Below are 121,896 nucleotides of genomic sequence, written 5' to 3'. Positions count from 1 at the left end.
TTTCATTGTTCCTGGGAAAGGGTCATCTTTCTTTTGACGGTCAAGCCTTTCATTATTATCGTGGTGAACTTCACTAATCGTCCCCACGCTAACGTACAAAGGAAGGAAATGCTTTTATTATGTATCAATGCACGCGTAATACCATCAGTATAGGCCTATAAAACGAAAGTTTGACTCTATGTCCCGAACTGTAGGCCCTGTAATAGCAACTATACATGAAGTCAAGTATGGAAACGATGGATTCCCACTGCCAATCAAATCTCTCTCGACAAGGACGCGATCGGAATCGATCTGGATGTGATCGATCTACCTTGATCGACATTGGTTTTGGCTTCCTCCTATACACGATATTTTTTAACATTCTGTCGGACTATAGATCATTACATGCAGATTTGATCGGCAGTGGAACCCAGCCCTAAGGCGGATTCTTGTTCGAAAAGTAATAGCAGAAAATAGCCTACACGAAATTCAGCGTTGCATATACCGAAAGACAGATAGAGAGGAAAACATCGAGAAAGTAGTTCCAATCTAGGACTGAATGGAAGGTATATATATGTAACTGAATGCCATAAAAAGATAGATAAATAAATAAAGAAATACAGCTCCAAAGTTATTCGCTTTGCGACGACCGCCACGTACACAATCTGAAAGTGAAGTTGGCTGTATGATTACATATTGCGCATAATGTCCGTTGGTCTGTCGAGGCGGTTGCTCAACCAAAACACGTAGCAATACACTCTTAAAAAGAAAAGGGTAAAACAGCGTTTTAAAAGGGGCGAGGAGCGACAGCGTTTTCAAAATGTTGTATTCACCCTTTTTCTAGCTGTATCTAGCACATCTAACGTTGGATTCAGCTGGATAGATAGGGTGAATGCAACATTACCTTAAAAACGTTGTTACTCCTCAGCCCTTTTAAATGTTGATTTACCCTTTTCTTTTTAAGAGTGTAGGAGGCTAATTTCAATTTCAGATCGAACAGATATAGTCACGAGTTGTTTTGATCGATGTCATGCAATTTGCCGTAATTCGCGATAACGGGTTCGGTTCAAATTTACGAAGGTGATCGGAAATTCTATATTTAGCGTTCTCGTCATTTTGGTGCAAGTTGGTACTTGTTTAATTTGATAAGTTCCCATGGGTATGAAAATAGGCCCTACACTAGCGCCTGATTCTCTTTATTCGAGACAGTGTGTATATTGGTATTGTGCCATCAACACACTTGTGCTTGTTTTGTTCAAAACAAACTGTCTTTTTCTCTATCCTTTACACGTTACTTTCAATACGCAGTAGTTCAAAGGATGTTTTGATATACAGGAAGGTAAACGAGTAATTGCTGTTCGATCACCGCGATCCCCTGACTTTCAGCTAGAGCCGCGTTGGCCAGCACGCAATGCTAAATCCCTCTAACCAAAGATTCTACGGAACAGTATTACCCAGTGATGAAAAAAAATCCAACAAATCTTTATTTTTATGTTGTTGTTTTTTCTGTCTCAAACACTGTCATTTCTCGTTGTAAAGTTATCTTTCGACATTATTGCAATAGTCGGGTAACGGGAAAACAAAACGTAAGGATTTTGTGTTTGATTCCGCACATATTCTCTTAATTTTACATATGTAGAGAAAGAAAGAAAGAAAGAAAGAAAGAAAGAAGAAAGAAAGAAAGAAGAGACAAGAAAGAAAGAAAGAAAGAAAGAAAATGATCCCATGCTCGTCTAAAGAAGTTTAAGCTTTTCACGCTGCAACTTAGGTGACGTCTATTCGGTGTGGCGCTCTCTCACAATGAGTACTATGTCGCACGTGGAGTTTTCCTGTAATGAGCAAGAGATGAAGGGGATGCACTACTCGGGTCAAATAGGGAAGTTATTTTATGACGGATAATGATTCCTTGGTGTTTTATTTATCTGTTCAGAAAATTTCAGTGTGAAAAATTAGTAAAAGTGTCCCAAATCACGGTTGCTTTGAGACCTTTTTTTTTTCCGTTACAATTTTTTTTTTCCAACCATCGACTTTACGGTGCGCTTTGCACCTATTGTTCTTGCCCGATCGTAGCCTTTTGTCAAGGCCCTCTCGCTGTAATGGGCGAGCGAAGCGAGCCCAGCCGACCGCGCCAGCGCGCAACCCCACTCAGCTACATTTGGGCTTTCTTCACCATACAGCGAGAGGGCCTTGACAAAAGGCTGGCCCGATCGAGACTCCGCTTCCGTTGTAGAGCATAAGATGCTAATGAGCATTGCTCTTGACCCCATTGAAGACAAAAGGCATAGAGCGTGCGGCGGCGAGGGCTTTAGAATTGCGCAATACTGATGAGCTGAGCAAGACTCTGATCGGCGATATACACGCACCACATTTCATGAAGTGGCGATTGGCATGACGCACAGTGGCGTTTGAAAAGTGTAGACACAAAGTACGATATGTATATATATATATATATATATATATATATATATATATATATATATATAATGTGAGATATTTTATAACAGCTAAAACACAAAATAGCGAACTTACGACAGCTCTCCGAGTGTACATTTACAAAGGTTATTGGCTTCATCAATAGATAATTCACTCAAATAATGATAATAATCAGCTGTTCCCTACTATGTGACAGGCTGTTCAAAATTTATCTTTGGAGATATACAAGGTTAATTTCCTTTTCGCAAAGACAATTCGTGCAATAATTCATTCGCTAATTCGCCAAATGAATATATGTGTACTTTTCCCAGTCCAAAGACTTATTGAATAAGTTATTGCCGGCAGGGAGAGAAATCGGAACAATAACTGATGCCCATTTTTAACTCGTGTTCTCTTTGTGAAATCTCTTCATCTGAGCACTTTTAGAAGTAGGGCCTATTTGAGAAAATGACAGAAAGCTTTGTCGCTACACAAAATGTGTTTGTTAAATAAGAATGTTTTTCGTGTAGTACGTGTACCTGACAGTTCAGAGGTCAAGTGTTCAAAGAATTTGCCTCAACAGCTTTGCGAAACTCGAATCAGTTGCCTGTATTGAAATGTGTAATCAGAATGAAAAGACTCGGACCTTCACGCCTTGTAACTGAGTACCACAGAACCACACACAACGAAACACACACACAAGAAAGGTGAGCTTCCTGCAATCTCAAGGAATGGATAATCAAGCAGCCATCATCCTTTCTTCGCCATTGATAGCAGGAAGTGACGTAATGGAGCGATGCTGTTGGAGAATCTGCATAAATGTCTGCTACAAGTACTATGTACAAAAAAATTTCAGACCCCCTTTGTGTTCATGTTTTGCCAAAACAAAAGAACCACAGTCAGTGAGACGCTAACTTACTTTATGTCCTATAAACCAGGGCTCCACACTAACTTTTATTTTTGGTGGCCCAAAGGTAAACATCCGTCCTTTTTCGGTGGCCCGATCAGGCCACCAAAGTCTTCATTTCTGAAATTTTGGTGGCCCGATGTGCGTTTTTGATGGCCCCGGGCCACCGGGCCACCGTTAGTGTCGAGCCCTGGATAAACTATGGTTACTATAAGTTGAACGTTGAAACTGCCTTTTGCCTCCAGGCTTTTATAATAGCATACAAAGCTTTTATTGTTTGCCTGTATAAAAAAAGGCGGGAATACATGTACACCCTTCTCGCAATCATCCTGATCTGATAACAGAGTGATACATTTTTTTTTTTTGTTATCTTTCCCCCGACGAAGACCGATGCCATTAAAAAAAACAAGATCAATGCCATTAAAATAATGACGAAACAAACAAATAAACAGATCCATGCATATAACGAACAGAACTTATGCGTTTGTTTCATGTTTGTATAGGTTATCTCTTGATAATTGTTTTTATACCGTTTCCTAATAAGTACCTCTGGCGAAAACCCGACTTTTTTTTTTCTTTTTCTCAAGGAGGGAAGTTAACTTCAACGTAAAGATAGCTTACAGCTACATGCAAATGGGGCAATCATACATTCGCATTGTCAATTGTAAATTTGTCGGATGACGCTTATAAACGTTTGATGATTTTTGTCTCCTAAGGCATTTTGGTTATGATTACAGACGTATCTATTTACAAGACATAAGTGATGGTTTAAAGAATTGATCTTCAATTTAGCAAGGATTAGTCTTATAAAGTCATGAATTCCCTTTACCCATACATCATGGTTAATGGAACTGCGACATCGTTGAGGTAACCACACCTTTCAATTTTCATAGTTCAAACCTAAATCGTAACATAATCAAAACACAAGCAAAATATCTCAAAATGCTCAGAGGATGGCATGAATCAAAACTTTTTACGGAGATTGGATATGGCAATCTTTATTGACCTATATTTAATACAAGTTTTCCACAGCTATAATTTCCGCCTATGATAGCATTCTGATGATTTCGATTGCGTTTTGAACTCGTACCGAGCTATACTATCGAAACAGCTTTGACCTTTATACATGTAGTTCAATATGAACGAGTGTTTCGGACTCATAACCAACGTTCGTAATCGTAACCACACAGTAACAAATCAAACGAATATTGAGTAACGACTATCTTTATACATAGGCTGCCTAACTGATCACATGGTTTGACTACTACTTCAAGCAGGCTGAAAATAAAAGAAGAATGAATACACTTTTAATAATGATACGATGCTGTACAGCGTATTCACAGTATAATGTTTGCTTGCGTTTCTGTGTGCAATACGGACGGAAAATAAAATGCAGATGGATGCTATTAAATGCTAACACCCAACGCATCCAAATGTTTTTGAAATACATTTCATTGTTTTACTATACTGTTTGAAACGTCGAATTTACGAGTCCTTTAAAGGGTTACTACTCATATTATCAGGCAAAAATAAAAGTATTAGGATTTCGATTTGCTCGCAAGACTAACGATGCTATGGCGATCGTTCGCAGCAGTGACAATCCGCTTCAATAGATCTATTCAATTATTCTGTTTTCATTGAAAGAGGAAGGAGAAGTCAACTTTAAACTTCATTAGTTTTCTCGCCTTTTAAACATGTTTTCATGTGTCATGCGTGGTATCGCTATTCCTTCTCATGGTAGTGCGTGAGATGGAGCGTGAACGCCGTCGCTAAGCAGGACTGCTTTAGCGTTTCGTCCGAGAAAAGAAACAGGTTGTAAGCCTCTCTGATATACAATTCAATGGTACGCGGCAGTTTCTTTTTGAATGGACTCCTATATTGTACTAGCTACTTTCAGGAGATTAAGATGACCACGCGCTTAACGTTTCACATAATAAAAGAACCTTCTTCATCCCCATCCCGACAATAGAAAGCGTCGCCTAAGCAACCACATCCTGTGTACCACCGATGCTTTTCGTCCCGTCTCTTTCGCGTATACTACTGGGAATGTCTAGACCATAAAGTCTTTATAGATCCGAGCATGAATCATAAGAGGGCTTGCTCCAGTCGATTTGAGCGACATCATTAGTCGTCTTTAAGATGACAATAGCCTTTCAAACACAAAGTTCAAAATTGATGCGCCCCTCTAGCCTGAAATAACTATCATTCTCATATTCTATTTAGACACTGAGGTGTCCACCGCGTACAAAAAAGAGGGAAATTTGGCTCTTGCATAAAAATGGGCCAATGGTGCAATTCTAAGCATACTAATTCTTAGTTGTAAACTTACTAGACATTTGATAGAATGCATGGTACTGAAAAAAAAAGCACTTTGAATATGTTTAATGTAACAAACCGTTGTCAAGAATAACTCTATTTGATATCTAAAGTCAAGAATAACTCTATTCAATATCTAAAATGGCGCATGTCCATTTTGATACATAATATATATACTGAAAGTTAACGTAAAAGACGAAAATCGCAAAATTATGATTAAAGATTACAGGTAACAGTGTATCGTATAAGACTCGATAACTTATTATGATAACATCCATAAGTCGGCTTTCATTGCACACTATTCCGCTGCTATCAAAACGAAACTAATCTAAACATGTAAAAAAGTACAGCCTCAGTATTGCAGTTTCATCAAATCAATGTGCTACATGCTGATAAACTGTCCGCATTTTTTTTTTTTTTTGTCGAGGGGCAGAGAAGCATATTCAAGGTGTTAAGCATGAAATAGTATAATTGGTTGAGATGAGGATTCAGCTATTAGCCTTTTTACAGATACAACGTACTTTGAAAAGAAAGAAATATTAAAGAGCATACAATTCTGACAGGAAATCAAATTTCATTTGGTGAAGATCGGTTCTGAAATGGTAGAGATTTCCAGAAACAAAGTGAAACATAGCGATCCTTGTAAAAGGCGGGCACCTATATCTCAGCCATTTCAAATCGCACTTCTCTTTGGGTTTTGGATTCACGATGAGCCCTTCCTGCCATACTAAAAAAAAATAATCATTGTCTGATTATGTCAATTACTATCGCAGTATTTCAAAGTGAAATGAATATCCCTACTAACTAGTTACTACCTGTAAAAGTGGAAATTTTCGCGGTGTTGAAATTTTCGCGAATTTCGCGCAACCAGAAACTAGCGTGAAAATAAAAGCACGTGAATATTTTTTTGCTTGCTGTATGTTCCTGTGCGTGATGTCTTTATTCCGCGGAATTAAAAACACGCGAATCTCTTCTTACCCGGCCAAACGCGAAAAATTAGTCGCGCGAAAATATCCACTTTTACAGTACATGACACAAACATAATGATGTCTTGAAATTTGTTGTGAAGATGATAGATGAATGTTACAAAGAGATAGGAGGTAGAACATATCCTAACCGCATTCATGCAAGACTAATGATATTGTAGCAATAGTACCCTCCCCCCCCCCCCAAAAAAAAAAAAAAAACAACCCCGCAATAATCATAATAATAACAATAACGATAACAATGATGATAATTGCAAAAAAAGTCTTCTCTATTTAGAGTAGCCTCTTCAATGCTATCAGTGCTCTAGCTATCAGAGGGCCCGCCTGACATTATTATCGTATATAGAGTTGCTATAGGACGGAATAGGACGTAATCGCTGCGGGGAGGGAATTGAACTCGGGTCCTTCGACTGGGAGTCGTGAAGCTTAAATATCCACCGTGCCACGGCGCCCTCGGCCCCCCCCCCCCCCCCCCAAAAAAAAAAAAAAAAAAAAAAAAAAAAAGAGGAAAACCAAAAAACACCCAAACCCCCCCAAAAAAAAAAAAAAAAAAAATGTTATTTGGCATAAAACAGTCATGATTATGCTTGATTTTTATGGTTCATCCCTGCAATACTGAAGATTTGCGATTCTTAATATCATTAAAGTATCCGTGGCATAAATAATGATTATGCTTATTGTCGCTGGCATTCAATGCATATAGTGTAGGCAAGAACTTCCACTTGCATGCTAATCTCTTGGTTCTCGGGAAATTTGCAAAATTATCATGCCCGCAATTATTCCTCGTTTTACGTAAAACCTTGTGTTCGCATGTTGCAAGCGGTAAAACAATACAAAACCAAAGGCAAGGTTAAACTTCGTCTTCTTTACACATCATTCTTAGGATGATCACTGACATGACAATTTTGTGTGTCCACCGCTTCAGAAAGATTAACTGTTTTATAATTTGATCGACATTGTGGGATTAACATCTGCAGGAAGAGAACCTGAAGCATATTCCAAAATTCGGTTCAAATATATTAGGCGCCAAATCTCAAATTTCATTCTATGTTGACGAATTCATATACACGGACGAAAGGAGAATGGTTAGCAATGTATACAAATTTCCGTCAAACTTCCAATGGCCCATTTAAAATATATGCAACATGTAGGTTAATTGTCAGATCATCAAGTGATCAGCAACAGTGTGAATACCGCTGTGCCAGCGTGTAGTCATCACAACAAGCAAGAATAGCTTTTTCGTATAAAGTACAAGCTCGTCAACAGTACGCGGCAGTTTCTTTTTGAATGACTCCCGCTATCTACTTTCAGGAGATTAAGTTTGCTACGCTGAACGTTTCACGTTATAAAAGAACCTTCTTCATCCCCATCCGGACAATAGAAAGCGTTGCCTACATCATCATTCCCATCCCGACAATAGAAAGCGTCGCCTAAGCAACCACATCCTGTGTACCACCGATGCTGATGTTGTTCTTTTAGTTTTGTGGAGCTCTCTGACGGGTGTGCCAGGTGTGCCGGGTGGGCAATTTACTCCAAAATATATATTCAATTTAAATATACACTTAAATTCAATTATAAAAACCTACACTATACTTCTAATTATTTACAAAAATCTAATAATAATAATAATAATGATACTACTACTAATAATGATAACAATAACAAAACAATATATATATATATATATATATATATATATATATATATATATTTTACAAACGAGATATTTACAAAGAAAGGGGACACGTTTTAAGAAAAGATATCTCCTGCCAATACTCCGGCACCGACACGCAGGGTTACGCCGTTCCCGTCGGCAAGCAGGTAGAGGACCCGCCCGCCGACGCCGGTGAAGTCTCGGCCTTTCCCGGGGGCAGGCGCCTCTAGTGTTAGCCTATATGACAGGCGGGGATATCATGGAAGAGGAGGGATGATAGAAGAATAGAGGAAAGGGTGAGGACAGAACGGAGAAAACAGACACCGATGCTTTTCGTCCCGTCTCTTCGTTGGGTATGTCGGAGCACTAGACCATAAAGTCTTTGTAGATCCGAGCATGCATCGTAAGAGGGCTTGCTCCATTCAGTCGATTTGAGCGACATTATAAGTCGTCTTTAAGATGACAATAGCCTTTCAAACACAAAGTTCAAAATTGATGCGCCTCTCTAGCCTGAAATAACTATTCTATATAGACACTGAGGTGTCCAACAAGTTCAAGAAAAGGAAAATTTGGCTCTTGCATAGAAATGGGCACATGGTGCAATTCAAAGCATAAGATACTCATTCATAATTGTAAACTTACCCCAACGTTTGAAAGAACGCATGTAACTGAAAGAAAATATCTTTAATATGTTAAATGAAACAAACCATTGGAAATCGGAGAAATCTCTCCACCTGAAGCTTAACAATATATTGTTATATCAATAACAGTCAAGTTTCTTTACAACTCGTCGTAGCTACCATCAACCTTCTTGGCGACCATTTCTTCGCACTCAGCCGGAAAAGGACAGCTGAAACAAGTTCTGCAGTCGAATTCCCGTTTGAAAGCTGGACAGAATCTCTCCTCCAGCTCTTAAGTATTACAGGACGACATAGATTTTAGCAATTATATTACAACCATCACGAAGGCCGACGACCAGTTGAAGTAAATGCCGCAACAGAATAAAAAGGCAAACCCGGTGTTAAAATACAAAGATTTGATTCAATGGTGTGTCAAAGAACACAAATATCAATGTATTCTACAGCAACAAAAATGACAGAAGTTAACGGAGTTTGACAAAGAACGACGACCAGCTGAAATAAGCATTAGAATGTTAGTCTAGTTCCCGTTTGGAAGTCGGACAAAATCTCACCACCTGATGCCAAACAATATTATATCACTAACAGTCAAGTTTCCTTACAACCCGTAGCTACCATCTTTTAATATCATCACAAGGCCCCTTTTTACACTTTCACGGATTGCTTCACGGATGACCACGGATCGTCATCCGTGGTGTTCCGGCATGCAAAATATCGATTTTCCTTTCAATGCCGATGTGAATACAGTCCCAACTGGTTGCTCTACACGGACAAGTAGGGAAGCTACAAGGACAAGTACGGTGCCTACAGGGACAGACAAGGAATGAACGCGGACCACAGCGGAAACGATACGGAGCTAACACGGATATCAAGGAAGAGCACGGATGCAACTGGGTCCCTTCGCGGTGTTTACGCGGCTATCCCCAAAAAGTTGACACATTACATTTACTTTTTCTTTTGATACTTTATCATTCTTGGGCGACATGCTTCCAGAGCTAAGTAATATGTAACAAGCACACCAGAAAATCTACAGCAGATTACATACGCATCTGCTTGTCGACATCATAAAGGGCATATCTCTTTGTTGCAAAATCTCATTTTGCGGGAACATAACAACATAAACAAAGCAAAACAAACTAAGACAAATCAACCCCCCCCCCCAAAAAAAAAAAACAGCAAGAAGATGTGTGTAGGTCACTTGAAGATTCTCATGCGATATAAACCTACTAGAGGAGTCGATTGGCTGTACTGATGGGTGAAGATGTGAGGCAAATTTCATTGACTTTCTGAGCTTGTATTGGCAAAATATACACGAATTTCTCATCCCGGATGGAGCCGATGCTAATACGGACGTTCCGATGTCTTCACGGAGGCAACACGGAGTAGCCGGTGCCTACAAGGAAGGAATACGGATGCAACACGGAGTAGACGATGCCGACAAGGAAGAGTTTGTATTGATTTCCATCCGTGATGTCCGGGATGAAAAATTAAGCAAGCTCATTTTTTTTTTTCGGCGGACATGCCGGATGATCAAGGATAATGTCGGATGACTTCACGAAGTCAACACGGTCATGCCGGAAATAGTACGGATGATCCCTGACCGACGATCCGTGGTCATCCGTGATGCAATCCGTGAAAGTGTAAAAGGGGCTTATAGCGACCAATTCTTCGCACTCGGCCGTGAAAAAAAACAGTTCCGTGTGTGTGTGTGTGTGTGTGTGTGTGTGTGTGTGGTTTATTTTGTATGTGTGTGATGTGTGTGTGTTCCCGAAGACATCATCTCCCGAAACATAATGGCAAGTGAAAACATTTGCATAATTTTCCTTTGGTGCTAGTTTCTGGTTGCGGAAAGTGGGCGAAAAAAAAAAAATCCGCCTTTACAGTAAAGTTAAAAGGCGAACGCAGATGACATTCTATGGTATGTTGACAACATGAAATCAATTTTTTTCTTTGTTTTGTTTCTTTTTCTAAGAATAACAAACAATAAGAACAGTTAACAGGGATCGACAAAAGCGGGATGGACAGCTGAAACAAGTTCTTCCGTCGAATTCCCGTTCGAAAACTGGACGGAATCTCTCCTCCCGCTCTAAAATTTTACAGGACGACATAAATTTTAACAATTATATTGCAACCATGACGAAGGCCGACGACCAGTTGAAGTAAATGCCGCAACAAAGTAAAAGGTAAACCTGGTATTAAAATACACAGATTTGATTCAATGATGTGTCAAAGAACACATAAATCAATGTATTCTATGCAGCTACAAAAATGACAGAAGTCAACGGAGTTTAACAAAGAAAGACAACCAGCTGAAATAAGTATAAGAATGTTAGTCTAGTTCCCGTTTGGAAGTCGGACAAAATCTCTCCACCTGAAGCTTAACAATTAATTCGATAACAGTCAAGTTTCCTTACAAGTCGTCGTAGCTACCATCAACCATCTTAGTGACCAATTCTTCGCACTTGGCCGTGAAAGAGAGTTTCGCATTTTACCGAAACCAAGACATCATCTCCTGAAACATAATGGCAAGTGAAAACATTCGCATAATTTTCTTTTTGCGCTAGTTTCTGGTTGCGCAAAGTGGGTGAAAAAAAAATCCGCCTTTACAGTAAGGTTAAAAGGCGAATGCAGCTGACATTTTTGGTATGTTGACAACATGAAATCAATATCCCTTTTTTAGCATAACAAACAATGAGAACAGTCAGCAGGGATTGACAGCTGAAACAAGTTCTGCAGTCGAATTCCCGTTTGAACGCTGGACAGAATCTCTCCGCCCGCTCTAAAATTTTACAAGACGACATAAATGTTAACAATGATTACAACCACGCGAAGGCCGACGACCAGTTGAAGTAAATGCCGCAACAGAATAAATAGGTAAACACGTTGTTAAAATACAAATATTTGATTCAATGTTGTGTCAAATAACAAAAAAAAAAATCAATGTATTCTACAGCAAAAAATATGACAGAAGTTGTCGGAGTTTGACAACGAACGGCGACCATCAAATAAGTTTTGCAACGATGGTCAAGTTTTCGTTTGTAAACCGGACAAAATCTCTCCGCCGTGTTTCCTACGCGTAAAGACAAGATAATACAAATTCATTGTCTATCGACTGCGGTCAAGTCTCCTTTCACATCGCCGTAACTACCATTTGCGCAAAAGACGGAAAGTCAGCCTGTTATTCACAATTATCTATAGCAGCGAGAATACTTTTTTTTTCTCGTGAAAACACAAAACTTCCCATTCATTATCGTACTCGGCATTGCGAATCATATCACCCAGCGGATTAGCTGTAGCCACGCGTTTTGGACGTTGCTTGACGATGGAACAGAGACGGAATTTCGGTGGTACAGTAATGGTAATTCGTCGGGACGATATGCGACGTTTTAGATCACACGGATAACGGGCTTTATGCTGTGACAAGTAAAGCTGAACAAAACATAAACTTGAACACGAACGGCATTGAAACGAAGCCATATAGTCAGAACGTCTCCCGACGGTTGAACAATGATTCGTCGGGAACGATATGCGACGTTTTTAACAAAAGAAACGCAAGGCACAATAGAAGCCGAACTTTGAAAATAGCTAGTAAGTCGGGACGAAGAGCGACGATTAGTGAAAGGGAATCCTTTCTCTATCGTCGCTTATCGTCGGGACGAATAAACAAAGGTATGAATAGAAAGTACGTGTATTCATATGCACGGTTGCTTATTCATATGCACGTGACGCCTGTTCATATGCAAATCATCAAACATGCACAATGCGACATCGTCGCGACGAAGATATCTCTCTATCAGGTTTTTCTGTGGTGCCTTAATTGAAGTACATAACATAGCAGTTGCAGGTGAAAGACGTTGGTGACTGGTGATCACTAGTAATGTTACTCTCTTCTTTACAACAGTTTACCGGGTAACTGTAATTTAGTCCTTAACCTGTGTCCATCAATCCCTAATATGTTCGCTTCATGTCACTGCTTCTACAGGATATAGAGTCTACATCTCCTTTTTTTCCGTACTTTGTTTTCCCACGGCAAATAATGTCTTTGACCTCGCGACTTTACTACATAAGACTTACATAATGTTACGCATACTCGTTTAGATATTGCTTCATTTTTTAAACTCCTCTCACATGCTTTCGCTTTCATTCTACCCTCTAATAGTAGCAGTGACACAAAGGGAACATAATTAGGGATTGTTGGACACAGGTAAAGGACTAAATTTGATTGAATCCATAATTCTCATGGTTCTCACTCCAACATAATTTTCCTTTGAATAGCACTTATTAGATTAAATGATATACAAATCATCGGCTTATCGAGAACTTTCTGCAATTCGTTCTTTCACTTGAATTGTCGTTCTTGTTTGAAACTGTATTGTCAAGCCTAATGAATATCTTGTCATGCTCCATACTTGCATGTGTTAACTGTGGTAATTTCATACCATTAAAGTAACAAAAAAAAACCCTGATTTGACTTTGAGCCCTATAAAGCCCAAGGGGGGGGGGGGGGGCACATTGTGCCCCTACCATATTTCCGTTTGCCACTCCTACACCCTTTACCCGATTTCAACCAAATTTGGTGACTTTTCCTAAAATCTTATTGCAAACATTTTGATATATAATTTAGCTATGTCCAATATTGCTGGTTGCCATGGCAACCCTGAAACTGACAACCATGTTTGTCAGATTTTGCATGATTTTCTGTTCCATTTTCAGTTAACAATATAATAATGGATGAAATGGGGATTTTCTTGGCTGTAATATGCTGAAGGAGCAAAATGTGAAGTAATTATGCTTGTGAATTGCCGTCAAATGGTATTCTTATTATTTTCTTTATTTTTTATGTGACAGAGGCATCAAACAATAGATATAATAGAAATAATTAAAAATAGAGCATTTTCCAAAGACTACTCTTTCATTTTGTGTTACTTTCACACAAGCTTTGCCTGTAATATCATTTCTTTATCATATTATCAATCTTCAGACTCAAAATTTAAATATTTTGGAAATATGAAATGTGATACCAATATATGTACCCATTCCAAGCAATACATCATAGGTTTCTTATATTTCTTTAATGTAATGAATAGTGCCCACACATGTTGACCTTGAGAAATTTCAACCATAACCAATAGTGAAGGTTGACTTGCTTTTCCTTTGTGGTAAATATGAAAATGATTGATATAAAATAAAAACTTATATACTGGGATAAAGAAATAAAAAGAAAAACATGATTTTAGCATATTTCCTATGTATTTCTTTATATTCTCGTAAGTAGCGCCCTCAGTAGATAACCTTGAGAAATTTCAAATGTTGGGTCATGTAGAGTATGAGGTGCTCCACCCATGTGCCAAATATGACGGTCATACATCATATAATAAAGAAGTTATACAGGGGGGGGGGGGCACAATGTCCCCCCCCCCCCCCCTTGGGCCTGGAAGGGGTCAAAATAGCTTGGGCTTTATAGGGTTAACTCACCTTCGCAGGTCGGCAGTGATCCAGTCCAGCCGCTCGCTGTGCACACTCTGTTCCTGGTCTGGCCCGGTGAAATGCTGTATCCGCTGTCGCATGTGTACGAACACACGCTCTGGGAGATGTTTTGATTCGTGCATGTGACTTGACCATTTTCAGGGGGAGAGGTCACCACTGTCTCTGAGCAGGTCAATTCTAGGTAAATCAATTGTGGGTGTGTATAAGAACATAGTGTGACATATGGAACAAAAGAAGCAGAACAACGGACAGAAGAAGTCCGCACAAAACAGTGGACGATAAGAAGTCCTCTTATGGTTTTCACTGTAAAGCTTCCGAAAGATAAAAAAAAACACTCACACACAAAAAACAAACAAACACAAACACACATATACACAATCTGCTTTTAAGAGCGTCCTTTTTCTGTCCATCCCAGATGTTGGCATAATGTAGTGACTGCAGAAAGGGAAATTATCAATAACTTTTCCAATAGTTTTTATTCGTGCTTTTCCATATTTGGCAACAAAAAATTATTATGCTGCATCGTCCTTAATTTCGGAATGATGTAAATGGGAATAGAAAACATGGCTTTGATATCACAATTCCCTAATATGATATAGAGTCTTCGTTACATGTGAAGAAAGGAAATAAAGAAATTAATTTTGGGAACATTCTCAACATAATTTCTTCATCATTTCATTTGTCCTTCAGCACATTACAGAATAGAAATCCCCTTTCCGTCCACTATTAAATCGTTAAGTGAAATTCGATCAGAAAAAAAAATGGACGGCATGGTCGCAGATTAACAGTTGCCACGGTATCCAGCAATAGTAGACATAATTATGTATTGATATATCTGGTGGGTGCACTGAAATCCCCTAATCACTTAATTTCTTCCAAGAGAGTTGTTTCATTGGTTTGTCCTTTTATGAACCCCCATCCATTTCAAGCTTAATCGCTTACGATGGCGGTCTTCTGCATTTAATTATCTCTATCATTTATTGAAAATATGTTGTACATTTCATTTTATGTTTCTGTGTGTACGTATACTAATTACTATTCAAAGCTATTGCTTATTAGCATATTGTGTGCTATCATCGTTTTACAATATTTCACTGCACTTGCTATTCTTTGTCTTTGTGCTTTTGAAATTTGTATTCAATTTGGTATCTGTTGAGTGCGGAAATAAATCAAATCAAATCAAAAATCAAATCTCAAAATACTCGCAATAAAAATTGAAACTGAGTGAATGGCTTAAACATGACAAATGAAAATATATATATCCTATGGGACACAATACAGTATACAGAATGCTCCCAACCTTGGGCTTGAGAGGGTTAATTGATTAATAATGACTTGATAACAACAAGGGTTTTTTATTTATAGTTTGGAGCATTTTTCACTCCTTGTAATCTAACAAGTACTTGCAAGGTGGGTTTAATGTACGTACAAGATTTTGTGTTGCTAATCATTGTTGAGCTACAAAACACAATCGAAAGTTTCCCTACCCACGCAATTAGGAAAGTAGCCCAACCATGCAGCACGCTCACTGTTTCCGATACACGATGCACTCGAGCCGCTAGAAGTGAGAGTGTACCCTTGTAAACAGTGGTAATAGCAGGTTGATCCGATTAAGTTTCCATTCGTGCATGACAGGTAACCGTTTTGTGGTCCTGACAGTGCAAAGCACTTCATTACTATAGTGTAATGAAACAAAACAGAGAATATTTTTTTTTTTTAAATCAAACAGCAAATTATAAAGAATATTATTGTGAAGGGACTCACAATTTAGTAGGCGTAATACAGGTTGAATCTCGTTTCAAGAAAAGCCAAGTCAGAAATAATTATTTAGTGAAAACATAGATATTAGTAGTACACATCAGCCAGAGTTTGAGAAAAGAATGGGCTGTTGATTAAAAGGTTTCTAATTTTCAGAGTTTCGGTGCATTTATTGCTGAAGTAAAGTGACTACTATGCTCTATATCGTCAGCGTGTACAACAATATGTTTTCGCTTCTCAGCAAAATGAAAGAGCACTTGACTTTGTCTCTTTCAGGTTGTAGGGGAAATGTCAGTAGCAAGGTGTAGGAATACGAGTTTCAAGAGAGACTACTTGACTTGTGCATTGACGAACTTTGTCTTATTATCGGATACACGAGCCATATTCCGTTTTCGCATTTTCAAGACCCTTAGGAATGACGAATCTTCTTTCACTTTCAGATTAACGAACCTTATATTAATTTTTCGGAATAGCTAACCTTTTTATGGAAACTATGAATCATTTGTTTGCGGGTAAACACACTTGTAGAATAACTAACCTTATTTTAATTTCGGATTTTTAAATGAATAATGATCATCATGCTATTGCTTGCTATTGTATTTGTTAAAGTATTTTTTTTTTGGCAATTCGACATAAATGTTATAGGCTTACCTTTAATGAAAAAGAAATATAGTTTATCTAGTCTATTTCTATTTCAGTTAATTACAGAAACAAAATCTTCTTAAACTCGCCAAGTCTATATTTGGAGTAATAAATCATTAGATCCTCTTTAGAGTCATTCTCATATTTTTTTTTTGTTACAAAATCATTCATTAGAGTGACGTCGTGGAAATAGTATCAGACAAAAAAAAATACTTCGGCTTTCTCTTTCCGGGATTAAAATTACTTTAACACGAACTCTACCGATCCCTACATTACATGATCACAAGATAACATAATAATAACTCTCATTTCTGACCTGTACAGCTTCTTCTTTTTTCAAAATTGCCGCAGCTCTATCTAGTCATTCAGACAAATCCCCTTTCCCAATTGATATAGGCCATAAAGATTGATTGGAATTAGAACATATTGATTAAACCTCTTCTTGACCAGGTTGTATCAAATGACAGGCAAGAACATCTGAAAACAGCAAATTCCGCACAGACCCTCACCGAGCAGACATTATCAGGAATTTGAATTTTGAGTTGTAACAATTCCCTAGTTTAAAAGATAATCCCTTTAACTCAACTGGTTTGAAGTGTGGCAAGTGTGTTTCTGTTTACTTACATTTGACAGTAAACTTGACCTTGCAGGTAGAATAGTTTGGGACAGTATCTCTCGCCTGGTAACTTATCACATGATTGCCCTCGTAGAAACTCGAACCGGGTGCATCGCCGTTTCGTCTAAAATAAAGACAAAGCCAATCAAAGACTACAACACGACGCCTGACATTTTGATTAGTACTTTCCAGCATACTGTTCGTCAAGAGCATTTATTATTTTCATTCATTGTATATATATATATATATATACATAGATTTTATATGTAGTTACATTATGTCTATGTATACATATATATATATATAAAACATAGATTATATATATAGTTATATTATATCTATGATTATAATATAATATATATATATATATATATATTATATATATATATATATATATATATATATATATATATATGTGTGTGTGTGTGTGTGTGTGTGTGTGTGACCCTGCTCCTCAAAACAAACAAAAAGTCGCCAGATATGAATTTCTATAGTTAAGACCATATTCTGAAAGAGCAGACTTTATGCTTTAAAATGATGTATAACTCAAATCAAATGGGCTCTCCTAACCTATCTAAATATTGGAAAGAAAGCACAAACTCAGGAAAAGTGTGAATTGAGAAAAGAGGCTCTGAAGTACAGTGTCTATTCAAGCGCTTAATCTTTACCAAACCGTGCTGGCTGTGCGATGAATGGGACAAAAAACAGGAAGTAAACCACCAGAGTACAATAATGAAGGGATTATTAGATTAAACTGAAATTTAGCATGCTTCATCAACACATTCCTTTCATGATTAATGCCGACTTTCAAAGCAGTAGCACTATCCTTTCAAAAGTTATTAGAGTTGAAAGTGAAGAGTGTGGACAAGGTTTTTCAGAAATGAAAAAGGGATTCTAAAGACACACCTAATCGCACTAGTCTACCAAAAATGTTCGAGATAAACTGCTTAAAAACACACTTTCCTGCCCGTTTTATGATACCAAATTTTAGCATAATGTATAAAAGAAGACCCGCTCTTTTAGAAAATATAAAAAAGTCAAGTTCGGCTAGGTTGACCCATTTCACTTATTTTCAGTTCTCACGCAAAATGTGTGTGTGTGTGTGTATGTATAATATATATTCAAGTTTCATAATATAGTCATATTCTTGGATTACGGAGGGGGAGGGGGAGCAATTTAGAGAGTCTTGGACTTTGTCGAAGTACCCACCTATATTTATATACACACACGCAGGAAAGCAAGTATACCACAGGTAAAACGGTGAATAAAATTTTGTAAAATCCACAATTTAGATAAAAGCGCGCTCTGCATTCCAACCTGCAAAATATCGGCATGTTGACAGGGGGTTATGCGGAGGAAATAACACGAAAACACGTAACCCTTGAAAACCAGAGAGAAAAACGATATTTGTGTGATTGTTGAGTAACCATTTCTAAATTATTTTATAGCAGCAGGGTAGGTTTGAATATAATATCGTCCTGAAATAGAGGCAGACTTAGATCTTCAATTCAATCACAACTTCATTAATACAATGTAGGCCTAGTGTAAAGTCACAAAGATGATTTCTCTAATATGAACGTTTTTGGAAATGATGTTTTTGGGATGAGAAGTAAATAAGACTGTGATTTTTTATTTTTTTATTTTTTGGTAGTCGTAGCAATTTTGTCATTGCCCTCTGACCAATATTGCGCTACCTTTAAAGAAGTCCTTATAGAGGGTCCAAAAATTTCAATGTATTTTCGTATTTCTCAATGACAACACTATAATCAGATATTACAAAGTAGTATGATACATGATATCCGGCTAGGATGCACAACAGATTGTAACAAACATTCAACATGATAGTGCCTTTTTGCGAGATAATTTCTTGGCTCTATGCATAACGACTAAAGAAATAAGATGAACAAATCTGATCAAGCAAGCTTGTTAAGCCTAGGTCTCAATTTTGAAGTGTAAGAATCGAGATAAGGAGCGCCGCGGATACAATAAATGACCAAACATAGAAAACGAAAAGTATAAACAAGAATTTTCAGGGAAATAGCACGTTCTTCTCAAATACTGACGAGGAAGGCAAACAATAAAAACAATAAAACCCCACCCTGCAGGCTATCGAACAGCTGTTTTAACAATGCTGACATAGAGCAATAATGAAATCTGAGCAATTAAAAACGTCTACATTTGGATTTTCGATCTTCCAGAAGATACAAGGGAAGACGTGAAAAAGGAAATATTGATACTAGCATGAACTTTTTTTTTTTTTTTAAATTCTCCCAGCTATCAGAAATGAAATAACCACGATAAATCAGTCGTAAACGTATCCGGGAGTAGGAAGACAAATACCCGTACAGAGCCTAGTTTTAGACATATATAAGGAAGACAGAAAACAGATCCCACAAAGTTCATTCCTTTTCCCTTTTTTTCAACTCAACGATATTAGTTTGCTCCCAGGCTCAGATTTCTTTATCCACGTCTAGAGTGTTCGTGTGCGTTACATGGGCGAGCATTGCAGATGCTTATGGACGTGAATGTTGGTCTCGCCCAGCAATCTAACACCAGTACCGAACTTGAAATGACAAAGTTGTTATACCCAAGGGCTAGTGATGGCCAATGAGAAAAACAAACAAAACAAAACAAAACAAACACGTAAATCGCTAACAACACCGAACTTGATCTCCCAATGTGTTTCACACTGGGGTGAATGTTATGTTACGTTATCATGTGTGTGTGTTTAAATTTCAAAATGATGAGTTTGTTCATAAGAACAAGATCTTGAAATGACCAAAATTTGTTTGATTACAACTGAAGCATTTTCATGTTTAAATGTGTTTGTGCATTCAGGCATTCACTGTAGGCCCAATCAACTCCGGCTTGTCAGATTTCTCATAAATCTGCCAGACAGTATCACTTTGTTTGTGCTTCGTATCAGATTCACCTACTCATTAAAACATCTCTTGACAGATATGCGGTAGATTCTAGAAAGAACTATCTTTTTAGTGAGTTCAAAAGTCTTCAAGTCGATTCTTACACAACTTTGACAGGGGGCGACTTTGTATCCGAAGCGGTAGGTTCGTTCCATCTCACTCTCACCGGCACCGAGGCAGCAGTAATTGTTCCCAAAGTCACTGGACAACCCACATTAAACCTAGGCGGGGTCACGTCTGTTGAGAACAAAATTTAAGTTGGCCTGCACGTTAATTTTGTAATCCTTTATTCTTTGTTGCATTGAAAAACACTTTAACATGCGCCTCTGTAATAATTCAAAGAGTTTAGATCAGACTACACGCTGTTTTTGCGATAAGTTTTGAAACACCCTTGTGTTATGCACAACGGTGATTGTGAAGCTGGTGCGTGGTATTGCGTGGTATGGACTTAAATGAAAACGTTATGTATCCACGGTAAATTAAACGCATGGTTTGCCATTCGGAGCAGTGATTTAAAAAGAAAATGTTCGAGTTATTCCATTTGATGCATATGTTTATGATACGTCAATTACATTACAAAACATCCTGTCATGTAGAAACTTTGCGATAAAGCTCTCAAAAGAAATATCACAAGTTTTTCTAATCATACCACAACTATAGACGATTTAATTTAGAAACCATTTCAATACAATTGTTCATATTTTGAATCCTTGCCAATACTTAACATTGCTTATGATGATTAATCTTTTTTTTTTCATCATTTGGTTCTATCCCTAACTCATTTTTAGAACTTTTTAGAACTCTTTTAAAACTCAGGGTGGGGGGGGGGGGGGTGGGGGGCTCACATTCTTCCCGTCTAAGCGGGGAGGAGGGGTTCTTGACCATGATTCCCCCTCCCCCGGTGCTGCAGCCCCTCCACACTGAAAAATCTTCTGCGGCCCGTGTATAACGCTGTTTTTTTATTTAATATGCAAACGGTAAATGATGACTGAAAAACTTAAACTCGATTTTCAATTTCTCCAAGAAATGCCCTTTAAATGCTGATAATGAAAAAGATTATAATAGGCCACTGTATACAAGCACGCGACAGAGCTTACTGGCTATACCAAAATGTGCGTACATGTATGTTATGGTATAATATGCATTTAGGCGGGGGGGGGGGGGGGGGGTAACTTACCCGGGGGAGATGGTGGTGGTGCTCTCCTTCTTCTCCTTCGTCTGCGCCATGATTCTGGACGAAAAAAAGTTTTACAAGTACAATTTAATGGATACAGAACAAAATTAAATATTACATGAATGATCTAAATGAACGAAAACAATAAAAAAATATTTTAGTCAGATTCATTTTGTCGAAGCCTTTGCAATAAAGGGTTAAAAAAAGAAAGATTACATAAGTCTGTAATGCTATTGCCTTATGCACTGTGGTCATTGAATTTAAGTTTGACTGTTTATTGATATTTCTGTTAAAATCATACATAGAGGGATACAGCATATCTAACAAGGAATGATTTAGAAATATAAAAAAGAGAGGAAGAAAAAGGGGAACAGAATATGGAAATATGCCATAGTGTACCATTCATACAAATGAGTCGGCAAAAGATATTGAATATAAGGGTGCACGTCACGAGACCGACACCCACGAGTCATACAGCCCACAAGTTATACAGCTCACAAGTCATACAGCCCACGAGTCATACAGCCCACAAGTCATACAGCCCACCAGTTATACAGCCCACGAGTTCGACACTGAGTAAATAAAGTATAATAAGCTTGTCGTCAATACGTCATGTACATGTGGTGAAGTAATCTATATAATATCAAACAATAATAACAACAATAATAATGATAGTGATAATAATATTAATAATAATAATGATACTGATAACAATAATAATGATATTGATAATAATAATAATAACAATAATAATAATAATAAATAATAAATAATAATAATAATAAACATCATCATCATCATCATCATCATATTAATAAGAGTAGCCTCTTCAGTGTTCAATTATTATTAGTCTAGCTTTGCCAGGTACCCATTTATACACCTGGGTCGAGAGGAACGAGGTGGGTAAAAACATTTTGTCCAAGGACTTAGGCACTGGGCGGGATTCGAACTAGGGTCCTCCGATTGGGAGTCGGGATTCTTTTCCACCATCAGTGTCGTATCTTTATATACTGCACTGTGCAACTATGCCCCAGGACATCCTGAGTCTTCATATTTCAATTTTTATATAGATATTACACCCACAGTATTTCACATTTCTCTTGATCTAATGTCTAAGGAGCATAACACATTACCTAATAAACTTTCTTTGACATTATAATCTTTTTATGGAGAAGAACTCGGCCACATGATCATATCCAAATCTAATCTCTGAGATTGCCGCCATTATGCTTTACAAAACACGCACTTCACATAGTGTCAGTGACTAACTGAAGCCTTCATACACGTATAACAGCTCGTTTGTGAATCACACACCATCTGATAGTCAAGATACCCAGAATGACAAGACAAAAAAAAATCATTGTTTGTTTGTTTGTTTGATTTATTTTTCTTCCAGCACAATTTCATACATAAATCAAAATTATTTTCAGTAATATCACATGGAATATCAGTAAGCAGATTACAAGTACATGATTCAAAGAAGGAAAATCGATGTATAAATTGTGACCGTGCACCTCAAAACGAACATAAAGTCGCACACACTGATTTTGCGTGAGGACTGAAAATAAGTGAAATGGGTCAACCTAGCCGAACTTGACTTTTTCATATTTTCTGAAAGGGCGGATCTTCTTTTACATTATGCTAAAATTTGGTATCATAAAACGGGCAGGAAAGTGTGTTTTTTTTAGCAGTTTATCTCGAACATTTTTGGTAGAATCGTGTGATTAGGTGTGTCTTTAGAATCCCTTTTTCATTTCTGAAAAACCTTGTCCACACTCTTCACTTTCAACTCTGATAACTTTTGAAAAGATAGTGCTACTGCTTTGAAAATTGGCATTAATTATGAACAGAATGTGTTAATGAGGCATGCTTAATTTCAGTTTAATCTAATAATCCCTTCATTGTTGTTACTCTGGTGGTTTACTTCCTGTTTTTTGTCCCATTCATCGCACAGCCAGCACGGTTTGGTAAAGATTAAGCGCTTGAATAGACACAGTACTTCAGAGCCTCTTTTCTCAGTTGCAGACCAATCACAAATATTATTGGATATCAGACATGGACATAGTGTAATTGGTAATTGGACGAAATAGTAATATACGCAAGACTAAGTGGCAATTAGGCCAAAATGTCATGGCTATTAGACGAACAGGCTGCAGAAGAAATGGGATTAGACCATTATGGGATGAGACTACATGGGAATTACGTAAAATGGGATTAGATCAAGCAGCAGTTTTCCTGATGTCTCAACACAAATTGCGCCCATCTTTTGCTCATACCCTTCGAGTTCCCCGCACCCATCATTCATTGGGCAACATGGATCAATCGCCATGCCATCAGGGGATTCTGTTCATGAATCAATAGTTGAGGTTCGTTTCTTTGTTTGTTGCACTGTGTTGTGACGGTTGTTATTATTGGGTTTAATGTTTAACGGTTATGTCAATGGGGAATTTTATGTTTATAAATGAATGATTAATGTTTGTTTGTTTGTTGTATTGTACTGTAACGTTGCAATTATAATATGTTATATTTGTTATATATAATTTAGATATGAAGAGAAGATATATGAAGATGAGTGATGAGTTGAAGATAGATGCAGAAGATAAAGATGTTGATTGAAGAGGAAGATTTATTTGAATGTTGAACTTTAGATGATAATTATGATGGTTATGGAATTGATTTAAACCATTAAATCAAATGATGTAAGATGTTTTATGAATATAACGGTTATTATTTCTATTTTCTGAAACAATCATTGCAAAATATTTTTGTTTGATGTTATTTGTAATTTGTCACGCATAATGTTGTTCTTTGAACAATAGATTGCTATCTGTGTGTATCTCTTGCATGTAACGCCGGTGGAAGGCACATTTCTACATTCACATTGTGGACAACAAGACATTCAATTCAATTCAATTCACTTCAATTCAGTGTAATTCAATTCAATTCAACTCAATTCAATTCAATTCAACTCAAACACAGCTTTCACCCAGTCTGGCTCTTCTGTCTGGAACTTATTGCCTTTGAAATTGAGAATGAAGATCTCATTCCCTAAATTCAAGAAAGAACTAAAATTTTTTTTTTGTTCCAGTAACTGTGTGCTTTTTTTTTCAGTTGTGGTCTTTTCCTGAATGAAGCAATGTGAGAGGAGGCCTTTACCTTGTTGTAACAGGAGTGCCATTGTGTTACAGACATGGCACATTAAAAGACTACATTATCTTTATTACTGTATAGTTCGCAGGACATGTTACTCAGATAGGTCATATTTTTGTTTGCCGGTGCCGTAAGTTGATCTTGGGAAGATACATTGCCAAGTATCCTGTGTCTATTGTACAGTGGACCATAAATATTTTTTTCTCTCTCTCTTTTAGTGATGTCCATCATTACACTTTGAGGGAAAGGGAAATAAGTTCGTTTAATTGCTTTAAAAATGTGATACTCCATCGACTAAACAAGTAATCAGGTATGTTGTGTACATTTGGATGGATCGTTGTAAAAGCCCATGATGTATTTTGCAACGAAAATAATTATTATACACTTGTGTTTGTGCATTAGATTGGATTTGTTGCTTAAATTTATGACAAGTGCATTGCCATGTTAGATACTTTTGTGAAATAATACATTTAACATGCAAGGACATGTTGTCAAAATTGCACTTAACGTCAGTAGCACTTTACTTTTCATAGTAAATTATCCTGTAAGTTCTTTGTATTTTGATCATTACGTGTACGTCGGTGCAATGTACATGCACAGTGCTAGTGAGCTGTAAGGGCGGCGCACTCACTTCAACTTTTTCACCAAAAATGTCATTATTTAACTCAGTAAAAACAGATGTTAACATCAAGATTAGTTTACTTGTGAGTTGCTTCTACGCAAGCCCCAAAGCTACAATATGACAATCTAAGGCCTACCCAGGATTTTTTAGAGGGGGGTGTTCAGTGGCGTACCGTGGGTCAAGACATTGGGGGGGGGGGGGGGGGGTGCACCTCATGGAAGCAACATCAGAATTGCATAACTGTACAATTAAATGCGAGCGAGCGGAGGGAGCGAGCTTGAAAATTTTGACATTTTAGAGTCCCCAAACTGCCGTTTGTAGTATTATAATATATATATATATATATATATATATATATATATTTGCTTTGGAAATTAAGGGGGTTGCACCGGGTGCAACTGCTGGCAGTTGCTGGCAGTTGCTGGCAGTAACATCAGGAGAAAGGCATAACGATTAAATGCGAGCGAGCGAAGCGAGTGAGCTTAAAATTTTGACATTTTACAGTCCCCAAACTGCCGTTTGCAGCTATATTTTTTCGCTTTAGAAATTAAGGGGAGGGGGCGCACCGGGCGAAACTGCTGGCAATTACTGACAGCAAAATCAGGAGAATTGCATAACGATTAAATGCGAGCGAGCTTGAAAATTTTGACATTTTACAGTCCCAAAACTGCCGTTTGTAGCTATATTTTTTCGCTTTGGAAATTAAAGGGAGGGGGCGCACCGGGCGCAACTGCTGGCAATTATTGACAGCAACATCAGGAGAATTGCATAACGATTAAATGCGAGCGAGCGAAGCGAGCGAGCTTGAAAATTTTGACATTTTACAGTCCCAAAACTGCCGTTTGTAGCTATTTTTTCGCTTTAGAAATTAAGGGGAGGGGGCGCACCGGGCGAAACTGCTGGCAATTACTGACAGCAACATCAGGAGAATTGCATAACGATTAAATGCGAGCGAGCGAAGCGAGCGAGCTTGAAAATTTTGACATTGTACAGTCCCAAAATTGCCGTTTGTAGCTATATTTTTTCGCTTTGGAAATTCGGGGGGGGGGGGGGGGGGGGCGCACCGGGCGCAACTGCTGGCAATTACTGGCAGTAACATCAGGAGAATGGCATATAACGGTTAAATGCGAGCGAGCGAAGCGAGCGAGCTTGAAAATTTTGACATTTTACCGTCCAGAAACTGTCGTTTGTAGCTACATGTATATTTTTTTCGCATTGGAGGGAGGGGGCGCCCGGTGCGCCTCCTGGATCCGCCAAGGGTGTCGGTTTATGTTCATGATTGGGGGAGGTATGACCAGCGAGGAGGCGTCGAAGTGACCAAGCGGGAGGATGTCCAAAATCTGCACTTTATATATAAGATAGAGCATCCCCTAATTTGTTTGTGTTTGTGAGTGTGTGTGTTTCATATAGATGGAAAAGTTAGGAAATAGCCAAGGTCAAGTCTTATTATTGGCAATGCAAGGCATTTTAATATAGACTAGTATGTAGAGCAACACTGCAAAATCAGTGATCAAGCTTTGAAAGCAAATGTGTACAATCTATCAAACATCACATTGCGCAACATTGCAGCGACTCTTTTTGCCATTCCGATATTCTGAGTACACTGCGCACATTCTGCTTGTATTCAAAATGCCAACCAGGAATCACGCTGAATCACAATCTTTTGTCGTCTCCGGGCTTTTTGAACAATGTTATACCTGTTTGATTTCATGGTTAAAAGAAATCTTAGAAAAATATCTTTTTTTCTTGATCATCCTTTCATGTCGATTTCAAAAGCAGTTTACTAACCCTTGAATTACCATTTTCGTATGTTTATAGTTTTTTTTTCTTTTTTTTTTCTTTTTTTCTTTTTTTTTCCTTATTTTTTCTTTTTTTTTACCAGCGGATTGGAAGGGGGGCACGTGCCCCCCATGCCCCCGTAGTTACGCCACTGTTCCTAGACCTAGATATCTAGTGCATTTTAGGCGCAATAAAGTCATCCAACCACAATTTATAGACTCACACTCAGTTATCTTTCAGTTTTAACTTTCAGTCATTGAAAAAATTCATATCTTCTATTACTAAAGATTACCAAGTCCATGTGCTATTACTAATTACATTGAGTAGCAAGTAACTTGCTACTCCCAGAGCTTCCAGAGCTTGCTGCTTCCAGTAGGCTACTATACTGACTGTACTTGGTAGTCAGTGGCGTATCTAGGGAAAACGGCGCCCGGGGCAAGCGCGAAAATTGCACCCCTAATTTTTGAAAAAGTGTTCAACCCCAACCCCATCCCGGTAGGGACTTTAAAAAAGTCCTTATGATATGCTTTTTGAAGCACTTAAGAGGGATCTTTTGAGGGTGATTTAAATGTAATAGGCAACCCTAAATTTTGATATATTTGGCGAGCGAGCGCAGCAAGCGAGCCGAAAATTTCATATTTCAGCTTTATACATAACATGGAATTCTTGTCATTTTTGGTTATTAAATCTTCGAATTACAATTCTACGGCCTTATAGATAACGATTTATACCAACAGTGTCCAATCCCATCCCGGTAGGGATTTAACAAAAGTCCACAAGATCTGCTTTTTCAAGCACTTAGAAGGGGTCTTATGAGGGTGATTTAGATGTAATAGATATTGAAGAATTTTGGCGAGCGAGTGCAGCGAGCGAGCCGAAAATTTTTGTATTTCAGCTTACAAAACATGGAATTCTTGTCATTTTTGGTTATTAAATCTTCGTATGACAATTCTAATCAAGATATAGTGACGGTCTTATAGATAACGATTTATATACCAACAGTGTTCAACCCCAATCCCATCCCGGTAGGGACTTAAAAAACGTCCACTTGATATGCTTTTTCGAGCACTTAAAAGGGTTTTTTTGAGGGTGATATAAAATCTGATAAATTTTGATAAATTTTGCCGAGCGAGCGCAGCGAGCGAGCCGACAATTTTTGTATTTCACCTTACAAAACATGGAATTCTTGTCATTTTCTGGTTATTAAATCTTACAATTCTAATCAAGATATAGTGACGGCTTCATAGATAACGATTTATGCCAACAAACTAAGGACTTGGAAAAATACTCCAAATTACTACGAGTGAGTGAGCCGAAATTTTTATATTTCCACGTCATCATTACGTTTTGTTCTTCTTTTTTTTTTTTTGGGATAAATTTTGGCGAGAGGGCGCAGCGAGCGAGCCGAAAATTGTTATATTTCAGCGTTCCAAAACATGGAATTCATGTTTTGTTTTTATCTTGTTTGATTTGGTTTTCTGCCCCCCCCCCCCAATTCTTCTTCTTCTTCTTTTTCTTCGTCGGTTTTTTTCTTCTTCTTCTTCTTCTTTTTTCTCGTTTTTTTCACGTGCCCCCCTTGCCCCCCCCCCCCCCCCTAGATACGCCACTGTTGGTAGTTGATACTACTAACTTAGCATGCAATGTGCCTATAATAGGCTGCAGCGCAGCGTGCATTGTGCACACATAATATTATGCATCATACTAGTCTGGTAGGTGTGCAACCCACCGACCGGGTGCATAACGACCGACCGCGCATTATAATGGCATTGCGCGTACAGAAAGAAAATGTACGCATGGGAACTACGCGCAACGGTGTTCCATTCTTCACTGGGCTACGCTACCGAGTAAAATGAGGCGAAAACAAATAAGTATTCCCTCTAAATTAACAAAATTTACCAAAATCGAATAAGATTTATCGTGTAACTACATATAACTAGGCCGGCAGTGGCCTACCCGCTTTGCTGACTCGTTGTTAGATGTAGAGTATCCTTCCGTAATAAATTTGACGATTTTGACCGCAAAATTGTCACCGCCGCTTGTACGATCGTGCACACACGTTACACATACACATGACATAATTATTTTGTCGCCCGCTTACGACCGTACGAGTTGAAGCAGAAACGAGAAATGAATGTGAAAAAACAAACCGACTCATCTGATTTATTTCAATTACGATGAAAAGTTTCCTAATGAAAATCAATTCAAATTCATCAAACAGTCCTTCAAAAGTAATATCGAAGGATTCAAAATATATTCAAATATTATTGGGGAAAAAATGACGGCTAGAAAAAAAAAAACAGCGGCCTGTCGAAAAAACGCATTTAAGTGCCCTTTATACGTATTGTCAGGGTGGTCGGTTGAAATGAGCAGGGCAACTGAGTGCGGAAAAAATGACACCCCGCGTGTTCGAAGCCGCCATCTAGAGCGCGTACCTCAGATCGCATTTTCAGTGCGCGCTTGTGAATCCGGAGTATTTTCTCCACACGTGAGTAAAATTTCAGGCAAATTGTGAGATTTTTCACGTTTCCATTGATAGAAAAACGTTAGGTGGCCGGTATTATGAACACCCAACCATACTAAGTACACAATTTACGGTACCGCGTACGGTATAATACCGGTAAACGGTGAACATTATGCGCAATGTACTGTATCTTCGCGATTCGGTCAGAAAGCAAAGCAGGGATCGGGAATGTCTACTGTTTGCGCGTCAGCTTCACGCGCGGTGCAGTAACGTAGTATTGACACGCAGTTCTTTAGTGCGTATAATATTATGTAACTCCATAATGTATCATCATCCACACAAACATTAAGATAAAACAAGGAAGAGAGAGAGAAAAAAAATGAACGCAAAAGAAAGGAAAGGCGGAATTCAAAATGGAAATAAAAGCGGTAAAGACAGCTTTTGTTTCATTTGTCAACATCTAAACATTGCTGAAGAGGGGTGTTGAATAGCTCAAACACCTCCCTTTTGCCCAAGGGAGGTGTTTGAACACCTCAAACACCCCCCTTTTGGCAAAGGGGGTGTTTGAACACCCAAAACAACCCCCCCCCCCCCCCCCTCGGTACGCCCTTGTTGACAATGCAGCACAAGTGCAGTACATAAATCTTGCCTCTTGCCTCGTTGCCAGTTCACACATGCAGTGGCGGATCCGGTGCGCGCCCCCCTAAATTTAATTAGATAAAGCAAAAGAAATAGAAATGAACAAATAAAGGGGTCGTGCGCCCCTTAAATTTTACACCCCCCCCCCCCCCCCCCCCGATCCGCCCCTGAACAACATGTAGTCTAGCTTCTGGACTCTTTTACTCGTAGCGGTGATTCAGTGTACGCGACAAGCCGTCAGAGGGCTTGACACCCGAAGTTTGGATAGGGTAAGTTTGGAGAACAGACTGCCATATGCGAGATGATTGGGCGTGCAGTCTCACGATTATTGCATTAGAAAATTTGCGCCCTCTGTTGGTTTATCGCACCGGGGAAAAAGGGAAAAGGCCCATTGGATGAGACTGCTGAACATAGTAGTGAAAATTGTATTAGTGTAATCAATGTAATGATATCAATCATCTGAACATAAGCAGATAATGTTTCAAAATAGGTTTGGAAATCTTAATGTACTTTTTTTATTGGTCACCATCAACACGAGGGCGCTCTCTATCCTAACAACAGAAAAAAGGAGTATTTTACATCCCTCAAATCTGATGTTACTCGACGTAATTTCGCCCGGTACAAAGATAAACAGAATATTCATTAAAAAACGTAATTAACTAAAATCCTATAATAAATGGTCTGTCATTCAAACTGCAACGTTTGTGTCAGGTAAGTGCTACGACACAATGTTATCACTTTTTGTAAGTGTTTAATGGATAACACATGTGTGATTGTAGGATCATGAATATGAAATTGAAGAGTGGAGTGCGTTGAGCTTGTAAATAGGTTACAGCCTGTTTATTTATGATAAACCCCTCTTTAAAATCTATTAAAACTACAATTGTATTTTCATCTACAAAGTCCAACCCATTCCGCAGAAAAAAATAATGATAATGCAGTCAATTGCCGAGTTGACGCTGCATTGTAAGACCTTAGCAGAAACTGTGTGTGTGTGTGTGTGTGTGTGTGTGTGTGTGTGTGTGTGTGTGTGTGCGTGTGTGGGGAGAAGGAACTAAAGCAAAAATGATCCATGAAATAAATGTGTGATCAATTTCCCTCTGATTTCATAAACTTATAGTTGATTTTGTCAAGAGTACAAAAAACCCCAACAACAACACACACACACGCACACACACACACACACACACAGACACACACACACAAATATCGTCACTTCACTGGTGCTCCTTTATCGGAGATATAGGAAACACGTACGTACGTAATCATTCCTAAACACGGAGTGGGATGGGTGCGAGCACGTGGAAAGTGATCATACCCATTGAAATAACCCTTCTATGTTTAATGAATTATGCTTCTTCTTTTTTTTTTTATTCCACTTCAGAAATCCGAAGCCAAGACAATCAGGTACATGGATATTTTAGATTATTTTAACACCTGACCGCGGAATTCTGACTATGAACTTTGTTCATCGTCTTATCAAATCTCATGGTTACCATGGTTACGTAGTGGTACCACTCGGGTCCACGCGTTTGGTGATTGTTCTTTACAGCCACATTTGCCCAGTCATAAACAAGTTCAAATGGCTTGCCAAAATTCCGTGAAAAAGACTATTGATTTTCTTTTATCATATTTGCACATAATCTGTTATGTCCAGATCAAAGTCTAAGACAGGACAATCCCTTGGAACAGGCCTAAATGCATCTAGAAGCAATAAATGCTGAACTCAGATATAATATATTCTAAAGCATTAGCACGAGATTTATATGCCCGATGAAATAGTCTGTAAACGGTATCAATCATCAATATTGAAAGTAAACGAATGTGTTTGTCAAGCCTTTGTCACGATGGGAAAACCCCTTGTTACGAAAGACTGTGGGTTGAGTAAATAATTGTTGCTGAAGCCATCTCCCAATCTTCGCCCAAATGAGAATGGGGCCTATAAAGCATTGTAAAGTAATTACTTGGGGTGACTTGGGGTTCATTTTGTGCCCGTTTTCTTTTTTTTAAACAAGAAATACGATTTTTTAGAACCGATAAAGAACTAAGATATTAAAATTAAAAAAAAATGTATATGCAACAATAAGTAAATTGTATTTATTCTCCGAGGCTGTCATCAAAATCTAGTTTCTGCTTTAAAACGTCAACCTCCTGTCTTTTGTTCGTTATGTGATTGACTAATAAAACATTCTTGATTTTTTTATGTATTATCACAAAAAATATATGCATTAGTATATTATTATACATTATTATGCATATGTTCTCCATTTGTCAAATAATTACATTTCGAAAATTGCTTTGTGAAAATACAGAAATCAATCAAATCAAATCACATTAAGATTATTTAAGCTCGCACAAGTACTAATCCGATGGACGTCACATTGATACTTGATTATAAGATGAGAACGAAATTTTAGTGAAACAGGTATAATAAGCTAGAATTGAATTATACAAAATATAATCATGAATATTACGGGAAGAGTCAAAATCTTTCGTCAAAACCTTTCGTAACCCCCCCCCCAAAAAAAAAAAAACAAAAACAAAAACAAAAACAAAACAAAACAAAACAAAGACGTTCTTGGCAATCGAAGAGCCGAATTCTATCCCTTTTCTGTATCTAACATCAATATTGAAAGAAAACAAAAATGCCTGTGCAGCCTCGGATGGGAGAATCCCTTCAGCATTGAATATATATACCCAATGAAAATCTGTAAACGCCATCAGTCACACAATATTGAAAGTAAACGAATATGATTGTGTTTGTTAAGCTTTTGTCATAATGGAAAATCACTCGTTTCGAAAAAAAAATGGGTGGAGATTGAAGTATGCTTCAAGCAAATACAGGCACGCAGTGACATGTCCTTACACAATATTCTTATCATCATTCAACTAAAATACCCAAGTACATTACAAACAGAAATTGACACGTGACGTTGAATAACCAAAATTTCAAAAGAATTAAAACCACCCTGAAAGTAGCGCTGACGATTGATTCCCATATGTTTATGACGAGAGAAATGGAAATAAGAAAAGTAACAATGATATTAAATGAAAGAAAGATGTTATTCAGAGGGGTGAAGGTTCAGGTGCGTGTTTCTAACTCTAACAATGATATCGTTAACATGGATATCACGATGACGGGATTATGATAATCATGATAATTAACTCGTATTTAGGGCCCTATGCAAAAGTCGTCAATTGAAACATGGAGAATTTATGTTTTGTTTGGAGATGACACGTGAATGATCATCAGCATTTTTTTTTCGCCGAGGTCAGTAACAAGTCTTTGTTTATGTGTGTACGGGACCTATAAAGCAATGATTATTCTATAGAACCTAGAACTCATAGCTTTCAAATTAATACGGCTACCGCTGTAATTTTAAGAAGTATTTTGTCGAAGTGTAAATACTTATCAAAAAGTGTCATTTTCCCTCAGCTACTAAAACAAAATTGAGTTTTTTTCCACCCAAATGAATCCATTTCTTTGGTACCGAAAGGTGGCAATTTTCTTTGAATTCCACCAAAAGTCTGCACCAGGTCGTTGAATTTTAGTTATAAAAATACACAAATCCCCTCATGTGATAATTTCCAAATGCCCCCTCCCCCCCCCAAAAAAAAAAAAGAAAGAAAGAAAGAAAGAAAGAAAGGTGTACACTAGATTGATGATTTCAGTTGTACAAATGCCAAGGCTCCCTTCTGTCCAAGAGGGATAACCCTCCCACATACCTTTCCCCTTCTATCCTTCTCCGCGGACTTCGTATCGCACAGTGAAGACGCCGTGCGTAATGTCGTAAAGGCACTGCACAGATGATCTCATTCACCACTTGTCTCTACCTCTAGTGGTCATGAGCAAGGATCTGAGTCATGGCAAAGCTTTTCTCTGTCCATTCGGATTTGTTATCTGTCCATCTTTTTCTTTATATTTTTTTTTTCGTTTGCCTCTCTTCCTACCTGCACTATGCCTGCAAGGTATCTTTGCCAGTACGCCAGCTCTTGTCGCGTGTTCTCACCACTACAGTTTTCTCTTCTTACCGTTGTCAGGAGATCTTGATATTTCCTAATGGGCTGGCGGATTATTTTACGCACTTCCTCATTTGTGACATGGTCCCTGTATGATATGACAAGCACGCTTTGTTGCAAATAGACCAGTTCGTAATTCCACTTTGCGCGTGAGCAGAATAAGGTCATTTGTACCAACAAACATTTTGGTTTGTAAATTCACTGAGACAAGCATCTGTGATGCGATGATTATTCATGTGATCCTTATCTAAATGGTGCTTGCCAGCACATCCACCTGACAGCAAGAATGGTATTTCGCAATATAAAAGGAAATAGGCTGTCATTGCATTCAATACAAAACAATGAAATGGATGCCTGCTAAATTGTCAACTGATGGGATATTCTGATCACCTGATCTAAACGCAAGTTCATTCTTTGTTCGAACATGAATTCCATAAATTGTTACGTCGGGCAAGCTTATGCGTTATGCCGCTTTGAAAACGAGTGAAGTGCCTACCCAACTGAGAAAAAAGAAAGGTCATTTGTACCAATGTGTACATAAGCTAATTACGAACTGGCTCATACTCAAGAGGATGCCATTAACTGCTCCTCTCCCATGTTCTGCCGGACGTTGTCTATTCCTTTCCAGTTGTCGATCGTATTTCTGTCTCGGCTTCTTCACACCAAACTTGATGGTCATCGTCATTCGACGATTCCTGACAAGTCAAGGCGTATATGGGTCTCCCTGAATCTTGTGGATATGCAGTTCAGATCAGTTTCCTTCCAATCAGAACTTAATCTCGCGTCCTCCAACAGGCTCTTTCTTGCTTGTCCTTTATGATACATCAAATCCCGCCTCCCTTTCTTTGGTATAGATGCACAGTCAGTTTGGTTGAAAATTCAGCCATTTATTTAGCCATGACTGTTCTTGAATAGAGTTTTTCCTACCGTAGCTACTGCAAAGCTAAGTTAGCTACAGCTTTCTGCAGACGCCGTGTTGCTCGACCAAGACTACAGCCTGGAGAAAGAGCGTGGTAAAAGCTGTAACAGCAGGGAGCTTCGGTGGTGAAATTACTTGTACAGATAACGATACAATTAATACCCTGTATCGTCGCTACAAAGGCAGGCAAACATCGATGAAACCGCCAATCTCTCATTCCGCTACACCAGGTAGAACAACCATGACAATAAAAACTTCCGACTTATCAACAAATTTCACAAACAGTTTATAGCCAATAAAACAACACACTATCAAGCACCACAATTTCTACGTCACACCAGCGAGTGCGCAGAAAAGCCGGCACTACACGACAGCCGTTGGAAGAATGTCGATACTACCCAACAAGATTGTTGTTTGATTTTGGAAATGCAAATTGGGATGATATCTTTGGGAATTAAATTAAGTTTGAACAGAAGAGGAGATGTGCTGATAAAAGTGTTAAGTTGAGAAAGATACTAATGATGCTCAAAATGGATTTTTGATTAAAAATATTGCAAAAAGGGACTATTTGTAAAGAATGAAAACGGAAGTACTATACTACAGGATTCAAGGTTAAAGCATAAAGATAAATTTATTTTGAATATCATTATTTTAAATATCTACAATCCTTTTGAGTCATTTGACAAGAGATAATGCAATGCTCCTAGATCCCACTCCTAGCTTGTGAACATTAAATTAAATTGGTCGATTATACTATTAGAATGATGACTATCCTTGACAGTCAACTTTCGAAAATTTGACCTACGATTAGGATTTAAAATCGCTGCATGAACCATTTTGTAAGGAAAACGTGTATGAATGATTACGGATTGAAGACGACATTTATTAACAACTGTGACAGGCAGATGTGGACACTCTACAAATTATCCTACTACAGTCTGTAGTAATTATGTCTACTCTGGTCGGTGACCACTTGAAAAGTGGTTCGATGAGAATTTTTCTATATTTCTCGAACTGGTTAAGTGTGGAAGGATATCAAATTCATGTGAAAAAACAACAACCACACCCACGCAAAATCGAGACACAACAATGAATTAGTTACAAACAAGTCATTCGCACAAATACAAAAGAAATTTGCAAAAATGAATGGAAATAACATGATACTTCAAGGCTGCAAGTTGCAGACATTTCCATCTCTGTATAATCAAAATATGTGGGTTCCAAAGTATACAGGTTGCCTATAAAATAAACACTTTTCAGGAACGGCGCAGTGTTTTCAAAAGTGTGGGGGCCCACTTCCGGGTTTCATGAGCTAACAAAGTGATGACATCTTATGTATTCCTTTGTATGGTGCACAAAAAGTGTGGGGGCCCGAGCCCCCACGGCCCCCACGGCTGCGCCGGCCCTGCTTTTCACCGTAATATTTCTCATAAATTGATTGGCTAATATCAAAGGTAAACTAATGTTAAAGGTAAACTAATTGGCTATCACCCTAGTAGGTCAATAGAAAGGGAAACTTTACGCATGAGTGAACACATTTGATTTTCTTCCAAGGCACAAAAGTAAAAATCACAAAATATGGAAAAGTTGTTATTCAACAAATTAACAATGAAAGAAGGAGATTCTACACAATAAGAAAATGCAAATTAATTAAAAAACATCAGCTTATGATGCTTATGTCTCTGCAACCGTTCAAAGATCAAGAAATGAAAAAAAATAATGGAGGAAAATTAAGAATCATCTGTCAACTCCACTTTTCTAAAGACATAAGAAAAGAAGCAATGGTAACAAAGATGGTAGACATTTGAAATATTATAATTTGAAATAATATTTCGTTCTTGCATTTGTCTCATGAATTCTTACATCCCTGGATTATAAAAAGGAAGTGCAGTAATTCTGTCCATTTTATCACCTTTGCGGCATACTTATTTAAACTTTGAGTTGACAGAAAATATATGTTTTCCTTCAGTTTCCCCACTGTTTTGTTTGAGAATATAAAGAGAAACAAAAGAACGAAAACTTGTTTCAGCTGTCTCATTCGTGTCTCTCATTGCGTTAAACTGGCCTTGTGTTATCATTTTAACCTTGAAGGGCATGTGCATATTAAATCCATGATTAATTACTTTTAATTGTGTGCCATGGACGATAAAAACAAATGTGTTCACTCATGCGTAAAATTTTTTTGTTGTAAAAACCTACCAGGGTGATAGCCAATTAAATTACCTTTAATATGGTATATGACACAATGATTTTTATGAAAATCTCCTACGAAAAAAAAAAAATGAACTGGAAAAAGTGTTTACTTTTGTGTTCTTTTTTTTTCCTTTTTTTTTGCTGAGTGTATCTGTGTCATTTGTTTTCACTGAAGAAGCTCTAAAATAATATTGATATTATTGTCCATTCATACTGCAACATTGTTCGCGCAACTCCAAAAAAGTCACATTAGGCGTTTTCACATCAGCCCGATGTTCAAAATAGCGCGCTATATTCTGACTTACGAAATTAACCCAATCACGAAATAGCGCGCTATTTGATAATGTGAACACGAATTAGCGCGCTAATTGTATCGCTCTGATCGAGAAAATTTCTCGAGTCCCACTCGGGTAATTTCTGAAATAGCGGGATAGTAGCGCGCTATTTGATAATGTGAAAACGACTCGAGAAATTAGTGTGACGCATCCCATCATGCCTAGCGTGTGTGACCCGATCGATCGAGGCAAACTGCACACAAATCACGAGGAATTTTTGAGAAGGCACACACATTTTTACTGATGCTGTTGAAACATACTCAGCTGTCGAATCAGCTCGAAAAAAAAAAATGCGGGCTAATTCTCTTCGGGCTGATGTGAATGAGAAATAAAATAGCGCTTTAATTCGCAATCGCGAAAAATATCTCGACTACTATGAGCTTGGATTTTTATCGGGCTGATGTGAAAATGCCCATGGGATGGAAAGCATATTACTTGTACAAAAGAAAGCCATACGTATAATGCATCGACTCAGGTTATCGGGACCATTCAGATCCTCTATTCGCAGAATTACAAACACTCAAGGTAATCGACATTATTATCATTCTTGTGTTGTTGTTGTAGCAAAACTCACTCTTTGTGTTTCTCCTACTTAACGGTCACTTTTGGACAAAGACTGCAGTAAATTTCTAAATCGCCTTAATGTACGTAACGTACGCTACATTGTCTTTAGGAAGAGGATTTGGTGTCTTATTGTATACTGGATCTTGTCTGTGCCAACTTAAATTTGTAGATTAGATCTGACATGACACTACACATAATTATCTCAAACTCGGCCTCCGAGCAAGTTCATCGAAATAACATTGTTTCTTGCAGCAATTAGAACAGCTTTAAAGTGAAGATTTCGCACACTGAATAGTTACATCAATAAGATTCGCCGCATAAAAACTGCCTGGGAGTACCCGACAACTTCTTTTTCGTTATTTCACACCCAGTCTCGCGAGATAAAATTTCTAAAACAAGAATCCGACGAATGAATAGAGCTTTTGCTTCCATGCGATTTCTAAGTGTCTGAAAAAATGTGTTTTCTCCATGTTTTTAGGCGTGAACAATTTTAAGTGTATACGAAACAAATGGTCTACACTCACTTTTAATGCAATTCCACTGGACTGGTAGAAGCAGCCCGTTTGATCCAGGAAATGAGGGAGAGATTACCTATTTAGGCTTGGCCCGGAAAAATTATAGTATCATAGAATAATCATAAAAACTTTTGATTTGACAAATTTACCACCGTGTCAACCTGGTTTAGTACTACATTGAGAAGTGAATAAGGATATCTTACCAGAATCAGAGATGAATGATGAGAGCAAAAGGATTATGACAAAAAATCGGAGATGCATTTTCTTCTTTTTCCTGAGTAAGACATCAGAGTTCTGTGCTAGCGTCGATTTGAGGAGAGCGGACCAAACATTAAGTCATTCTGCTGCAGCGTTCAATATTCAAATAAGCGAGACACAGACACAGAGAAAAAACCCTCGGACACGCAACCGACTTTGACCTGTTGCACAACAGAACCCCGACCCCCCCCCCCCCCCCGAAAAAAAAAATATTCAGAATCATAATAAGTACATTACACAGAGGGGTAGGGGAGACCGGATCGAGTTGTTACAAATTTTACACTTTGAGATCTATTAAACAAACAAAAGGATAAATTCATTTGATTTTCTCTGCGAGAATAGCTTGGGCCCTCTGTTAATTGGAAATAGTAAAAACTGTGTCAGTCAAGTAAACATGAATATCGTATTGCAGAATTGATACACAATATATTTTCTAACATCCTCCCCCACTGTAGAGGCATGGTGCATATGGGGTACTTGAGTCATACTTTAAAAAGTATGGATACATGGGTTAAAGCAGTTCTGACAATGAATTACTGGGCATACGTGTTTATACAATGTATTTGCATGTTAATGTATGCGTGTGGGTATGAGTATATGTGACCGTGCACCTCAAAACGAACATAAAGTCGCACACACTGATTTTGCGAGAGGACTGAAAATAAGTGAAATGGGTCAACCTAGCCGAAGTTGACTTTTTCATATTTTCTGAAAGAGCGGGTCTTCTTTAACATTATGCGAAAATTTGGTATAATAAAACGGGCAGGAAAGTGTGTTTTTTTAGCAGTTTATCTCGAACATTTTTGGTAGAACAGTGTGATTAGGTGTGTCTTTAGAGTTCCTTTTTCATTTCTGAAAAACCTTGTCCACACTCTTCACTTTCAACTCTAATAACTTTTGAAGAGATAATGCTACTGCTTTGAAAGTTGGCATCAATTATGGACAGAATGTCTTAATGTGACATGCTAAATTTCAGTTTAATCTGATAATCCCTACATTGTTGTTACTCTGATGGTTTACTTCCTGTTTTTGTCCCATTCATCGCACAGCCAGCACGGTTTGGTACAGATTAAGCGCTTGAATAGACACTGTACTTCAGAGCCTCTTTTCTCAGTTCACACTTTTCCTGAGTTTGTGTTTTCTTTCCAATATTTAGATAGTTTAGGAGAGTCCATTTGATTTGAGTTATACATCATGCTACAGCTTAAAGTCTGCTCTTTCAGAATATGGTCTTAACTAAAAATTCATGTCTGGCGAATTTTTGTTTTGTTTTGAGGTGCAGGGTCACATGATGTGTGTCTGTCTGCATGCACGTCTGTGAGTGTGCGTGCATTTTGTTTGACTCGTATTCTATTGGGATGCGACGTACACGTCCCTAATTAGAGCTGGATTATCATGAGACAATGTCACATTAAAACATATATGACCGTGCATCACAAAACAAACAAAAAGTCGCAAATCTTGATTTTACATGAGGACTCAAAAAAGGAAAAAAAAAGTGAAATGGGTCAACTGAGTCAATCTTGGCTTTTCCATATTTTCTAAAGCTATCCTTCTTCCACATTATTCTTAAGTTTGGAATCAAAACACGAATGGGAAAATCTGTTTTCAGCATGTTTCTACAACCTTTTTTTTTTTAGGGGGGGGGGAGTAGAATGACCAGGTACAGTATGTCTTAGGGGCCTCTTTTCATTTCTTCAAATCCCTTGCGCACTTTTCATTTTCAAGTTTAATAACTTTTGAAAGGATAATGCTAGTTGCTTTGAAAGTTGGTATCAATCATGAACAGAATGTGTTAATAGAACATGCTCAATTTCAGCTTAATCTGATAATCCCTTCATTGTTGTTGCTCCTCTGGTTTACATCATGTGTTTTGTCCCTTTCATTGTACAGCTAGCACGGCTTGGTAAAGATTAAGCGTTTGAATAGACCTTGTACTTCAGAGCCTCTTTTCTCAGTTCACACTTTTCCAGAGTGTGTGCTTTCTTTCCAGTATTTAGGTAGGTTAGGGGAGTCTATTCTAATTGAGTTATACATCATTTTAATGCTTTGAATCTGTTCTTTCAGAATCTGCTCTTAAACTGAAAAACCATGTCAGGCGACTTTTTGTTGGTTTTGTGATGTAGGGTCACATATATGCATATTATGAAATTTACCCTTCACTATACATTGTATACAGTACAAGGTTATTTCTCTTTTAATGACTTCTCTGTGAGAGTGCTATTGGACATGCTTATAAATCATTTTTAAAACTTCTCAACTTAAACTTGATATCCACGATGAGTGTTAATATGAAAAAAAAAATCGAGGGGAGGGGTATACACTATGAATACATCATTTGAAAAAACATAAACATCAAAGACACTGACAACACTGTATGCTAAGGCTACATACGATTTTATTTGAAATTATTCCTTCAATACTTGTACATTTCTAAAGATAATAATAAGCTTGTCATTTAACCAAGCATGATGTTGACAATTATCACTTTTCGTAAAAATGCAACTGTAATACTGAGTAAACATTTATGCCATAGACATCTGAATGTGGAAAGCACATCCAATCGCAGTCATAGCACACTCTTTAAAGTACCTGAGAAAGCCCATTACATAAAAATAAAGTAAAACACTATAATGAAGAAACAGGAACGAACAAAGAAAAAAAAAAGAAGTTGATAAAGTCAGGTTCTTGATCCTACAGCAGCCATGAACGTAGAATGAAACAAAATACATAGTACATGTTTATAATGAAGGAAAAACATACTGATGAAAGCAGAACATAGAAGATAGAAATGCTCCAGCTTAGATATATTAGAGTACTGTAATGTTAATAAATTATCAACTTTACACGCATATCATGCAAAGAGAATTTGTTGCTTTCCACTTCTATGATTTAATTCCTTCATCGAAGGACTTAGAAGAGCAATGTAGTAGGCCTACTGTCATTTGCAGCTTCAGTCTATTTATTATTTACTATAAAATTAATTTCATCTTATTTTTTTCTCATCATGAAGTCATCATCCTCTTATACAAAAATATTCTCAGAATGAGATCCAAGACCTCTTCTCTTTTGTAACCACTTACAAAGTTTAAAGACGTTCATAAGTTCGTAGATAATGTGTTCTGCAGTATAAAACCTTACCATCAATCATTTCACACATCGTTGTCTTGTTTATTTATAAAATAACAATTAATTCCCTCCAACAAGGGGCACATTCGTATGGACATACACGATTACATACACAGCCACGCACAGAAATACATTTTTGTGCTATACAATTATTCAAAAGACACGTTTGTTTTTCAGTCCTGAAAATTTCCATCGAATAATTCTCAAATCCATCGTCGACTGAACACAAGGTGTGGCGGTAATCTTCAATGTTTCTCTACACTGAAACTCTTCATTCAGGGCAGTAAAAGTTTGTTGTTGTTGGGTTTTTTTTCTCTCGAGAAGTACTCTACTTTTGCTCCTCTTTTTGACAAAACATTAGTATCCAAAATATCACATTATGTACATCATACATCAAGTTCTTCGAGTTTTGGTCCGTAGTCTTCGGCATGTACGAAACAGCAAGTGGGGCCTATAACATTAATTCCGCAGTGCACGATCCTACCATCATAATTTCATTCATCATTACCTTGCTGACGATTTAGATGGGTCTTCTCCCACAGGTCTGATAAAAAAAAATTCTTCAAATTCCCTTAAAATAACTAGCTATATGCTTTAAGTACACTAACAAATTACACATTTGTATGAACATAAGCAATTACACACTTACACACACACACACACACACACACACACACACGTTAACATACACGTTTGCATGTAACAATGTTTTTGTACATGCGGATTGTTATCGTTCTCGTGAGAACTTCTACCCAATATTTCATATGCATCATTGACTATAATATAAGTGAAGGTATGGTAACTATCTTCAGTGTTTCTAACTCGAAAACTACACAGTAAAGATAAACAAGTTATTCTAAGTATACATGTAAATCATAATGTATATAATTCTTCAAATTCGGTTCGTGGTCTTTTGTCATGTACGACGGCAAAGTGATTCCAGGAAATACTACGTAGTGCTGTAATCCGAAAGTCAACCGCAAAATTCACCCTTTCCACACAAATTGTATCAAACTGCTCTAATACTCGTTTGCCCAACATAGATGTGAGATTTCAAACAGGCTATTGGTATTCGGAAAATAACAAATTTTTAACCTAGGAAATGACTATACATTTCCATATGTTGCATATAAGGACTCTTCTGTTGACGCACATTACTACTGAGTTTCAAACGTTTTGACTTGTGGCCCGCACTTTTTACAAAGTAAGAAATTTCTATGGAAATTGTACATTTACGCTGTCGCAAAAAATGTCTCACTGCTTATTTTGACATTTCTCGGACCAGATGTACATTTTGAAAATGCTAAAACCAATTGATAATATCGTTCATAACTGGTGTCATATGTGGTAATCGTGCATTTGCGAGCCAAAGCACCCCTATACAGTGCAGAATCCGCCGGCATCCCAGGGTGAGGGCGGAACGGATTTGCCTTCCAAACGACGACTCTGGTGAGGGATTCTCGGGCTCAGGAATCTCGTTTTCCTTCGTTGGCTCATGTACACTTTCACCGTTTCTCCCAATGTCTCCGTCTGATGTGCTCTTGCTCTCCCGCGACTGTAATCCAGCTGTTGTCCAGGAGTTTGACAGACTATCTGCATTGATACAAGGGTAGAAGAGCGTTAAAACATACAATGATGTGGAATATCAATCCTACATTATGTTTAGTGTCAAGCGTTGTTCAAAGGATTTTTATATTGGTAGAACGATATTGACAGCAATTAATATTAAATGTCATAAGAGCGAACAAAGCACGAAGACACACTTTTGTAAGCTTACGCTAATGTTAAAAGATAATTTCTCTCAAACGATATCGTTGTTTTTTTATTGTAACATTGTGTTGACCTGTCAACAGAATATACAATGTAACTAAAAACAAAACAGTTCATTCGTCTTTTGGGGATGATCGTTCCGCTTTTCGAGAACAATTTTTGGGAACTTTATATAGGCTATCACTGGAGATACTGCAGTACAAAGCAAATGCTTCAACATCAAGACACGTGCACGCACACACCCACTTATACAAACATATTTAGTGGAACAGCGGATTTTCGGTACTCTCCAAGTTACAAAAGATCTTCTGATGAAAATGATGACACCAAGATCACTGAAATCGGCTTTGTTATTTTGATTCCATGGTCACTTCCTGAAACAAAGTCCGTTTTAAGTTTTTTTTCTGGATTTGACACGGATTATGTCACAGAGTAACACATGTTGTGCTCGTTATACGTCTTTTCTTTGTTCTGTTCACTCGGAACAATGTTCAGGCTTACGCAACAAGAAAATGTCATTCTAGGCATTTTCATTAGCGTTTCAAGGGTAAAAACGGAAGAAAAGCTGAAAATGACCATGATTCATAAAATTGCCACAGACCGCCATCCCTCACATGAGCGTGGGGGCCATGGCGCACATTGTGATTAATGCAATAATGGCCCAGCATTTTGAAGCAAATGGTTTGCTTGGATATCGTAAACCTCAGTCTCTCGTGTGACACACAGCTATAGGACCTTACGGAGGAGCTTATATATACTGTTTACGGAATGGGAAGCAGACTAAGATCTTGATTATGGGATTTGCCGAGGTATTTGACCGGAGCGTGCTCCAACATAAACTACATCGCTATGGGTCCAGGGCTTCAATCTGTCAGGAATTCCAGTTTCTTCCAGTCGTCAAGCAGTTTATATAGGTACTGCGGCCAACGGGGAAAGTCCATCCTTTGCGTCAGATCAGGAGTACCGCAAGGGTCAGTGATTTACTGTATCGAATTAACGATCAGTCTGCCGAAACACCTGACTTCATTTGCACTTCTGTTGCAGATGATAAAGCACCGTACAGGGTGATGACGAGTACTTATGATCAAGACCAACAGCAAAAATGATCTTCAACGCCTTCGATGAATGGGTGGAGAGCGATGAAATGAAGTTTCACCAGAATAAACGCAACACTCTCAACACAATCACAGGGAGTAGACCACCACTGCAAGCATCTTACCAACTGCATGGCCACAACTGGAAATCGTCAGTGCTCCTGGTTGTTACTTATCAGCAGAACATGGTTAGAATAACCACATTATAACAACGTCTACAACAAAGCAAACAAGACACTTGGCTTCTGCATAGGATCTAAAGACCTAGGTTACTCTATAAACATCAAGGAGAACGCGTATAGAGCATTTTTGTTCGACTTGTGCTAGAATATGCCTCATTCGTTTTTTTTTTCCCCTGCTATACAATGAACATGTAGAAAAGAAAACATCGACAAGCTGTAGGCAATGGGCCTATACAGACGAGCTGCTCGCTTTGACATGAGCAGGTACCAAATAAAGTGTAAGCCAGACGATCAAGATCATTGGCTGGTAGTCCTTAGGACACAGAAGAAAGCTGTCACGACGGCCCATGCTATTCAAGATCAGCAACAATAGCTAGTCCGACAATCAATTCAAAGTTGACTCCACTGCCAACTCGGCAACGACGTTCCCACAAGAAGCAGTTCCAAGCTCTTCGCCACCAGCAAAACATAAATTGGGGGGGGGGGGGGATCTTTTCTACAACATACCATCAAAGAATGGAAATGATCTAGTCAAGAATACTGTCGAGGCTATGACTCGAGAAACTTTTTTGCCAAGAGTCATACGTCAGTAATCTTACATACATTAAAATGGAAACAGAAAAAAAAAATGAAACTCCAAATCAAAGGAAATATCTAAGTAGAATCGGGATAGTGGAGGAAAGGACTTGCAAGCATCTTCGTTTGAATATATATGCCGTAATAATTAACCTATCAATCACTGTTGATTGTGGGCACCATCGGAAAAACAAGACAAGAATCAGAATTACGCAATGAATTTCTAGTCTTGATGTCATTCTTGACAGGAGTGAATGTTTTATCACATGAAAACAAAAAAACAAAATAGAAAAGAAAAAATAGAAAAGGAAAAACATAACATTTTTATTCGCAAAGCTTTGAAAATCGGAGGTCCCCCTCTTTGTGGGACACCAGGTATATGTGCGTTCTATAAACGATGCATATAATAAAAAAAAACAAAAAAAACAAACGAGAAACAAGCTACAAATATAGGCTTACCGTTTCTGTCTAGTTCTTTTGGTTCTACGTCTGTCCTCGTGCCTAGAGGCACAGTCTCACTTTTGCTCTCGACATCATGAAGTGCATCAGTAATTTTCTGCGAGTCACTGTCTCCATTCAGCGATTCGGCCGTCAAGTCTGCAGTATTCTTAACCTTAACACTGACGTCATGGCAAGCTTCTTCACTGCGATGTGACAGTTCCTCCTCGGAGCTCTCTACAGATTCGCAATCACTACAGGTAAAGAAAAGATATTTTTATTTTCAAATATCATAAACTTTAGTCATGCCTTTTATCTTTATATCGTTTATACTATGATGATTTTTTTTCCCGTTTCGCACCTCTCTTTAGATTGGCAATTTACATTAATTTCGATGCGTGATAAGATCAAAGTAAATCAGTAGCACGCTATTAGGAAACAAGTTCTTTCTCATCTTTATTTTTTAGGGGAGTTATCCCTGGTGAGAAGGATAAAAGAATCTTTACGTTTTAATGCTTTTACTTTAAAAACGAAAGAATGTATCAAGAAACTCTTACACAACACAATATGTTATTATCTTGTCATCCTTAACTGCCAAGGTTCCTGTTGTTGCGTTGTTTTGTTTTTAATCCTACTACTTCTTTCTTCCATATCATTCTTACAATTCCCTGTACCTCAGTGATCCCAAGCTTCTGGACTTCACACACCCTCGTTTTGACCCACCGTCTCCTTTCCCTTCTCTTGTCTACTTCAGTTTCAATTCATGTCATACCTTCCATACTTATCTATCTCTATCTATTCATCTATCCATCTATCTACAATGTATGTTATACATGTATCTATTTTCTCCTTTTTTTTACAAGAGAGCTTCCTCGTGATTGTTAATGTACGTCGGTATGTGTGTGTGTGTGTGTGTGTGTGTGCAACGGCGTAGCCAGGATTTCATCTTAGGGGGGCGGTTAGTCTGCGAGGGAGCGAAGCGACCGAGCCCGAGCGAGCGGAGCGAGCGAGGGGGGGGGGGGGGGGGAGGGTGTGGGAGGGGGGTGTCCCCCCTCCGACGGTAAGAACTTTTTGCATTTTGATGTTGTAAATGGTGCAATTTGATGCATGTTTTTTTCGCGTTTTATCGACGTGAAACAGTCCCACTTGTTTATGGTATCAGTTTATTTTGATGTAGATTATTATTGAACAATTTGCCTATAAAATGGTATAATTTAGATACACTTCTTGTATTAATTCTTTTCACTAAATATCATGAACGCGACTGAACCCGAGCGAGCAGAGCGAGCGGTGGGGTAGGGGAGGGTGTGGGAGGGGGGATGTCCCCCCTCCCACGGTAAGAACTTTTTTGCATTTTGATGTTGCAAATGGTGTAATTTGATGCATGTTTTTGCGCGTTTTATCGACGTGAAACAGTCCCACTTGTTTAAGGTATATAGCAGTATATTTTAGTGTAGATTATTATTGAAGAATTTGCCTATAAAATGGTATAATTCAAATACACTTCTTGTATTAATTCTTTTCACTGAATATCATGAACGCGACTGAACCCGGGCGAGCGGAGCGAGCGACGGGGAAGGGGAGGGTATGGGAGGGGGGTGTCCCCCCTCCCACGGTAAGAACTTTTTGCATTTTGATGTTGTAAATGGTGCAATTTGATGCATGTTTTTGCGCGTTTTATCGACGTGAAACAGTCCCACATGTTTATGGTAGCAGTTTATTTTGATGTAGATTGTTATTGAACAATTTGCCTATAAAATGGTATAATTCAGATACACTTCTTGTATTAATTCTTTTCACTAAATATCATGAACGCGACTGAACCCGAGCGAGCAGAGCGAGCGGTGGGGTAGGGGAGGGTGTGGGAGGGGGGATGTCCCCCCCTCCCACGGTAAGAACTTTTTGAATTTTGTTGTTGCAAATGGTGTAATTTGATGCATGTTTTTGCGCGTTTTATTGACGTGAAACAGTCCCACTTGTTTAAGGTATATAGCAGTATATTTTAGTGTAGATTATTATTGAAGAATTTGCCTATAAAATGGTGTAATTTAAACACACTTCTTGTATTGATTCTTTTCAATGAATATCATGAATGCGACTGAACCCGGGCGAGCGGAGCGAGCGAGGGGGAGGGGAGGGTGTGGGAGGGGGGTGTCCCCCCTCCCACGGTAAGAACTTTTTGCATTTTGATATTGCAAATGGTGCAATTTGATGCATGTTTTTGCGCGTTTTATCGACGTGAAACAGTCCCACTTGTTTAAGGTTGCAGTATATTTTAGTGTAGATTATTATTGAACAATTTGCCTATAAAATGGTATAATTTAAATACACTAGTCTTCTTGTATTAATTCTTACACTGAATATCATGAACGCTGTCTGTTCAGCAATCAAGCAGAAAAATCATGCACACGAGGGTGTAGATAGGGGCATATCCCCTGCCACGAAGGTGATTTTGCGTTTTCAGACCTGAAATTCAGCGATCTGGTGCAAAGTTTTGGTGCAATACTTTTTCATCGAAGTGTTAAAATCACGGAATTTAGCTCTTATTCCGAATGTGCACCATCTGTGTGTATGTATAAAGTCTAGTGAGGTAGAGCTTAGGGGAAGGGGGATTCCCCCTCCCGCTCGCGGAGCTTTTGCGTTTTTAGAATTGAAATAAAGCGATCTGGGTATAGCCACAGTCTACTTCTATGCATGGCGGGGGGGGGGGGGGGGGGGGGGCGAGCAGGGAGAAGGCGTTGGCGAGTGTTATCTCCACCCTTCCCTTCCGATGGAGCTTTTGCCTTTTTATGGTTGAAATTGAGATATCTCGTATACGCATATTTGATGGAATCAACATTTGGGAAATCACCAAAAAAAAAAAAAAAAGTGGGGGGGGGCTGAGGGAGGAAAGGGTCGATTAAAAGGGGAAATTCCCCTTATATATGAAAGAATCTTGAGTTTTCGGAATATAAGTGATAAGTCTTGTGCACTCAGAATTATTCATAATTTTGTGTAAATCAAAAAAGTGTACTTACATTGTAGCTAGGGAAAGAGGCACAGAGGGGGAGGGTTTGGGAGGGGGTTACCCCCTCCCAAGAACGAGAGATTTTGCATATTTTGAATTGAAATTCAACGATCTGGTGCACACTTTGAGTGAAATCTTCAAAAAAAAAATATCTTATTTGATGAAAGGTTGCAAAGGAGACCCGCTTCATGTGCATGCATACAGTATACACGCATTTTTTTTTTCCGCCTCCCAAATCCCCGGTCCAAATCTTAGGGGGGGGGGGGGGCGACCGCCCCCATCGCCACCCCCCCCCCCCCTGGCTACGCCAGTGTGTGTGTGTGAGTGTACTTCTCTGTATTTTTTCTATTTCTCAACATAGTTTTTTTGTGTGTTAGTTTTGCAATTGATTTTCTTTTTAAGAGGAGACTGCATGCTACAAGCTATGTTTTTATCAGTCCCCTGCATTTCCGACAACTTTGTTTCGGAAGTTGACATAAGCTCACGACATTCATTTGTATCTCAAATAACATTTCCCTGTTTCCTTAAGGTGCATTAGTTGATTTCGTGTCATATTTATTCAAATGTTTTATTGTATTTTATTGTATTTATGTTCAGTTGGAGATGAAATAAAACAACATAAACTTCAACTTGAATTTGAGTCTCTCGTGATTGCCAGTGAGAGCCTAAGAACCTAACATTGCATTATATGATTATTATAATAGAAGTCGTCTACAGTCCAGTTTTTTAGACCCCAATCTTCCTCTGATGCGATAGCCAAGCGTCATAACTTGAAATCGAATTACAAAACTACATTGGAGCCTTGTAACAAGGACCTTGGGACCATGAAAACGACCTTGTTTTATCAGGTTTCTTGTTATACCAGGACCCTGTTTCATAAAGCTGTTCGCCAAATTTTGCACGACTTTACGAACGACTTAAATATGGCTACCAAACAATTATTGTTAATTTCAATAGCTGAAGTTGATATTTGCAGATGGTAATTACAATCCTTACATCCTTACATGTTTTAGTTGAAGGTGAATTTTTGCACCAATGTAGATGAAATATCGACGTACATTTGTACTTTGTTGAAACGTAAGGGGAAAAAATGGGCACACATATTGGCACTTCATATTCCAGTCGTTCCTAAAGTCACGCGTAACTTTAACAGCTTTATGAAACAGGGCCCTGGGTTACAAGATACAAGCTTTTACAAAGAGATTGGACCAGGTTTGTTTTCGTTTATTAGAGTTAAAAAAAGAAGAAAGAAACAAAGAAATATAGATATAGATAAAGAAACGACGCCAGGAAAATAATCTTGCTAATATATTAAGGTATGGTATGTAATAAGAAGGAAGTTGCTACATTCCCTTTTTTTTTCCACAAAGAAATTGTATTCACTTTAAACATTCAAATACAAACTAAATGTCACATACAATATATAAAGAAAAATCACACAAAATTGACAGGCAGCTACAAAACGTCTTAATAATATAAATATGATTCCATTTGATATTGGGGGGGGGGGGCGGAACGTTTTTCAGTGTCAAGGTCAAACACCGCCCCACCCCCCACCCCCACCCCCGCTTAGATGCACCGGCGTAGCCAGGATATGATATGGGGGCGGCTCCTACGCGAGGGAGCGAAGCAACCGAGAACTTTTTGCATTTTGATGTTGTAAATGGTGCAATTTGATGCATGTTTTTGCGTGTTTTATCAACCCACTTGTTTAAGGTAGAAAGCACATTTTGATGTGTATTATTATTGAACAATTTGCCTATAAAGTGGTAGCATTTAAATAAACTTCTTGTATTAATTCTTACAATGAATTTCACGAACGCTGTGGGTTAAGCAATCAAACAGAAAAAGCATGCACACGAGGGGTGTACATAAGGGATATTTCTCCTTGCACACAAAGGTGATTTTACATTTTCACACCTGCAATTCAGAAATTGAGATACTGTTGTATCTCGTATACGCATATTTGATGGAATATTTGGGAAATTATCAACAACAACAAAAAATGATCGGGAAGAGTTAGAGAGGAAAGGGGTGATTAAAAGGGGATATTCCCCTTGTACATGAGGGAACTAAAATTGATTTCTCGGAATGTAAGTGATAAGTCTTGTGCACTCAGAATTATTCAGAATCTTAAGGGGGGCGACTTCCCCCACCATCCCCCCCCCCCCCTCTTTTGCTACGCCGGTGCTTAAACGGGTACTTAATGTAAGGGCGGAATCTTTGGAAATTCAAATTCATGGGTGTTCTCTTTACTTTCTTTTTTCACGAACCAAAAGTGTGTGTGTGTGTGGGGGGGGGGGGGGGGGGAGTTAAGTCGGTTCCGCGGCCCCTGCGATATGAAACCTTTAGTTTATTCAGACATACTGTATATTCGTCTATACTTTCTTCGCTTGCTTTAAAAAATTGAGAAAATTGACTAAAATGTAATGATTTCTTATCATTTCTTACAGAAAAAATAAAGTAGTTTGCATACAAATAAACCACGTTGTAACACTTTGGGTTTCTGTAGATCAAGTAGAAAAGCACTTCATATAATTTGAGTTTGATTCTGTAACATATTTTCTGTATTTTAGCAATAAACCTTTGAGTAACATCACATTCCTAAAACGAATGTGCAATTGTTTCAGTGGAGCTTGAACAAAACGTACAGAGGTGTGTGTCAGATAGTCCCATTGCAAAAAGTAGTCTATTAACACCGATATTTCTATGCAGAAGTTTATACTGAAAATAACGAAGTCTTTGATTTAGGGTAGATATATAAGGAACGGTGTTTATTCTAATCCCATTGAAGTTTTGGTTTATCATTTCTTCCCATTTCCGTTCTGATTTAGGTGATTGAAATTTTCATCACATAATATTCGGTGTATATATGGACATATCTTAGTTCTTTTCAACAAATTGTAGATCGTATCTTTTTGATGCGTCTTTATTTCATTATCATTTGCGGATTCCTTTTCGATTTATTTTTTCCACTCTATTCGGGTAGCATAAATAAATGAAAAATACTCTAAAAAGTTACAACAAACACAGTATTTAGCCCGAAACTGTTCAAAACTGAAAAAAAATGAACCATTATCAGTCAATAATTGTTTAATCTTTAATATACCCCTTTGAAACATTATTTTCTTAAAAACAATCTCATTATTCACACGAATTGATGAATTAAACCATATTTTACCTGGTTTTTCACTCGTTCTACAGATAAATTAGGGGAAAAAGTATATTCACACCAGGCCTTAAGAATTTGACGTATACAACTGCTTTGAATCAAAATAACCTTGCCTTGTTTTACATTACCTTGCTTTTCAGAATCCTTGTTAAATTAGGGTAAAACAATCTCACAATGAAAATAGAATATTGGGACCAACAAATTTACCAAGGATTGTTATAATATACTTTATACAGAGGAATCGTTATCTCACCTCTCAGTTACGCATTCCTCCGCAATTCTGACAAGTTCTGCTTTTTTCAGTGCTTTCATCAAAAGGTCCTTGAGCTCCTTGGACGTTGTCTCGGGGTTTTTGTCCAGTTTTCTTCTCTTCCATTCCCGTAACATTTCAAGAGTTCCCCGTTCAGTTATTACACTTCCTTTATAATTAGTCTGTACGAATCGTTCAACTTCGGGTTGAATAAAGAGAAGTTTATCCCCCAAAGCTTCTATGTCCCCGTCGTTGGAAACATGTTTTGCGACCTCCTTGAGTATTCCATCGAATTTGCGCGACTTCTTCGAAACATATCTGAATGTCAAGGAGTATTCAAAAAACAAAGATATTATGTTTAAAGACCCCTGTTGTTGTATGATAATCATTTCGTAACATTTATTATTTTCAAGTATTCCTTTATTCTTTCTCTCTTGCTTTTTTTTTTTTTTTGCTTGTATTTTTCTTTTCTTAGTTCGAGTGGGGATTACTCAGCAATTCAAATGCGTTTAAATGCTATATGTATACATAAATATTCACTCTTGCAGATGCATCTAAACGTAAAGGACAAGGTATCATCCATTTGCCCTATGCTCAAATATTATGTTCCTGATGATTACTGATCCGAAACAAATTGTTCTCCAAAAGATATCCTGGTCTGAAAACGTGTTAATACTTCCAGAATCTGGCTCTTTCTGGCAAATGAAGATGAATCGGTAGGCACTGGAAAAGACATATATGAAATGCTTTGACAGTTGGGTTTAATTGAAAAGGGAAAGTCGAACAAAAACTCACACTGATGTTTCATCAGACGCTCCAATGAAGTCTCTGTTACCTGCAACCAAAAACCAATCAATCTGTAAGATAACTCGTCTAATGCAAGAAACCCCTATTCGCGCTATCTTCACAGACTCGTGCATACACACAGGTTTAGCCTTCATGAAGTGTAATGAAAACAACAGACATCATTTTTTGTTGTTGTCATTTCACTCGAGTCAGCGGCTGCTATGTATAGCGAACGAAACACAATCTCCATTTTATATTGAGTTCCTTGCTGAATTTATACCGAAAAGGTTATGACAAGCGCTGAAAGCATCGATGTCATGAGTAAGTCAAATGTCCTACTAACTCACCGTCACCGTTACTAAGTTTTATAAAAATTACTATTTTTATTATAATCACAGTCACATTTATAATTTTATCAAACGAATTTTGACTCTTTGTCTGACTCTCTGTTGCAACAATCCCGATACCTACCACTGGACTTAGGATATATCCGGAAAGTCTTTTTTGTGTCTTCGTTGCCTTGATCAAGCTCCAAATCAACACGATTTTGGTCAGGTTTGGGGGAGGAAAAATCAACCGAGAAGGACACCATATTGGTAGTGAGCCAGAAGATGTTGGTGTAAGATATTGTCTACAAAATAAATGAATTAAAGAGCAGATAACGTGTTATGGAAAACCGACGTGGACATACGGTGTATAATGCTACTGATAGTCGGGGGGGGGGGGGGGGGAGTTAAAGTGAGAGGAGAGAAGTAAATCAAAGCAACGGTGTGTATCTGTTTGTGTGTAAACTCTACTGTACTGTGCTGCAAGCTGAATACATTCTCTTGCTGCATCGTCATATTATATTACGTCACCATGTATACTATATCCTATCATATACAGTACTTGATGATATAAAACAAAAAAAAACTGACTGTTTTTGCTCAAATTCGCTCAGCAGACAGCTGAATAGTGTCAAATTTTATGGGTAAAACTTCTGAGGGACAGTTGTATTCTCATGTTGTCTCTTTTATGCATTGTTTTCATTTTTTTCAGATTTTTGGTAATACTGAAAAGTTAATAATTATATGTAAGGCATTGATGTCTCATTAAATACATAAGTGTGTGCGATGAATATAAGCATTTATTCAAAATCTTGGTAATCCTATATGCGGTTCAAAATGAATGTATATCGTCGCTGGGGCGACAAGACCTCTACAAAATGTCAAATGTTCAGGAATGCCAAAGCACTGTGGCGAATGGCATAGCCTTTTCTTTGACATGCCGTGGTGGCTTCATTTTTGGAGTAAGACAGTTGGGATTTGGACAGGACATCACTTAACCCATTATTTTACTATTAATCCTAAAAAGTCATTTTCACCAAAATTGCAGATACAAGGTCTTGTCACCCCAGCATATATACATATTATATGTACTATATACATATTACATACATATTATGTGTATATATATATATATATATATACATATTTACATATACATATAAATTGTATAAATGATATAAGTTTAAAACATTTCTCAGTGACCTATTTTTTCACATTATCCAATCTTATCAAAGTGTGTTTAAGTCCACTGCTATGCATTTAAGCTATATTTATTGTTTCAAGCCCTTCTTACCATGTCCCTCTTCAAAATTCCATCATAGGTGTACTCTAACCATTGAAGATTTATCAAACGGAGCGAGGAACATGAAGTCTTATAACGCCTGTGTTGTCTTTTCCACGAATGAAGTAATTTCGAATCCTACCTTCGAATCGCTGCCTCTCAGTTTCTGACTGCATGTAATCTCGAGCGGCCTCCGGTTCGTTTCGACGAAAAACTCCTGTTCGGGTAGTGCCTGGTACTCAGAACCTCCTTTACTGACTATTTTTCGGATACCCTAGTTAAAAAGGGACCAGAACAAAATTATTACCTCAACCTAGGGTTAAGAGGACTCCGTTCCACCTAAAATCTCTCATAAAATGTCAGAAAGATTTGAAATTTGTTATTTTTTTTAAATGAAGGAATATCAAATTCTTATTAGTAGTATGACAAACTTGTTTTGTGTCGAAATTTCATTCATAATACATCTGACCAATTTGCGATATTATTTCCTCATATTATCTTCAAGAAGTAACCTCACGAGAGTTATTTAGCAGGGGCCGCGGAACGTTTTTCAGTGTGTGTGTGTGTGTGTGGGGGGGGTGTCAAGGTCAAACACCCCCCCCCCCCCCCCCCCCCCCCCCCCCCCCCACCCGACGCACCGGCATAGCTATGATATCATCTTGTGAAACGAGCGAGCCCGAGCGAGCGGAGGTAACGAGAGGGGGAGGGGTGTGGGAGGGGGGTGTCCCCCGCCCCCTCCCACGGTGAGAACTTTTTGCATTTTGATGTTGTAAATGGTGCAATTTGATGCATGTTTTTGCGTCTTTTATCGACTTGAAACGGCCCCCACTTGTTTAAGAATGCAGGATATTTTGATGTGGATTATTATTGAACAGTTTGCCCATAAAGTGGTAGCATTTAAATAAACTTCTTGTATTAATTGTTACAATGAATTTCATGAACGCTGTCTGTTAATCAATCAGACAGATACATGCACACGAGGGTGTAGCCCTACATATTAAAGGGATATTTCTCCTCCCACACAAAGGTGATATTACATTTTCAGACCTGATATTCAGCGATTTGGTGTAAACTTTTGTTGCATTACTTGGCATCTTTTTTTTCTAGCCCCCCCCCCCCAAAAAAAAAATAATGGAAATAATTAGGACTTTTTTTCAGAAAAGTGGTAATAGCAAAATCACGGCATTTAGCTCTTATTCCGTGTGTGCATCATCTGTGTGTATGTACAAAGTCTAATGACGTAAAGGGGGAGGGTGTGTGGGAGGGGGACGGAGCTTTTGAGTTTTTAAAATTGAAATAGAGCGATCTGAAACACACTTTTTGTGGGAAATTAGGGTGGTGTGATTTTTCCCCCTATATTTTCCTTTTCTTTCTTTCTTTTTTTTTTCACGAACCAAAAGTGTGTGTGTGTGTGGGGGGGGGGGGGCTGCTCCCCCCCCCCCCCCCGGTTTCGCGACCCCTTTTTAGAACCACATTATGATTTCGAGTGAATTTGTTTCTCCTAAAGTAGTGGATTTCAATCCCTGCCTTATACATCTAAAAGGTACATTCGAACGATCTCAGTTACCTCGGACTTTCCCGGGATGAGATCGTACACGTGTTGTGAAAGCACGGCGTCCGATTCGCTCTTCATAGGCATCACAAATGACAGGCATCCAACTCGCTTCCCAGTCACGAAAAGTGTCTTAACAAAAGCCCAGAACGATGTGAAATGGGATACGTAAATCTCAGCATGTTTCTTGGTAAGGACATACTCCTGGGAAGCCTCTGAACTGGTCTTCAGTTCTCTGCGGACGAGAGCAGCATTGTCTGTGCAAAAGAAGACATAAGCATACATAGCATGCATAGGGGAACACACTGACGTGGGTTAAGGTCTGGTTAAAGGCATCCTTTAACCTTGTTTCCAGTTTGACAATACGAGCTCCATGTTACTTCTTGATGATGTCTATGATAAGGCCAAAAGAAAATAAAAAAATGAGAAAAAGTTGTGTCACAAAACGATCAGTAAGTTCTCATACAGAGCACAAATCTATCGTAGGACTACCAAGATTTAGCATCAACATCCCCATACAGACTTCGGTGTTTATGACTTTTAATCAATATCAAAATAAGTCGAGTCTCACTTATTTCTTTCATAAACATCTTAAAGGTGGGAACACAACTTTGAATGTTGCTTTCTAGGGTGTATCTGTGTCCATGCAAATTATCATTACATAGGTCTAGCTTTGACATGAAATTTGAGAATTTTTATAAGCCCTTCTTCCACAATGTTATTGTGTTTAATCATTTAATGAACATGATCATGATGATGCAGGACTACTTGTCAACAATTTTAACATTGAAAGAAAGATATTATTCAGAGGGGTGAAGGCTCAGGTTTGAGTTTCTTCAGTTTGTCTCCCTCTACAAATGAAAATTTGTTAAGATCGCAACTGCTAATCTGTAAATTAACAATTATTCAGAGCCTTCACCCCTCTGAATAATATCTTTCTTTCATTTATTTTATGCCTTGTCCGCCTTGGACTACTTAATATAACAATGTCGGAATCTCGGAGCTTGGGTATTTGTTCCATGTTCATCGTGTCACTGCCGGCAACCAGGGACAGCCTGGTGGTAGTGTCGCTGCCCGGAAAGCAGTAGATGACAGGTTCGAGTCCCACTGGTTCCCTTTTTTCCGGCATGTTTGTTAATTTACAGATCAGCATTTGCGATCTTAAAAAAAAAAAAAAAAAAATCATTTGTAGAGGGAGACAAACTGAAGAAACTCAAACCTGAATTCTAACAATACACTGCGCGATTAATACTTTTGTGTAAAAAGGCTATACTAATCTGAGGGCAATATAGATACAATAAAGGTAGATATTAACGGGGGTGCTGTAGCATTGGCATCAATGTAGCTTCAATTCCGTGGCCGAAAGATAAGAGATAATTATCTTTTAATCCATTGAGACGACAATATTTGGGTATCTATACCACTCCATTTGGCTGCCTCTGATGTAGAACTATAATCACATCAAGGTTCCTACCTCCTACATTTCCTGGCCTGATGTACAGGATGACGTCTTCTTCGCCAGGCCTGATTCCCCTGACCAGATCTAGGCTATGCTGGATGGTAAGCCTCACCGGCTTATTGAAATGTACTCCCGAAGGTTGGCACTCAACACCTGGGCCTATTTGTACCTCGTCCTCTGGCGGTGATGGTGTAAGGGGACCGGTTGTCGTGATGGCAATCTTTGTGGGTCTGTCGAGGGCTCCCTCCGGTACTGTAAGCGCGATCCCCTGGTTTGGAAGACTGATCACTCCGCCGTGAGAATCAATCAACTTCTCAGCTGTTCATAACGTTTTCAAAAGAGACTGAACAGTAAATATGATTGGGATCAGAGGTTCAGAAGAACGTATTCCTATGAACGCTACTCATTAAAAAAAAAGAAAAAATGATATCAATTTAAAGAAAAGTGAGCTACCTTAAATACATTTCTGGCGTCATCGTATGTTGAGAAGTGGAAAGCTTGACCGTTTGCTCCATTTGTCATCCAAATGCACGAAATATCGCTGTTTTAAGAATTGTTTCAGAAGACATCATTATCAGTTCATGTTTATTCCTTTGATGTTTTTGAATTATAATCAAAATTGCATTATGATTAACAAATTTGTGACCTGTTTGAGAGATTTTTTACAAAGATATTTTACCAAGGTTTTGGGATTTATTATCAAGCGGCCAAACACATGGAATTTATGGAGGGGAGGAGAGCGCTATATGCCTCCTCGGGACAAGGAGAGCTAAAAAAAAGAAATGTTTTCATTTTTGGACTTAATGTACTAAAATGTTTTCTCCCTCATTAACGTAGCCTGATGAAATATAAAACAAAACAAAAAAGGAATTAATCTTAAAATAAAAAGTAGATTAGAAGTCAGCAAACACGGGAAAAGTCCTGAAGTGCACGTGAGGTCTAGTAACAAAGGATGATTTTTCAATTATATCATTATATTGTTAGAATCTCACCTTTAACTCGTCCCATCGCATCAGTAGAGACCATCCTTTGCCGGAGCGTTTGATAGAAAAGAATTGAAAGATAATTGGGGTAGGGGTAGGGGGACGCGGTCAGAAAGCTGTACACGCGCGAGACCAAACCTTTTCCGAAAACACATACCAAGAAATCATGTAAAGTCATGTGGATGAAATTGCTCTCTCAACTTTTTTTTAACGCATTCCTCCACTAACTCTGCGAAAAAATATCCTTAATGCGTGCTATAAAACGAAAAAAAAAAATACTTCACGCATTAAAAGGACAAGCTACCTCGTGATTCTTATTAATGTCAATACAACAACACCCCAATTAATATCTACCTTTATTGTATCTATAATTATAGCCCTCAGATAAATTATAGCCTTTTTATACAAAAGTATTAATCGCGCAGTATAATCTCAGAATTGTTGAGAAGCAGCCCTGCATCGTGTTCATTAAGAATGATTAAACACAATAACATTGTGGAGGATGAGCGTATAAAACTTCTCAAATGTCATGTCAAAGCTAGACCTATGTAATGATAATTTGCACACATGCACCCTTGAAAGCAATATTCAAAGTTGTGTTGCCACCTTTAAGATGTTCATGAAAGAAACAGGTGAGACTCGACTTAATTTGATATTGATAAAAAGGCATAAACACTGAAGTCTGTATTGAGGATATAGATGCTAAATCTTGGTAGTCCTAGATTGGTGCTCTTTTTAACAACTTATTGATCGTTTTGTGGCACGACTTTTTTCGTGTTTTTTTTTTCTTTTGGCGTGATTCTTGGAACAAGACTGGAATGAAATTGAAACTTGCCTTAATTTGGAAGATGCTCTTAAGAAATGGGAAGAAAAGGTCTTACTAGTCACCAATAAGCACATGCCTATAAAGACAAATGGTATGCGTAAGAAATACTCTCCTTGGTTGAATGAATCGGTTTTTGACTTGATGAGAGAAAGAGACAAGGTGAAGAAGAAAGCAATTACACAAAATAATGAACAGTTGTGGAAGGAATATCGACGGCTGAGAAATAAAGTTACTAATGTTATAAGGAAAACGAAAAAAAAAAACAGTATTACATCAATAAATTGTCTGAATGTTATGAAAGAAATGAATCCTGGAATGTTCTAAAATCTTTTTTGCGAAATAACGGCACATCGTCTCATCATCTCTCTTGTAATGATGCATACAGTAAAGCCTCTGAATTTAATGAACGCTTTGCCAGTGCTGCTATGAATTTGTTAAATGAACATCAGGTTGAGAAAACTGACGTGACCGAAGTAGATATTATTCGAGAATCCGTATGTTATGATAACATGGACACTTTTACAGTTGTATCTGAAGCTCAGGTTATGAACGAAATCAACAAACTGAAAAATAAAAAATCGACTGGAATTGATGGTATATCGGTTGAGATTTTGAAAGTATGTGCTGATATATTGAATAAGTCTGTAACGTATTTGATAAATAGATCTATTATTGAAGGAGTTGTCCCAGAGTCATGGAAAATAGCCAAGGTAATTCCGATATATAAAAAAGGAGATACGTCGAACCCTGATAATTACAGGCCAATTTCCCTGCTGCCTTGTATTTCGAAATTACTCGAGCGCATAGTTTCGTTGCAATTATCATACCATCTTAATGCGAACAATGTCTTAACCCCGGTTCAGTCTGGATTAAGGGCAAATCATTCCACTGTAACTGCCCTTGTAAAGGTAACTGATGAATGGCTTTTGGTCATGGATGAAGGGGAATATACTGGGGCGATATTCGTCGACCTAAGGAAAGCGTTTGACACTGTCGACCACAATGTAATGTTAGACAAGCTGTCGAGAATTGGTATAAATGGAGCTTCACTTCAGTGGTTTAAGAGTTATCTGACGGGTAGGAGGATAGTGACTAAGGTCAACAATGCATTGTCTAAATGAAATTTACTTAACTCATGGCGTGCCCCAGGGCTCTCTTCTCGGCCCTCTTCTGTTTTGTGTTTTCATTAATGACCTGCCTCGCATTTTCCAGTCACGTCGTGTTCATCTTTATGCGGATGATACAGTCATGTACTACTCCAACAAAGATGCTAAAGTCTTGGAGTCCAGAATTGCAAGTTTTGGATCAGTGGATGTCACAGAATAAACTATTGGTCAATTATTCAAAGACCGTCAGTATGCTTTTTGGTACGAGATTTATGCTCTCAAGGTGTAATACACTAGATGTAAGAATAAAGAATACTCAAATTCAAAATGTTGAAGCGATAAAATATTTTGGAATTCATATCGACGCTGAGTTGAAATGGAATATTCATGTAGAAAAAAATGTGCCAGAAAATCAGTAGACTGATTGGTTTTCTTGGAAGATTGAGATATGTTGTAAATGAATCTTATTTGAATTTGATATATAAATCCGTGATTCTTCCACATTTTGATTACGGAAATGTTATCTATTCCGCTCCACAAGGCTCTCTGTCAGCTCTTCAAAATCTACAGAATAGAGCGGGCCGTATAATTATGAGAGTAAATCCATATTCTTTTGTTTCTACTCAACATATTCATGATATTTTGGGCTGGGAATCTCTTGAATACCGATATAAAAAAAATATGAGTATTATGATTTATAAGATATTGCAGAATTTTCTTCCTTATTATATGTCTGATAATATTTCTAGAACATTTCTTAATTATTCACTTCGTTCAAATCAGAATTTGAATCTTCCAAAGCCAAATTCAAATAACTGTAAAAGAACTTTCTTTTACAGGGGAATATCAATGTATAATAAATTGCCCAATTCAATTCAATTCAATTCAATTCATTTATTTTTCATTCTTCTTTTTCCAACAAAACATAACGCATAATATATTTGGAATTACATCATAAATATAAACATTCGACTTTGTAAAAGATAAATGATACAAATAAACAAAAGAATACATACTGGCAAAAAAGTACAAAGTTATGCTTCAGTTGAGAAAAAAAGAACTGAGAGGTCCACTAAAAAGCAAGCTTGTATGTTGTGAACCACTCAAAAAATGAACAACTTATGAATTACTTATTTACAAATACTTATCACAGATATAATTTACGACAGAACGGAACAAGACAGGAGAAATACAAAAGACATGACACGACTTCACAAAAAAGACGGAAAGAATGGAGACAGAGAAAGGAAAAGAAAAAAGAGAATGCCTACACGCTGAACTAGGGAAATGGAACAGGGGGTGATTGAGAATGTGCTTCAGAGGGCTGGTACTGCACGCAGCTGTGCAGGGATTTAATGGCTATTGTATAATAATCTATGTAATCCATTACGTAATAATGATGTCAGTAATCGAAAGATTGGTGGATGGATGATGAACCCTGAGGTTGATGAGATCTATCTAATAAAGAAATATATCAAAGAGGATTTAACAGAAATGATTTCAACTTGCGCTTAAAAGAAATCAAAGAAGGGGAATTTTTTATTTCACCGCTTAATGAATTCCAAAATCTAGGACCGGTGTGTACTCTGAGCTAATAAAAGTTCTCAGGAGGGGCAAATGAAATTCATTAGATTGTCTAGTGGGATAATTATAAAAAAACTGATTCCGTGGAAACATTGAACTGAAAATACTGGGAAGTGCTTTTGCATTGTAATCAAACATAAACTGACCAAGCTGAAAAAAATACAAATCTTTGATTTTCAAAATCTTATATTTAGTAAACAATGGCTCTGAATGGGAACGTGGCGGGACGCCGCATATGATACGAAGTACCTTTTTTTTGCAGTAATACTAGTTTATCTAGTAAAGTTTGATGGGCACTACCCCATACTAGGAGTCCGTAATTAAGATACGGTGAAATCAGAGACAAATACAAGGTCAACAAAGAGGACACTGGAATATGAGACTTGAGTATATTTATGATACCAATATTACGTGAAATGATTGTACTAATGCTAATAATGTGCGGTCTCCATGAAAGTTTATCATCCACTGTGATACCAAGGAATTTTATATGAGATACACGCTCTAACAGAGTGTCATAAAAAAATGATATTTGTGCGCAAAGCTTCTACGGAATTGCTAAAAAGCATATACTTAGTTTTCTGGAGATTAAGTGATAATTTATTAGCTCCTATCCACTGAGTAACTTTTTTCAATTCAGAATTAACAATGCTTACGAGAGTATCTGGATTTTGGTAAGAAAAGAAAACATTGGAATCATCAGCAAAAAGTATAAATGAGAGTATATCAGATGATCTACAAAAGTCATTAATATAAATAATAAAAAGTAAAGGTCCTAATAAGCTACCCTGTGGGACGCCACATTTAATAAATTCTAGATTTGAGTCATTCTCGTTCAGAGATACATATTGTTTTCGATTTTGTAGGTAACTCCTGAACCACTCCAAGGCCTTCCCCCGTATTCCATAATGAGACCATTTATAAATAATAAAATGTCATGATTTATCGTATCGAAGGCCTTGGAGAAGTCCAGGAAGATACCAATAAGATGAGAATGATTATCAATAGTGTGCGCGGCGTGGTCAATAAACTTCAAAAGGGCATGAATGGTACTGTGTTTCTGACGAAACCCAAATTGAGAATTTGTAAAAACATTATAAAAATTAAGAAAATTGATTGTTCTTACAAACTTTTTTTTTCCAAAATTTTAGATAAGGATGAGAGCAAAGAAATGGGTCTATAATTACTTACATCAAATTCATCTCCTTTTTTAAATAAAGGAAAAACCTTAGCTATTTTCATAATTTCAGGAAAAACACCACTTAGTATAGATTTATTGAAAATATGTGAAAGTGGGTCAGCAATTGATGATATGATTCCCTTTAAAATAAAATTACTTATATCATCATAACCGGCACTTCGCTTATTATTTATTGCAGTAACAATATCTAGTATTTTATATTTGGTAGTTGGAACAAAAAAAAATAGAACTAGAATTTGGTTGACCTAAGAATGTAGAAAAATGCGTATTTGACTGTGGTTCTTTTTCTGCCAGATTTTCCCCAATCATTGAAAAATAAGAGTTAAAAATATTAACTATTTCATTAGGATCTTCAAGAATTTTATTATCATATTTCACAACTTTGTAATATTTAATTTCTTTTTTGATATATTCATAGCCTGCTTCAATATCTTCCATGTGTTCTTTATATCATAATGAAATTCGTAACGCAACAACTTTGAGATCTTTTCAAATGTTGTTATCTGATTATCTAGATAGAGCATTATGGTAAAAAAAAGGACTCAATGGAGTACCAAATGTAACAGCCATTTTTTTTCTCTTTTTTTGGGGGGGGGGGGGGGGGGGGGGAGGGGGTAAATGAGTCTTGCCTTTTCTTTTGTAAGTTTGTTCTCCTCCTCTTTTTCTTTTCCTTGCTCTGCTTTTCTCTACCTATCTCTGATTATTGTTGACTCTGAGTGTACCAGTTCGGTATATAATTTTCATTATTGTTTCTATATGTTTTGTATATACAGTGTATTATTCTTGTATTGTATTGTAAATTCGGGACCCTGTAGAAGAACAGACATATTTTGAAAATATGACTAAACAGGCAATCCCCCGTTCCTTCTGTACACAAATGCAATGTATATGCAACTTGTACTGTGTGTATTTTTATATGAAGACGGAAATAAAAACAAACAACAAACAAACAAATCTACAGTTCAACATCTTATGAAAACACACAAACATGACAAATGACTATAAATGTGACGGTGCACCTCAAAACGAACATAAAGTCGCACACACTGATTCTGCGTGAGGACTGGAAATAAGCGAAATGGGTCAACCTAGCAGAACTTGACTTTTTCATTTTTTCTGAAAGAGCGGGTCTCCTTTTACATTATGCTAAAATTTGGTATCATAAAACGGGCAGGAAAGTGTGTTTTTAGCAGTTTATCTCAAACATTTTTGGTAGAATAGTGTGATTAGGTGTGTCTTTAGAATCCCTTTTTCATTTCTGAAAAACCTTGTCCACACTCTTCACTTTCAACTCTAATAACTTTTGAAAGGATAGTGCTACTGCTTTGAAATTTGGCGTTAATTATGGACAGAATGTGTTAATGAGGCATACTTAATTTCAGTTTAATCTGATAATCCCTTCATTGTTGTTACTCCGGTGGTTTCCTTCCTCTTTTTTGTCCCATTCATCGCACAGCCAGCTCGGTTTGGTAAAGATTAAGCGCTTGAATAGACACTGTACTTCAGAGCCTCTTTTCTCAGTTCAAACTTTTCCTGAGTTTGTGTTTTCTTTCCAATATTTAGATAGGTTAGGAGAGTCCATTTGATTTGAGTTATACACAATTTTGAAGCTTAAAGTCTGCTCTTTCAGAATATGGCCTCAACTAAAAATTCATGTCTGGCGACTTTTTGTTTGTTTTGAGGTGCAGGGTCACCTATTATTATAATGTCCAATGTTCGACAAGAAGGCACTAAAAGAAGCAGGTGTCTTTTTCTGATTTTCGGTCAAAAAACGGGTTCTCCAAAGGATTCCTTGAGGTTGCCCTTTGAATGAACGAAGCTCTAGTCATCTTTACAAGCGCGGGCGATTCAGTGGCTGCCTCATTTCATGCCTTAATGAGAACAGTTAGATGACCGAAATTCCAAAAAAATAAACGAGCTGATTTTACAGCGCTTTATCAACAACACAAATTACATTCTTGCGTCGTTTTCGCTTTCTTATAAGTTTGACATGTTCTATGGGGTAAATTCTCCTTTAAATCATGTGCACTATACTACTAGTGTTGATACACTTGACACGCTACACACGTAACGGGCCCTATCCTTCATTAAACATTTTATGCGCTTTCTTTCATTTTCGTCAGGCATGTCTAAAGCAATATGGGCGAGTGCCCTCCCCCCCCCAAAAAAAAAAAACCAAAAAAAAAACCAAAAACAACAACAACAACAACAACCCCCCCCCCCCCCCACGAAAAACACCTATATACCAGAATGGAGATCCCCTCTTTGTGGAGTCGTTGGGAAGGAGGTGAGCCCACTCGTTGGACTGGCCTACTGATGTAGGTTTAATTCACTCAAAATCACTCAAAATAAGAACGGATCTGGATCCTTATTGACTCCAATAAGAGTGGGTTTTGATGATTGTATATTGGCACAGCCAATTCGATTGATTACAGATGATCTCAGGAATTACAGTGTAATGAAGGAGACATCGTTGTTTTAATGCCAATTTCGTTTCTGTAGAAGAATTAATGTAAAAATTTAAGCTATCATCTAGCAGTAGGTTTATCATGCATGAAACGGGAAATCTCATCTTTCTAAATGTATACTTCATCTTTTTCATCATTTGATTTCCCGCTCAAAGGTTACTGACATATCAACCTTGAAGGAAACATACCTTTGGAGTAGAATCTGTCGAAGAATCAAATTGCCTACATACTGACATGGCAACAGGCCGCTTGAGTTGAGGGCGCTACAGTTGGCTCCATTGTTAAGCAGGTAAACAACAAATGCTTCCTTTAGGGACAGGACACGTTTCCCGTAAGTTCTAGCCAGCTAAAAGAAAATAAATAAAGATAGAAACAATGATAATTGAAAACGAACAAAAAACAAACATACAACAAACAAACAAATAATTGAGTATATGAATATAAGAACGACCCAAGTCCATGGAAGACCATTTCGAGTAAACTAAAAAAAAAACTTCATATCTTTTTTGTTTGTCCAATAATATTCTATTTAACTGTGATGGGAAGGCAACATTGTACATACAAATAAGAACATATATTATCATGACAATTAACATTAACATTAATTGTGGAGAGGCCATTTTGTGTGATGGACTTGGGTCGTTCTTTGATTCATATACATGATATTCTGCTATAGAGATGAGAGAAGGACGAGAGAGGGCGCTATAATATGAATGTAAGAATGACCCAAGTCCTTCATTCTCACATTCATATAAGATTTAACTCATTTATTTCAGGCACTTCCGGGGGTAATTAGGATTTATCATTTATACACAAGATGAGTCCATGCATAAGCTACAATTTCCCATGTCAAACTGAATTTGGCCAAAAATTGGACTTGGGTCGTTTTTATATTCATATACTCAATTGCATGTTGTGTACAGTGGATATTATGATGACACTTACTTGCATCGCCCTTTCACTCTATACCAAGTATTAAAGGCCACCAAGACCAGCTGGGAAGTTGGTGGGTGCGAATGGTAGTCCAAGGTACGACAATAATTGCATCAAATAAGAAGATCGATTAGAATACCAATCTTGCGCATGGAATTTAACCATTAGTCATGAGTCAACGTGCATGTCATCACTGAATAATGTGTACAAGAAAGCAATCTCAGTTTCCTGCGCACATACAAATCACGTTTATCACGTTTATCTTGTATAATAAATCACCATTATAATATCAGATATACATTTCATACTAGAGGTATCTGTACTAGGTTTAATTTCCAACTCACTGAGGGCAGTACAAAAATAACGACAATTAAAGTTCAGGGGTTTGTATAAAAGTCATTAACTCGATTTCAGGCCATAAGCGGTCATGTACGGTAGCTGTTACTATAATCAACTGCGCGATTTTGCGCACGGACCGTGACTTTGCCGTCCCCGTTGAGTTTGGGAAAACTTCCTATTATTACTTACAATAAACAAACAAACAAACAAACAAACAAAACCGGTGTTCTCGTTCCGCAACATTCACGTTCCTTGTCCGTCTTCATCCTTCCTCCTCAACTCCTCTTCTCTTATATCAAAAATTGCTCCTCTCCCTCCCTCACAACCTTATCGCTCTACAAATGCCAGCATTTTCAAACTAAACTCGTTCTTGTACGCGCTTCAAGCCCGCTTCGAAGTCCGATTTTATTTTTTTTTAACACTATAGGTCCATCTCATTTTGTACACTCACGCCAATTGGGGCAAAATTTCACCCCACATTTTGGCTTAAATCGCAGATTGTGATTAAATGGAAGGGTCTCTTTCAGCAAAACCTCCCCCCCCCCCCCAAATTTAACCTTCCTGGAATAGTTGAACATAGAACTTCACTAGCTTTTAAATCAACTTGACTCCACTGCATGTAGGCCTACAGACAATAATTACTCCGCAAATATCATGCACTGAAAAGCCCCAAACTACAGACTCATTCATGAATGTTGCTATGTAAGCTCTATCCAACAATCGGGCTGTCATTCGATTACAATAAAAAAATCAACCTTCTAAACTATGACTGATAGTGACAAATAGATCTTCAACGTATTAGTTGTGGGCTGTGTATTTTAGTTTATCTTATTGACCTGTGTGTGTTCATGGTTGGTTGGTTGGGGGGGGGGGGGGGGGTGGTGGCAATTGTATTGCAGACACGTTAACAACAAACATATCGTTACCTGATTCAGAGATGGCGTGGACTCTAATTTCAGTTGATCACTAGACAAATGACCGATTGCTATTTCGAGACACGTGATGCCGCTCAGAGATTTGACGTTAATGTCAGCACCGTGAGTCAGGAGAACTTCAGCAACAGAAGTCCGCCCTCTGTTGGTCGCCATATGAAGCGCTGTGTATCCATGCAGCGTCTGCTGATCGAGAAGACATCTCGTCTGCAAAATAAATCCGTAACTTGAATGACGTCGTGTGTGTGGGTGTATGTATCGGTGTGTGTGTGGGTGTATGTATCGGTGTGTGTGTGTGTGTGTGTGTATGTGCACGTGAGTGTACATTTAAGTGTATTGCTTCAAATTCGTAATTTCCCCATCTGATTAGGTCATTGATATCTATATACTTGCTTTTTTTACTTGAGAGTTTGTGTTTGTCTTTTTTTTCATTTCTTTTGCTGATACATCAGCCCTTTCGCGGCTCTATCCAACAAGGTTCATGTAGTGCAAAAACTAAGATGGTCTACTCCTTTGTTAAAAATAATGTATTCTTTCCTTGACTGAGAATGTGTGAGAAGGTGTAGACCAACTTGTCACGAACGTGCGGCTTTCCGTTGCTTTGTGTTTGTCATAAATTCATACAATTTGCATGGACCCAATTGTAATGAATAACGATAATACACTGTGTTGGTGATAATGATTCTGATAATGATTTATCACGGTTTCACGAAATTTACGGACACTCTCACAAGCATGACTTAAACAGGGAAGCTATCTAATGCATTACAATGCTTACAGTCACGGGGAGCAGGTCTGCAGAACGAATACTAGGCATGCTTACAAATACTCCCCTTAGTTTTCAAAATGACCGAAAACAATAAGAGGGTGGTTTTAACGGTTAAGGGAGTAATACGTCGACGTTCACACAAACCATCGTATCTGAAGTTTTCGCGTATGAATGAAATTTAGAGTTAACCGTGTTTGAAGTTTACCCATTTTCAATTACGACTGGTTCACTTTTTAAGAAGCGCGTCTTTCTGAAAAAAAAAATTATTAGGAAAAAATGAACTGACAATACTGAATGAAAAATATAAGGTGGTATATTCAATAAAAAAGAGAATATGTGTTGTTTGAAGGTTTGCATGGTGAAGTAAATGAGGAAGAAAGATTTGCGGTGACACCATGTGTATGTAGTCCTTAACCGGATCGTTGTTTGGCAGAAGAGCCTAGAAAAGAGGAGAAACCAAGAGGGAAGCGACATATGGGGGTTGTGAGGAGGGCAAAAAGTGAAGAGTGGGAGACAGTAATGGGCTAGAGTTTGAAGTTGCACTAGTGGAGACGGTAGAGAAAGGAACACAGAGAGTGGTAAGGAAGAATCATAGTGTGAGAATCAAGTAGGATGTTCGGACATCGTTAGAAGGGGAAAAATGAAATAGAAGGGAAGAGGAAGAGGAAGGAGTTGAATGTTGGAGAATCATGGAGATAGGGGAGAGCCGTAAAGATTCATGAAACCAAGAAAAGAACCTAGAAATGTCGCTATGGCGACTGGTATGCCTCCGCCATAATGCACGATTCTCCTAATAGGTCTATAGTACATGTGGACAATGTGTGACTACATTTTCACAAAACTGGCAAAATATCAAAATGACATGTTTGTCACAAATGCATCAAATGTTTACCTTCCTTGACCTATGTTTAATTGGATGAATAGGAGAGCATGTACTTTAACTTCGACTTTGACCCTTTCATAAGTTTACGCACTTGAGTAATTTTCCAGGTATAGGAGAGAACAGTGCAATTTCTGTATTGAACAGTTAATTGTTATCCTTTTCATCTGGCCTTTGATTCATAAGAGAATCACTGTCAGGCAGAACATACATAAATATGTACTAAGTTTAAAGATTATCTTGAGCCGCTTCCGAGATATGGAAAAAGTAGTAAGTTCAGCACTTTCACTTGATCTTTGACCTTTTGACCTTTGACCTTCTTGGCAAAAAAAAAAAAAAACAATTCCAGAGAATCTCTAGTGGGTAATATAACATGCATACATTAAGTTTTAAAAAAATAATCCTGCTGGCATTGCAAGATTATAAGGAAAATAGTAAAATTTCAAAATATTGCCCTTGACCTTTGACCCCTGACCTTTGACCTCCATAAACCCCGAATCCCTAGCTAACTACTGACAGTCAGTACATGCATGTAGACTTTGTTCCATAAAGATACTTTGAACAATTTCCAAGATACAGAGAAAAAAGTGAAATTTTAACATTTTACTTGACCTTTTGACCTTTGACCTTTTGACCTCATGACCCCAAACTTTCACCAAAGAATCTTAATTGGGTAATACATGTATACACTAAGTTTCAAGAAAATATCTTCAGGCATTGCATAGGGGGAAATAGTGCAATTTTAAGCATTTGACCTTGACCTTTTGACCTTTGACCTTGAGCATGTGCACCCAAAAGTTGATAGGCACAACTTCACCCCCTAATACACATACATGCCAAGTTTCATCAGTCTACCTCAAAAGGTTTTGATAGTTACCCTGTCCACAAAATTCATTACGGACGGACGGAAGGACGGACGGACGGACAGACGGACGGACGGAAGGACGGACGGACGGACGGACAACCCGAAAACATAATGCCTCCGGCACCACTTCGTGGCGGAGGCATAAAAACGAAGTCGGCGAACAGTGTGGCTATGGAATGCGGAATCAATGGAGAAAGGACGAATAATCCCTCGAAGGAAGGGTAAGTAGAGGAGAGATGAGAATATGTTGAGAGAAGGGAGAGAGAGAGAGAGAGAGGGGGGGGGGGTGAGGGGGGGGGGGGGCAAAGAAAAGAAGTAAAAAAGAACAAATTGAGATTCAAGACGTAAATTAGAGGGAGCTAGTATGGATCCTAGAGTGAAATGCTGCTGAGGAGAAGGGAAAAAAATTGGAGAGGAAAATTGATGACAGTTAAATCCTGAACAGGTTCCTGTGGGAGAAATGCAAAAATAAGAAATCAAAATGAGGTTGAAGTGTAGACCTAAGGAGAGAAGACAAGAGCAATAACCTGTGGAGAAATGTGTAAATTAATACTAGTGGTCCTGAAAAGGACCGTTGGGTTGTATGGAAGGAAGAAATAAAAGAAAAAGAAGAAGAAGAGAAGAGAACAGAAAAGGAAAGAAAAGGTAAGTAGTGTAGAAACAGACAAAAGTGTAAGAGAGAGAGAGAGAGTGGAAAGAGAAATGAAACACTGAGTAAAGGTGCTAGTGAAAATAGAGCAAGAAGTCTAGTTATAAGAATAACTAGGAGAACCGAGGAACTTGACGTTTCGGGCAGGTTGACTGCCCTTCGTCAGAAGTGAAGCGTGATCTGAGAAGAGGCGGGCTATATATGGAGAATGCGGACCTAGATGGAAGTGGTCGGTTGAGACGGGCTCGCAGGCGAGCTGAGCGTCGGCTGTTGGTGGAGTGTTGCGGTCGTTGATGCGTTCTATTGTTCTCGGAGTGTGTTGATGGCGGAGTATATCTGTGAGAGCTAACTTGGCTGTTAGTAGGTCGTGGCCGGAGATTGGAGTCCGGGTTAGTAGTTGGGGTGGACGCCGGTGGAGTGGATGACTTGTGTCGGTGAGGGCGTCTTCTGGAACCAGCGATAGGTGTGGTCTTGAGTGGGAGGCGCGGTTGACGTCGTGGGCGCTGTTGTGAATAGGTGGGGAAGAGATATGAGAGGAAGAAGTAGAGGGGGGAATGTGCTGTGGAGAGAGTGTGTTGTTGTTGTTGTCATTGTTGGTGTTCGATGGTTTGTTGATGAGAGGGAGCCAGATGTTGTTGATGTGGAGTCCAGTGTCCTGTGTAACAGTGTCGTGTGTGTGAATTTCTATGGCTTCTCTGATGCGTCGTGTGTTCCAGTTTTTGATGGATGTGATGAGTTTGCTGTCTTCCCAGTTGATGCGATGTTCCGACTGTTGAGCGTGTTTCACGATGGCTGCCACTCACGACCACACCTATCGCTGGTTCCAGAAGACGCCCTCACCGACACAAGTCATCCACTCCACCGGCGTCCACCCCAACTACTAACCCGGACTCCAATCTCCGGCCACGACCTACTAACAGCCAAGTTAGCTCTCACAGATATACTCCGCCATCAACACACTCCGAGAACAATAGAACGCATCAACGACCGCAACACTCCACCAACAGCCGACGCTCAGCTCGCCTGCGAGCCCGTCTCAACCGACCACTTCCATCTAGGTCCGCATTCTCCATATAACGCTTCACTTCTGACGAAGGACAGTCAACCTGCCCGAAACGTCAAGTTCCTCGGTTCTCCTAGTTATTCTTATAACTAGACTTCTTGCTCTATTTTCACTAGCACCTTTACTCAGTGTTTCATTTCTCTTTCCACTCTCTCTCTCTCTCTTACACTTTTGTCTGTTTCTACACTACTTACCTTTTCTTTCCTTTTCTGTTCTCTTCTCTTCTTCTTCTTTTTCTTTTATTTCTTCCTTCCGTACAACCCAACGGTCCTTTTCAGGACCACTAGTATTAATTTACACATTTCTCCACAGGTTATTGCTCTTGTCTTCTCTCCTTAGGTCTACACTTTAACCTCATTTTGATTTCTTATTTTTGCATTTCTCCCACAGGAACCTGTTCAGGATTTAACTGTCATCAATTTTCCTCTCCAATTTATTCCCTTCTCCTCAGCAGCATTTCACTGTAGGATCCATACTAGCTCCCTCTAATTTACGTCTTGAGTCTCAATTTGTTCTTTTTTACTTCTTTTCTTTGCCCCCCCCCCCCCCCCCCTCGCCCCCCTCTCTCTCTCCCTTCTCTCAACATATTCTCATTTCTCCTCTACTCACCCTTCCTTCGAGGGATTATTCGTCCTTTCTCCATTGATTCCGCATTCCATAGCCACACTGTTCGCCGACTTCGTTTTTCTTTTCTTGGTTTCATGAATCTTTACGGCTCTCCCCTATCTCCATGATTCTCCAACATTCAACTCCTTCCTCTTCCTCTTCCCTTCTATTTCATTTTTCCCCTTCTAACGATGTCCGAACATCCTACTTGATTCTCACACTATTCTTCCTTACCACTCTCTGTGTTCCTTTCTCTACCGTCTCCACTAGTGCAACTTCAACCTCTAGCCCATTACTGTCTCTCACTCTTCACTTTTTGCCCTCCTCACAACCCCCATATGTCGCTTCCCTCTTAGTTTCTCCTCTTTCTAGGCTCTTCTGCCAAACAACGATCCGGTTAAGGACTACGTACACATGGTGCCACCGCAAATCTTTCTTCTTCAAAAAAGAGAATATTTCACAATTTGTGGAACGGAATGTCCACCATCGAAATGATTGGAAGTCTCAAAATAAAAAAAAAAAATTGACCGCAGATCAAGTGACACGACGGTTCGGATGACCGCCGACGAATATACTGGATTAGCCTAGCATCAGACTGTAGTTGACTGACCTGCACGCCCGCCTTAAGTCCTGCGGTCATCAGAAGCAGGTGTTAAGCTGCAAACTGCTCTCTGCGTGTAAGACTTAAAGACCTATTCATTACAACTTGAACTTACTGATTCATTGTGGGTAGTACTTTCCAAGATGTATTCGACGATAACGCGGTGTCCATTTTGACTGGCTACATGTAAGCACGAGAAGCCATTCTCATCTGCACACATGACATCTGCTCCGTTTCCAATGAGACATTTGGTTACTTCAAGATGGCCACGAGCGGACGCTGCGTGCAGAGCTGAACACCCATCTTCATCTGCGGCGTTGATGTCGGCACCACAACTCAGGAGAGTTCTGCAAATGTCTGCCTGACCTTCTTCTGCGGCGATCAATAAAGACGTCCCGCCAGAATTTGCAGCTGTGTCGACACTGTTCTCTTGACTTACGAGATACTTCACCAGTTCAAGATGTGATCCCTGGCACGCAATAGTGAGGAGTGAAGATCCATCATATCCTATAACGTGAGCATTAGCACTGTGAGCGAGTAGGCATTTCACGACCTCAATGTGCCCTCGCTCGCAAGCAACCATCAGCGGTGTAAAACCCTTTGAATCGGTGCTCTCAATGTACGACCCTTTATCACAGAGGTAATCCACCACATCTTCATGACCTTCTTGAGCAGCAGCAACTAGTGGTGTGCAACCCTTCACTGTAGATGCTTGCAGATCTGCACCATTAAAACATAGGAACTGCACGACTTCCAGAAAGCCTGCTTTAGAAGATTCTATTAGGGCCGTATGTCCGAGTACTGTCGTGGAATTGACGTTTGCCCCTCTGTGTAGAAGACATACCACCACATCGAGATGCCCTCCTGACGCAGCAGCAATTAAAGGCGTTTCATCATCTTTTCCTGCAAAATTCACATCGGTCCCTTGTGCCAGTAAAACTTCAACGTCTTCAACCCTGCCTTCTTTTGAAGCGGCGAGCAGCTGTGAGCCCTTACTTCCCTTGTGATTTGAATTAGCAATGTGATTCGCAAGGATACTAACTACCCCGTTATGACCGTTTAATAAGGCCAGGTCTAAAGGAGTCTTGCCAGTTTTTCCAAGTCCATTTGCATAAGCACCATGGATCAAAAGGGTTTTGACGACCGCCTCGTTTCCCTTCAGCGCGGCGAAATGCAAGGGGGAGTTCCCATTCACGTCGGTAACATTTATATTGCCACCGAGGTGTATCAGTTTGTAAACTAGGTCTGGATTGCCCAACACTGCAACAAAGTGCAAAGCTGTCGAACCATCTTCACAAGCACTGTTTATATCTGCCCCATGGTTTAGAAGATATTCGAAGACTGACATGTTACCTTTCATTAGGGCTTTGCAAAGAGGCGTTTGGCCATCAACTGTTGCGATGTTCACGGAATCTCCGGCACTGACGAGCAATTTCACAATGTCAAGACGGCCTGTTTCAGAAGCAATGAATAAAGGAGTCGTACCGTGGTTTGTCCTGATATCTCCCTTTGCTCCCTGAGTGAGTAAATGGGCCACTACATCTCTATGACCACCGAGGCAAGCACCATAAAGTGGTGTGTAGTTTTCATGTGTAGTTGCATTTACCGATGCCCCGTAGTTTAGAAGAGCTCGGACTGCTTGAAGACTCCCTCTGTGTGAAGCAACATGGATAGGTTGGCTGCCTTCCCTATCGGTGATGCTCACATCTGCTCCATGAGTCAAGAGACATTGGACAACGTCCGCATGTCCAGAACGTGACGCGATGAACAAAGGCGTGTGACCATTCTGTGTCTTTGCTGCTACATTGGCTTTATATTTCAGCAGATGATGTGCCACCTGTGTATGACCTCCTTCAGCCGCAGCATGTAATGGTGTGTAGCCCGAGTGTGTAGTTGCGTTCACATTAGCCCCATACATAAGGAGTGAATGCACTATTTCTTGATGTCCCTCTTGAGACGCAACGTAGAGGGCAGTAAACCCTCCAATTTTTTCTGCTTCTAAATCTACTCGCTGACTAAGAAGTATGTATACAACATTTACGTGGCCATGAAAGGCAGCAACAAATAAAGGTGTGCTCCCATCCCTTACCCTCACGTCGGCACGGGCTCCCTTGGTCAGTAAGAACTCCATTATTTCTTGATAACCCTTTTGGGAGGCGATGTATAAGGGAGTATATCCGTTTACAAGGGTTGCGTCGATATCAGCTCCATTGTCTATCAGTTCTTGGACAACTGAAAAGCTACCTTTGCCTGAAGCAACATGCAGCGGTGAATCCCCTTCTTTTGTAGCCGATTTCACATTGGCACCGTGCGAAATAAGATACTTTACCACGTCCAGGTGTCCCTCTTGTGAAGCGAAGAGAAGCGGAGTGTACCCGTTTTCCGCCTCCAATTCTCCGCCATGATCAATAAGGCATTTTACAACTTCTAGGTGGCCTTGTCCTGACGCAATGTACAGGGGTGAGTCATTCTGCTTACTCCGCTTTACTAAGGCACTTTGGTTTACATCTGCGCCCCTGGACAAAAGTAACTTGACCACCTCTAACTGCCCTCCCTGTGAAGCCGCATACAAAGGTGAACAGATTTCCTGTGCTGATGGGTTCACGCGTGCACCTTTGTCCAGAAGATACTTGACGACTGGTAAATAGCCTTTAAATGAAGCCATTGCTACAGGTGTGTGCCCATCCTTTGGAGCAAAATTGACGTCTGCTCCCTTTTCTACAAGAGATTCTATCATTTCCAAATGACCATCTTCGGAAGCGTAGTAGAGGGGAGTGCAGCCTTTTCTTGTAGCTACATTTACATCAGCTCCTTGGGATAAGAGCGTTTTAACAATTCCAAGGTTTTCCCCAAGGACAGCACCGTGCAAGGCTGTAGAGTTGTCTTTGGCCGTCAAATTCACCCTTGCCTCGTTGCACAGCAGAATGTTGACCACTCCCGATCGACCCTTAAATGAGGACAGATGTAAAGATGTGCTGCCATCATCGGTAGCGTCATTCACATTTGCTCCATGCTTCAACAGAGTTGTGACTACGTCACCATGACCTTCGACAGAAGCTAGAGATAGGGGTGTGTGCCCTTTTACTTCGCGTGCGTTTACACCGGCGCCATTTTCCACAAGAAAGTCCACCATTTCCTCGTGACCCCTGAAGGAAGCTGCATGTAATGGTGTTTTCTCATAACCAGCAACATGATTCACATCAGCGCCATTATGTACGAGGCTCTTGACGATTCCTAGATGACTGTTCATGCAAGCAATAAACAGTGGCGTGCACATCTCCTTTGTTGCAAGATCCATGTGAGCTCCATGGTTGATGAGGATGTTCACCACCTGTTCATGACCCTTGAAAGCTGCATTAAACAAAGCGGTGCTGCCGTCATTTGTGGTACCATTCAGCTCAGATCCATAATTTAAAAGAATTTCTACAAGGTCTGCGTGTCCCTCCCGTGCTGCGAGGGATAACGGGGTGTGACCTTCCATCTCTCTTGCTTTTACATCAGCCCCATGAGCAAGGAGAATTTTCACAATTTCTGTTTTTCCGGCCATACTAGCGATGAGAAGCGGCGTGCATGCAATCTCATCAGAAGCATTTATGTCGGCACCGTGGCTCAACAGGAACTTGGCAATGTCGGCGCGGCCGTATGCGCAAGCGCGATGCAGTGGCGTACAGCCGCATTCTGCTGGCTTATTGACATCGACACCTTGAGAAACTAGAAATTTAACAACTTCGAGGTTGCCAGCTTCTACAGAAAGGTATATCAATGTACGACCACCATCTTCATGAGGTTTGTTAAAATCTTGTCCAACTAGGGAACGGATTTCTTCAATATTTCCATTACGACATGCAGCGAACAAGGGAGACATGTCATCGGAGCTCCTAACCGCTGTTCCAACATCACCAAAAACGCTGTCAGAAGAGATGGTTCCATCCTCTATGCCGGCAGGTCTTGTCACCTTGTGGTTGAGAAGCTTCTTGATCCCTTCCAAATGACTGATGAAATTCCAAGCGTAAACGGTGGTCGTTAAAACCTTCAAATATTCGTCTGTTATTATGGCTCTTAATATGGGCGCCATGGCGCCCATGTCTGTTGTGTGCCCCCATGCTGCACGCGCCTCTCCCTGCTGCGAATACGTTTCCAGTTGAGACGACATAATTGACTTAAGAAGTGGTGACTTGCGAGGTGACGGTCACTTCAACAGAAATTCCGTGGTCACTATTTGGGTTTAAGAATAAGAAAAAAAAGAGACGAAAAATAATTATGTAGTTATATCAATATGAACTCTGTAAGGTGAGGTAGAATTCAAGAATGTCAAATGTTGAGTAATACATTTTTCATGGTAAAAAGGACTTCAATTTAGATAAGAATTCCTTTCCTCCTGGATATTTTTGCAGTAATGTATTTGTGAATATGACAATTCAAGTTGAGAGACTAGTGAATTGAATTAAATATATTTAAATATTACAATTTATACAATAAGACGACTAAAATTGTATGATGGAATATCACACTAGTCTGCTGCAGTTTCATTTTGATTTTAGCATGATATTCCATCAAAAGAATCGCTTAACATTTGTGTTCAAATTCTGAGTTTTTTTACAATAAATACAGAAGTCTAAAATTCCATTTTCATGAACCTTTATACATAGATGTTGTATTGTGGTTCTATCAATGGTTATATGATCGACCTTTATACATTATCTATTTTCTTTCAGATAGCGGGTCATTTCATTCCATTCTTTGATTTGATTTGATTTGATTTCCGCATTTTAACCAAATTGATATACCGTAATAAACAATTTCTCAAAATTATCATACACTGAACAAAAAGAAATATGAATGCATGTATAATCATGAATATACTAATCATAGAATACAGAATACGTGAATTGTAGTCATACGAACAAATGGAAAATCGTTGATCATTAGGTCAAACTATTAAAGGTATTAGCCCACATTTGTAAACCTGCAGCAATTGGTCTCATAGTCAGCATGGAGTTTGGGTATGATTGCAGTAACACCTGTGCAAAATTTCGTTCCAATTAGTCCATTACTTTCATAACAATAAATGAAAATGCACCGTATGCATGCGTATAACGCTCGCTAGCTCCGGTCCACGTACGTACTATACATGCATGCGATACATGTGTAAGTTACATGTACGTAGCTAGCCCGCGCTCGTAATTCGATTTTGGGTCGGGTTGACCCGGTTTGAAAATTGATTTTAAAACGATGATTTTCTCTCTTTTATCGAATGGTATAGACAAAGAGCAACAGGTGAGGTATGTTACTGTTATAACTTGTACTTGAAGTCATATTGGACCTGTTTTATGCAGTTCTGATTTTCGTGGGTTTGCAAATGTGGGCTAGTACCTTTAAGAAAGAAAATGCAGGGCGAGTGTACGGGGTTGCAGTTTTGTTGTTTTGTTATATTGTTATTTTTTGTTTTTGTAAGATTCTGTGTCGATTTGACTACCTATAAATCTTGTGTTTGGAAACGTGTATGAGTGTATATTATGTAAGAGTGTGTGTGGAAGTGCATATTTGACTGGAATGTGTAATACTCAATATGCTACCTCGCATCAGGAATACAAGGGTCATAAAGAAATGTGGACAAATAGCGTTCTCGACCTTACGAGAGGAAATACTTTCTTTTTACGATACAGTTGTCATTTTTTTTTTGTCCTTTCTCACACACTCAACTTGACAAGTTCTCAGATAATGTAAACATTGAGATTAATGAACAGACGTGGTGTGACATCATTGCTGGACGTTTTTTTTAAAGTAAAATAATGTAAGTAAAACAGAATCAAGCTAGCTAGCACACGTACGTATGGCCGCAACAGCTTGCGACTCTAGACTGGCTTGAGTAGGCAGCTGTACTCGCATCCCCACACCACCCCCACCACTATATGCGCACAGTGTATATTCACATCTTCTCATTTTAGTCCAGCGGATATAGAAAAAATCATGCACTTAATGGTAAAAGCACCATATTTGGTACACATGTACATGATGCCAATACAAGTCATTTCTGATATGGAAGCCACTCTGATTCTGCCTGTGGCGGCCGTGGCGGCCATTTTTCAAAATGGCCGCCATGTGATATAGCAATGCTGTGTATTTTGGAAACTATAAGTCCGATTGTCGTGATTCTTGTACCAAAGTATAGGTTTTGAGGGTCAAGGATTCCAACAAAATGATTTTTGAGGGGATAAAACCATGGCAACCTACTTATTGGCGGCCATTTTGAAAGAATATGACCACCATGCTAGATATAACATCTCCTTAAAACGTATGGACAAAGGGTCATGACTCTGGTACCAACTTATATGTTTTTGGGTCAAGGATTCTGATTAATTCAACTGTAAGTGAATATGAATCGTTTCATCCTACGTTTTGGCTGCCATTTTCATAAATATGGCTGCCATACAACAGATGATGAATATTGTATATCTTCGAACTCAAAAGATATATAATCACGATTCAAGTGTAAAAGTATAGTTTTTGGTTGAAAGTTTTCAATATAATGATGTTTTAGCAAAGTGAATAGGTTCATCACATCCTTTGTTTTGGCGGCCATGTAATAAATAGCGTACGAGTGTTATGAAAGCGGGATGCCCATTGTGGATTGATTCTGGTGTAAACGTTTGCTTAAGGGGTCAGCAATTACTTGTTCACTCATTTTTAGTATTCTAATGTGGGACATCTGGGCATAGTTAACTTTGTAAGCATTTTGGAAAATATGCTCAACTTCCTTTATAGGATTTATGTGTGTACAGCGTATGTGAAAAACATGATCTTCACAATTTCATGTCTGAAGTACATATTAATCAAGATTATAATTTATATTTTCTAGAAATACAGACTCTCGCTTTCTCTGGTCCCTGGACTATGGAATGAAAATCATAGTTTTCAACCAATTAGTACGTCTGTTTTCTTTGGAAAAATGACACTAAGTGTGAGAAAACTTCTAAAACTTCTTGGGTCACTTACATCAAATGTAAACACTATATGTATGTCTATAAAATCCATGATTGACCAGGCTGTTCTGATACTTATAACTACACTGAATCTTATACATCAAACGATAAAGTAAAATTAATAGTAGCAGTGGGCAGGTCCTTCTGGTCCTGTACGGGTAGAAAGACGTTCCCGCCCTCCACGAGTCTTCCGCTTCCTTGCGGGCAGTTTTCTGGTTGATCAAAGGCTAGGGAGTAAACCTTATCCAAATCCGGAGCGGAACCCCTAAGGCAGCTATGTGTTGTAGTTCATCATCTCTCTGGCAAATATGATAGGTATTATACAATACATCTTTATAGGTTTACATCTAATTGTCATTTGCAGCTCCACGTGAGTCTATTAGCAAAATATCAACTACAAGAAAAATTATGCTAATTTATGAATTTAAGGAAAACCTCAAAGAAATACAAATTTTAAAGTTCATAATTATTGGAAGATAAAACTGGCACAGAATAAAATATTCAGTAAATCGATCTTACTTACCGGCACCAGTAGAAATACTGAGGATATTCTCTAAAGCGCACCTGCATCTATATATGCATTCACGTTCATCACCGCTCAGCAAAGGATGATCAGGAACAATAATTGTTTTGGATTGTCAGAGCAGGGAGGTGTCTCACCTCCCTGGTCAGAGCTAATTCGATTCCTTCATATGATTCCTTATAATTTTGTGTAACAGTTTTGACAAGGTCATACTATGAAATAATGAACAAGAACTTAAAACAAACTGTAGAAATCAGTAGGTCTTATAAGGCTGCAATAATCATGTCTTTGTGGCTGGAAACTATGCCAGTACACTTATTGTACTGTCCTGTCTATGCATCCAAAATTGGGGGGAAAGTCTTCTATTCCATTCTCACCATTTTATTCTACCTTTGATATTCAACATAATTATTTTTAGTATTCCACGTATGCAACAATTGTACTTATGTGATGTTCAATACCTACTTGAGTAGTGAATGTGATAGAGGTATGGTCAATCAACAACAATCAATGAACAATAAAGAATTAAACGCCGCAACGACATAGGAGGTTCATTTACCAATAATAGGTGAACGATTCTTGTCAATGGGACAATACATAATGGCAACTGAGGGTGTATATATAATACATAGAGGGTGGCCCCTCAGAAAATGGAAACGAATATTTTTCCAAAACCAACACGAAATTGTCCAATTTGGTTGAGTACTTTTCTTTCTAGACATGTTTTTGTTAATCATTAATTTCTTACTTTATTTTATCAAAGCTCAGCAACGGAGACTACCCAACAATTGAAGGTCAATCTTCTACAATAATCCTATTCAAGCATTCCACATTGTGATATGCGGCCTCAATTCTTTGTTAGTCTCCCAAGTGGCCTTTGTTCAATGCTGAAATTTGTTAAATTGAGCTAAGAAATTTACGCTCGACCCGTCTTTACAAAAAAAAAATCTGTAGAATGAAAACTACTCAACCAAATCGGATGATTTTGGTGTCATTCTTCTCACAACTCTATGTCATTCATTTTGGCATCAAAGTAATGCAAATGTGCAAATATTTGCGAAAACTTGCGTTTCCGTTAATTCTAGGCCACACTGTATGAAATGTGTGTGTGTGTGTGTGTGTGTGTGCATACTCTATGTAGTGCGAAAGGCATATTTATCAAAATGGACATGAAAACGAAATATGTTAGTTCTATTCATCAACAAATGCTTGTTTTAAATCATTGACCCAAATTAGTTTCAAAGACGTACAGTATAGTATTTATTGCGGTGGCCATATTTTAAAATGGCAGCCAAAACATAGGATGTGATGGTTGTATACACGAAAAGATGTATCCATTTAATTAATTGAACCTCAAAAACATATTTTTGTACCAGAATCATGAAGATGCATCCATTGGTTTTAAAGATATATGAATAGAATGTACAGCGGCAGCCATGTTTAACTGGAGGGAGACCATATAAATGGCCACCAAAACAAAGGATGTGATGAACCTATTCACTTTGCTAAAACATCATTATATTGAAAACCTTCACCCCAAATCTATACTTTTACACTTGAATCGTGATTATATATTCATTGAGTTCGAAGATATACAATATTCATTATCCGTTATATGGCAGCCATATTTATTAAAATGGCCGCCAAAACGTAGGATGAAACTATTCATACTCACTTACAGTTGAATTTATCGGAGTCCTTGACGCCAAAAACATATAAGTTGGTATCATAGTCATGACCCTTTGTCCATACGTTTTAAGGAGATGTTATATCTAGCATGGTGGCCATATTTTTCAAAATGGCCGCCAATAAGTAAGTTGCCATGGTTTTATCCTCTCAAAAATTATTTTATTGGAATCCTTGACCCTCAAAACCTATACTTTGGTACAAGAATCACGACAATCGGACTTTTAGTTTCCAAAATACACAGCATTGCTATATCACATGGCGGCCATTTTGAAAAATGGCCGCCACGGCCGCCACAGGCAGAATCAGAGTGGCTTCCATATCAGAAATGACTTGTATTGGCATCATGTACATGTGTACCAAATATGGTGCTTTTACCATAATGTGCATGATTCACCCTATATGTGCCCTATATCCGCTAGACTATTTGGGCTTCGCTGTATGACACACATGTATCCACATACATGTATTTTCATTGTGGGTAGATATCAATCGTATATAAATAACATTAATGTAGAAGACTCATTCTTTCACATTGCGGTATACCGATATGAAGGAGCCGTTCGCCATCTTAATCCGGGCCCCCCAAAAAAAGTGCTCGCAGAAGATCGATCGTCTATTATGATTCTACTCATGGTTACACGACATTTGATTCTACGACAGTTGCTCCAGGTTTATTTTCTCGAAGAACTTTGGATTAGACTTAGATTTGTGATAGGGTGAGAGTTATATTTGTCGATAGAATTTCATGTTTGGCATAATACAGGCCGTGGTGCAGATATTTCATGGAAGCAAGTATCGCAGAAACAAACCTCATGGAACCAATGATATCACATTGCGTTTTCACTTTTCTCTTCGTGTGTAAGATTCCCCATGTGTCTACGGGTGACGTGACGTGTGTGCGTGCGTATGTGTGTGTGTATGTGAGAAAGAGAGAGAGAAAAAAAATGTGTATAAATGACTGCATATATGTTTGAAATATTTGTAAATTTAATAAAGAAAATTTATACCGTGTTAGACGCCAGGGTTACCTGCACCTCTTCTTTATTCAACGCTTTGTAGGCCTAAAGTAATATCTCTAGAGAAATACTTTGAATAGTTATCATTATCTTTAAAGAAATAGTGATATCCCCCTATGCTTCGTGTTTTTGTTGCACTTTTTGATATGGTAGGACGTTTTTTGATACAACTTAACTATCCATTATAGATATACATCAAATGTGATAACTCGAACATTATCTTCATCACTGATCCCAAAGGTAAACAATCGCCAGTGCATGTATCATACTTGACTAAAGTTAAATTAATGAGTTATATGATTTTTGAATTGATAATCATACTTCTTAACGTAATTTTTAACCTGTTTTTAACCTGCTAAGTGACCTGTTCCTGACAGCTCTGTTGCACCACAAACAAAACAAGGAAAAGTAGAAATTACGCGGTGCGTAATATATGTCCCCGCCGGAAGTAGCATTTTGTAGCAAAATGTACAATATAGGTCAAAAATCAAGGTCAAAGGTCAAAGAAGTCAAAGGCCAAATTCTGTGTTGAGGTTTTGAAGCGCTCACCTAGTGCCATCACATAAAGCAAACGGAATCAAAATAGGGTTAGAAATGGCGAAGGAGTAGCATTTTGTAGCAAAATGTACAACAAAATGTAGGTCAAAAATTAAGGTCAAAGGTCAAAGAAGTCAAAGGTCAAAATTCTGTGCAGAAGTTTTGAAGCCCTCACCTAGTGCCATCACATAAAGCAAACATAATCGAAATCGGGTAAGAAATGGCGAAGGAGTAGCATTTTGTAGCAAAATGTACAATACAGGTAAAAAATCAAGGTCAAAGGTCAAAGAAGTAAAAGGTCAAAATTATGTGTAGAAGTTTTGAAGCCCTCACCTAGTGCCATCACATAAAGCAAACAGAATCGAAATCGGGTTAGAAATGGCGAAGGAGTAGCATTTTCTAGCCAATGTACAATATGGGTCGAAAATCAAGGTCAAAGGTCAAAGATGTCAAAGGTCAAAATTATGTGTAGAAGTTTTGAAGCCCTCACCTAGTGCCATCACATAAAGCAAACGGAATCGAAATCGGGTAAGAAATGGCGAAGGAGTAGAATTTTGTAGCAAAATGTACAATACAGGTAAAAAATCAAGGTCAAAGGTCAAAGAAGTAAAAGGTCAAAATTCTGTGTAGAAGTTTTGAAGCCCTCACCTAGTGCCATCACATAAAGCAAACGGAATCGAAATCGGGTTAGAAATGGCGAAGGAGTAGCATTTTGTATCAAAATGTACAATATAGGTCAAAGGTCAAGGTCAAAGGTCACGACTGAAATTCTGTGTAGAAGTTTCAAATCTCCCATGTAGTGCTATCATATAAAGCAAACAGAATCAAAATTGGCTCATAAATGACAGAGAAGTAGCAAATTGAAGATTTTGATCACACACGGACGCACACACGGACGCACACACGGACGGACGGACACACGGACGGACACACGGACACACAAACGTACGGAACCCGTTTCATAGTCCCCTGCTCGAACTCGTTCGGCGGGGACAATAAACTATACCAGACAAATTTCAAAATGCGCATGACCGCTAAATGTAAATATAAATGCCGAGATCTTTAATGTGCAATATTGGTTTGATGAGGGTCATAACCGCTAAAAAGTTAGAAACAATTAGAATAATATGTTACTAATCAATGCCGTTAATGCCAGCCTGCTATTTTGCCCTAATGTTCGCCATCAAAAAGACGCTGAAAGCACCTGAGCACCTTTTCTTATGGGTAGGGAGCATACGCGTGATAGATCAGTACGAAGTCGCAATGTTTGCTTTTACTGGCAAAAGACAAAACATTCCAAAGACTATCTGACTATGCCAGTTTCAAAGGGCTCTTTTTTTCTCTTTCCGTTACTGTTTAGGTTTGCATTGTCCCTTATGATATTGTGCTAACTGCTTTCCTCGTATAAGAACCGGTGCGCTTATAAGCACACCCTTGCAAAGAACCATTGAATGCAATTATGATAACGATTATTATAATTATTATCATAATTATTATTATTACTATTATTGTTATTATTTCCCAGGTAACATGCCCATATGGGTTGCATATGGGCCCAATATGGGTTTGAATATGGGTCCCACATGGGTATGCCCATATGGGACCCCTAGGATTTTGCACCCAAGATTTACATGGGACCCATATGGGCTATCCCAGATGGCCCATATGAGTTCCCGATGGGGCCCATGTGGGTAATGTATGTGGTAAATATGTGGGCACTATGAGGGTTTTCCCATATGGGCTTTAGCTGGGAAATCACCATGGGTCCCACATGGGTATGCCCATATGGGGCCCCTAGGATTTTGCACCCAAGATTTACATGGGACCCATATGGGCAATCCCAAATGACACATATGGGTTCCTTGTGGGACCCATCTGGGCAACGTATGTTGTAAATATGTGGGCACTGTGTGGGTTATCCCATATGGGCTTTGTGTGGGGTTTCATCATGGGTCCCACATGGGTATGCCCATATGGGGCCCCTAGGATTTTGCACCCAAGATTTACATGGGACCCATATGGGCGATCCCAAATGACACATATGGGTTCATTGTGGGACCCATCTGGGCAACGTATGTGGTAAATATGTGGGCACTGTGTGGGTTATCCCATATGGGCTTTGTGTGGGGTTTCATCATGGGTCCCACATGGGTATGCTCATACGGGCCCCCTAGGATTTTGCACCCTAGATTTACATGGGACCCATATGGGCAATCCAAAATGACCCATATTGGTTCCCAATGGGACCCATCTTGGTAATGTATGTGGTAAATATGTGGGTACCATGTGGGTTTCCCATATGGGCTTCAGATGGGGTTTTAGCATGGGTCCCACATGGGTATGCATATATGGGGCCCCTAGGAATTTGCACCCAAGATTTACATGGGACCCATATGGGGGCTCCAAGATAGCACATATAGGTACACCGTGGGTCCCATCTGGGTAACGTGGCTAATATTTTTGCCAACGGTGAGTTTACCATATTGTGAATAGGCCTACCTCATTATGATTAACCACAGCTTGCCCAGCAGCAATGGCAGGAGACGCTGGCACACTGAGTTGATGGAAAACTAACATCAAACCTCTGTTATGAGCATTCCACTTGTAGAATGTTTATTTCTTCTATGAACAGCCCTAGTAAGGTGGCACATATTCGAAAGCTACCTAAATACCATGTAAACATACTGTATATACACTGTACATCCACCACCACCAATGACCTACACATAGAGAAGTATTATTCCCCTCAATTCACTCTTGAAAGTATGTACTCAATAAATCAAGTATCTTATTCTCAAAGTGGATATATTTGTGCATTGTTCTAATTGAAATCTGTTGTCCTGTGTCCCTCAGCTGAATATAGGCATTCATATAATATTACTTGATAAACAAGCGTAAAAGCTAGAAATGGTGAGACCTTTTTAACAGCTTCTGTAAGGGGAATACCCAAACTAAACGTTGATTGAGTGAATGCAGCAATATGAAAAGAACAGTTCAGTAAGGTTTGAAGAAAATTGCACAATTCTGTCAAAATTTATGCACTTTTGAAATGTAGGTGTTGCCATCTAATTCTCCCTGAACCTGTGCTGCAAACCGCCTCTGTTTTTGTCCATCCAGCTATTTTATTTCACTGTTCTGATTTCTTATTGTGTAGACCTTAAACTGTATGCTGCGTGAAGTCTTGCTGTGTTTGTCCATCTTTTCTCTTCACCAGATCTGCAATGACAGAGGGAGAAATATATTCATGGAATTACAATCTTCATATAAAATGTGTTACACATGTTATTCATCAGAAATATTGCTAGATTCAATTATTGAGAGATACAGGCATGCAACATTACATTGTACAGTATTTGAATACATGACTGTATAAAGAAATGCATAGTTACATGGGTTTAAAAAATTCAGTATACAATTGTTAGCCTACTCTTACAGGATTTGTTCAACTTTCTTCATAACTAGAGGGTCATATACGTAGTTTAAAACTATCAAAATGAATAAGCCTCAAAGGGAAAGAGAGAGAGAGAAAGAGGAAGAGAGGGACAGAAATATTTTCGGTGTACATGTATTACCACTGGTTTTCATTTTCATATAATGGAAATAATATCGAATTATACACTAGAGAATCTTTTGCAAATGCAATGTATTGCAATCTTCATTTGATTGTGAAACAAGAAAACAAAATTAGTCAAGGGATAAATATAGTTGTTATACATCCAGAGCAAAGGAAATTGCAACAATTACGAATTAGGATAAACGACTTAGAACATTGCAAAATAAGTTAATGCTTGAGGGTGAGTAGAAAGATATCAACTTACACCTCATCTCATTATGAAGATTTTTCTTTGAATGAATCTTTTAATTCATTTGATTGTAAAACAAACCCAGGAAGATCAAAGGACAAGTTTTGATTATCCATTAAACAGTAAATGACAATTAAGATTTAGGAGGAGCTAATTTATTAAATTTTGAGTATAATTTGATTAAGTGAACAGAAAGGCAGACACGGAGAAAGGAATATGTGCACACATAAAAAAAAAGATTGAGAGTGGTCAATAAATATTTTGGACAAACGATATGAAGTTAAACCTACAATTGATTGCTATTTACTCGATATTGACTACTAGTAGGGCCTATAAGTTAAATCTATTTAAGCTCATAATCTGGTATGATTTATAAACCTATACATGACTTATTTCTTAGAAGGAATTTGAGACCTTACACTAGATAGCCTTTAAACCCCCAAACTATCTTACAATTGTACTTCTATCATAAGAGGGAAAATTATGCCTATCAATTACCTCTTTTGAGAAGGAGTAATACAACTTAAACAACATAAACTAAACATATTTACAGTAGATGGAAAAAATGTGCCAACTAGAGCTATGATGACACAAATATCAGTAGGCCTATATGTATATACTTCTTTTCATATATTTCCAAATGCCACTGCTATACTGATTACTACTGTGAAACGTAGGCCTATATACGTGTGCTTATTTAAAGTGTTACGTACACGTTGTATATACACATCTCTGATAATACAGGAGCATGAAAATCGCAGTTAGGCTTCACTCACTCAGATCTCCTCCTAAATACATTTTATGCATGTCACAGTAAAACTAACTGCAATATTTCAGAAGCTAAGACTCTTTCTCACACGCTTAGTATTTGGTTATGGTAACTGCAAAAATACTTGTGCTTTCCAGTTGTCAGGACGTACATTAATAGAGCCAAGCTTTAGGTAATATGCATATGTTGTCCACTCATTTGAGAATTGGTGTTTTCTTATGGAATCAGGGAGATGAGTCTCCCTGATGGAATGTGACCTTTGTGACTTTATAACCCAAACAACTGACCACAGCCTTCTGCAGAGATGCTGTGGAGTTGGGGAGGTTGAATGACCTTGCAAGCTCCTCATACTAAGTACCGTACGGTGTGGGTGTGTTTAGATGGTTCAGGATTGAATACTAAAAAGCTGTATACTACCAATACTGTGTGGGACGTGTTTATACCAAACCATTACACAGTACTGCGCATAAACTTATTCTCCACTTGGGCTTTCGTGGTGAATCCGGATATAGCGAGTCTAGTTATCCTATAGTTAATGTTTCCATTATAATATGTAAAAACGTAATTTCTGATTTGATATCATCATAATGCACACTTTAAACTATGAGTGAACTGCAATTACAATCACTGATCGAGTGCTTTCATCAGCTCCCTTTGTTTCAATACATCTCACAGCTAGTGTTTTCCCTTATTGCAATTATTTGTAAAATTCTGTATGCGTAAATGCTTTCTCAAATACTGTTACTCCATTTTGTTTAAATGAAACTCATTGATATGAAGTATTGAAATGAAAATGAAATAATGCTAAACAGCATTAATTTCTATACATAGAGTATGAGATTAAACCCCAAATCAAATCTATAAAACAATATTCAGAATCAAACAAAATCATATAACATAGCAGGCCTACAACCTTTGAATACACCTATCACCATGTATAATAATTCTATGGATGATCCATGGAGGCAACATGCTCACATACCATCCCAACTTACATATTTGTTATTGCCTTTATAGCTTGCCGACTTGGGATTAGCTTTTTCAATAACTTGCAATCAACATCTTAGGTACCTTAAATACAACATGCTGACAAAAATAAGTTTATTTGCTTACCTAAAATGAGGCGAAGACAGATGATCACCAAGCTCTGACTGTACTGAAGGAGATCAATCAGTCCTAATGCCAATGCATATACTGCACTGCATAACGGGCATGAACCGGACCCTCTTTTCAAATTCTGGGTCAGTTCCATTTTCAGGTAGGGGTGTGTTATGATGAGCAGGTGGGTTTACCCAGTTCATTCCCATGTAAATCCCATATGGGCATTTGCTTATCTTACCCAGGTGGTTCTACCCAGGTTGACCCCATATGAAACCCATATAAGCATTTACATCTATTCCCCAGATGGGTTTGCCCAGGTCATTCCCCTATGATACCCAAATAGATATGCTCATCTATTCCCCAGATGGGTTTGCCCAGTTCATTCCAGTATGGTACCCACATCATCTCCTACCCAAATGGGTTTGCCCAGTTTATTCCAATATTTTTACCCACATAAATTTGTTGATCTCCTGCCCAAATGGGTTTGCCCAGTTCATTCCCATAAGGTACCCAAATAGATATGTCCATCTCTAACCCAGATGGGTTTACTAAGTTCATTCCCGTATGGCACCCACATAGATATGTTCATCTCTTACCCAGATTGGTTGCCCACTTCATTCCAATAATTTATGATACCCACATAGATATGTTCATCTATTACCCAGATGGGTTTGCCCAATTCTTTCCCAAATGGTAGCCAAAAAGATATGTTCAGCTCTTACTCAAGAGTTTGCCCAGTTCATTCCAACATGGTACCACATAGATATGTTTATCTCCTATACCCAGATTTGTGCTCAGTTCATTCCCATATGGTACCCGAATAGATATGTTTATCTCCTACCCAGATGGGTTTGCCAAATTAATGCTCATATGCTACCCACATAATTTTGTTCATCTCTTGCCCAGATGGGTTGACCAGTTCACTCTAATATGGTATAGATATGTTCATCTATTACCTAGATGGGTTTGCCTAGTTTTTTTTTTTTCATAAGGTTCCCAAAAAGATATGATCAGCTCTTACCCAGATGGGTTTGCTCAATTCATTCCCATATGGTACCCACATAGATAGGTTCATCCGTCACCCAGATGGGTTTGCCCAGTTCTTTCCCATATGTTACCAAAAAAGATATGTTCAGCTCTTACCCAGATGGGTTTACCCACTTCATATCCATATGAAACCCATATGTAAATTGACAGATCTCACACAGATCGGTTTGCCCAGTCGTATCCCATATGGTATGCATATGGGCATTTGTATATCTCATCCATATGGGTTTGCTCATTCCATGCCCATATGGAGCCCATATATGCATATAGGCTACATGTATTACACAGGTGGGTTAACCCATTTACTTCCCATGGAGTCCATATGGGCATTTACATGTACTGCCCAGACGGTTTTCCCTATTAATTTCCCATGTGAAGCCCGTATGGTCATTTACTTATTTTACCCAGATGGGTTTGCCCAGCTCATTCCCATATGAAACCCATATAAATATTTACATATCTCACCCAGATGGGTTTGCCCATTTATTTCACATGTGTAACCCAGTGCCGTATATAAAGAGAGTCTGGCCAACTCATGAATTGGACGCCATGTCGTTACCCAGCGGATAGTGCGCTTAAGGTTTTAGCGCGTGCCCTTGGGGGACTAGCGTGTACGCGCAGGCGTCCCAAAGGCGCAAGGGACATCCTGTCTGCAATGCTTGACTTTTTTTTTTTCTCAGAGAGGGAGAGAGAGAAAGGGGGTAGGTTGGGGGAGGGACATTCTTTCATTCCAACCATGTTGAACAAAGCCAACTATCATGGCAATCATTCTTACACATTCAAGTAGACACAAACACAGGGGTACATAAACATGATAAATAATAGGCATAATTCCTTTATAGGAATATTATGATAAATTGCTGTAAAAAAAGAAGTTACAGTGAGCCGTGTCATTAACTGTCACCAGACTGTATGCTATACATTGTATTTAGCAAGTTGTCCAGGTAACAAGATTGTTGTATAACAAAATGATATATAAATTTACAATTCTAGCTGTGCACAGACGATAGACGAATTCCACAATTGTTAATGATTCGCACGTACATAACCATCAATTACCATCCTAATTACTCCTATATGTATAAAACTGGCATGAAGGCCTACTAGTAATTCAAAATGAATACACCTATGTACAATGTACAACATGACAACGTCATCGATAAGGACGTATTAAGGTATGTAAAATCATCTCAAATTGTTTAAAAATAATTTAAAGAGAAAGATCTGAAATTGAGCTAAGCACAAGACAGTACCTGGATTACGTTATGAGGGATATCCTCGGTGGCATCCGCACCAAATTAGAACTATATTGCCATGATCATTGAATAGATATTAGGTAAGTAAAAAAAAAAACCAAAACAAATGAAAATATCCTATACAAGATAATGGCGACTGGTAGACCTCCGCCATATTGTTCTCTTAACAGGTCTGGAGTACGTCTTTCCAATGTTGCACGACAGTTTCACATACTTGGTAGAAAAAAAAATGGCGTGTTTGTCACAAAATTTAATGCGTCGAGTGTTTAATTCCTTAAACTAGGTGTGAATGGATGGACTTTTATTGTTAAAGACTCGCAGACTGAGCAAGTATTAAGGAATTTGAGCATTTTCACTTCGACTAATCTATTTTTATAACAATTCAAATACTTTGAGCGGTCATTTTAAAAATATGGGGAAAATCCTGTCATGTTAGTATTTCACTTGACCTTTGACCATCATAGCCAAAATCTTTCCGTACGTGTCATTGTGGAGTGATGGTGGCTTGCAAATACTGTTTTTTTTTTATGCATTGGGTAATCCCCAAGATATGGAGGAACTGTGTAATAATATTTCAACAATAGATCACACCTGCAGATAGTAGAATTTCAACATTTTCCTGACATTGATCCTTTGACCTGTAAAATGAATCTCGCCTGGAACAGAAACGAGTTGCTACTCGATGACCAGTTTTCTGGCCGCACTCTCATTTCCCACTTTTTCCTTCCTTTTGGATCTGCTTTCTCGTCGCACTCCGATTTCCCACTTTTTCCTTCCTTTTGGATCTGTCGGAAAGCGGTGTGCCATTACACTTGTTCCAGGTCGTTTCATGCAACGCCATGCTGCGCAGGAAGGCATGACGAATCTTCAGTTTATCGCGGTAAGATAATAATATCAAAATATATTTCGTGTATACCTTCTACTTCAAGAAAGTAGGCAACGGCAATGACAATTCCCCGCTGCACCGTGACCAATATTGGGGACGTCCTAAAGGCAAACAATATTAGCGCGTAGCTGCGCGAAATGAACAATGGGCACTGCGTGTGAGCTATGCTCGCGCCCGCGTAATTGACTTTGGTAACGACATGGCGCCTGTAGATCATGGGATCAGCTTTTGACCAATCACAGGCTTCAAATCTCATAAGCCGAAAACCGAGTTGGCCAAACTCTCTTTATATACGGCACTGGTGTAACCCATATAGACATTTACTTATTTTACCCAGATGGGTTTCCCCAGCTTATTCCCATATGAAACTCATATAGATATTTACATATCTCACCCAGATGGGTTTGCCCATTTTATTCCCACACGAAACCCACATGGGCATTCACTTATTTTACCCAGATGGGTATGCCCAGCTCATTCCCATAATTATGAAGCCCATGTGGATATTTACATTTATTACCCAGATGGGTTCACCCAGTAGATTCCCATATGGTATGCATATGGGCTTTGCATATTCTACCCAGATAGCTTTGCCCAATTTATACCCATATGAAACCCATATGGGCATTTATATATATCTCACCCAGATGGGTTTACCCATTTTGTTCACATGTGTAACCCATATGGACATTTACTTATTTTACGCAGATGGGTTTGCCCAGCTTATTCCCATATGAAACCCATGTAGATATTTACATATCTCACCCAGATAGGTTTGCCCATTTATTTCCCACACGAAACCCACATGGGCATTCACTTATTTTACCCAGATGGGTATGCCCAGCTCATTCCCATATGAAGCCCATATGGATATTTACATTTATTACCCAGATGGGTCTACCCATTTTATTCACATGTGTAACCCATATGGGCATTTAACAATCTTGCCCAGATGGGTTTGCGCAGTTCATTTCCATTATGATACCCACATGGGCAGTCCCATTAAAAAACCCATATGGGTTATCCCATATGGGTCTGATGCTAAATACATATGGGATTCACCCTAACCCAGATGGCCCACGTGGCCCGGAGTATGCCCATATGGGTCCCATATGGGCATGTTACCTGGGTATCATTATCATCATTATCATCGTCATTTTTGTCTTCAATATCATCACCATTATCAAGAAAGGACGGCTTATCAATGGCTGTGAAATTATTTGAGTTCAAACGAGCCAGCCAAATCCTTCAAATCCCAAATGGTCAGCACCACCCACGGACAGAAGAAAGACGTCCACACGAAATTATTACGGATGACCGCCGACTTTTTCCTAACGTTCTACACGTTGCACGGCGATGACTCCTTTTTCGGTCGGCACGCAGTGGACAGAAGCATTGCGGACTGCAGCGCGCGTGATTTAAAGGTCTCAGTCATTGTCGTGTTCATAATTGCCTTTCGAGAGTATTACATTTACAATGAGATCTGGGAGTTACCCAACATGCCCTACGGTGAAAACAACAACAACAACATGTCTTATATGTCATCGTAAAAACAATCTTGGATATCACGTACGAGCGTCTCTCTCTCTTTCTCTCTCCCTCCCTCTCTGTGTATGTTACATTATACATGTGTGTACCATCATTAATTTATAGGTTGCCAAGGATTATCCCGAGATTGTGGATTTGGATTTTCAAAAATGACATGAACGGAAAAAAAAGAGAAAATAAAGTGCGGCTTTATGGGAATTTCGTGAAATGTCCACTGCCATCTTGTTTTACTGAGCAGAACCCAACATAGCACAAAGAAATGATGTGATTATCTTTATATCGATAGTGATGGTGGTCGGGTACTCTCTACCCCTTTGCATGTTATGATATCCATAAATACCAAGAGGCTATGAAAGTATCAATGTAGGTTTAACGAGGTACGGGCACCAGACTGCCAAGTACCAAATGCAAGAATGCCAAGGAACTTATGAAAAATCATTAAGTGCTTTTCAGATATCTTCATGGCATGCTGTGAACAAGAGAAAAAGAAGAATAAAGATGTTTGTCTGCTCCCTGAGGCGTGATCCTTAGACCTCCCACCCACCTCCACTTTAGACATTCATTGTGGCATGATAAAGAGCGGGATTTTCCCTCCCCATTGTCACCCTTTAATGCTTCCATTGAAGTGGGAATTCTGTTTTCTTTTTCCTTCTTCCCAACTAGATGTGCTAGGAATGAATAAGCTGAGCAGGAAACATTGAAGCATTCTAACATACTGTTCAAATTTCCGGTCACGTTGCTTTTAACGTTTTATATAATATATAATATATATATATATATATATATAAATATATATATTACACCCTACTACCCACTAGATCAGATAGGAATGAATAAGTTGAGCAGGAAACTTTGAAACATTTTCAACATACTGTTTAAATTTCCGGTCACGTTGCTTTTAACGTTATAATAATATCACTTGCCTACGAATTATAATTACCAAGAATAATTATTTCAACATAATGCGTGTTCAAATGAAACCATTTGGCTCGCACGTATTTTACCTGGCAGAGTATCACCTTCCATAATACTTGAGCAGTTTAGGTTAAAAAGTAACTAGCTTACAAGACTCAAACAGTATAGAATGATTATCCCCTTGAATCCACTTGCAAATTATAACACATGTTGTCCAGTCTAAATGAGGACGTGTTAATGTAATTCGGGTCTTACATGGTTATTGCAGTGAAAAAAGAAGAAGATTGAATGACGTCTATCTAGCAGTCTCATTCTATTGATGATCATTTAAATAGGACTTTTTCAAAATATAGCCTGAGCCATTTTACTTCTCAAATTGGACGTTTTCCTGCTCTGGAAGGTGGAAATTCCCCCTCCTTTAACATTCTCCCCTTCTGCCCTTCTTGGTTGCTTCCCTCCCTCGCCTGGATTCTACCGCCTGTGTGACTGCGTTCTCCAATCAAAATGTTTGGCATGATATGCGTCTCCCACATGCACAAGAAACACGCCTTTGCCTTTGACTATGTTCGCACCTCGAACGGTCGAAAATCTGTGGCTGAAAACGGCAAAATGGAGATTTTGGCACAAGGAAAAGTTGTTAAGCACTTTCTTCAATCCAGTTGCTGGTGCCTGAAGGTGTATAAATGGGTACCTGGCAACGCTAGGGAAATAATAAAAAAGTTAGAGCCCTCTGGTAGAACAGATCAAACATTGAAGAGGTTATCGTGGGTGAAGACCTTAGTATAATAATATTATTATAATAATAAAAAAATGTCAGCAAGTAATTGTTATCTTTATGCATACTGCCCAATTTTAAGGAGCCAATTCGAAACATATTATTCAAAGGTCATTGTGAGCTTTTTCGCTTGTAGGGTGGCAATCAAGCGCTATGAAAACAAGAGTTTGTTATAGGGCCTATACAATTAACATCATCCATAGAGACGGCTATACGATATAGAAAATAAATCTGACAAGGTGAAGGGCGAATCTTACCTACAAAGCCCAAACGATAGTCATCTCGAAACGCACGATTTATTGTATAGCTGAAGAGGTTGCTCCCTGGTTGCGTGCATCGAAACTCGAGTGTCTCAACTCGCGAGTTACATTCGTGAGGGTAAAGGCTTACAAAATAATGGAGTCTTGCTTCGCCGGGTTGATGTTCAAGTACGTCACGGGTTAAGAGCAGATGTCACCGAGATATGATGGATTATAGCGACCTTTGAACAAATTCGTAAAACAGAGTTTGAGTGCCGTTCTTAAAGGTTATGCTTTATGCATTTTATAGCTTTAACACAGCCTGTGTGTACAGGGATGGGATGGGGAACAAATGGAGAAAAATCTCAAACAAACAGGCTTTCACAATTATCATTATGGCATTTTATCCCTGTCAATTAAAAATATAATGGGGGGGGGGGGGGCGCACGTCAGACACAAAGATTACGCTTTATATCCAACTCTGTGTAAGTAACTCGAAGCATAGAGTGTACAATATAGGGACCCATAGGTAATTTCCAGTGCTAATCCTTTCCAAATGTATTATGGTATTCTTCCAGAAACAGATAACGTACGGGGGGGGGGGGGGGGGGGGGGAAGGGGGAAGCACTTGAAGATACTGTAGCGATTTGGGGTCAAGTGTGCGGTGCATCTGTTCGTAGCTGAAGTATTTAGTAATGTTCCCTTCCTCTCAGCAGTCTATATGAGCCCATGCACGCACAATGAATGCTAATGAAAATTCATCACTGAACATTGCACGCTTAACATTCACATAATAATCACGTATGCACCCGCACACAGAGAATGCGCAACTGACACATACCGCCATCGGAAGGTTGCCTTTATGATATTCAAGGTGGTAGTAGCCCGAGTGATAACATGTTTGAGCATCAAAACAGCGGAGCAGTTTTCGCAGCAGTTGTATAACCTCTGTACAAGTTGACCAAAAGATTTTTCCGTTTGTTACTTGTCGTCGGCGTTCCGAGAAGACTACGCGTTTGGCTTCATGGAACCCCCTCCTATATGAGGGTAGTCCACTGCCTGGACTGTTTTGTGTGATCATTTACCGCGCGCACACACCGCTACAGCACGCGTATGCCCCACCGTATGCTCGTGTATTAATTTGCCGCGCACGCACGCATCTCGACCTCCAAAACAGTCCAGTCTGGTTTGCCAGGGAGGTGTCTCACCTCCCTGGGTTTGCCAAGTCTCCCCGAAATATTTCGGAAAATATTGGCCCCACCCCCATCCCCTCATTCATTTCGAGCATCCTGATTGGTCGATGAGATCGCGTCCAGCAGGCAATTTGTGGGAACGAAAAAAGTCGATCGATCTCTAATCTTGTAGTCTTATTGCTAACAGGTATATTGCATGTAGCAACATAACATACGTATTTTACGCCAATATTTGTATTAATCTCTACATATATTGATGGAATTTTAAAATTATTTTTCTTTTTATTAAAAATTGCTCAAATAATATATCTTAGAGATCATAAGAGGAGAATGAAATTAGAACGTACATAAACCGTGCGTAAGATTAAGACTAACTTCTACTCGTTTCCATAACTGTTATAAATTAAATTATAAATATCACAATAATAAACATTTCAAATCTATTTTTCGACATAAAAATAATAATTTGAAAATGAAAAATAAAAAATTGATAAATACGTGTAGAAAAGATATTCGCCCATTTAAAGCATCGTGACTTATCGTACATGTCAATTTCGAGGTGGCTTTTACTTCTCGATCGGGGATCCCCCGGATCGCGTGTACAGCATACAGCTTGTGCAACAAATGTGCTTTTCGTATTGATTCCGAGTCTTACGTTTTCCGACCAAAATCTGTGCAGCATTTCAAGTATTTCCTCCAAACCTTGTTTACATGTCAATGGATGTCAACATCAGCGTCTCCGCGTCGCTTTTCTGACAGTGATAATGAGAAGAGCATTCAATGCAATGTGCTACTGAGAAGCTTGGATTCGTTGACGGTTTCGGGGAGCAGCAGCAGAACCAGAACTTAGAAGTCCCTACTACACGTACTCGTTTCTCCGTGCGTGGTCATAGAGACTCATGATTTTGTTTATCTCCATGCCGACTGGTTTTGGCAATAGTGTGGTGTTCCAACTTCCAAGCTGCATTGTTGTGCGTTGATATTTTTCGCAAACTAGATCTACATGATGGACCAGACTCTCCGAAAGCTGTGGCTCTTGTTGTCATGCCTTTGAAGTCTTTAATTCGGACCAGATGAGCAGGGCTATGGATCTTGCTTGGCCTGCGTGACAAAGTCGAAGACTCAAGCGGCCTAGCGGTAAGCTAATCATTAAATTTTAACGTTAGATCTATCCAGTTTCTACAAATGATTCGTCAAGGCAACTTTCATTACGTGTCTCTTGTCTTGAATTACAAACTGTAACTGTAGGCCCCTAGTTGAACAACAAAAAAATGATTGTAAAACTAAATGTAGTTAAATGTCTAGCCTCTGGGCCGGGTAGGGTAAACACATGTCAGGCTTCTACTACAGTACTACTCTTGTGACTGTTCCTAGGTGTACTGAGCTGAGTCAAATCCTGTGTAATTGTAATAAATTGTTAACACCGTAACTGCACTGGTTTGATTGTTTTGTACTGTACAGTAACTACTGTAACTTTCTCGATCAAATGCAATTACACATACCGTAGGCCTACTGCCTTAGCTTTAATCTGTGAGCCACAGCCTGTGTCTCGTCGGCTTTGCTCCTCTACACAGACAGAGGAGCAATCGAGACACACGCTGTGGCCCACAGACTAATTCTTCATGTGCATGTACATTGAGAAAATACTCAAATAGGAACATGCTTCAGTATGCAAATGTACTCATACTGAAAGGGGACAACTTTGCACAACAGGGAATGACACTAGAACCAGACAGGGTAATTGCCTTTTGAACACTTCAATTCGGTCTTCGGTACCGAATTGTCAACATAGGTCCTCTGAGGACAGTCGCCATTTTTCGTTCTTCTTTCCGCCCTCTCTCGGCATATCTGTTACAACCGTTTACACATTATGTTCCCTTACAATACTTGTTCATCTATAGATTAAAATTATGCAGTCTTATGGCTATGCGATATGCATTGAAGAGACTGCAGGCATTATTGAAATCACATGTGCAATGTAGAAAATGTTTTTTATTTTAATCTTACTGTTTTTTTTTCTCTTATTTTTCAAATAGGGGGACTGCATCTGGAAACACCAAAGCATTTCGAGCAGTGTATGGAAAATTGGGTGAATTACGATCGAAACTCAAGTCATCAGTCCCGCTGTTGCCCTGACAGCCACTGCAACCAGAGATGTGCGTAGCGGTATCATCGAAAACTTTGGTCTTCGCAATTATGTGTGGGTAAATCAGTTGCAGGACAAGCAAAATATAAAACATGTTGTCAAGTCTGCTGCAAGAGATTTAGATACAATGTTCAAATGGCTGGCAGATGACTTGAAGGTCCATGGTGCATGTTGTGAAAGGATGATAAGAAAAATGTGCAGTAATGTGTACGCGACCTTTATGGCACTGCTTCCAGAAGGTTGCCACAGGTATGTTAATTAGTTTAAATATGTACCACCGGAACACGGAAACTGATATCCAAAAGGAAATTGTCGACAGCATGTTAGCAACAGATGGTGAAATCAGAGTTCTGATAGCTACCATTGCGTCTGGCCTGGGTGTTGACGTAAGCAACGTACACAGTACCGTTTTGTGTGGATTCCCAAGTGATCTAGACGATTATACTGTATCCACTTTTTAAAAGCACTCAATTTTCAGGCCTTATCAGATATACTGGTAACATGAAGAATCATGTACAGCTGTACAGCTGTACATTGTAGCTGAGATTTTTTTTTTTAAATGAAAAATGTCACGTATACACGTGTAGGGGCCTACATGTAGCTTAGCTTGTACCTTTGGGATTTGAAAATTGTTTTTTAGAGAATTCATATGATTGTTTTAAAACAAGAATCCACTGTGGGTGTTTTTTTGTAATGGGGAGTGGTTGGTACATTGGTTTCTGTTGTACCTGAATTTTTGCAGTTCCATGCTACATGTACAATAATTTTCTTTTTATCACTGCAATTACTGTACCTTGCTCTTATTCATAGAAGCAAATAGAATGTACATTTGTACACACCTACTTTTCATACTGTGCTTTGTTTTTTAGGCATGAATATTTTCATTTCATTGGACATGTTGATGGGTACATATCGTAATTACAGGTGATAAAATTATGGAAAAGTTGAAATATTTTAGTTCAAGGTTGTGTTTTTGTGATGTAGTGGATTACATGTACATGTACATACAGACCATGCCAAGTGGGGATGGGCTGTGTGTTTTGGGTGTTTGGGTGGGTGTTTGAAAATTGAACTGTTATGCTGTTTGTCTGCACATGTAATTGTACATCGCATGTTCATCTATGCATACATGTACATACAAGTGTACACATGTGTAGAGTATGTTTTTGAGTTGTACAACTACCAAGAACTTGTTTACATATACTTTCTTTACATACAAAATCATTCATGAGAAGTACAGTATGTTCTTTGGCCCATTTTGATAAAACTAAAACTAGTTCTGTTAATGCACATGAACATTTGTACCTATAGTTTGAACTGTGTAGCAATGAATTTATTTCCTTTTTTGAACTTCGAAGCATATTTTTTACCAAGAATTGTTGTAAAGCGCAACAAATGAAAAAACAAAGATTTCTTTGTCATAACTTGTAACCAGTTTGTGTTAATCCTGTGTTTTTGATGTGTAATGAGAGTCTACTACACATGGTAATCAGACTGAAATGTGACATATAAAATTATTTCTCTGACATCAAAATTCAGAGTCAAACAGTTTACAATGTATTTTGTTTGAAATAATGCACTGTTGTTGAACAATGATCATGAACTATCATGAATATACAGTAAATGTATTGCATATTACAGTGGTACTTGTACATGTGCAAATGAAAGTGTATAATGAAGGAATTTCAAGAGCTTGGAGAAACAACTGAAATATGCCTAATGTTTTATCAACTATAGAACATTTAATTTCAGTTCCTTATGAATACTTGGTGGCACAGAATATCCAACTTTAAAGACACTTATACATCTGAGGAATTATGTTGAATGTCCTTCCCAGAGTGACAACTTTTTGAACTCATTATTGACAGTTGGGAGTGGGATGCTAGCTTTGAAACTTCCTTGGTAGTTGGTACAACATTAACAATTTTACCATCATGGCCAAATTTTTATAATGAAGGCTTAAGAAGTAATTGTGATTAAAAAAATGTACAAGTTATACATATGCTCAAATTACACAACTCGTAGTCCATTTGTTTTCACTTTGCTGTCTGCTCTTACTGTACATGAAATGATGAAGACTACACAGTGTATTTAACAGTACGTATATTGCACATATGTGTAATGTACATGTACATTGTACATTGTACATTTCAAAGTACAATAGTGATAAATTGATGTATTTCCTGACCACACCTCAACACTGAAAAACAAAATCTAAACCTATTTACCAATAATCAGGTGCCATAAACGTTGAAAAAAGTAAAGTCTACTACACTGTACAGCTGTATGTGCAAAGTACATATACAATGTTTTAATTTGGATGTGATTTGTAATAGGGGGTTAATTCAAATTGCTAACATGTGAGTGTGTGTGTGTGTGTGTATGTGTTTGTGTATGTTTGTGTGTGTGTGTGTGTGTGTGCACATGCGTGTATGTGTTTGTGTGTGTTGTGTGCATGGCCCACACATTTCCCAAGCATAATTTCATGCTGATATCCCCCTTAAATGTTTGTGAATTAGAAAAAAAAAAACAAGTTGCTTTGTCAGACTGTCTTTTGATATGAATAGGCCTACTTATTTAATAATGTATATATACATGGAGCTACTATTTATAGCAAATACAGGTATGGTTTGCCAAAAAAAAAAAGGAAGATAAATATTGTTATACATATATATATATATATATATATATATATATATATATATATGCATATGCAGAAGGGCAGTTCAACCAAAACTGTTCACTTGTAATGCCAGAGACAAATGGACCAATAGCTAGCAAAAATGCTCTTAGGCGTCTTCATCTTGGTTTACTAAGTTTAGCTTTATTATCATGAAGACTAACAAACAAAAAACTGAGTGACGGGGTATTCTTACAACAGGGATATTGGTCTGATTGTCTCTGTTACAGAAATTATCGAAGTGAATAGTTTCGGTCTAACTGCCCAGTAGGCCCTACATGAAGTAGTAATAAAATTATAAAAGTTGTACAAACTTAGCGCAATTCTTTAAATTTAGACTGCTCTCTAAAAAAGGCACCTTCTGGTTCCTTACATGTACTTCAAAACCTTGCACTACAAATTGTGTAATGTGGTTGTACCCTATCCCCTTCACCTCCACCACCCCTGATCAGAATATGCTTGATATCTTGTATACCATAGCCATAGGCGTACCCAGGATTTTTTAGAGGGGGGTGTTCAGTGGCGTATCGTGGGTCAAGACATGGGGGGGGGGGGGGGGCGCACCTCATGGAAGCAACATCAGAATTGCATAACTGTACAATTAAATGCGAGCGAGCGGAGCGAGCAAGCTTGCAAATTTTGACATTTTACAGTCCCCAAACTGCCGTTTGTAGCTATATATAATAATATATATATATATACATATATTTCCTTTGCAAATTAAGGGGGTTGCACCGGGTGCAACTGCTGGCAGTTGCTGGCAGTAACATCAGGAGAATGGCATAACGATTAAATGCGAGCGAGCGAAGCGAGCGAGCTTGAAAATTTTGACATTTTAAGTCCCCAAACTGCCGTTTGCAGCTATATTTTTTCGCTTTAGAAATTAAGGGAGGGGGCGCATCGGGCGCAACTGCTGGCAATTACTGACAGCAACATCAGGATAATTGCATAACGATTAAAGGCAAGCGAGCGAAGCGAGCGAGCTTGAAAATTTTGACATTTTACAGTCCCCAAACTGCCGTTTGCAGCTATATTTTTTCGCTTTAGAAATTAAGGGGAGGGGGCGCATCGGGCGCAACTGCTGGCAATTACTGACAGCAACATCAGGAGAATTGCATAACGATTAAATGCGAGCGAGCGAAGCGAGCGAGCTTGAAAATGTTGACATTTTACAGTCCCCAAACTGCCGTTTGTAGCTATATTTTTTCGCTTTGGAAATTAAGGGGAGGGGGCGCACCGGGTGCAACTGCTGGCAATTACTGACAGCAACATCAGGAGAATTGCATAACGATTAAATGCGAGCGAGCGAAGCGAGCGAGCTTGAAAATGTTGACATTTTACAGTCCCCAAACTGCCGTTTGTAGCCATATTTTTTTCGCTTTGGAAATTCGGGAGGGGGGGGGGGAGAGCACCGGGCGCAACTGCTGGCAATTACTGCATTCCGATATTCTGAGTACACTGCGCACATCCTGCTTGTATTCAAAATGCCAACCAGGAATCACGCTGAATCACAATCTTTTGTCGTCTCCGGGCTCTTTGAACAATGTTATACCTCTTTGATTATTATGGTTAAAAGAAATCTTAGAAAAATATCTTTTTTTCTTGATCATCCTTTCATGTCGATTTCAAAAGCAGTTTACTAGCCCTTGAATTACCATTTTCGTAGTTTTTTTTTTCTTTTTTTTACCAGCGGCTTTGGGGGGGGGGGTGGGGGTGGGGGCACGTGCCCCCCCCCCATGCCCCCGTAGTTACGCCACTGTTCCTAGACCTAGATATCTAGTGAATTTTATAGGCGCAATAAAGTCATCCAACCACAATTTGTAGACTCACACTCAGTTATCTTTCAGTTTTAACTTTCAGTCATTGAAAAAATTCATATATCTACTATTACTAAAGATTACCAAGTCCATGTGCTATTACTAATTACATTGAGTAGCAAGTAATTTGCTACTCCCAGAGCTTCCAGAGCTTGCTGCTTCCAGTAGGCTACTATACTGACTGTACTTGGTAGTCAGTGGCGTATCTAGGGAAAACGGCGCCCGTGGCAAGCGCGAAAATTGCGCCCCTAATTTCTGAAAAAGTGTTCAACCCCAACCCCATCCCGGTAGGGACTTTAAAAAAGTCCTCATGATATGCTTCTTGAAGCACTTAAGAGGAGTCTTTTGAGGGTGATTTAAATGTAATAGGCAACCCTAAATTTTGATATATTTTGGCGAGCGAGCGCAGCAAGCGAGCCGAAAATTTTTATATTTCAGCTTTATACATAACATGGAATTCTTGTCATTTTTGGTTATTAAATCTTCGAATTACAATTCTAATCACAGTGACGGCCTTATAGATAACGATTTATACCAACAGTGTCCAACCCCATCCCGGTAGGGACTTAAAAAAAAGTCCACATGATATGCTTTTTCAAGCACTTAAAAGGGGTCTTTTGAGGGTGATTTAAATGTAATAGATATTGAAGAATTTTGGCGAGCGAGTGCAGCGAGCGAGCCGAAAATTTTTGTATTTCAGCTTACAAAACATGGAATTCTTGTCATTTTTGGTTATTAAATCTTCGAATGACAATTCTAATCAAAAATAGTGACGGTCTTATAGATAACGATTTATACCAACAGTGTTCAACCCCAATCCCATCCCGGTAGGGACTTTAAAAAAGTCCACTTGAAATGCTTTTTCGAGCACATTAATAAAAGGGGTTTTTTGAGGGTGATATAAAATCTGATAAATTTTGATAAATTTTGGCGAGCGAGCGCAGCGAGCGAGCCGACAATTTTTGTATTTCACCTTACAAAACATGGAATTCTTGTCATTTTTTGGTTATTAAATCTTACAATTCTAATCAAGATATAGTGACGGCTTCATAGATAACGATTAATGCCAACAAACTAAGGACTTGGAAAAATACTCTAAATTATTACGAGTGAGTGAGCCGAAATTTTTATATTTCCACGTCATCATTACGTTTTGTTCTTCTTATCTTTTTTTTTGATAAATTTTGGCGAGTGGGCGCAGCGAGCGAGCCGAAAATGTTTATATTTCAGCGTTACAAAACACACCTTTTGCCCAAGGGAGGTGTTTGAACACCTTAAACACCCCCCTTTTGGCAAAGGGGGTGTTTGAACACCCAAAACACCCCCCCCCCCCTCGGTACGCCCTTGACCATAGCTAAGTAGCGGTTCATAGAACCTACATCTCACAGCCCTGAGCTTACATCACAAAATTACATTGTTATTTAGTGGGCCAGATAATAGTGAAAACAGGTGCGTACAATTGCCTATGTCAATTAAAGAATTTCTATAATTTCTGAATATTTCATCATACAATATTATTAAGAAAGAATAGTTGATGACAAAATTATTTCCTTTAATGAATATGATTGGCACAATCCCCCCCCCCCAAGAAAAAACACAACATTTCGATCCCCTTTACCAACAATAACATCGCCAAACAAATCTTCCAACTTTTCTTGAGGTCCACATCTCACGACCTTCACAGAGTTCTTTGCAGTTTTATGTAGTGTTTGGACGTTAGAAGTGGCACATCACAAATCATACATCGGCGAGCTGGCGATTTACCTCGCCATTTTCAATCTCAAGAATAATATTCAAGTCATCATCGAATCTGCATGGGCACAACAAAGTCCAAAACACCACGTGAAAGTAGGTCGGACATGACTGCAACCATAACTTTCAGCCAGTCAAAAACGTTGCACGAATCAGCTGTGCAACAATGCATGGTACGGATCACTGAAGAACTGAGTACATGTATCGCATTGCATTGTGATCAAAGAGTTGGCTCTTTGATTGTGATAATGTGTGTTGTGCAAAAATGCAGGCATCTCTGTGCACCTCCCTGCTCTGTGCTAGTAATTGTTGCAGATCGCACTGTATTCACGGTGCAATGCACACAGCTGGCTGCAGATCGATCGATCCCACAGAACTTTTCTCTGATCGATCCCGTAGTTTTCATGCATACGCAATGAGCTTGCGAGAGATAGGGCATTACGTCAGCATATCTAATATGAACTTTTGACCCTACGCACTGTCAAACCATTCTGGACGTTTTTTTTTTTTTTTTTCGGACAGGTTTGTTGGCATCGAGCGGTTACAGGGGATAGCGCGATAAGCTGTGGAGCGGCGCGTGGATGCGTAATGATAGAAAACGTCCAGAATCTGGACTAATATGAGGGCCGTAAGAAAAGAAGAAAAAAAAAATGATACAATAAAAACTCCCCCGGACAGACAGAGTTTTCTGTCCAAGTTGTAAATTGCCTGTCAGCCTAATTCCTTTTCACAGTGTACAGTGACCAGCGTCTATTCTTTCGGTGATTTCCGTCAGAGCGGCCAGAAAACTTTGTGATAGATTAGATAAGAGTATGTAGACTATTGAAAGTGCAGGGCTACTATTGTAGCTCTGTGCCGACTTTTTTTTTTTTGGGGGGGGGGTGGGGCCGGGGATTGGCGGCCGTAAGAAAATAAGGGATTTTGTAAGCAAAAGCCCCCGTTCCACTATCACGATCTGAACCCCGATCTGTCCCGATCTAGCAGATCGGGAGAGCTAGATCGGGAGAGAGCAGCAAAAGCGTACAGGGATCGGAAGTATCGTAGCAGCAGCGTGTGGAGGTCGGGGCTGGAGCGGGCATTTTTTCACATCGGGAAGAAATATTGAACCTGTTCACAATTTCTTCCCGATCTCCCCGATCAAAATTGACCTATTTTCAATAGTACGGCAAGCGGTGAGAGCGTAGTGACAGCGTAAACGCAGCGGGATGAGCGTAACAAGGTCTTCTGAGCGTAGTAACATCGGCATAAGAACGGAAAGAAAACTTACACAAAAATGTCTTCCAGAAGAAGATCAAGGAGATCGAGAGGCAGAAGTGTTGAGGAGGAGGATGGCATTGTCCCTACACCTGTAAGGGCAGAACATGAAGAAGAAGGAGCTCAAATTTTCGAAGAGGGAGAAGAGATGAAGAAAAAAAGAAGAAGAAAGCAGCAAAGCAGCTACCAAAAGGGCGAAGAAAGAGAGACTGCACGTGATGCTTAAAGAGGAGGAAGAGGACATAGCAGAATTTTGTAGAATATGAAATCATCTACAACTGGAGGAAGACGGACTATAAAAGCAAGGACATCAAGAAAAAGCCCTGGAAAAATCAGCACGTCTTTGTTTATAATGCATTGCTGCAAAAGAACCAGGAGTTGAGGAGCCTCTTCGAGGTCCACAGTATAATTCTTTGGTTCTGCATGCTAAGAAGTGACTGACTGCATATCGACTTTGAATAGGGGTACATCGGGGCACATCGGGCACTTTTCAGCTCTCTGAATGGGGGACACAGCGTGATAAGATCGTATAGATCGTTCAGAGCGTAGATACAGCGTGCGTCGATCGGACAACATCGGAAACATCGCACTGACAGTGTAGCTACATCGTTCTGAAGCGTAGTTGCAGCGGCAGAGATCGTAATACCTCATTCCCGATCATCGTAATAAGAGCATAGTAAGCACTTGTTAGTCGTAACTGCAGCGTACTCAGAGCGTTCTAACATCGTACTGTGTCCAAATCGGCTCAGGTTTTACCCAATCCTTCTCGATCTCAGAAAATAATTGTCAAATCGTAGCGAGAACGGCATAGTGGAACTGGGGCTTTGACAGGATATTTGCCTTGCATCATTATTAAGGGTGCATGTCACGAGACCAACCACGAGTCACGCAGCCCACGAGTTATACAGTCCAAAAGTTTGACACTTATGCCCCTGTCACACTTTGCCCGATATGGCAAGCGCATTAAACACTAATGTCGATTGTGTACATCCGTTGATATCCGTTAAAATGCGTTTCATGTCCATTTTTTTTTTTCATTCTTTGGATGGTCGTTTATCTTTCAGTGATTTTCGTCGGAGCGGCCAGAAAACTTTGTGCATGCACATTTTTTTTTTTTCTCGCCAAAAACGGATAGCATGATCTGACCCTTATCCGATAGTTGTACGTTTTTTCCTGTATCTGTACTGCACTACTTTGTCGTTTTCCACGCGTTTCTATGCCCTAGGCCCCTGTAGAGTCCGTTGCTTCCAGAAATGGAACGGATGGAACGGCTATGTACAGCACATCAAACGCGTACGCAGGGTTCTCTGACGTTCAATGTACATCTCATGCGTCACCCTTTTGTTCCTCGTACGTTCTGTCCTCTAGGCATGCGGTTCTCATTTGTTTCTCCTACGTGTGCGCGCGTTCCACTGTATTACACAATCGCCCAAGGTGCGTTTTGTTCGGCCGCTAGACCGTGTATGTATAATACTATCACATTTTGCCGGATAAGGCAAATGCATGGGAACCGAAGGTCGATTTTGGTTTCCGTTGATATCGGTTAAAATGCGTTTCATGTCCTTTTTATCCTTTGGATGGACGTTTGTCTTCCGATGATGTTCGTCAGAGCGATCAAAACACTTTGTGCGTGCAAAAAGTTTTTCCTCGCCAAAAACGGATAACGCGAACCGATCCTTGTCCTATAGTTGCACGCTTTCTCCTGTATCTGTACTGCATACTTTGTCGTTTTTCTCGTGTTTCGATCCGCTAGGCCTCCTGTAAAGTCTGTTGCTGCAGAATGCCAACATGGCCCTCCAAAAGCGTATTGCCGCCTGGAGAAGGGAGGACAAACAACAGAGAAGGCAGATACGGTCCAAGAAGTGGCCATTTGGTCCTAAGAGACACAGACAATTTGGTTTGTACTAGGTGTTACAAAAACATTTTCCCACTTTTGATGCTTAACAGCTCAAAAACAAAGTATCAGATAAAACTCTCATTGATATGAGTAATAGCTGAATAATGTACAATTTAGTTGGAGGTGATTCAAATATGAAAACCTAGATCAGTTTCATAAAATCTATGATTAATTTCAAAATTAGTTTCCAGATTTTGGGATACTTTTAACCCTGTGTGCAAAACCTGCACTTTACACATGAGCTAAAGCCCCTAGGCACTTCTAGTTTGAATTCCTAGCAAAGGGTGAAACGCATGCACATGAAAAAAAAAAAAGTAAGCTCATGCTTCCAAGTGCTTGGATACACCACATTTCAGAATGAATAAAGACTATACCTGTGATAGTTGAATTTCTCATGAGTAAGTAATGGAGCATTTAGATCTTCGTTATTGTCCAGGACAGGACCATTGTCTGGGTGTCAACTTCACACTCCCACACACACCAATTGACTTCTGTGCAAAGTTAAGGTTTGTACAGAGAGTTGAAAATAGAGCAAAATCTGACACCTAAATGAAACAGAATAATGATGTCATTTTGAAACTGCCTCCAACAAAATTTTACACTATTCAGCTATTGCTCATATCAATGTCAGTGTTATCTGATATATTGTTTTTGAAATATTAAGGATCAAAAGTGTGAAATGTTTTTTGTAGCACCTAGTATGGCCAGTTGTCATAGACACAAAGGCGAAACAAATTCGAACTTTGTTTCAGGTGAAAAGTGAGGGGCACATCAAAAAGAAAGCAAAATGCATCAATTGTTTCAAGATGGGAAAGACCATCATCTTCTTGGGGGTGGGGTGGGGGTACTTCTCACCCCTCTGTGACTGGACAATAAGACTTTCGGAAAAGCAGGATTTTTCAGTCAGTTTACTATCATGGCTGTTGTAAGATTGTTGTAAATACTGAGGAACTGCAGAGATTTGAATAAGATTTATGGAAACATGCATGATATATGATCACCTATAGTAAATGTACACTAGTTGTAGCAGTGGCGTATCTTGGGAAAACGGCGCCTGGGGCAAGCGCAAAAATTGCGCCCCTAATTGCTTAAAAAATGTCAACCCCTACCCATCTCGGTAGGGACTTTTAAAAAAGTCAACATGATATGCTTTTTCAAGCACTTAAAAGGGGTCTTTTGAGGGTGATTTAAATGTAATACATTTTGATAAATTTTGGCGAGCGTGCCAAAAAATCTTTGTATTTCAGCTTAAAAAAAATTGAATTTTTGTCATTTTTTGCTAATTAAAGGGGGAGGCTAGTAACTGATCACTGGGAATCAGTGGGAATGCTGGGGGCTGATTGTTCCAATCCTTGTGGGATTCATTTAAGAGTACATTATATATCTATTTTTGTGTTAAAATTCTTTGCTTCAGAATGGTCTCATATTCAAGTATAATATGTAGTTTAATGTTTCCAGGTTATCATGCCTGTACAGTGACAGGGCATTAAACTGCACATTACTTGAATATGGGACTGTTCTGAAGCAAATTAATTTCACACACCAATAGTTATATAATGTACTCTTAAATGAGTCCCACAAGTATTGGAACAATCATCCCCAAGCATTCCCACTGATTCCCACTGATCAGTTACTATAGCCATCCCCTTTAATCAAGATAGTGACTGCCTTATACCGATTTATACACACGAGCTGAGGACTTGAAAAAAATACTCTAAATTAGTACGAGCGAGTGAGCCGAAATTTGTATATTTCCGCGTCATCATTACGTTTTGTTCTTATCTTGTTTGATTTTTGGCGCCCCCCCCCCCGTTTGTTCGAAACCGATGGCGCCATCTTTTGAGCCAATCGGCGATCGCTTCAGAACGAAAGAAATTGCAGCCGCTGCTCAGTGAAACATTTTGTCCGCTAAATATAAAATTACATGTGTGAACACAATAGACATTCATTTTGTCCGCATCATCATCACGTTTTGTTCTTATCCTTGTTCTTTTTTTCGATAAATTTTGGCGAGCGAGAGGAGCGAGAGCCGACAATAATTTTTTATTTGTATTTCAGCTCACACAACATGGAATTTTTGTACATTTTTGCTTATTAAATCTTACAATTCTAATCAAGATATAGTGACGGCCTTACACATAACGATTTTTACCAACAAACTGAAGACTTGAGAAAGTACTTGTGTATTTCCGCGTCATTTGTGTATTTCCGCGTCATCAATACGTTTTGTTCTTATCTTGTTTGATTTTTTTGCCCCCCCCCCCATGTACTTTTTATCCAATCGGCGATCGCTTCAAAACGAAATAAATATTGCAGCAGCTGCTCCGTGTAACATTATGCCTGCTGACTATAAAATAACACGTGTGAACACAATAGACAGTGTCATTTTTGTCCGCGTCATCAAGTTTTGTTCTTATTTTTTTTTTTGATACATTTTGGCGAGCGAGCGCAACGAGCGAGCCGAAATTGTTTGTATTTCAGCTTACATAACATGAATTTCACATGAAAAACACTAAGCATTGGCTTTTTGTCCGCATTATCATCATGTTTTGTTTTTATCTTATTTGATTTGGTTTTCCGCCCCCCCCCCCCCCCCCCCCAGCAGAAAGGGCAGCCTTGATCAGATTCGCTATTATTGGGCAATGAAGTATATTCGATATGATTGGGCATCGGCTGAGATAAACTGTTGGATATTTACAGGTTAAAAGTTATGAGTGACCTTTGAGATGAAAATGAGACAATGAATAGAAGCATTCAAAATCAAAAGCCATAACGGCAAGGTTCGAATAGCATTAGGAACTCTAAATGAGCTATCACTGTGATGCATTATTTGATTTGATGTGTTACAGAAACTGTTTGAGAGAAAATAGACACTGTTGCAAATCTTGAGTCAATTTCCAAACTTGAAAAAATGTATTACTAACATTGATATTCTCAATGCAGTCAAAATAGTGTTTTATGACTTCAGATTCTTCAAATACAGTGGATGGGTTCAATACAGAATAATTGTATTTTGCCTTTACTTGAGAAAGTCAACGTTCATTCGACTGTTAATCATCATGAAGGAAATCTGAAAAAAAAACACCCCAAAATAAATCAGAACAAAAATAGAGAAGGTTAAATTTGTGAAGTAACATCGGGCATGAATGAAAGTGATTTTTTGTAAAGTGAGAAACTTTGAGTAAATTTGCGTGTAAGTGATATTTAGGACCAAAATGAAGACAGCGGTGTAAAAGGTCTAGCAACAAGTAGCCAACATATTACTGAGAAGGAGGCTCAGTCTTGGCCTTCGATTCCTTGGCATATTGTCAGTGATTGATGGGAGCTGATATGAGATGTGTAGAAGCAGAACTGGCCGAGTGGTGGACGCTCCAAGATGACGTAATATATGTATAGCCCGATAGCCGTCACGTCCATGGATCTCTGACGTTCTATGTACGTCTCATGCGTCACCTATTTGTTCCTCGTGCGTTTTGTCCTGTGGAAAAGCAGTTCATATTCGTTTGTCAAGTTTCGTTTGCGCACGTTTCTCTGTCCTGTACACAATCGCCCCAGGTTCGTTGTTTCTTCGTTTGGTTCGGCCCCTATACCATGCACGTACACTCCTCTAAAACAGAAACTTTGCACCTTGTTCACCGGATTGACGATTTGAACAACGGATGAGTAAAATCTCGCCCGTTTCTTGTACGGTTGGCCTATCCGGATAAGTTTGACAGGTGCTTTGGTAAATAAAGCCCACGAGTTTAAGGAAAATAAGTCCACGGGTTAATAGAGCCCAAAAGTTCGACATAAAGGCTCACGGGACCGACACTATATACCCAAACAAAGCCAGTGAGACCGACACTACGCTTTAAAGACTAACGAGGCCGGCGACACTACGCTGGCTACAGCTCACGAGACCCACACTTAGGGCTGTACCTCGTGTTTCAAGGAGTTGGGAGGAAAGTCACGCCGTGTTCATCCCAGACTCGAGTCTGGCATGACATCCGACGATGCCATTATGAAAGGGGTATAAGCACAAGAGGCTAAGAGACCGACTGACACTAGGTGAAGAAGACCCAAGAGACCGAACGACAGAATGAAAAGCGTCATTTATAGACCAATTAATTGTGTGGGGTGTCCAGATAATGGCACAAGGAAAATCTTAGAGATAGAGAAGGAAAGTCGCTATGGTGTTACCCAGTCAGTTGTCTTCTTTCACCCCCTGAAACGTTTAAGATATGTGGTTGCGTGTGTAATTGTTCGTGAAAAGTGAGAAAGAACAAAACTTACATCCTACCTATCTTCTAGCTAGAAATTTTCAAGACCTAATGATAATAGCACGATAGCAGTATCAAAGATCCGAAATTAAACCATACATCGTTTATGCCCTCTTGTATTTATTGCCTTTTGCTGAGGGGGTCCAGTGACAAGTTCATTTCTATTTGGAAAAAAAAAACACCAAACAAATACGGGTAACAATGTCGCTTCCCGTATAGCTTGACAGAACTGCTCCCTAAGAGCCACACGTGAAGAAAGGCATACTTGATGCCGTTGATATGAAGATGGCGCTGTTCAATTAGTTACAATCTGTCGCTCTATACTTTGACGAAATTGCACCCGTCAATATTATTTTATCCTTCATGGAACACCCTGTGTACAAAATAAATGAAGAACTTGATTCCAAAAGGAGCTAAATCCACCATTTTCAATGGACTTACAGGGGCGTCACCAGCTTTTTTTCAAGGGGGTGCGTTTTGACCCTAATGTAGCGAGATTTTTTTTTTTGGATAGACATTTGGAATATAGGAAGCTCTCAATCCCTAGACTTTTACTGTTGTTGAGGGAAAGCAAGCGGGGAAAGGGCACCGGCGTAGCTAGGATTTCATCTTTTACAGTAAAAAAAAAACTACCATTTGGAGCTATATTTTTTCGCTTTGGAAATAAAGGGAGGAGGGCGCACCGGGCGCAGCTGCCGGCAATTACTGGCAGCAACATCAGGAGACAGGCATGACAATTAAATGCGAGCGAGCGGAGCGAGCGAGCTTGAATATTTTGACATTTTACAGTAAAAAAAAAAAACCCTGCCGTTTGTTGGTATATTTTTTCGCTTTGGAAATAAAGGGAGGGGGCGCACCGGGCGGAACTGCTGGCAATTACTGGCAGCAACATCAGGTGAATTGCATAACGATTAAATGCGAGCGAGCTTGGAAATTTTACATTCTACAGTCCAAAAGCTGCCATTCTTAGCCATATTTTTTCGCTTTGGAAATCAAGGGAGGGGGGCGCACCGGGCGGAACTGCTGGCAATTACTAGCAGCAACATCAGGTGAATTGCATAACGATTAAATGCGAGCGAGCGAAGAGAGCGAGCTTGAAAATGTTACATTTTACAGTCCAAAAACTGCCGTTCTTAGCCATATTTTTTTCGCTTTGGAAATTAAGGGGGGGGGGGGGAGCGCATGCCACCGAGCGCAACTGCTGGCAATTACTGGCACTGGCAGCAACATCAGGTGAATTGAATAACGATTCAATGCGAGCGAGCGAAGAGAGCGAGCTTGAAAATTTTGACATTTTACAGTAGAAAAACTGCCGTTTGTAGCTATATTTTTTCGCTTTGGAAATTAAGGGGGGGGGGGGGGCGCACCGGGCGCAACTGCAGACAATTACTGGCAGTAACATCAGGGGAATTGCATAAAGATTAAATGCGAGCGAGCGAAGAGAGCGAGTTTGAAAATTTTACATTTTACAGTCAAAAAACTGCCGTTCTTAGCCATATTTTTTCGCTTTGGAAATTAAGGGAGGGGGCGCACCGGGCGGAACTGCTGGCAATTACTGGCAGCAACATCAGGTGAATTGCATAACGATAAAATGCGAGCGAGCTTGAAAATTTTACATTTTACAGTCCAAAAACTGCCATTCTTAGCCATATTTTTTCGCTTTGGAAATTAAGGGAGGGGGCGCACTGGGCGGAACTGCTGGCAATTACTGGCAGCAACATCAGGTGAATTGCATAACGATAAAATGCGAGCGAGCTTGAAAATTTTACATTTTACAGTCCAAAAACTGCCATTCTTAGCCATATTTTTTCGCTTTGGAAATTAAGAGGGGGGGGGGGGGGAGCGCATGCCACCGGGCGCAACTGCTGGCAATTACTGGCAGCAACATCAGGTGAATTGCATAACGATTCAATGCGAGCGAGCGAAGAGAGCGAGCTTAAAATTTTTGACATTTTACAGTAGAAAAACTGCCGTTTGTAGCTATATTTTTTCGCTTAGGAAATTAAGGGGGGCCGCACCGGGCTCAACTGCAGACAATTACTGGCAGTAACATCAGGGGAATTGCATAAAGATTAAATTCGAGCGAGCGAAGAGAGCGAGCTTGAAAATTTTACATTTTACAGTCCAAAAACTGCAATTCTTAGCCATATTTTTTCGCTTTGGAAATTAAGGGAGGGGGCGCACCGGGCGCAACTGCTGGCAATTACTGGCAGCAACATCAGGTGAATTGCATAACGATTAAATGCGAGCGAGCTTGAAAATTTTACATTTTACAGTCCAAAAACTGCCGTTCCTAGCCATATTTTTTTTTCGCTTTGGAAATTAAGGGGGGGGGGGGGATGGAGCGCATGCCACCAGGCGCAACTGCTGGCAATTACTGGCAGCAACATCAGGTGAATTGCATAACAATTCAATGCGAGCGAGCGAAGAGAGCGAGCTTGAAAATTTTGACATTTTACAGTAGAAAAACTGCCGTTTGTAGCTATATTTTTTCGCTTTGGAAATTAAGGGGGGCGCACCGGGCGCAACTGGACGATTACTGGCAGTAACATCAGGGGAATTGCATAAAGATTAAACGCGAGCGAGCTTGAAAATTTTGACATTTTACAGTCCCAAAACTGCCGTTTGATGCTATATCTTTTTTTGCTTTGGAAATTGAGGGGGCGCACCGGGCGCAACTGCTGGCAATTACTGGCAGCAATATTAGGAGAATTTAAATGCGAGCGAGCGGAGCGAGCGAGCTTGAAAATTGTGACATTTTACAGTCCCAAAACTGCCGTTTGTAGCTACATATAATTTTTGCAGTAAGGGGGGGGGGGGGGGCACCGGGTGGAACTGCCGGCAATTACTGGCAGCAACTTCAGGAGAATGGCATTACGACTAAATGCCAGCGAGCGAGCTTGAAAATTTTGACATTACAGTCCAAAAACTGCCGTTTGTAGCTATACTTTTTCGCTTTGGAAATTAAGAGGGGGCGGAGACGCCCGGTGAGCTCCTCCCCCTGGATCCGCCACTGGTAGTCAAGGGTGTCGGTTTATGTTCATGACTGGGGGGGGGGGGGGTATGACCAGCGAGGTGGCGTCGAAGTGACCAAGCATGGGAAGGATGTCAAAAATCTATGTATATAGTCAACACTGTATAGAATACACTTGCACTAGTAGATAATTATGTATAAAATCAGTGCTGCCAGAACCAGGGGTGCGAATTGCTTTTGCCCACGATTTTTTCTTTTTTTTTGTTTTTGTCCCCGATGCAAAATGTCAAAAAAATAAATAAATAGATAAAAAAATAATAATCATTTAGTGTCGGCGTTGAGGTCGCTCGCAGACTGAAGGTTTTTTTTTTTTTTTTTTTTTTTTTTTTTTTTTTTTTTTTTTTAGGGTCTGAAGGGGGGTGCGTTCGCACCCAACGCACCCCCCTGGTGACGCCCATGACTTAGCGCCTTTTGGTTGCAAGCTCTTCAGATACATACTTGTAATTTACATGAGATGGTGATGTTCATTTTGTCGGTCTAATGAGCCTTCTTCGCGTAGTGAAAACCTGCTCTCTTAAACAATTTAAGCATCCATCCAAATGGAACCTAAAATTCAATGAAAGAAAACATTCAAACACTTTAGTGACAAATATTTCCTTTTATTTGCCGATTGTTTAGAACTATCGGAGTGTTTGATTTGCCCAGGGGACAACTGAAATTTGCTTTTGGTCCGAGAGAATCTTTGAATGTTGTTGGTCTCTGTACCTTCAATGATTTGACTTGATATATTGGTCAGCGACGTGCATGGTCCCACATGCACACTTTCAACGACTGATTGACTGCTGCTATACCAGGTATGTCGCTTGAACATTCGTCAAGATACATGGCCCGTTAATCCTTTCATACTGGTCTCGGAACTCACTGTCAATCATAGTTAGACAGAAGAGAGTATAAAACTATGATGTGAGTGTGATTTTTGCTTACATATTCTCGCGGATCCCGAACTATATATTATCATGATGGAACTGCTATTGCCACCTTTCCTGTCCCGGATAACATCTCGCAACTATACACGGATATATGTTTTTTTCTAACTCTTTTTCTGTAAAAGCTGGTTTTTAGTAACATCGTCGGATTTTTTTAATCATATTTGTGACTTTTGTCAGAGATTTCACTTGTGTGTGTGAGTGTTTGTTTTTTCTACACGCACCGAAAATTCAAAATGGCGCCCAATCCGAAATCAATTGACGATGCCGTTGATATGAAAATCCTGAGCAGTGAACGCTTGGCTGAAGCTGTTCGTCAAGCTGTGAAAGAAGCTGCGAGTGAAGAATTTGCTGAGCTGGTGGACCGCATTGAGAGACAAGAAGGCAGAATAATGGATTTAGAGACAACTCAGCAATCGCACGAAAAAGAGATAGAGAAGTTGAATAGGGTGATTGAAGGATACCAATCGCGCATCGCCTGCCTGGAAAAATAAAGTAAAGACCTTGAACAATACTCCAAGCGGAATTGTTTACTCTTTTTCGGGGTGCCGGAGTCAAAAGAAGAAGACACCACCCAATTAGTGTGCAAATTAGCGTGGGAAAAACTGCATGTTGATGTCCGGCAGTCTGAAATAGACAGATCACATCGCCTTCAGCGTCGAAACCATGGCAACGAAGGAAACGAAGGATCTGGGGGAGCGCCAGCTAGCGGTCGCATGCAAACTAGAAAAGGGCGGCGTGAGGACCAAAGCCATCCAAATAGTCACACGGCACCACGACCGCTACTGGTCAAGTTTGTGTCATACCAGACCAGGATGCAGGTTATCAAAAATCGCAAACTCCTAAAGGGCTCGCGCATGTCAATCCAGGAACACCTGACAAAGAAAAACCAAAACCTTCTCGCCAAAACCAGAGGGCATTCGGCAGTAAAAGACGCATGGTCATCGGACGGGAAGATTGTTGCGTTGATCCGGGCGAGGGGAGGAAAGTTTGTAACTCGAGGGATCCGTGGAGAAAACGACCTTCCTAAAGGCTAATTTAGAAAATTGAAAAACAAACGACACTGGACATTTGATTTCTATCAACATATATTGATTTTAGTATTTCAATGGTAAAGGATTATCCATGTGTTAGTTGTTCAAAGCCAGTTAGAAATAATCACAAAGGAATACAATGTGTTAAGTGTCACAATTGGGTTCATATCAAGTGTGTTGGGATCTCTGAAAGTGAGTATGATGATCCATGTCATGAATTTCTAAATTGGGAATGCTCTAAATGTACGTTACATTATTTACCAAACTATGTAGATCAAGATGAATTGCCTCCCAATAATAGTAATTTTATCAATAAACCGCGTTCTGTTAAATGTCAAAATGATAGTTTGAAGTTTAAAGAATTATCACAAAAAGAACTTCGGATTTTAGATGTTAATGTATGCAGTTTGACTAGAAATCTCTCTGAAATTCATTTGTTGTTAATTCAAAATGGTATTGATATTTTATCATTAAATGAAACCTGGTTAGATGATACAGTATTGGATCATGAGATCCAAATAGACGGTTACCGCATGGTTCGAAAGGATAGAAATAGACACGGGGGTGGCGTTCTTGTATACATACGTAATAACTTACACTATCATGTACTGAAACACAGCAGCTTAGAACATTTAAAAGCTATTCCTCTTATAATTACTCCTGATCACTCAAGAGCGTTCATTTTTGTGACATGGTATCGACCGCCTAACAGTCCAATTTGTGTGTTTGATTATTATGAACAATTGATTTCATTTATTGACTCTTTTGGCGGAAATGTTATTGTTATGGGTGATGTCAATTGCGATATTATGAAAGATCCAATAAGCAATGAAACTAAGCATCTTAATCAAATAAACATTATTTATTCATTAACTCAGATTAATACAGGAGAGTATACAAGATGTTCCGATGTTTCAGTTAGTTTAATCGATCATATGATGACAAACTCTAGCGATATGGTCAAGTCCCATGGTGTTATAAATTCAGGAATAAGTGATCACTCAATCTGTTATTTCATTTGGAATTATAATGTCTGTATTAAAGCCCCTGAGATAGTATCTAACAGAAAAATGAAAAATTTTGATGAAAACTCATTTCTTGATCAATTACGATCGCAACCATGGCATAATGTGTACGATAAAGACAACATGGAGGAAGCCGTTAAAGAATGCAAGAATTATAATGGAAGTTATAAACAATCATATGCCTATTCGGCACAAACGTGTAAAGAACAGATTCTGTCCTTGGATGTCTCCAGAGATCATTGAATTGATCAAAGAGCGGGACAAACAGAAAAATAAAGCACATAAAGTAAAGATTGAATTGTTAAAGACGCAAGAGGAGTCCACGAAAATCGAGCTGAAAAGAAAACATGAGGAACTTTGGAATCAATATAGGAAATTACGAAATCATGTTACACTTAAAATACGGAGATGCAAACGATCTTATTTTTCAGATAAATTAGCTTCCGCAAAGACATCCGGTGAAATGTGGAATGTGTTAAGATCTGTTCTCCCACATCGTTCCCCAAACAGTTCTCAACATGATAAATCTAGTGGTGACAGATCAGAAGCCAATGTTTTTAACCAATATTTTGCAAACATTGGGTCAGAACTAGCATCAAATATTCCATCTGTTTCCCCTCCGTCTCATGCCTCGTATCACGTTGACTCCTCTAACTCTTCCAGGCAAACTTCTCCCAAGTTCTCTTTTCAAACTGTTTCTGAGAATGAAGTTAGTGATCTTATCAGGGGCATGGAAAACAAGAAGTCTGTTGGTGTAGATGGAATTTCTGTGCACTTGTTAAAGGGATCATACAGTTTTGGTTGAGACCTAATTTCAGGTCTCTAACATTTTTTGGTGAGATAATGAGAAACCTCTTATGAAATATGAAAGAGCATGTAATTCTATGAGGAATTCAACGTTTATTCGATGAAAATTGGTTTTGAAATGGCTGAGATATCCAAAAAAGAGCGATTCTAGTAAAGTGTGGGACCCACACTTTATTACGATCGCTTTGTTTTACTTTGTTTTTGGATGTTTCATTCATTCCACTCCCGATTTTCATCAAATAAACTTTGAATTCCTCTTAAAATGGTATGCTCTGTAGTATATCAGAAGTGTTTTCTTGGTATCTTGCAAAAAGTTAAAAGCCAAATTCTCATCTCCACCAATACTGTACTATCCCTTTAAAAATTTCTGCTCCCGTTATCGTCCCTTGTCTTACTTACCTTTTTAATAAGTCACTGTCAGAAGGCGATTTTCCATTACGCTGGAACAGGCAAAAAATTATTCCTTTGCATAAAGCAGGTGATAAAACATTTCCTTGTAATTACCGTCCAATTGCAATTTTATCTTCTGTCTCAAAAATCCTCGAGAAGATTGTAGGCAAGCAATTCTCAGAGTTTTTGAAATCTAATAATATACTTTCGGAGAAACAGTCAGGGTTTAGGCAAAAGCACTCAACTGTGACAGCTCTTGCACGTGTTTCCGACGATTGGTTAAACGCATCTGACAATGGTCAATACACAGGAGCAGTTCTCATCGACATAAAAAAAAGCATTTGATACGGTTGACATTAATACTCTATTACAGAAACTTATGGGTGCTGGTGCGCAAGGAAATAGTTTTGCCTGGTTTGAAAGTTATTTGACCAATCGTCAAATATGTACTTATTTTTGTTCTGAAATGTCTGAGTTTGTTGATGTCAATTACGGCGTACCTCAAGGTTCAATCCTTGGACCACTACTGTTCACCCTTTATATAGACGATATAGTTCAGCAGGTACAACACTGCGACTACAACTTTATGCAGATGATACTATTTTGTATTACTCTCACAAAGATGTTAATTGTATAGATTATTTTCTGGAGACAGACTTGGAACGCATACATGATTGGATGTGCTTGAACAAACTTAGTTTGAATGTTGATAAACGGAGAGTATACTGATTGGTACCCGTGCAATGTTGACAAAACGCAAAGATTTAAATGTTTATATTAACGGAAAACATATTCAATGCAAAGAAGCCGGGAAATACTTAG

General features: G+C 38.9%; 2 protein-coding genes across 2 annotated transcripts; both read right to left on the bottom strand.

The window, feature by feature from the left end:
* Window positions 1-14,350: 14,350 nt before the first annotated feature.
* Window positions 14,351-39,037, bottom strand: LOC139730260 (sushi-repeat-containing protein SRPX-like). The gene is made up of 6 exons (XM_071641143.1): window positions 38,891-39,037; window positions 21,494-21,547; window positions 20,421-20,553; window positions 17,404-17,519; window positions 15,867-16,055; window positions 14,351-14,556 (listed from the first exon to the last, which is right to left on the bottom strand). The coding sequence occupies exons 1-6, from the start codon at window positions 38,946-38,948 to the stop codon at window positions 14,351-14,353; spliced, it is 756 nt and encodes a 251-aa protein (XP_071497244.1). The 5' UTR covers window positions 38,949-39,037.
* A 2,229-nt stretch (window positions 39,038-41,266) lies between these two features.
* LOC139730259 (uncharacterized) lies at window positions 41,267-78,496 on the bottom strand. The gene is made up of 12 exons (XM_071641142.1): window positions 73,889-78,496; window positions 68,335-68,547; window positions 66,325-66,482; window positions 58,961-58,995; window positions 57,984-58,286; window positions 56,525-56,766; window positions 55,100-55,231; window positions 53,821-53,980; window positions 53,359-53,398; window positions 52,567-52,881; window positions 46,156-46,388; window positions 41,267-43,667 (listed from the first exon to the last, which is right to left on the bottom strand). The coding sequence occupies exons 1-12, from the start codon at window positions 77,924-77,926 to the stop codon at window positions 43,378-43,380; spliced, it is 6,159 nt and encodes a 2,052-aa protein (XP_071497243.1). The 5' UTR covers window positions 77,927-78,496; the 3' UTR covers window positions 41,267-43,377.
* Window positions 78,497-121,896: the final 43,400 nt, after the last annotated feature.

The sequence above is a fragment of the Diadema antillarum genome, unplaced genomic scaffold (genome assembly GCF_040938485.1).
Source record: "Diadema antillarum isolate AM-2024a unplaced genomic scaffold, OU_Dant_1.0 seq00000300_RagTag, whole genome shotgun sequence".
Classification (NCBI taxonomy): domain Eukaryota; kingdom Metazoa; phylum Echinodermata; class Echinoidea; order Diadematoida; family Diadematidae; genus Diadema; species Diadema antillarum.
Note: the sequence above shows the minus strand (reverse complement) of the source record. Positions and strands in the feature narration are given on the sequence as shown.

What these genes read in the sequence shown, in the direction of transcription:
- LOC139730260 (XM_071641143.1), bottom strand. Translation starts at nt 38,948, where the DNA reads ATGCATCTCCGATTTTTTGTCATAATCCTTTTGCTCTCATCATTCATC. An exon ending in ATCATTCATCTCTGATTCTG is followed by an intron (nt 21,548 to 38,890) that starts GTAAGATATCCT and finishes TTTTTCGTCCAG; the next exon opens with AATCATGGCGCAGACGAAGG. An exon ending in GGTCAAGTTTACTGTCAAAT is followed by an intron (nt 16,056 to 17,403) that starts GTAAGTAAACAG and finishes ATTACACTATAG; the next exon opens with TAATGAAGTGCTTTGCACTG.
- LOC139730259 (XM_071641142.1), bottom strand. Translation starts at nt 77,926, where the DNA reads ATGTCGTCTCAACTGGAAACGTATTCGCAGCAGGGAGAGGCGCGTGCA. An exon ending in GCGTCTGATGAAACATCAGT is followed by an intron (nt 52,882 to 53,358) that starts GTGAGTTTTTGT and finishes CTTGACATTCAG; the next exon opens with ATATGTTTCGAAGAAGTCGC. An exon ending in AAAAGAACTAGACAGAAACG is followed by an intron (nt 43,668 to 46,155) that starts GTAAGCCTATAT and finishes GTATCAATGCAG; the next exon opens with ATAGTCTGTCAAACTCCTGG.